Source organism: Acipenser ruthenus, chromosome 2 (genome assembly GCF_902713425.1).
Source record: "Acipenser ruthenus chromosome 2, fAciRut3.2 maternal haplotype, whole genome shotgun sequence".
NCBI classification, from domain to species: domain Eukaryota; kingdom Metazoa; phylum Chordata; class Actinopteri; order Acipenseriformes; family Acipenseridae; genus Acipenser; species Acipenser ruthenus.
Window position 1 is genome coordinate 23,020,333 of NC_081190.1, and position 127,456 is coordinate 23,147,788.

Consider the following 127,456-nt stretch of genomic DNA (forward strand, 5'->3'; position numbering starts at 1 on the left):
GAAAGTTTGGGACAGTAGTGAATCTTCCCAGGAGTAGCCGTCCTGCCAAAATCTCTCCAAGAGCAAGGCGTAAAATCGTCCAGGAAGTCACAAAGAACCCGAGAACAACATCCAGGGATCTGCAGGCCTCTCTCGCCTCACCTAAGGTCAGTGTTCATGACCATCAGAAAGACACTGGGCAAAAATGGGATTCATGGCAGAGTAGCAAGGCAGGAACCATTGCTCACTAAGAAGAACATGAATGCTGGTCTCAAGTTTTCCAAAAAACACCTGGATGATCCTCAAGAGTTCTGGAACAATGTTCTATGGACAGATGAGTCAAAAGTGGAACTTTTTATTATACTTTTTATTAACCCGTTATGTCTGGCGAAAACCAAACACTGCATTCCACAGTAAGAACCTCATACCAACGGTCAAGCATGGTGGTGGTAGTGTCATGGTTTGGGGATGCTTTGCTGTATCAGGACCTGGACGCCTTGCCATCAGAGAAATCTACAGGAGAATGTCGGGCCATCCGTCCATGAGCTGGAGCTGAAGCGCAGCTGGGTCATGCAGCAAGACAATGATCCGAAACACACAAGCAAGTCTACATCAGAATGTTTGAAGAACAAGAAATTTAAAGTTTTGGAATGGCCTAGTCAAAGTCCAGACCTAAACCCCATTGAGATGTTGTGAAGGGACCTGAAACAAGCAGTTCATGCTCGAAAACCCACAAATGTCACTGAGTTGAAGCAGTTCTGCATGGAGGAGTGGGCCAAAATTCCTCCACGGCGCTGTGAGAGACTAATCAATAACTACAGGAAGCGTTTGGTTGCAGTTATTGCTGCTAAAGGTGGTGTAACCAGTTATTGAGTCTAAGGGGGCGATTACTTTTTCACACGGGGGCATTGGGTATTGCATAACTTTCTTTAATAAATAAATTAAATATGTATCACATCTTTGTGTTATTTGTTCACTCAGGGTCCCTTTTATCTAATATTAGGTTTTGGTTGAAGATCTGATAACATTCAGTGTCAAAAATATGCAAAAATGCAGAAAATCAGACAGGGGGCAATACTTTTCCATGGCACCTATATATATATATATATATATATATATATATATATATATATATATATATAGGTACATATGCCAGGGATTTAAGGATGGGTTTCCCAACTAATCAGATTGTAGGAAACCTTTACAGTGTTGTTTAAAGCAATTAACATGTCATGTATGTTTATAATGTATGGCACTGCATGCCAGCGATTTGTTGTGCCTACTGAATCACTTGATTCAAAGGGTGATTGATGACCATGTTCCAATTATGCTTGTATCATTGAATTTGAATACCTGGATCTCCCAGATGGAATTGAGGATTTGGGCTGCACCTTTTTACTGCTAGCTAACTTGTTTAATTTATTCATTTCACTAGAGAGGGGGAGCATGGTAAAGATAATTAAATTAACAATGCTGGAACAAGCTTGGTATTAAAGTAATACATATTTTATGTATTAAATCAATAAAAAAAATGTTGGTGAGTTTTTTAAATGAGCTTGTGTTTCTGCTATTTCAAGAAAAATACAATAGATGCAGGTTACTAGCAACCCTGATAAAGACAACTTTCGGTTATTAACAACATTTTACCAGGAACCAATCCCGTCCCATAGACTTTAATGTTCATGGAATTGTGATATTAGCAACTGCACGCCGCTTATTGACAACTTTATTACTAGTTGTCAGTGCTACAGAGAGCGCACTTGTATGATTTATGCGCATACTTCGAGCAGCTTTTATAACACACTGACTTCGCACAAACTGCGTATTTCTGGCGGACTCAGTTATGGCTGAGTTATGACAGCAGGTGAGCTCACTGATGCACAACCTCTTGAGGTAGTCAGAGCTGCTAAGCACCCACAGGTTGAAGAGACACAGGATACTGCATCAGATGAGGAACCCAAAGAGCCTTCACTCCAAGAACTGTTACGTGCTGTGGACATTTTCCACACGATATGCCAGAATTGTGGCTTTGAAACTGCCTACAAAGCTGCACGCAAAATTGAGATGAGCGGGAGGTGGTACGTTGTAAAAAAAGGCAATGTTGGACAATTTCTTATTTTAAAATTGTGTTCTTTAGAATTGATTGTAAGTACAACACATATTTTTGTATGTTTGCTTTACTCGTTGTGAGGACACTTGTAGCACATCGTTGTGTAGTACTATTTGTATAGCCTACTCCCTTTTTTTGTTTTACACACACGTGAAGTAAACAGTTCTATGTTTGGGTATTTCGTTTTTCTCATGTTCATTTTTTAACACTAACATTTAAAATGCATGTATTCAGTGCCATTTGTACAACTACAGTATCTATCTATCTATCTATCTATCTATCTATCTATCTATCTATCTATCTATCTATATATATATATAGATATATAGACTTGAAAACGGGCTTTTCGCTTATTGGCAACTTAAATTACAACTTTTTGCTGGGAACCGAGAGATTGTTATTAAGCAGGATCTACTGTAATTTTTTTCTTTCCATTAATCTTTTCCTGTGTTCCTGTGCACACAAGATTTTCAATGAATGCATTTATTGTTCGTGAGCCAAATCCTTTTCGGAACATTTGTGTAAAAAAGTCAATCTTTTCAGGAACAAGGAACTTGGGTTAAAAAATCAATAACAATGCTCTAGTTGCCCATTAAAGGATCAGGCCTATATTTCCACATTATGATGTAATAATGTTTCTACAAAGTGACCAAGTTAAACTGAGGCTAGTTTTGCCCTTCTTAAGTACATATCATTTTCCAAAACAAGCACCAAAACAATCCGTCTTTTCCCAGGTTTGACTCATTAAACATTCTTGGTCAAATTCTACTTTTTGTAACCCTTTTTAATGATCTTGCCAGCTTTTGAATTCAGGGAACACTGCCCTAGCTTAAGTGAATCTTCTGTTGTCAGTGTCAGCCGGAGTGGTCTTTCTTTCATCAACAAATATCAATTTCAGACGGATAATTCAAGTAATTTAGGGTTAATGCTCAAGTCGTGCTGACCCCCCCCCAAAAAAAACCTGCATCAACATAACATAAGAAAGATTACAAATGAGAGGAGGCCATTTGGCCCACCTTGCTTGTTTTGTTGTTAGTAGCTTATTGATCCCAGAATCTCATCAAGCAGCTTCTTGAAGGATCAGTCAGCTTCAGCAACATTACTGGGGAGTTCCAGACTCCCACAATTCTTTGTGTAAAAAAAAAAAAAGTGTCTCCTATTTTCTGTTCTGAATGCCCCTTTATCTAATCTCCATTTGTGAATCAGACAGCTGTGTATTCATCTTTGTTCAAGACTGAATAGATTCAATTATTTTTGCCTGTTTGCATATGACATGCCTTTTAAACCAGGAATAATTCGGGTCGCTCTTCATAGAGCAGCAATATATTTTTTGTAGTGAAGTGACCAGAACGGAACACAATATTTTAGATGAGGTCTTACTAATGCACTGTAAAGTTTTAGCATTACTTCCCTTGATTTAAATTAAACACTTTTCACTGTAAATCCGAGCAATTTGTTGGCCTTTTTTATTGATTCACAAAGTACACATCACCGTACTGCTACCTCAAGGGTTCAATTTGTCTACCATTTATGGCAATGCATAGTTCAATGCATATAGAGATTTCATGGCAACCCCCACAATCTTGCAAGTATGATGATCACAAACATGTCACAACCACTTTTCTTCATACCTGTAAGTGGACAAATTTAATATTTATACATTCCTAGTTTTCAAGAAAAGCTTCCCATTACCCAGAACATGTGCACTTTCCACTTTACCTGGATAACCAGTGCTCTGCTTTTGCCTGGGTTATGTTTTCAATTTCCTGGATAACTTTTAGCATAGAAACAGTTTCAGTGCTGCCACCTTGTTTCCTTTGGATGCTAAAGTTATTTTAGGCTAAAGCAAAAGGACAAAACAATTACCGTCATCCTTTGACACACTTTTTAAACATTTTTTTCTTCTGAAAAATAGCCTGCGTCTTAAATTTGAGTACAGTATAGTGATGCATGTATTAAAATTGCCAACGTGTAAATGTGTGTATTAAAATTGTGACTATCCGAGTACACAAACAGCAACGTGACTGACTGCCGAGAAAAGACGAACAAAGACGTCACTGCCTGAATAACAAGCAGCAACTAGTCTTACTGCTGAGAAAAGACAAACCAAAACGTTACTGCCCGATCTCGAATCATCCATGACATACAGGCAGCCGTTTTCAAAGAAGCATCATTAGTTTCCTGACGAATTCGAAGCATTTCGTTATTAGGCTCAGTTCTAACAAACAGTACCAGCTTGGACAGATTGGAAATGCTGATCAGATCCCCATATTTATCGGCATGCCAAGCAATACCACAGTTCACAAACTGGAAGAAAAACAGGTGTGAGTAATCACAACGGTATTGAGAAGCAGCACATAACTGTAACACTCTGTGTAATAGCAGACAGCCGCAAACTGCCTCCATATGCGTAATTGAGGTTGTATCTTTGTAAATGCATATTTATTTGATGTTTTTTCCTCAAATTGAGGGTGGTAAATTTGGGCTGTGTGGGAAATTCGAGGGCGTCTTAAATTCGAAGGAATACAGTAGTTACTTGACAGTATGCATTTGAATATAATAAATGAAAGCCAAACAATTGAAGCACATGTGCTAGGAAGGCTTTGTAACAAACACAGCTTATTTTACTATTATTTATCCATTGTTGCTTCATTGTATAAGTAACTTGAACTCTGCAACTGTTTAAGAGCGGAAAACAATTAAAAAGGTCTAATTAAGCAAATGATCAGTTCAATTAAGGGTCTAGTTAAGTAATTGAGAGATCAGTTGGAATGAAAACCAGCAGACACAGTGGGTTCCCAGGACCAGGGTTGAGAACCACTGCTCTAATTGATTGAAAGCAAAAGGCAAGAGAATAATACCAGCCCTTTTAATCATTACCAGTCCCTTTTAATGTCTTTGATGCAGCATTGTAAAAGTCAAGGCTCAAAAATGATAAAATATTCATTCAACCTACATACAGTATATGGGCAAATTCATTATCAACTGTCAACCGTTATGCTTTTTTTTCTTTTTAATTTTATATGATATTCGATAGAGGGTCTTTTGGTTTAACCTCAGGAGGACTCATGAGTTTATTTTACAATTATTTTTTAAAAGGTATATAACGTTCATTGGATAAATAATTACAATTATGAAGTGCATTAAAATTGGTTTATAATAAGATGATTGTTTTCATGTATAATGAACATATTAATTAGCATTCAGTTAAGACTGGACTAAGAACGGTATGTGCATTTCCTCGGCAGAATCCAGCTTTCTAAGAATGTTAAGGCAGGAATGTGCTGAGAATGTAAATGTGTTTTTAGTTTTTTTTTTAAATTACAAATGAATTTGGAAAACACGAGTTGTACTGTATGCTAATAGTAGCTAATAGTAGTAGAAAAACACTGCAAACATGGGAGAGGAGGCAAATGGTAATTGTGTAAATTAAATAATGTACAGAGATTTTGAATATGGACAACAGAGAGAAAGAGACCGAGCACTCTCTCTTATCAAGAGATGCTAAAACAGAACCGGCCACTAAGTGCTATTAAGTGGAGCAATCTATATAAATTACATGTTTTCTATTCACAAGCTCAACATTGAGTTATGCACTTATATACCATATTTTCCAAAATGTAGTGCAATTGGAGCAGCTTAATGACAGCGCTGGAGAGTTCGGGGGCAGTTACAGGTAGGTGCAGTTTGAAACGATGCTAATAATAGCACTAGAATTTATTTATACATGCCCTATCCACAAAGCTTAAAGCATGACTTTCTAAAACAAAAAAACGTTTTCATGTTGTGGCTGAAATAAAGTGGTATTTATGACACACAGTTACATTTTTAAATATTACAAAAATAGTATTTAAGCGACTCAAAAGTGTCACTAAGTTTTTTTATTAAAAATATAGACATAATATATAATACATTCCAGTCAATAGGTGGCGCTCAGGTACTGCATTCTAAGAGAGACAGGCCGTATGATTTCTATGACAGATGTGTATGACTTGAAACACATGGAAGTTCAGTACAGCTTCAGTATTACTTGTAATTGTTGGTTTTCTTACACCCTATTTACATTTGAGGACCATCTGTAGCCATCATGGTAGTGACCTCTTGAACCTGGTTCCACCTGAAGGCATTGTATTATTATTATTATTTATTTCTTAGCAGACGCCCTTATCCAGGGCGACTTACAATCGCAAGCAAATACAAATACATTCAAGTGTTACAATATAAGTATTATGGTATCTCTCGGCTGCCATAGGTTTACAATGGCCTCTTATTTGTTTGTGATGGAGAAGTGGGTGTTTAACCTTCAAACAATGCTGTTCTTTCAACAGCCTACCATAGCAATGGATGTAACTTTTTTCATGAAATGCTCACAGCAGTGTTTCCTAGCTAACCTTTTCAAGTATATTAAATAATTACTTCCAGATATGTATTTCTTTCTTTCACTGAGCATTCAAATGTTATCCTTTCTTTTTATTCAGTAATTAAAAAAATATATATTAATTTGTTAAATTCACCAAATCAGAAACATACTGTATAGTATAATAATAATAATAATCCTTACACTTAAAGTAGTTCCTATTATTAATTGAGCTACAGTACCACTTTGACTATCACATTTATTAGTGACTTAAGAAATACACACCATGAATACTTAGTAGATTACTGTTACCCGTTTACACTAGTAGCCACTTTTAAGGTGACTCTAAGAAGTCTTAGGCTATTTTTTTTGTAGTGTAATAAATGCAATAAATGTTTAATTTTTAAATTATAATTGTGTTATACTGTTATTTTAACGGCGTTAGCATTCGCTTCAGTTCCAAAAGCACTTTACTTTTAAACACAGCACTGTATTCACTCCCATGAAGGAACTCTTTTGATTTATGAAAATTGAATCTTAATTAGCACAGAAGGACCATCTTGAAGTAGACACACACGTAACACAAATATAAACACATCATGTATGTGTTCCACCTTGATACTGCTAGCACAGAGGTTACAGTGAAGGAAACATGGTGTTTAGAGGTTACAGTGAAGGAAACATGGTGTTTTAAGATGACTTCTAGGCCATCTGGTATTTTTCAGAGTAAGTTATTATTATTATTATTATTATTATTATTTATTTCTTAGCAGACGCCCTTATCCAGGGCGACTTACAATTGTTATAAGATATCACATTATGCATTATATCACATTATACAGATATCACATTATTTTACATACAATTACCCATTTGTACAGTTGGGTTTTTACTGGAGCAATCTAGGTAAAGTACCTTGCTCAAGGGTACAACAGCAGTGTCCCCCACTGGGGATTGAACCCACAACCCTCCGGTCAAGAGTCCAGAGCCCTAACCACTACTCCACACTGCTGCCCTTCACTACTCCACACTGCTGCCCTTAAGTGCTACAATTCCCCTGTGCGCCAATTAACAGATATTTGACAAATAATCATATATTTAATCAGATAACGAGTGGGATTTTTTGTGTTAGGTATCAGTTAGTGAGGCCATTAACAGAGGCGTAGCGTACACTGAGGCAGCCGAGGCGGCCACCTCGTTAAAATCAGCTAGGTACATAATAAATAAATAAATAAATAAATAAATAAATAAATAAATAAATAAATAAATACAAAAATATATCTAAAGATTATTTTGTTAATGATGTACCCACTTACATTTTTAAGACTGGCATATAAATCAACATGTTTCCATATTATTATTATTTATTTGCCATTTCTTTGTAACATTGCGAGCATGTAGTTTGACAGCCGGGGTATTGAAACTTTGCGCCAAACAGACTCACTTCTCGTTCTCATTGGTCAGTTTCCCTAGTTACGCCGCATGTAGCTCCAGAATTGGATCCAACATCTGTTTGTTATCCGACTCCAGTGAATTCGGATCCGATCCCATTTTTTGTTCTCTTTTAGTGCAACCAGCCCCTGGAGCAGCGGGTAGTCCCGTATATTATTTAGTGGATGGTTCGGTACTGTACATACTCAAAGATGAAACGAAGAAACTAATCTGTGACGCATTTCTTTCAGAAGAAGCCAACAATGTGTGTGAATGTTTAGTGATTGTATTTCTTATATTAATATTGTTTTTCTGCTGACAGTCCTGTGCAATGTGATGTTTACCTGCGATACATTTTCATAAATCAGTGTTTTTCTTGTGCAATGGCAACGCCTTCCCCCTCCCCCGATATAACGATTCATAGCTGTAGTACTTTTCATGTATTGTATTTGATGCTATGGGCTAGAAGAATTGGAGGTAATTCTATTTATAAATTCACTGTTTGGCAACAGCAGTTTATATATATATATATATATATATATATATATATATATATTCCTATTGACCTCTGTACACCAGAAGCAGTTTAAAGTATATTTACGCAAATTTAAAGCAACATTGTCTGTGTTGATGATTATATGATAAGTGTATTGGTTTGGTTATCAAACAAACAAAAAAAAGCCTTGTATGTTTTTTGCCCAGCCCAAAGTGTAAAACTAAAAATTCTCCTAGAGACAATCCGTGTTTTCCGCAGCAAACTGATTCCTATGATCCTTGTTCATGACGTAGAAAGAGTTTAACTGAGTGCATCCTTTCTATATGTTTGATTGGTCTCGCAGCAGTATGGGTAAAAATAGCCTGAATGGCCTTGCCCTGCTATATGTCCACAGATACATGTCCCGGGAGGAAGTGTTACAGCATTTCGATAGATCAGGCCCTAGGAGGATTAGCAAACCATTAAAGCCTTCTAAATCAGTGTTTTGGCATCATACAGTCTCAGCAGTCCAATCAGTCTTAGCACTAGTATCAGCAATGTTACCAGACCCAGCAGTGTCAGCACCAGTCTTGCCAGTCCCAGCAGTGTCAGCATCAGTGTTATCAGTCCTGGCAATAGCAACACCAGTCCCAGCAGTGGCAGTAGCAGCACCAGTCCCAGCAGTGTCAGCACCAGTCTTGCCAGTCCCAGCAGTAGCAGCACTCATACCAGCAGTGTCAGCACCAGTCCCAGCAGTGTCAGCACCAGTCTTGCCAGTCCCAGCAGTGTCAGCACCAGTCTTGCCAGTCCCAGCAGTAGCAGCACCAGTCCCAGCAGTGTCAGCACCAGTCTTACCAATCCCTGCAGCGTCCGCACCAGTCCCAGCAGTGTCAGCACCAGTCTTCCCAGTTGCAGTTGTAGCATCAGTGTCACCAGTCTCAGCATTAACTTCAGTAGCAGTGAACCAAACGCATGTCTCAATGAAGGTATTCATATTTATAAGTTTGATTCTTCTTGAGATTTGTTTAAAAAAATGTGTCATGAAATTTCAAACATCATCCAAGATGGGTCACTGGGTAAAAAGAGTTAGAAACTTATATTGCTTTGCAGTTTGCATTAATAGTCTCCAGGCCTCATGAACAGGATATGCAGGGTTTATTTTCTTTCTAGACAAAAATGAGATTTTTGCCTCAATAAAAATCTATTCCTAGCTGCGCCCCTGATTAAATAAGGCAACCTTCTCTGTGTTTTGAAGGTTACAGGGATCATTAGTATTATAGCTTCAATGAATAGCTGCTATTAACTGAAGCAGATAATGCCATGAAAACAGAAAATTCCCAGTGATGGTAATGATGTTTAAAACTGGACTTGTTAGTATGGGGGATATCTTGATCTCCGCTTTTATGGAGATTCAAGTCACGAAGCACTGATTAAACTATGAAATCAGGATTGATTGCCCCATACCAGCACAAGTATGTTCTTTGACACTTGCAGTCACGTTTGATTCCTTCTGGATTGCCTTCAAGTACATGCTTCTGTCAGAAGGGGTAGATGAGAAAACATTTGTCAGTAATATCAGTGTGCTATTGGATAATGAAAGTAGTTTGACTGCTTTGATACAGATATAATATGATCTATTATTATGAACTGCCAAAAAAAATGTAAACCTATATCACAGCTACACCTTTTTCCACATACATATCTATATACAATGCAGTACTAGTCTAATTAAGAAATACACCTGAAATACTGCACCAGTAATTAACAAGGGTAATGGTTAAATCAGCAAGACTTAACGACAGGTTAAAGTTGAAGTTGTACTTGTTTTGTTTGTAAACAAACACAATTAATAAAATATGTATGTACTGTATGATATGCTAAAGATAATTAGAAAATTGAAAACAACAGTTGCACTGTATTTATAAACTGCATGAGTATTTCTTTCATAGTGTATTATATTTTACGTGACTGGTGCATTAATAAAAAAATGTTTGCAATGCAATTAATGTCTTGTTTTGTACACGGCGAACAAGACAGATTGCTTCCATTTTTGCAAATCTTTTATCAATGATTCCTTAATGTTTTACATGTGTACATGCAGATCAGGAAAGTATTTAATACATACAATACATTACTTCCACTTTCTTTTTGTTCTGTTGTCCTGAAGCTGTCAAATGGTTCAAGAATATTACACTGAACTGTACTGTTGTCTGACCTTGTAACGCTGTTTCACAGGGCAGAAAGAGGGGTTGCTGTTTTGTATTCTTTTTGTTCTTTCAGTTTAGTATTCCACTCTGCTACAGTGTCAATGTCTTTCAGTGTGAGAGGTAGACACATGACACAGGCTGCTCATTAAACTTGTATAGCATTTCTGCTGCTTTATAAGAATGTCCACCAAGCAGGAGCAACACAAGCAGTGCTTAAGAGGTCCATTAACTACTTTGATCTGTACTTTGGTTGAAAAACCCTCGGTTATACAGGTACTTTCTGCCTAAACGTTGGTGTTAATATATCCTCTGCGCTTCATATGTTAATATAGTGTTACACGTTTTTGGAAATAAACAAGAAAAAAAAACAGACATTGATTTATTTTAAAGAGTTTAGCATTGTATGTGATGCCCCTAACAACCTGATACTGTTTCTACTACTATTGAAACCCATTAAACAATACATTATATGTGTATATGCCTTTTGTGTGTAATGTCCTCTTGGCCTAGAGATATAGGTAAAGAGCCTGGCATCGCTGTCCCGCTTGCAAACACTGTGATCTAGGACAGGACTGCTGACCTTTGAGTTATATTATAGATCCTATACATTTATTATAAAGAAAAGGGCTTGTAACCAGGAGGTCCCCGGTTCAAATCCCACCTCAGCCACTGACTCATTGTGTGACCCAGAGCAAGTCACTTAACCTCCTTGTGCTTCGTTTATTTAGCAGACGCCTTTATCCAAGGCGTCTGCTAAATAAACAAATAATAATTATGATGATTATGATTATTATTATTATTTTTAAGGTACAACTCCTATGAATTCAACTCTACATATGTTTATTTTTATTTTGAGGACCAGGGTAAATTTACTCCAAGGCTTAACTTAAGGTAGGGCTTAGAATAATCTTACAGTACACTTTATTTATGGTAGTGTCAGCTGCACAGGCACACAAGCTGTCTCCCCATATTGAAGTGTGACATTCTATGAACTAACCAGAAGTGTTTCCGCAATTACCTGCAGCCTGCAGGCTATGCTTGTCACCTGCAAATTCAGCTGTAGCTCTGTGAAGCATTTAAAAAAAAAAAATTCTGATAACATGTTAACGGTAACACCAATAGCACAGGTATTTTCAACATCATATTATAGGGCATGTTGCTGTATAAGTATTATGTTTACTACACATTTGAATTACCACTGTCTCCAGACCTGTCATGAAAACATTTCTCGGTTTATGAAAACATTAACATTTGGTATAATTGTAAATGTGGGGAAAAATAATAAATAAAACAGATATAATGATTTTTTTAAGCGTATACTTTATTATAAATAACCCTTTTTTAATAGAATTTCATTGTTCTTGCCAGCAAACTGAACTGCATGAAAGTCACAAAGCTGAAATAATGCAAGTAAGTCTGTTTGCAGCGTGTTCACATGAAAAAAGAAAGTCAGTAATTTTGAAACCAAATGGTATTAGAAGCACGTGAACATGGGATATTGGTATCCAGTACCTTTTACATCACAGAAACATTTCTAAAAAATAAAGACACAATCATCAGAATTATTCACACATTTTAAAAATACTGCAGATGAAGAAGGGTCTGTGTACATTATTTTCATCTTGTATAAATTAAAAAACTCAAATCTATATTACAGAGCTCCTTCTCAAGTGGAAGCTTAAAGCACTTTTGTGGTACTTTCAACAGTACGTTATTATTATTATTATTATTATTATTATTATTATTATTATTATTATTATTATTATTATTATTATTATTATTTTATCACATTGGGTTCAGTGATGTCTGAAAGAAAGTTGATAAGCACTATAATTACTACAGCCTTTACAGAACAAAAGTAGCACAGCACACATACACTTGAAGTGGCTATTGTTTTGTGGAGGATGTGCTCCTGAGAATAGTTCAGATACTCTGGTTATTCTAATGATAGAAAGCAAAAAAAAAACAAACAAAAAAACTACAGAAAAAATAAAACACAGCTTCAATAATTTCAGCTTTACTTTGAAATCATCGACTACAGATGGACTGCCACTGCTATGTGCTGGTAAATGTCCTTTGGAAGACGCTGTAGAGGAACTAATGACACAAAGAATACATGTACACAGATACATCCACACATACATACATACAGACACCCACACACTCACAATTGAGGTAAACTCCCCTTAAAGGAAGAATGAACTGGAATGTCAGGATGACGTTCTGTTGTACCCCACACCTAAGTGCTTCTCCAACCAGAGTTCAGCTAGCTGCATCGTGGATGCATAAGTACTTGCTTTGGACCCCAAGCACATCTTATATTGCTTGGGATCTAAGTTTGGGTCACAGTGAACTGGATGGTAAATGTGGACAATTCCAACCTCTTGGCTTCGAAAGGCCTTCAACCCTGAATGTAATACTTTAGTAAAGAGATCTACATCTTCTAGTCCCCAACCTTGGATTGAGGTATCAAAGCCACCAGCTTTTATCAGATCAGTTTTGTATATGCAAGTGATCCCAAATCCATAGTCCCTCCAGAACCCACTTTTCTTGGTAAAAACAAAGGTGCTGTCTTCAGGAGGATTGCCTCCGTACACTATTTTTGGATCATACTGGCTGAAGATGACAGGATAATATACCTGCTCTCCCTGAATGGTATTGTCTCTGCACCTCTGCAAAAAATCTGCATTAAACATAAGGTCAACATCACAAAACAGCAGCAACGTGTTGTTCTCCAACTGCGATGAGCCCATTTCTAGAGCCAAGCCCCTGGAGAAATCTCCTGTCATGGGGATGATGGACAGATCTGCCTTGGGATACTTATTTCTGTATTCCTTTATTAGTTCAATGTGCTTATCTTTGTCTTGGTTGGAGTCGCTGTTGACTAGAATTATGGCTAGTTTTACATTCTGGTTTGTGATTAGACATGTCTTCTCAAAGTTCTCCATAAACCTCAAAAAAATGTCATATCTCCCTGTGAGAGGAACTAGAATGTGGATTTTCTTTTCACTCCTTTCCCTCATCTCTTTGGTTGATTCAGTAAACTGGAAGGGCGAGAATATCTTTAAAGAATTGGAAAGGAATGAGAAGGATTGAGAGTCTGTGTTGATGTTGTCAACAAGCTCTTTCACGTCAAGTTCCTCTGCTTCAATGAAGAAGGGCTTGCTGAATGACTGCTGAAGGTAGGCGTGTCGCCTCACTGGAACCGTAACCTTTCTCCCCTTGTGCTTTTTGTAAAGAAGCAGCAGATCTAAGATGTACTCTGCCCCATGCATGGGATCAACCCTGCGGTATCCATACTGAATCTCTTTGAACTCAATCACACGTCCTCTCGTCTTGGAGTTCTCATTGATCATCTCCATGACCTGAAGGACAGTGTCATCCAATGCTGTCCTCAGAAGGCTGTTGATACCTTGACGAGGCATCTGTTTCTCGGCCGTGGAATATAGATGTTTCCCGGTCAAGAAGTCCCACTCGATAACCTCGTTCCTTTCTGTTGGCTGGAAGCGTGTGTAGGAGGGCATCAGCCCCAGCTGTTGATCTGCCTTCTGCACCTCCATGTTGCTGAGCTTGCTCATGACGACGCTCTCCCTGTGGAGCTCAATGGTGTGGTAGCGTAGCTCCGAAATTTTGCGGCTCAGCATGTAGTTGTGCAACCTATACTGATAGGCAGGCCTCTTGTTGGGATGAAGAGTGATTGTGTTATGGATTTTGCTGCTGTGAAGTTCTTGGATGTATCCCTTCTTATTGTGTTCATAGTTTTCATAAAACAACTGCTGCATCTATGAAGTAAGAAGAAAACATAAATCAGAACAATATCCCTCAAAAAAGTTCTAAAAAGCAAACAAATTGAATTCAGCTATTGATTTCTGTGTGCAAATTAAGCTTGGGTTATCTTTTAAATCCTATAGTTTTCAGTCTAGTAGTTGGCTGGCTTCCAGAATGAAAGTGTTACACATAATCCATTTAATTCCTTTTGGCTTCAGTATATGTCTGCACTTTGTTTTCAATATACAGGATATCTACTAACTGCATATGAATGCCATTTACAAACATATTAGAAAAGTGTACTTTGGTTTGTATTCTTGGCTGTACACTGTAGTCCATCCCTAAGTATACATTATTATTATTATTTATTTCTTAGCAGACGCACTTATCCAGGGCGACTGACAATTCTTACAAGATATCACATTATTTTTACATACAATTACCCATTTATACGTTTGGGTTTTTACTGGAGCAATCTAGGTAAAGTACCTTGCTCAAGGGTACAGCAGCAGTGTCCCCCACCTGGGATTAAACAGAGCCCTAACCACTACTCCACACTGCTGCCCCTAAATAAGATCACATAGATTTATTTTCTATTAAACTTACACAGTTGTTGCTATAATACAGAATATATATGTTTTTTTTCTTCCTGCATTGCTATCGATTTGATACAGAATTATAAAAGTTACAAATATTTCTCTTCATTTTGTTGCCACATTATAATTTTGAACTCAGTACATTTATTGTGTTCAAGGACATGTAGAATAATGCAATCTCTCCTCTAAACAATGGTGTAATGTTCTATAGTAGTGGAAAATATGCCTAACCAAGTGGATTTGATTAATTCAAGAACCCTGTCCTCCCATTAAAAATCTCATGTAGAAAAGATCAGCATAAAAGGCAGACAGTTAATTACACAGAAGCTGTTGTGTGGGACTTGATTAACAAACCATGCTGTTAATCAAAAATGGGTATTACGAAAAAAAAGCTTAATGTCCCCTTTTGCTGAATTAGGAAACCAATAAACTTTACATTTTTTTTGATTAACTTTCCCATTAATTGCACAGTAGCACCCTTAGACCTTATACAGAACACTTTCCAAGAAGCATACAAAGTGTAGGGTCACCCAGGGTTATTTCAGTAGTGATGTCACACAAACTAATTAAACTATGATGACATGTAAGCTCTTTCACCACCCCTGAAGCATTAATTAAAATTACAATGCATCAGATATGCTACCACAATGTTTACTGTAACAATGAGAAAACAAAAGCAACTTAAAACATTTCTCCATTTAGAAATGTAAAATGGTTAAACACGATTTTGTGTTCTTGTAGCCTGACTATAGAAAATTATTAAAATTGATAACATTAACATTGGTTTTTTTCACACAGACTGGCAAACTGAACAACTAAAGACAATTGTGACACACTTGTAGTATACAGTATGAATTCATGCATTAATGTACATTTTTCAAGAAATGGTAAATCACTGCAACCACTGTGCAATTGAGTGCAAGGACGTTTTGAATTTTGGAACAGCTCTCGTGAGAAAAGAATTGACTAGTCTATGTGCTTTTTATACTGTCAGAGAAGAGAAGTCAGAGAAGCTTATATTAAGCATTCAGTAACCAGGATAAATACGCTAGAAGGATACATCTGAACTATGTACACATATAGTAAAGAATGCAAAAACTGTTTTTTGGAAGTTATTGGTTGTTAAATTAGTTTAAAAAAAAAAAATCAGGATACTGAATTATATATTGATATACATTATTTACATATACATGATCAACTGACTAATGACTGATCATATTAAGAAATGTCTCAAAGTATAGTACTAAATAGATCTTTTGGAGTTTTTCCATGACAAATCTAGTTTACATTGCCAGCAACGAACTTCATTTTCCTTCCGATGAGTTTCTAGACCTGAGCTACTGCCTGAGTAATTTACTGTCACAGTATGAAAACACTCCCATTGCACTTTTCTAAAATGATTAATGTTTGCTATTATTTCAAGTCTTGTTCATGCTTATTTAGTAAACATAGCACAAACCCAACTGTTTAAAGTTGATTGACTGGAAAGTAAGCCTATTCCTTCAGACCACCTCCCCATTAAGACCCTGCATATTTGGTGATTTTAATGGAGTGATTCCACTATAAAAGGTAACTGCTATAGTCAGCATTATCATTCCTCTTTTAGAATTCTACAGGTGTACTGGACCTCATCTCAACAATCAACTTTCTGGCCACTGTATATCCTTGTCTTGCTATGGTTAACTCAAGTCCACACAAAACACCTGCTTTACTGGATGATGTAATTTTAAGCACTTGCATTTCAGAATACACTTTCAATAAATGTTGGGCTCTGAAAGCATTCTCTGCAGGATAAAGTACGGTGACATTCCCAGAGTAACAAACTGGCCCATAACTAGGTGAGCCTAAGCACTGTTAGAGGTAAGTGAAATCGGAAATAATCTAAATAGTGCAACTGGTCCAGAATGTTGCTGCTGCAAGAATACTGAGAAGTACAAAATGAACTGAACATATTACATATGTATTGGAAACTTTGCATTGGATACCTTTCAAATAATCTGGTTATTTTTAAGATTCTTCTGTTGACCTTCAAGGCTGTCTGGGGAATTGGTCCTAAATATTCATTTGACTTGCTGCATCCCTACATCACTAGGCGTCAGCTGTGCTCTTCAAGCTCATAGCTGCTGGCTGTTCCCTCGACCAGGTGTGTCACTCTGGGAGGAGCTGGCTGTTCCCTTGACCAGGTGTGTCACTCTGGGAGGTCGGAGTTTCTCCACTAGTACTGCTAAACTTTGGAACTTGTTGCCACTATTTGTGAGAGTATCATTCTCTTGAGAAATGTAAAGCACTGCTAAAAACACATTTGTATTTCCTAGCTTTTGGTAATAGGGAGATACATTTTTTATGTAAATCGTTTTGTAATGTTTGTAATCATGTTTTAATTTTAGTTAATGACATTGTACTTTGTATTTATTTATTTAGTTTTTATTTTTCCTGTAAAGCATTTTGGGATGGCATTGCCATGAAAGGAGCTACTGTACTTGTTATTAAACGTGCGGATAGCAGCTTCTTGCTTCTGAGTCTCTCTTCCTGCCAGTAGCAGCTTGCCTGTGACGCTACCCTGTCACAACCCGTCTATATATATATATTGTAAAATAGCGGGTTATGAGAAACAGCAGGGAGGGGGTTAAAACCTCCCTGCGAGAGAATGTACCTTTGTTTGGTTGTTTGCTTTATTGTTTCATTTAATTTGTTTAATTGTTTTATTGTTAATTATCATCCGCACCTGGGCGCTATTGGAAATTAGGCCCAGGTGCGGAGTTTAAAAGGAGAGCACGCAGTCTGCTCAGGGCTGCTGAATGGAAGGAGGCAGAAAGGAGTGCTCTGCTTCCTGGCAGTCCCGAGAAAAAGGTACAGTGCAAACCTGTGTGGTTGAGTTTTGGTGGAACAGGGAAACGGCTTAGCCGTCCTGTGATAGTTAGGTTCCTGCGTGTGTAGTTAGTGCTCAGAAGAGCTAGGTGTTTATTTTGTGTATTTTATTTAATTTTGTGTTTATTAAAAATATAGCGCGTGAGCGCTGGAAAAAATCCATTTCTCGTGTCTGGGTCGCATTCTTAAAGGGGCAACGAACCCGAGTGGGTCTAGTCTTTTACAATATATATATATATATATATATATACACACACACAAAGTAAAATAAAAGCAATAGCTAAAAGAAACACCTCAACCATACTGTCATACATCAAAGTCAAAAGTAGAGAATTGAATTTTCATAGAATAAATGGACTTTTCTGTTGTACAGCTGGAGGGTCACAATTTGAAGTATGGTTTTCAAAGACACAAGGGACCATTTATATTCTCTTTTATTTCTCTGACATTAGGACTACCAGAGCTCATAACCAATCCCTGATTAAAATAGTTTCAAGGTACAACTGAGACATCATATAACACGCTGAATACATCTCAAAAGAAGAACTACACAAAAACCATCATCCCTGATTTTTTTTGTAAACCTGATTATTAACCTTTGATGTTTTCACTCTCCACTACAGTATTAGCCTTATCAGTAAAATAGATTTTGAAAATAAACCTTTTTTCTCTAACAGCATGTTTTCTCTAAAGTAAACAACACGTTATTAAAACTTCACTTGACCATTGGAAACAGTGAATCAGTGATCTTAAATTGTCTTTTTTGGATCAGACAATTCTACCTCTTCAAAAGGCTTCCAATTCCATTTAAAGCTACTTTGTAAAGTTCCATATCAGTTTACAATTGTAAGGGCCACGTTGTAATTTGTTTGCTACTGTTGTCCTTCAGCATGTAGCCTGATTGTAACCAGCCGATATTCATTTTGTTGATGTCTGCAGTATTACACACACTGATGTTTTAAGTTATAAACATATAAATGGACAGACTGGTGTTCAAATATTGTAGTAGAAAAATTGGCATATCTGTAAATGGCCAATAAGAAAAGCTGAAAATGGCCAAGCATGTTGAGCATGTTCAAGTATGAATATAATTCTTACAAATAATACTGAAGATTAAAGGCTAAATACTGAATGTTGGCAATTCACTGACATATAGGTAACAGATTACATTACATGACTCTGTTTTCATGTGGCAATAAAAAAAAATAAGATTGCAATTACTAATTTAATGAGCATAGAACTAAAGCTATGAAACCAGTATAGTTATTAGGCAGAGAGACAGAAGCCCTCATTGTTAATGTTTCACAAGTGAATCAGTCAGATGGTGGCTACCATCGGTAAACATCCATAAAACCAGTCGCTATTTTTTTTTTCTTACCAAAATTATAATTTAGAAATCATCTCTTGTTTGTGTAGTTTTAATACTTGCTGTCTGTCCCATCTCCGTTCCACTCTGAATGGCTAGGGGTCGCTGTCAGTCAAGTCAACTCAGTGGCTCCTGTAGTTTCACTGTCAGCCATTTCATCCTGTTCTGACAGATCTCGTTGACTGAAGCAGCACTAGAATGCTCTCATTTGTTTAAATGACTGTCAATCATCAAACCTGCACCGACTGTGCACTTTCATTTGCCAGCTACAACGCCTGTCATACAAAGCGCCTACTTTGAAATTAGCGGGTTAAGGTGTAGGTAGGCTTTTGCTATAGGTATATACGGTGACAGTTACTAGTTTGATTTGAAAATGGGGCGCAAGAGGAAAACACTTAATGAGTATTGCACACAATCCCCTGAACGACAGCTGAGGTTTCCGCAGCAGGGCGAAGCAGGACTGTCTGCCTTGCCTTCCATTTGAGACCATTTTTAAATTTGTGCAGGATCTTTATCTATACAAGGTAGCTCCGCTGTGACTAAACGTTATTTCAACTAGAATGTTGGTAACCATGGTTTTGTTGCATGTTGAATATGATCAAGGGGTTTCGCTAAATGAGGCGTTTCTCAATGGCATAAAAAGTCTGGGGCTTTTTTTTAAGCATAAAGGTCGATTTCACCCATTCTCTGCTTCAATTGAAAAATAAAGATCGAAAAAAAACCCGGTAAATTATTCTAAAAATAAACTTTGATATTAATCGTCGATTTGGCAAAAAAATTTAAATCGAATAGTAGCAAGCCTAATTAAAACATGAATAACTTGGCATATTTGTTTTATTTAAAAATGTTATTCACTGGAAAAGCCATATGAGCTAAAAACAAGTCGTTTACAAAGGTGTCCCAGGAAAGGCAAGAGCAATTACAATAACACACAAGCGTAGAACAAGCTTTCACAATCCATGTATTATTGCATTCACTTCACATCATATACAGACGTTCTCAAATTTGTTGGTATCCCTCCACAAAAAACGAAGAATGCACAATTTTCTCTGAAATAACTTGAAACTGACAAAAGTAATTGGCATCCACCATTGTTTATTCCATATTTAATAGAAATCAGCCTTTACTTTTGATTTTTTATTCAACATAATATTGTAAATAATAAAACAAATGAAAATGGCATGGACAAAAATGATGGGACCGCTAACCTAATATTTTGTTGCACAACCTTTAGAGGCAATCACTGCAATCAAACGTTTTCTGTAGCTCTCAATGAGACTTCTGCACTTGTTAACAGGTAGTTTAGCCCACTCTTCCTGAGCAAACTGCTCCACCTGTCTCAGGTTTGATGGGTGCCTTCTCCAGACTGCAAGTTTCAGCTCTTTCCATAGATGTTCGATAGGATTCAGATCAGGACTCATAGAAGGCCACTTCAGAATAGTCCAATGTTTTGTTCTTATCCATTCTTGGGTGCTTTTAGCTGTGTGTTTTGGGTCATTATCCTGTTGGAGGACCCATGACCTGCGACTGAGACAGAGCTTTCTGACACTGGGCAGTACGTTTCGCTCCAGAATGCCTTGATAGTCTTGAGATTTCATTGTGCCCTGCACAGATTCAAGGAACCCTGTGCCAGGCGCAGCAAAGCAGCCCCAAAACATAACCGAGCCTCCTCCATGTTTCACTGTAGGTATGGTGTTCTTTTCTTTGAAAGCTTCATTTTTTCGTCTGTGAACACAGAGCTGATGTGACTTGCCAAAAAGCTCCAGTTTTGACTCATCTGTCCAAATGACATTCTCCCAGAAGGATTGTGGCTTGTCAATATGCATTTTAGCAAATTCCAGTCTGGCTTTTTTATGTTTTTCTGTCAAAAGTGTCTTCTTCCATGGAGCCCACTTTCGCTCAAAAAGCGACGGATGGTGCGATCAGAAACTGACGTACCTTCACCTTGGAGTTCAGCTTGTTTCTCTTTGGCAGTTATCCTTGGTTCTTTTTCTACCATTCGCACTATCCTTCTGTTCAATCTTGGGTCGATTTTCCTCTTGCGGCCGTGCCCAGGGAGGCTGGCTACAGTTCCATGGACCATCAACTTCTTAATAATATTTGCAACTGTTGTCACAGGAACATCAAGCTGCTTGGAGATGGTCTTGTAGCCTTTACCTTTACCATGCTTGTCTATTATTTTCTTTCTGATCTCCTCAGACAACTCTCTCCTTTGCTTTCTCTGGTCCATGTTCAGTGTGGTGCACACAATGATACCAAACAGCACAGTGACTACTTTTCTCCATTTAAATAGGCTGAATGACTGATTACAAGATTGGAGACATGTGTGATACTAATTAAAGAAACTAATTAGTTTGAAATATCACTATAATCCAATTATTTATTATCTTTTCTAAGGGGTACCAACAAATGTGTCCAGGCCATTTTAGAATATCTTTGTAGAATAAGCAATAATTCATCTCTTTTCACAGCTTCTTTGCTTTATTCTATGACATACCAAAGGTATGCAAGTATACATGATAAAATAGCTTTTAATTTCATTACTTTTCAGGAGGAATGAAGCATTATTTCAATGAGCTGTAAGGGTACCAACAAATTTGAGCACGTCTGTACAATCACAAGGCTGGTTCAAGTGATCAAACAGCAATCTCTTAAAATGAGAACGTGACACTGTGGATCTCAGTTCTATGGGTAATTTATTCTAGTCTGAGGGGGCAGCGAAAGCAAAAGCTTTCTTTCCCATAGTATTTATCACTGTTGGTACTTTGAAATATTTGGTGTAACCGACATTTCTTCAAGAACAAACACATTTAAACTCCTGGAACAGACTATTTAAATAGACCGGCAGTAACAAGTCTTGCAGTGGAAAGACGTTTCTTATGTTACTAACAGTACTTGGTAGGCGTAAGCAGGGATACTGTGTGCTTCATTATCTTGTTTGCAAGCGCTACTCTGTAAGAGAAAGTTTGTTTACAGCCCAATTATTTTTTGTGAGTGAGTGTGTGTGCATCTGGGGAATAAACAACCTGAAAAATAATTCCTTATCAGTTATAAAGGATTGCAGTTATCTGCACTAGAATACAAATATTAATAGTAATATATTGGATTGTATCAGAAAAATCGTACCATTTAACAAACTTCTTGAAGCTGTAGCTGAACTGCAGACAGCATTCAAAGATTCAGTCAACTTAAGATATTCAAATAAGACGCTATTGTCAAAATGTTGGTCTAGACTAAAAAATTCCTATTTTAGGATTGTGTGTTTAAAGTCATGGATGATTTACCGAAAACATAAAGTAGAAAGATCCACTAAACAGGAGACATATACTGGTAACTAAATTCCTTGACATAGACTAACATCTTTCCAATAACAGTGTCATCTAAAACAGCTGTGAGTTTTACATTATTGAACAAAGAACACGGTCTAAAATTGACACTGACTGATGATTTAAAAGCTCAGCTAACATAATAAATGGAAGTTTACCAAGCCTGGACATATCCCAAGAAAGTTCATGCAGTTCTTGAACTTTATGAAAGGCTGGAGATACATTTCTGTGACTTTACCAAGTTATGAGGATGTAGCATACTTACGAAAATGCCACTATTAGAGTTAACCCTTCAATAACTGATCATTAAGACAACTTTTATAATTCTCCTTAAATTCACTTTCATTTTTGCTACCAGTTGAACTGAAAAGTTAGATTTTAAAGAGTTCAGCCCAGGCTACTGATATCCAGCAGCACTAAACTACAGTACCTAAAAAAGTAAGGCAAAGAGATCAGTGATTTAAACAACGAATACAAGCGACACTTTCGGTTCTTTTGATTCTTATTTGTTAGTACTATCAGTTATCTGTTATTAGCTGGTATGACTCTGCTACTTCTGATCTTTCACTGTATCTTCTTATGATTCTATATGACATACGCATCCACAATGTTTTAGAATTTTCACATCCTAGCTTTGTATTTAATGTATTATGCTTTGTTTTCCACTGTATTTAATGAATTATGCATTGTTTTTCACTGTATCTTGTAAAGCGCTTTGTGATGGTGGTCCACTATGAAAGGCGCAATATGAAATAGTGATTGATTGATTGTTTGATTGTTTGATTGATATGTGGGTCCTTTATTAATCCCCAGAAGGTGCTGTTTATTGTGAGTAGATTTTTGAAAGAAGTAAAAGACCAGATTTCATCCACAGCACCCTGATGACAGTATAATCTTTTATTTTTTATGATGCAGAAGGAAGGAGCGTCAAGGAACAGTGAATACATATTATTTAGATTTTAGTGAAGAACATTTAATTTCTGTGCATGCTGTGTTTCTGTGCAGGCCTTTTCTGAGAAATACGACATTCAACTTATCCGCCATAGAGTGGTATTGTCCATCATTTAATAACATAAATGAGACATTATTAAAAATAATGTAGACTGTGTAATAAGACATACAGACAGGGGGAAGGGGATTATGGAAATATTGCTGGGAAGAAAATTGTTTTATTTTTAAATACCATAATAATATAATGACTTTATGGTCAATTCTGTTTTTACTTGAAGGTTACTGCGAGCACAACAACATCAATTCATTCAGTATGTATATATTTTCATATTGTTACAAAACCAAAAGCAAAAGGTTAATAAAACAGGGGCCACAAAACTAGCAGCAAGCAGCTCAGAAATTTGATTATTCCCAGTTTAGGTAACATTAGGATGTATTTTCCCTTGGTACAAATTATTTGATATTAGAAAGATTTTAACAACCACAGCTGTTCTTACAAAACTAGAGCACACATGTAAAAATGTGAGTTTGACATTACCCCAGAGAAGGAATCAATGATCATCCCTGTTGCCAAACTGTTCAATTTACTGTTGTGTATATTAAACTAGGATGTCATTACACCATACTAAATAAGATCTAATAATGTTGCTGCAGACCAAGCCTCCTCATGCAGTAGTCAGCTATTTGAGCGAATTGGGATTTTGTTGACTGGTGTACCGCGGTTTAGGCAAAGCTATCGTTACACATCTACCCTGCTTTTCAAATACCTTTGCTGCCGCCGATTGCTATGGCACTTCTGTTACCATATGTGGGTCTGACACATGTTGTAACATGAAACGAGACTTGAAAGCAGAGTACATTTGTAAACATGCCGAAGTACCAAATAATAGCTTCATCTAAACCAGGGTACACTTTGATATCTGACACATAAATACAGTGTGTTATTTAATAGATTCAAGCTGTGGTCTCCACAAATTCTGCACACAAAAAGCACTGTTGTCTAGAATTGGCTTTTCTACAATACATGCATTGCTTTTTTAATCAGTCAGTTTGGTGTATTTGATCTCCAAACACTTTTAAACTTGATCAAAATGGGTTTGTTACAGTACTCTGGAAGATTAGCGTGTGCTTGATAGGAAACTAGGTTTGGTGAAGCATACCGTTTGCAGTTTATGCCTTTAACTGAAGATTTCAGACTGGAGGGTGGCCATTACTTCCAACTGAATTTATATTCCAAGTGACAACTGGTAATGGAAATATTGCAATAGTAGGTGCAAATCTAGGATTATTTCCATTAATTTAATCAGTTTCATAACAGGATCAAATCTGCTGGCATCTACAATGTACTGCCAGAAAAGAAAAACGAAATAGTCTGGTAATAAATGCTGTGACAGTAGTTATAAATCCACCAAACTGTGTTTCACAAGGCTCTGATGGCTGTTTTGCCCATATAATCTGAACTGTGCATACACCTTCTGTCACATAGCGCATTTTTGTTTGACATATGCTAGAGCAGTGCAAAATACCATGAACAGGGAATAAAACTGTTCAAGGAAAATCTGGGAGGCACTCTAATTAAATCCACTTACCTGTTGTCTTGTGAGAAATGTGTGACCCATTTTCAATCTAGAAAATGAATTAAATTAATTTGATTCCGGAAGCCTTTTATGGTTGTACCACTTTGTAAGTGCCCTGTGGTTTGGGTGATCGGTAGGGCATAACTGAATTCACAGGATCTCACTCCTCTTCTTCAAATAAGCTATATATCCAGATATTTGTGTGGGTGTATGAAGTGTTTGCAAAACCTGACAGCTACTGTACATGTTAAAGCAGTAGGCCAATGACTTGGTTAGGATTTAAAACTTTTTTTGTGTGCCTTTGTTTTTGCAATATTATTATTATTTATTTATTAGCTGATGCCCTTATCCAGGGCGACTTACAATTGTTACAAGATATCATATTTTTTTTACGTACAATTACCCATTTATACAGTTGTTTTGTTTTTTACTGGAGCAATCTAGGTAAAGTACCTTGCTCAAAGGTACAGCAGCAGTGTCCCCAACGGGGATTGAACCCACAACCCTCCAGTCAAGAGTCCAGAGCCCTAACCACTACTCCACATTGCTGCCCATATGAGCATGACAGTACTACATAACATTTTATTGGTAATTGTATGGCATTGTAGAGCACCTCACCAGATGTAATGTATAAGCATGCCTGTGTATCTATAATATTGTGGCGAACTTTGGTTCCCACAAGCTGGGTCTCCTCACAGGCTGAGGTCAGACGTGAACCCGCGACCTCCCGCTGTGAAGCACTGCGCCGATACTGCTGTACAAAAGAGCTGGGTTACCTTGCAGGAGCAGATATCAGACTTACATCTTCATGTTTAGATTGCATAACCTACCAGCCCTGACCACTACCCCCATGCACGCTACACTGTCCCCTGCCAGACTCAAGTCCACCCTCGAACTTGCTCACCAGTTCTACATTCTGTTAGAAAATTGACTTTCGTGCAAGACTGAACGTGAGAGTATGTCTGTACATTTGTTTTAAATAATCGCCCAGAAGACTACTGAGACACTGACATCAACTAGTCCTCCTCAGATTTAATTCACCTCGGGCAAGCAGGAGTTTCTAACCCTGCCCTTAATATCAGTGTGAATGTGAATTCCTTCTGCTGTGGGACTTGTAATAGTCTTGCTGAAAGCTACTATCTTTTTTTTTCTTAAAAGACTGCCATTTTATTTAGTTTTCAGATCAGATTCTGTATTTATTTATTTTTTGCTCCAAGTGTCCACATGAAGCTAAAAACAATGAAGCAGTAATTTAATGTGAGGTAAAATAAAGAAAACAGGTGTGATATAGGATTAAATGAAAGAGATCTGATTAATTAAAACAGAAAAGGGAAAATATGTCACCCCGCAAATCACTGCATTCTTAATGTGCCTTTTATAACCCGGACAGTACTGCAATTCTGGTAATTGTTATATAAAGTATTGGGTGCTATTCAATAATCCTTTCAGAACAAAAGACCTTCTACAGTGTATGACAGAAGTTGATATTGCTTATGTGAATAGCACACCATGGAGGTGCAAACAGATACCCAAGGGCATCTATATCTATATGTATATATACATATATATATATATATATATATATATATATATATATATGTGTGTGTGTGTGTGTGTGTGTGTGTGTGTGTGTGTTAACAATGTTGTGATAAAGCCTAAGTGCAAACAGCAATCCAATAAAGCGTATGCTTCAGTGTTTTTATACAAGTCAGCATTCATCAAGGTGATATTCCCCTCAGTTCTTAATGTCTGTACTTATGTTTTATCTAATAATTATACTAATGTAGGGTCATTTAAGGGCATATCTTTTATAAATGGTACCTGACCATGGTCAGACATTCAAAGCTTTGAAGCAGCAAATTAAAATTGATATACTGTAACATCACAAAACATAAAAAAGACCCATTCTGAGTGTTTCTCTGTTTTCCCAAAGCAAACTGCTTATCACGGCAAAGTGTAGTAAAGCATGGTGAAAACTTGTGAGAGGTCTAATTGTAGTCTTTTTTTTAAAATCAGATGTACATTTCACAGACCTAATATATGGCTTGTTTTACGGTAAATACAGGAATGTCTTTCCAGATTACATTGTGCAATCTCTTTAAATTCTACTGAATTCAGAGCAGGCTAAATAGTATTATACAACAACATGGTTACTTTTAAAATTTGTGGTGTTGTTTTTTCTCTTGTTGGAGTATATAGTTAGAAACTTTTTTCCATGTATGGGCTTAAATGTTCCCTACAGATGCTCAGTGTGCTGGCTAAAACACATTCCCCTTTTAAGCCTTTGAACACCTCAGAAGAAGCCTAAATGCCATTATATTAATGCAACAGTAAACAATTTCATAAGAAATTCACACAGTGCAGCTGTCTTCTTTGTGAAGCTAAAAAAAAAAAAAAAACTTTAAAATTAAAAAAAGATGCTCATAATGTAATTTTTAGTGTTCCTAACAATACTATAACTGACACCTGCTTTAAAAAAGGAAAAGTGTTTGAATTAACTTTCAGGGCAATATTCGCATTAATGGTCATAAATCTGTCCACAAGTTTATTATTTCTTTAAGCAATTTAACACTCAAACGGCGAAACAAACAGCCTATTCTCTGATCCCTGAATGGAAAATTGCCTGTGGAGTCCAGTTCACTCAACCAAGCAACAAAAAACAGGAAGTCTGTGTTTTTTAATAGCAGTGGCCTGAAAGAGAATAACTTGTACACTGGCTTTTATTTTTCATTTTTCAATTATGATTCCCTTTCAATTGGAAGATGACCTCCAACACCATACTTTTGGGATATGCCTGCTTGTCAGGTATTCACTGAGCATTTTATATCAAAGCTGCCGATAGGCCCCTCCGTGGAGTGACGTCCTCCAAAAAAAAAAAAAAAATTTCAAAAGCCTTTTCCTCTGCTTTTTGCAGCTGTTTGAAAGTAAATATTAAGGAACGTGATCCTCCAGCGAGACCCAGCTCTGCTGCATGCCGCTGTTGAATCGAGGACTCTGGGAGACCTCGGCACGCCCACTCGTTGTGCGCGGCCTAGTGCCCCTACAGGTTGTTAGTTACTATTGTTTTTCTATTACTGTAAAAAAAAAAAAAAAACTCTTGCACTCCAGCTTGCTTGAGTGTCTGTGTGTACTACTGAGCAGACCTGAACCAATGCAGGATCACGGAAGCTCACCTAAAAAAGGCTGCGAAAGCGCAAGTAACGCACCTGGCCAACACAGGAGGTCTCTTGACAGCCTACCTAGATGGCACGCTGCAATCTGTAACCCTTCTCGAACCACTTGCTTTACAGCTACGCTTGGTCTAGGGTACCTTACTACAGATCTCTGGCTTCCAAGGGCAAGCCCTGGGTAGAAGCCTGGCAAGCTTGGTGGTGGTGCACAGACAGCTGTGGCTGTCTCAGGCGAAGGTCCCAGATGCGGACAAGTCCGCCTTATTGAATGCACCTGTCTCCCCTGGCCATACTTTTGGACCAGTGGTAGAGGAGATACTGCAACGCTCCCATAGAAAGGAAGAGACATCTCAATAGGTGGTAACTCGGACCGTTCCAATCCCCACGGGGACATGGGGCAATCTGAGGCACCCGCATCCAGACCTCCGAGGCAGCTAATACATGGGGCCATCAGCGAGGATGGGGAAACGCCGGGCGTGAAGCCCCAGTGCACCAGCGATCAGGGAGACAGTTCCAACTGAACCGCCTCCCTTTCGAGGGATCACGGTCACATCCATGAATGACCCTCTCCAGGTCTTGACTCTCAGACAAGAAGTAGAAACACTGCTTGTCAAACAAGCCATCGGTCTCATAGAACACACCTCTCAAAGACGGGGGTTCTACTCGAGATACTTCTTGGTGCCACAAAAGGACCTCAATGGGTTCTTGAGGGAGAGGAGGTTCCAGATGTTCAACTGGTTTACAACAGTGGTCCCGAAGGACGCGTATTTTCATGTTTCTATCCGTCCAGCACACAGAAAATATCTTTGCTTTGCCTTTCAGGGCAGCGTCTTCGAGTTTTCCGTGCTGCCATTCGGCTTCTCCTCAGCCCCCCACACATTTTCAAAGTGCACAGATGCCATCCTAGCTCCCTTGCTGCTGCAAGGAATCAGGGTGATGAATTACCTAGATGACTGGTTGATTTGTTCCCAGTCCCAGGAAGGAGCAGTGGCCTACACAGTGATTGTGAGGCTGTCGAGGCTGGGTCTCACCCTCAGCGATGCAAAGAGCCAATTAATACTGGTGCAAAGTACGGTCTACTTGGGTCTCCGGCTGGATTCTCTTATGATGTGAGACTACTTGTCAGACGACAGAGTAGCTGCCATTCGCAACTGTCTGGCAAGGGTCCACAGTACAATTGGTGTTGTGCCAAAAATGACTGGGTCTGATGGTCGTGGCTTCAGCAGCCATCCAACTGGGATTACTCCACATGCGGCTGCTCCAAGTGTGGCTCAATGCCTTTTAGCTACACCCCAAGCACGACAGACACCATCGGCTGACCATGTTTCATCTATGTTGGGAAGCCCTACGCTGGTGGAAGAAACCACCTCACCTGAGCAAACGTGTAAGAATGGGAGTGATACACAATAGTCAAGTGGTGATGACGCGTCCAACTAAGGTTGGGGAGCGGTCTGGGCAGGCAGAGGAGTCTGTGGACCCTGGTCGGGCCACTGGGCATCCCTGCACATAAATGCACTAGAGCTGAGAGCAGTCCACCTCACGTTTCAACCGAAGCCCTCCCTGTGCTCCAGGACAGACATGTCCATGTCCGCGCAGACATGTCAGTAGTTGCGTACGTAAAACACCAGGGAGGGCTTCGGTCCCTGGGGTTTCACCGCAAAGCCTTTCGGCTGTTGATCTGGGCAGAGAGGCACGTCCTGTACCTATGGGCTATTCATCTCTCGAGAGTGGGGAACTGGGCAGCGGACCTCCTCTCGAGGGAGGGTCCTCACCCGTCAGAATGGCGACTGCACCCTCAGGTGGTGCAGCACATTTGGGAACGTTTTGGGGAAGCCCAAGTCGATCTCTTTGCCATGGCAGAGACGACCCATTGCCCCCTGTGGTTCTCCCTCTGCGGCTGCGGAGGTCCACTAGGCGCGACGCCCTAGCCGACGAGTGGCCCAAGGCGCTTTTGTGCACTTTCCCGCTGCTCCATGCCTTCCTTGAAAGGGTCAGGAGAGACAAGGCAACAGTTCTCCTGGTGGCCCCCAGATGGCCCAGGCGAATATGGTTTTCTAGCCTCTGCCAGCTGCTGCAGGGCCAGCCATGGGAGATCCCACTATGCAGGGATCTCCTCAGTCAGGCGAAAGGCACCCTCTGGCACCCAGAGCCAGGCAGACTCCAACTGTGGGTCTGCCCCCTGAACGGGACCATCTGTCCGACTTAGGACTCTCAGACACAGTCGTCAGTACACTGCAGAATGCTAGGGCTTCTTCCACAAGAACGTTGTACACCTGGGTGGACGTATTTCAAAATTGGTGCATTGCCCTATAGCAATTATTCTACAGTTTCTGCAAGATCTGTTAGAGGCAGGCAAATCCCCCTCTATGTTGAAAGTGTACCTAGCAGCCATATCTGCTTGCCACGTTCCCATTGACTCAGTATCCCCACTCATATACTAGTGACCCGTTTTCTAAAGGGTGCTCGGCAGTTACATCCTCCTAGAAAGGATGTCCTCCCCAAATGGAATCTAGATGTGGTATTGGAGGCTCTCACTAAGGCCCCATTTGAGCCTAAACATTCAATACAGTTGAAATATCTCTTTACGAAGACAGCCTTTCAGGTAGCTATCACCTCCACTAAGCGGGTCAGCTTTGATATAAAATGCTAAGTGAATGCCTGACAAGCAGGCATATCCCAAAAGTATCGGTGTTGCTGGTCATCTTCTCTTTCAGGGAACCTTCCGTAACCTATCGTTTTGTGTTGTGGTTGGATTAGAGTCCTTTCAGCCTTTAACTGTCACACATTGTTTTGTTTGAAGAGGTTTATTGACTAAACCTTTCTGGAAACTGATCTGAAATGAAGTCACCAAATCCCTTGACCTTTATTCCTCAGTAACTTTTTCATTCACAAGTGACTGCAAGCAGAACTCCTGCAGACTCTGTCTGACCTCAACGTCTGTAAACCAGGCACCATTTCCTCAATCTGTAGCACAACTCCAAGAAGATCAATCACTTGTCTGTCTGGACCAACTAACATGCTCATGCTGGGACTCCTGATTGAATCTCCTACTTTCTGTACAAGTATGAGCAAGCAGTGATCACAAGCATAGTAAATATTTCACTCTCATTCTGTACTGGTTAATAAACCATACCCAGAAAGAATACATGATAGTGGAGGAACGATTTGCTGTTGCGCCTACTAACTTGTTGCTTAAAAGAAAAAAAATCGATTGAGATATTTGCAATGGTTACTTTTAACCTTAGTTTGTAGCATGTGGTTTGCTCATTTTTTCAGTCTGATTTAAAGAGATGGTTAGATCAGAGATTGAGGTACAAAATACTTTATTAGATCAAATATATATATATTTTTTATTGTTTTATTCATGGTGTACTGTAGCTACAGTATGACTATATCTAAACCTGAATATTTGTTTTGAACACGGTTTGGCTGTAGTGAGCTGAAAATGGTAGAACTGTGATGCCATATACCAAGCATTGTCTGGAAATGGGGAGCTGTGATACAATATAGCCAAATCTTGAATAATCATATTAATAGTTTATAAATATAATTACATATATGGGATGGGCCCACAAGGTCTTGGTTGTAACAGGTTTTTAGTTAACAGAAATAGCAAATTTCTCACAAAATAACATAACTAGTTATTCCAATTATATTTGATACACATTTTGAAGAAATATACAATTTAAAAAAGCTTGAGAAACTATTTGAAAAACTGTCTGGGTGAAAAAGTAATTGAAAACACATCAGTAAAGGGGAACAGACATGAAAGCAATGCTCAATAGGACAGGCATTAAAGGGTTTATAAAAAGGATAAAGACAAAGCAGTAAATGGTCTAATAAACTACTGGTAGTCAACTTGGGAATGGTTTTATTCTACTTATTGTGAAAGTGGATACTTTACTGCATCTCTAGGCTTAACAGCAAAGGTCAACTCACAGTTGTATGATACAAGTAAGCGTTACAGTCTCCTGTGTGATTAAATGTCTATGAATGCCGGTAGAATTTTAAGCATTTCCTCTTGGAAAACAAAGATGAATGTACAGTAGCTGGGCAGGGCTTTCGGTGTAGACTTCAATTGCAAGGGCCATTAATGTTAAACATATAAAACACACTTTTGTAGGCCTTCAAGTCCACCAACCATCAGTAGTTCAGATGCTCAAATATTATAATATTCAATATTTAGTCATGGATTTTAAATGACCTTAAATCATTGTTCAAATGTGTATCTTTTTAAGCTTAACTCAGATGTCACATTAGAATATGTTTAATCCCGAATCTGATTGCAAAACGGCTGTATAAAATGACAAAAAAAACCAAATATGTCAGTATTTGAAAAGTGATCTCTTGAGTTCAGCTTTTAAACTGGTCTGTACTCATAAGAGATCTATTCAACATGGCAACAGAACAAGTAAGACCTTACAGTATGAGTCAAAAGTAGAAGTGCAACAAGTACAGTATTCTATCCTATTTTGCAACAAAAGCCTTAACTGATGCAGTGCTTTATCAAACATCAGAACAAATAGGATATTTTTAATGACATGTGGCTACTCTCAGCCCCGAAAGTCCAGAAGCACAAGTTTTCAGATACATTTGCAGACAATCTAATCTAAATGAATGGTGGTGTATTCTTCACAGCCTGTCATCTGTAAAGTTGGCACAGTTTAAAGACTCAGGTGGTTATTTTCAAAGGAGTTACACTGGAGGATCGCATTATTTCTACTGTTTTTTTTCTGCACCTCTGTTTTTTCCCACCGATTCAGTCAGTATTTTCTAAAGCTGCGGAAAACACAGTGGGACTCTATCCGCTAGTTTGGTTCATTTGTTATTCTGATGGTTTCTTTTGGTGGAATACATAATGATTCAAGAATTCATGTCAATTTGCTAAAGACGAAAGTAATGGATAATGTAAACTTCCACCAGTTAGTTTTCCGCCTGCTTCAGCACAGTCAATACGACAATCCGCCAGTGAATTTGGTATTTAACATGGACCCTATGTTAGAAGCAGAGAGATGTGTGAGCGTGTGTGTGTGTGTGTGTGTGTGTGTGTGTTTGTGTGTGTGTGTGTGTTATGATCCCAAGCTGAACTACAATCCCATTGCAATGCACACAATTCACTTTACCTCAAGCCGATCTGAAGAAGATCTGACCATCCCTTCGTGTCAAAGTGAGACTAATCTGAATTATTCTCAAGGGTAGCCCCAAATGTGTCAAACTATTGGCTACTTTAAAATTACAAAATTAAAAAAAACAAACTAAAAAAAACAAAACAAAAACCTTAATGCAACGATGCTGAAGCTGGCTTCTTATTCACCAATATGCACAAACAGGGGATAAATTGCCGCGGGCTGCTCATTTCAAAGTTATTACAAACACAGATGAACCCCTCTACATCATCCATATGTATTTATCCTGGCCCAAAATGGAATTTGATACAAAAACAGTGGAAAAACATGGCACACATAGCAATATTGACATCAGATGTAGTGCAGCAGTTCAGTGTAGGGATCCAGGAGTGGATCCATATGTATTCTTCCCTGTCTAACATGCAATCTGCTTTTTTTGTTATTTAGTCTAATAACCCATTAAAGTTTTGTGCTTTCCCCATTTAATATAGCATGCTCACACAGACCTGAACAACAAAAAATCTATTTAACAAACCATTCTGGAGGAAACTGTAAGGTCTATATTTCTATAAATATACTGCTGAACTAAAATGTTATATAGGGATCGAGATTGATGCTCAACAGTAATACAGGGTACACTTTGCTTTGCACTTCAGATATACTGTACGTTGGGCTTCAACAAAAACGTGAACAAGGAAAACATGCTTTCTGTAGAATAAAGTAGTAAACTGGTGACTTTACCACAGAATGGTTTGTAATAAATACGTTGCAGACATATTCTTTTGAATAAAATGACCAAACCATCCACCGAATATACATGGTATTTGAGTAGAATTTTTTTAGTGAATATTTATGATTTTGGAATGTTTTGATCCGAGCATTCAGGGTTACATAAACCATGTTTATTTGAAAAACAGCCAGGATTATTATTATTATTATTATTATTATTATTATTAATAATAATAATAATAATAATAATAATAATAATAATAATAATAATAATAATGTATTTTTTAAGTTTTATTTTCCAACTGAGCAGATATTAGTGTGACACTGGAACTATTTTTGTTAGCGAGGGAAGCAGATTGTCGTTTCACTTTGTTTTGACTATATTTATTTATTTTGGAACTGTATGCCAAATAATAATAATAATAATAATAATAAAAACGCTTTGAACTATGAATTGCTTCTGACGTGTACTTTATCGAAACTCTGCACGGAAAATACGTATTTAATGAAGAAGAGCAACTTGTTAAGGTAATGTGTAAAAAAATTAGTAAATAATAAATAATAAATAATAACAATAACTTGAAACAAACCATGCAGCTACATCATAATAACTTAAGACCCTGAATGCATCTCGGGCAGACAGCAAGTATAGCTACGAAGTTGTAGGCGGTGATGCGCTGTAACGGGGCTTGCGGTGGTGGTCTGTCGCTGTAAAGGTGTCCCACAGTGATGGAGTTGAGCTGCATTGGGTCACGTGGTGGTGGGGTTGCGCTGTACAGTACCATATTACATAATAAACATATTTTAGATTTATATTTTAATGATGGTGCCACAAGCCTTATAGCCCCTTTTAAAAAAGCACCAAAAAACAACAACTTTAACTGTGGATGATTATTCAATGCTAACACAGGGCAGCAGTGTGGAGTGGTTAGGGCTTTGGACTCTTGACCGGAGGGTTGTGGGTTCAATCCCCAGTGGGGGACACTGCTGTTGTACCCTTGAGCAAGGTACTTTACCTAGATTGCTCCAGTAAAAACCCAACTGTATAAATGGGTAATTGTATGTAAAATAATGTGATATCTGTATAATGTGAAATAATGTGATATCTTGTAACAATTGTAAGTCGCCCTGGATAAGGGCGTCTGCTAAGAAATAAATAATAATAATAATAATAATAATAATAATAATAATAACACTGTATAAAACTCCCCCCAAAAATCACATACATTGCTAAGTCTTTTTTTCTATTATAACAGCAATGTTACATTAATGCCAAAAAAGTACTGAAAGTTATTTGAACTGATCTGGGAAGATAGGAAACAGCACATCAAGGCCCAATACTTCTTACAGGCATTGTTATAACTTATATGGATGTCATACTGGGTCTTATTTGATCCATTTAATGCTCTATGTAATACATTTTCTATAACATGCTTAAACCCAATCACAAATCAGCCAAGCCAATTATATATTGATCAATTGCCATGATCTAAATCAATTCCCATGTATTGCATGTCCTCATCAATTCAACCAATATTTCAAGTACTGTGCACATTATAAGCCAATAACCAAGGGTATCCTGCATCTTATGTTATTGCATTTTCCTTTTCAGAGCACATATTTCCCATTTACTTATTGTAGCAATCATCTAATCCAATTGATTACATTTCAATGTGACCGTTTTTCAACTTCAGCGCTTTTTTGTACTTTGCATCCAGTCATTTCTTTTCTTTACGTCTCAAAATGAAGTTTTGTGGCAGCTTTCGTTCACATTGAGAGCAATTCTTTTTAATGTATTGTTATTGCTCATCCCACTTCCGCAACTCTGTTGGCTTTCCCTTTTTATAGTATTACTCCCAAACCCCCAGTTTACTTCGAATTTGAAAGTTACTTTTTTGTTACAATGCTTTCTGTTACATCAGCATTCATAAACATACATGACTATTAAATATACTGTTTCTTTGCCTATTTATACAGAATTACAAATATTGCAAAGGATTGTTGAAGTTGTATGATATTTCACTTTATAATAAGCCCTGTGGGAAACTTGGCTGTAGGAATGAGATACCAAGGCTGCCAAAATGAAAAAAAGACATTAAACAATAGAAGCTGTAATAGCATGTACCTCTTCTGAATCCAGATTGAGTGTTTATGGACACTGTTGGGTTCATTCTTAGAGATGAATCTTCTCTTTGCAGTTTCGGGTTGTCTGCTGATATAGCAAACACAGTTTGAAGCCCTACAAAATAGATAACTGCAACAACTCAGAGACGGTAATTTGCAAATTGCAACTGGAAATCCTTCTCTGCAGACGTTCATTACTTTAACATTCAGTATTGTTATCTTGTGAAACATGAATGACAAGAAACCTGACAGGGGTCAGTTGGGAATAAATAAATAAATAAATAAAATTGCTGCTTTAACCAACAATCCTAGAACCAGCGTGCATCTGTATACTGATGATGCTATCAGTGGAAAAGAAAGGCTTCCAGACATGATGAAACAACTGGATTGCTCACAAACAGACTTGATTTCGCATTTCTGAACCATGCATGGAAAGGCATCTTATGACGAAACCAGCCGTTTCCTTTTTACAGTTAAAATATTATTTTTGGAATAACAAACTCAGTCGCAGTAGAATAAGTCAGGGCTCTGTGTATTTGAAATACTTGCCATATAATTTCCACTCTTTATCAACACGCCTATTTTGTTGCAGAATTAAATAATAATAAATTAGAAATTTATTGGAATTTCCTTAATGTTTTTCAGGAATTTGGACACAAGCATAACATGTGTGTACTTTTATTTATATTTTAATATTTTTCAGCAGAGGGTTACTGTGACTGCACTTTGCTTAGAAGTAGACTAGTATGTAATGTTATCTTTCCCATTTTGTAAGCCAACATCTGGGTAGCATAGACGAGATTACTAAAAAGGGCTTGAGGAAGTAACACATTTGGCACTTCTTTCTGCAGATTTTATTTGTCTTTTTGCTGTATTTGAGACGCATTGGAATGCAAGGGAGCAACAAGAATATGCAATTGCTGAGTAATGTGTGGCTCATTTGGAGAATCAGCTAACATTATATTGGCTGCTCACTTTGTTTCAGAATGTCTCGGAACGTGCTTTTATTTCCAGCAATCAAGGAGCAAATTGAATTAAGGGCAGACAGAGACTTGAGTTTGGGGAGGTGAGTTAGAGGCTGGTGCCAATGCCAGCAAAATGGTTGCAATCAATCAGCCCAAAGCAAATGAAGGGTAAGTGCATTTCACCCAGACGCCCCTCAGTTTGACTGAAGATGCACTTCAAGATTGATTGCTGAGTGGAGTACAATTTTATGAAATTGCACTCTAGATTGGAACTTGGGCGATTCATACAAACCCATTTACCAAGCCTTTTTTTGTTTTGTTCTGTAGCATGCAATTTTATCCATTAACCTACCGTACAACATGAGGTTGGTATTGTTTTCATGATTTTAATGTATCAATTCAGAACTACTTTCCTTTGACAGAAACACATGCTCTGTCTATTCCCTATGGTGCACCTCAAAGAGAACGTATTTCTATTGTTAATGCTGGACACTGACAGGCTTTATTGGATTCAGAGAGCCAAAAAAATTGTTAGCTGTTTTTTTGGCCATTTATGTGGCTTTAGAGAAGTCGTTCTGGATTTTATACACTCCTGACAGCCATACTGCTCCCAGCACGCACCATAAACCGACTGCAGCTAGTTCAGAATGCCACTGCCAGAATCCTTATCAGATGTAAAAAATGTGAACACATCACCCCCCGTTGCCCAGCTGCACTGGCTACCTGTAAAGTTCAGGATTACTTTCAAAACTCTCCTGCTCACCTACAATGCCCTTCATCACACAGGTCCCGAGTACCTCCTCAACCTGCTGACCCGCTATCTCCCTGCCTGCAAGCTGAGGTCCTCCGACTCTGGCCTGCTTGTTATCCTCAAGCAAAAGTGCACCACACTTGGAGAACATTCGTTTAGCTTTATGGCTCAGACTCTCTGGAACTCTCTCCCAGCTTTGGTGTGTGATGCTGCCGTAGCTCGCTTTAAATCAACTTTCAAGGCCCACTTGTTCTCGCTTGATTTCATGTATTATACATTTCTCTGTATTTAAAGTATTATGGATTTTCTTGTTGTTACTGCATCTTATAAAGCCCCTTGTGATTGTGCGTCCTCTATGAAAGGCGCTATATAAAATAAAGATTGATTGATTGATTGATACAACTGTTAGAACTGTAGTAAAAAGAATGGAATTCTGTAAGAGATAAACAACGATAAGTGTTGAATCTGTAAAAATAATTCACTGTTTCGAGTGCCCTTAGGCATGATAATCTGTGGATTATTTTCTGACTGATTCAACACTGAGTTATTTATGCCATAAAGCATTTCTTCCTAAATGATACTTGTCCGATTATGAGATTCAATTGATTGTTAATTTGGTAATTTGATTTGGTTTTTGCTCTTTTGTGACGCTTAGTTCAAACAATTAAAATGTTTGTCTCTCATATTGTGGGTATGTTGTCATGAGTTCCTTGGAGTTGGGAGTTTGAAATCCCACTTACACAGACAAAAGTGTCTGTTGTAAGTGAGAATAATGTTTTAGATGTAGAACATAAAAGTGGCACTAAACATGGAAAATACTAATGAATGCAAACCTGGAAAGGAGAGTAAAGTTATAGATCATCTTGCCAAACCTAAAACAGATGAAGACCTAAATATCATTGCCAGCAACCTTTTTTTTCTCCAAGTACTCAGGTGTACTGTTGTAAGTGGGCTATAAGATTGTTTGAACAATGGTTAAAGCCAGGAAAAAAATGCAAAAGGAGTTTAAATTCAACGTCCATGTAAATCGATGGAGATTTACTGAGTGATGATGAAATTGCTGTTTTTCCTGAACCTGTCCAGAAGATATGTGAAATAAAAATTAGAAGGTGAGTGTTTATGTCGAAATTAACTTTGTGCTAGAATATGGGGTAAAATTGTAGAAGAGAGATACACAGGACCCCAAGTAGTATGCAGTCTTTATCCTGGAATGTAAGGTAGGCATTAAAAAATAAATGTAGCCCTTCTGTTGAAAAGCTACATCTCCCAGAATGCCATAGCTATCCAAGAACACAGACTGACTGGCAATCAGTTAAGCTTATACACCTGCTCGTAATGTAACAAGCCAGGCAGGTATAAAAGGACAGGTTTCAAATACAATAGCTTTCAATAGAAAGTAAAGACAAGTGCATAGACCTGAATATGTTGTACGTTAAAACAAAGCATATTCAGTCTGTGATGTGTGAACAATATGTTTAAAGTCAGTAAGCGGGATTAGCAGCAAGGCTTTATTTTTGTTTTGTATTGCTTGTTCCCACTGGAAAAGGGACACCGTGGCGAAACAAATAAACATACAGGTTCCGTCCTGTTTAAACCCATCCTTTGTTGTCGAGAGTGCTTTATCAACAATTAACTACTTGTTGAAATGATTGTTGTGTAAAAGAATGGTATTCGCTCTTCTGTTAATTTGTTCTGATTGTGGTTTCGTTGATCTACAGTTTTTTTTGTGGATTTGTAGCACAAACTGTGGATTCATACATCTGCCCCGCACTCGTCAAAAATGGCCAAACCCTGCAGGAAATCATTCTGGGGAAACTACACTTATTGTGGTCCTAAAAACATTTACTTCAAATGACATTATGTTTTCAATATACAGCAGACAATATTTTGTACTGAGCATTACAGTTTCCCCCTGTGTACACAGAATTATCCATGTATATTTTACCAAAAATGCACTATGCTTCAGGTGTATGGCGAGATAACGTACAGTATATTCAGCATACTCTACAAATATTGCTTTGTATTGGCAGTAAATAAATTGGTCAAGCACAAAAAAAATCGTGAATTTTGTTCTTGTTAACAATGTAGCCACCAGGAATAAAACAGAAGTGAAGGCCTGATTCCTAAACTTATTTCTGTTTGATGAAACACCATTTAAAAGTGGCCTGTTGCTTTGTTTAAATAATCATATAGTAATTATATCAAACGCGGTGCCCATAATTATTGACATACTTCATTTAAATCCAATATATCACCCAACATAATGTGGCTATTGTTTAAATGGTTTAGGGTATTTGGCCCATAACCTAGATTATCTCCAGTTTTGAATCCAATAGGGTATTGCTGGATAACAGGTTGGTTTAAAAGAAGACAGTCTTCCCTGGACACCACTGTATACAAGATTACTCTCATTGGGTTTTCTACAGGTTAAATACTTTAAACAAAAAATTAAACTTTGAGAACTATTTTTCTTTTACAGTAGACACATTGCAATATTCTTTAAATTTAGAAGAACCATTAGAAGTCACTATAAAATTGGAAGGGTGTGTACCTTCATTTCACTGATGTGCCATTCCCTTGAACGAAATTTAACAGTATTTGGCTTGGGAACATTGGTAGTTCTTTCTCAAGATGATTTAAAGCTAGAGCCTGAATTTAATAAGCACATTCTTACACCTGCACAAGTTGTGTATCAACCATACAATTATTCTCTCAGACTGCACAGTGATTTAATACTGCTCCTTGATCACTATTTTTCTAAGCAAGACAAAGATATTTCCCTTCATGTCGCTGTATAGAAACTGTGCCAACATTTATCAAGCTGCAATACCTGTCAACTGTAGCAAATTAAAGCCTAGGAAAATAATCTGCTCCCAGGCTGCAAAGTATTTTGATCTTTAAAAAATACCACATATGTTATGACCTGTCATGCCAATTATACCACTAAAGACTGACTCCATCCATGTATCTATTCCTATTTTAACTGTTGCATGGGCAGCAGACATATTTCACTTGCTAATCTCAGTGATACTAAAGCATGTTTACAGTGACCCAACCTTGCTTCTTCAAAGTACACTATGCTTCATATTATTAAACTTAGGAGAGAGAACAAACCCATAACAATATAGCGTTATATATTCTTCATGTTGCTACAACTGTTTAATGAACTTACCTGTCATTTTTCTTTTCATTGTTAACATCCTGACCACTTTTTTTACTAATAACTTTAAAGTCTGTTTCAAAGCTCTTATCAAAATGTCTGCTCTAGTGCACTGATTTCCATTACATGAAAGTAGGTGTTAAAGCTTCATGCTGATATTGGACTCAGCTCTCGCCAAGATAAGCACCAACTAAGACATAGCTTATTTTACTGTAAACTAATGTGATCCACCTGTGTTTCCTTCCATCTGCTGATGTAGATATCCTTCTGCCTGGTGTTGATGGCTGAAGTGTAATGCTGGCTCCAGGGATCAACCACTGTGTGGCCCCCCTAGCGCATCAACATGACAGCCGTCTGGACTGAGCTGAGTAGGGTATCAAAGTTTCTTCCTTTTGAGTGTATCAATCTTTCTTCCTTTCATACACCTCATCCACAGCATCCTACCATGGCACTGTTAACTCTACCAGGTGAACAAGGCGTGCTGATCCAGACCACAAAACAATATCAGGTTGAAGGTTAGTGGTGGAAATCTCAGGTGGGAAAATAAGTTCCAGTTGTCCTAGAGGAGTTTTGGTTTTAATACCTGTTCTTGGAGGATAATAATAATAATAATAATAATTTAATTCCCCCATGATGAATCTTCAGACCCCTAATCTTTACACTATCCAGCCATAGATAGTGTAAAGATTATTGCTCACATTGTCAAACAGGTAACACAGCAATGATCCGTGATGTGGTATGGAACAAAAAAGCCAGACGACTTGTTATGTATTACGCAGTGATTTAGAGGACTGATCTCAAACCTCAGTGCACTAGAGCGGATATTACACTATTTATTATCTGCTTATATGTAGCTACTATGATATCATATTTTTAAAAGTTATTTCTATAAGCACTGATTTATGTTGGTATATCTTCAATATAGCAGCATACAATTTATCACACAGAATGGGGCCTACAGTACTTAAATCACCTAATGAGAATAACTGTACTGTGTGCTGAGCAAATATTATTGTTTTCCTACATTTTATGACACCTGGGCATTTCTGTCTGTTAAAGAAAAAATAAATATTTGCATATATATATATGCAAATGTAAACGGCTGAATATGTAACCCTCTCAGCTGGCTTGGACAAGCAGTACTAGATATCTTTGTTAAAAGGGAAACTTCAATGGAATCGGCATAGCATGATCCAAAACTCTAACGGAGAGAACACCTTAAGCTATTTCCTATGCATTAGCTATTGTCTTCAGCAGAGACACCAGCCTGGCGATGGGAAAACAGCTGCTAATCAACTGTTTCATGTCAGAGCCAACCTTCTGCTGCCATAAAAACTACTGTAATGACAATACTGTCCTGCTTGCAAAGTGATGCTGATTTACTGTTGGGAATGGGATAACGTCAAAAATAGTAGCTCTGCTACACATGTAGCAGGGTATTATTTATATTAAAACCATACCATTTGTAGCATCACAACTATTCTTGGGATAAAATTTAAAAACATTTTAGCTCATACAGACGTGCTCAAATTTGTTGGTACCTCTCCACAAAAAACAAAGAATGCACAATTTTCTCTGAAATAACGTGAAACTGACAAAAGTAATTGGCATCCACCATTGTTTATTCCATATTTAATAGAAATCAGACTTTGCTTTTGATTTTTTATTCAACATAATATTGTAAATAATAAAACAAATGAAAATGGCATGGACAAAAATGATGGGACCGCTAACCTAATATTTTGTTGCACAACCTTTAGAGGCAATCACTGCAATCAAACGTTTTCTGTAGCTCTCAATGAGACTTCTGCACCTGTTAACAGGTAGTTTGGCCCACTCTTCCTGAGCAAACTGCTCCAGCTGTCTCAGGTTTGATGGGTGCCTTCTCCAGACTGCAAGTTTCAGCTCTTTCCATAGATGTTCGATAGGATTCAGATCAGGACTCATAGAAGGCCACTTCAGAATAGTCTAATGTTTTGTTCTTATCCATTCTTGGGTGCTTTTAGCTGTGTGTTTTGGGTCATTATCCTGTTGGAGGACCCATGACCTGCGACTGAGACAGAGCTTTCTGACACTGGGCAGTACGTTTCGCTCCAGAATGCCTTGATAGTCTTGAGATTTCATTGTGCCCTGCACAGATTCAAGGCACCCTGTGCCAGGCGCAGCAAAGCAGCCCCAAAACATAACCGAGCCTCCTCCATGTTTCACTGTAGGTATGGTGTTCTTTTCTTTGAAAGCTTCATTTTTTCGTCACTGAACATAGAGCTGATGTGACTTGCCAAAAAGCTCCAGTTTTGACTCATCTGTCCAAAGAACATTCTCCCAGAAGGATTGTGGCTTGTCAATATGCATTTTAGCAAATTCCAGTCTGGCTTTTTTATGTTTTTCTGTCAAAAGTGGAGTCCTCCTGGGTCTTCTTCCATGGAGCCCACTTTCGCTCAAAAAGCGACGGATGGTGCGATCAGAAACTGACGTACCTTCACCTTGGAGTTCAGCTTGTATCTCTTTGGCAGTTATCCTTGGTTCTTTTTCTACCATTCGCACTATCCTTCTACCAATGTTCCCGTTCAATCTGGGGTCGATTTTCCTCTTGCGGCCGCGCCCAGGGAGGTTGGCTACAGTTCCATGGACCTTAAACTTCTTAATAATATTTGCAACTGTTGTCACAGGAACATCAAGCTGCTTGGAGATGGTCTTGTAGCCTTTACCTTTACCATGCTTGTCTATTATTTTCTTTCTGATCTCCTCAGACAACTCTCTCCTTTGCTTTCTCTGGTCCATTTTCAGTGTGGTGCACGCAATGATACCAAACAGCACAGTGACTACTTTTCTCCATTTAAATAGGCTGAATGACTGATTACAAGATTGGAGACATGTGTGATACTAATTAAAGAAACTAATTAGTTTGAAATATCACTATAATCCAATTATTTATTATCTTTTCTAAGGGGTACCAACAAATGTGTCCAGGCCATTTTAGAATATCTTTGTAGAAAAAGCAATAATTCATCTCTTTTCACAGCTTCTTTGCTTTATTCTATGACATACCAAAGGCATGCAAGTATACATGATAAAATAGCTTTTAATTTCATCACTTTTCAGGAGGAATGAAGCATTATTTCAATGAGCTGTAAGGGTACCAACAAATTTGAGCACGTCTGTATTCACTTGTTTTTTACTTTCGGTTCAACGGCACAACAGTAGGGAGAGTGTGGCAGAATTTTTAAGTACTTCATCAATATAAATGATCTAACATAAATCTTCTGAACTTGACATTTTGTAGCTTAAGGTAGACAGAGTAGTCTGTACAAACCCACAATCAAAAATCTTTGTTTTTGTGTAAGTTATTTGTGAGAGTTTGTGGCGGAGTGTCCCGCCCCTATTTATTATTATTTGTATTTTTGTTTGCGGCGCGGGTAAAAGCGCCGCGTCTTTTATTATTATTTAAAAACCCCGTGAGGATGCATGGCTGATCAGCTACTGATTATTTAAATAGCTGACAGTCATGCATCCTTACCAAACGCGTGCAGACTCTGGCCGGGGGATAATAAGATAATTACCAACTAGTTAAATCCCTCGGCCAGAGTATATAAACCAGCAGCACTCTGCACTCGGGGTTGGGGTGTTGGAGTAGAGAGTACGGGGAGCGGAGAGAAGGAATAACATTTAAAAAAACAATTGCTAATACTAATCCAGCACGGCACTTACTTGTTTGTTTATTTATTCGTTTGGCCCTCGTGCCCTTTTGTTTGTATTTTGTTTAAATCTTCTGTTTGTTTATTATTAAATACGCTGAGTGCTTTTGCACTCGGTTTCACCCGCCCATCCACTGTTTTGGTTTGAGTTACTTCCTGGTCCGTGACGTCATCAACATCACCACTGCCAGCCAGACTGCCACATATGGTGTCCTGCGTGGGACAAACAACGCCTCCAACAGCCGGACCAGGAACAGCAAAGGAAGTTTTTTTTGTGTTCGTTTTTTTCAAATAGTGTTTTTTTGTGTTTGGGAAAAAAAAAAAAAAAATGGATAAAGTGGATGCCTACATGGAGAGGTGGCATGCGCATCAGAGGGAGTTAAAGGAAGGAGGGGCTACATGGTGCCTCGCCTGCCTGGAGTATGGGCACCTCCCTGAGGTGTGCCCATATGAAGACCCCCTCTTTGTGCAGGCCTTTGATCGAGGTGAGGTGGAGACTGCGGAGGAGTGGATCCACCTGAAGGCCATACCATCGCCACAGGTGGATCAGGAAACCTGCCTCACCTGCCTCAAAGAGGAGGAGGAACCAGCCCAAAGGAGGAAGGTGAGGAGAAGGAGGCAGAGAGGGGGAAAAGTGAGGAGGAAGCAGAGGGAGCCAAGGTGGTGCACCATGTGCATTGCCTATGGGCATGAGGACGAGGACTGCCCAGAGCAGGAGCCAGGGGATGAGGAGCCCGCACGTCCTGCGCCTGAGTGGGAGGAGCCCGAACGTCCTGCGCCTGAGTGGGAGGAGCCCGAACGTCCTGCGCCTGAGTGGGAGGAGCCCGAACGTCCTGCGCCTGAGTGGGAGGAGCCCGAACGTCCTGCGCCTGAGTGGGAGGAGCCCGAACGTCCTACGCCTGAGTGGGAGGAGCCCGAACGTCCTAAGCCCAAGAGGGGGGAGTCGGTGCGTCCACAGCCCAAAAGGGAGGAGTTGGTGTGTCCACAGCCCAAAAGGGAGGAGTCGGTGCGTCCACGGCCCGAAGAGAGGGAAGTCGGGGCTTCCACAGCCCTAGGACCCAAGCTGCAGTCCCAAGAGCCAGAAGGGGAGGAGTTACAGGCTCAACCCCCTGAATTTTTCTGGGGGGGAGAAGGGCAGGATGCTGGTGTTCCCCAGCAGCCTCTATTTATGCTGCTGAAGGGAGCACGGCACACACCAGCCCAGCCGCCACAGCCTCCCTCTGAGTGGCCAGCATCCGCCCCATCGCCTCTGCCTCCACCACCACCAGGAGCAGAGCAGCGGGAGCTGCCTCTGCCTCCGCCACCTCCACCGCCAGGAGCAGAGCAGCGGGAGCTGCCTCTGCCTCCGCCACCTCCACCAGCAGAGGGTGAATGCCTGCTGGTTATGCCTCCACCGCCGTGGGAGGACGACGTGTTGCTCCCGCCTTCGCCAGCAGAGGGTGAGTTCCTGCTGGTGCCACTTCCACCCCCGTGGGAGGACTATGTGTTGCTCCCGCCTCCGCCAGCAGAGGGAATATGCCTGCTGGTTCCGCCTCCCTCGCCACCACCAGCAGAGGGAGCATGCCTGCTGGTTTCCCCACTGCAGCCTGAAGGGGAGGAAGCCCTGCGGCCTTGGCAGCCTGAAGGGGAGGAAGCCCTGCCGCCTTGGCCGCCTGAAGGGGAGGAAGCCCTGCCGCCTTGGCAGCCTGAAGGGGAGGAAGCCCTGCCGCCTTGGCAGCCTGAAGGGGAGGAAGCCCTGCCGCCTTGGCAGCCTGAAGGGGAGGAAGCCCTGCCGCCTTGGCAGCCTGAAGGGGAGGAAGCCCTGCCGCCTTGGCCGCCTGAAGGGGAGGAAGCCCTGCCGCCTTGGCAGCCTGAAGGGGAGGAAGCCCTGCCGCCTTGGCCGCCAGAAGAGGAGAAGCCCCTGCCGCCTTGGCCGCCAGAAGAGGAGGAGCCCCTGCCGCCTTTACCGTCAGGAGGAGAGGAGCAGGAGCTACCTCTACCTCCACCACCACCACCATTGGGAGAAGTGGAGCTCCTGCTGCCGCCTTCATGGCCAGGGGCTCCCCTCCCGCCGTCGGCATCGCCTAGGGTCGCCTGTGTCTCCTTTGCATCTCCTAGGGTTGCTGCCGGTCCTGCGTCGCCTCCCGAGGGTCCGCTGCCGTCGCCTCCCGAGGGTCCGCTGCCGTCGCCTCCCGAGGGTCCGCTGCCGTCGCCTCCCGAGGGTCCGCTGCCGCTGCCGTCGCCTCCCGAGGGTCCGCTGCCGCTGCCGTCGCCTCCCGAGGGTCCGCTGCCGTCGCCTGGGGTCGCCAGGGATCCGGCTTCGCCTGGGGTCGCCACACTATGGCCGGAGCCCCACGGAGGGGAACTGCCGGCCATCAAGAAAGGGGGGGAGGTCAGGAGACCAGCTCCCCCAGCCGCACTTTCGCGGCAGGAGTTTGGGTGGTCAGAGCCCCACGGAGGGGAACTGCTGGCCACGAAGAGGAGGGGGAAGGTCAGGAGACCAGCTCCCCCAGCCGCACTTTCGCGGCAGGAGAGAGTGTGGAGGGAGCCCCGGAAGAGGGAGCTGCCGGCCACGAAAAATTGGGGGGTGCCGGAGATTCCACCATGGCCACCCCCCAGAAGCAACTCGCTTCCCCCTCGTCCGGGACTTTGAGACTGAGGGGGGAGGTGGCCGTTGGGGCCATGTGTGCTGCGCACAAGGGGGGGCATGTGTGGCGGAGTGTCCCGCCCCTATTTATTATTATTTGTATTTTTGTTTGCGGCGCGGGTAAAAGCGCCGCGTCTTTTATTATTATTTAAAAACCCCGTGAGGATGCATGGCTGATCAGCTACTGATTATTTAAATAGCTGACAGTCATGCATCCTTACCAAACGCGTGCAGACTCTGGCCGGGGGATAATAAGATAATTACCAACTAGTTAAATCCCTCGGCCAGAGTATATAAACCAGCAGCACTCTGCACTCGGGGTTGGGGTGTTGGAGTAGAGAGTACGGGGAGCGGAGAGAAGGAATAACATTTAAAAAAACAATTGCTAATACGTGCTGGATTATCCAGCACGGCACTTACTTGTTTGTTTATTTATTCGTTTGGCCCTCGTGCCCTTTTGTTTGTATTTTGTTTAAATCTTCTGTTTGTTTATTATTAAATACGCTGAGTGCTTTTGCACTCGGTTTCACCCGCCCATCCACTGTTTTGGAGTCAGTTACTTCCTGGTCCGTGACGTCATCACCTCACCACTGCGAGCCAGGCTGCCACAGAGTTCAACAGCTACAGTATAGTTTTGAAATATGCTTTTCCACATAGAGTACCTCCTCTAACTCCAAAGTCTGGCTGCGAGAAATACTTTTTTTTTTTTTTTTTAAACAATATCAACGCAGTGAAAACTTTTAAAAGAGAAAACTGCGCTGGTAAGAAATTAATTTACAATGAAGGATTGGGTAATTATAGAGTCAGGGGCAGACGAAACCTCACTATCTGTTTTTCTTGTGTGGTAGACGTTTGAATTTATTTTACAAAAATGGTTTGTTGAGGGCAAGCTACTTTAAAAAAAAAAAAAAAAAAAGCTAAAAGCTAATGGAAACTTTCCAAAACTCTACAATGCCTTTTTGTTGGATATGGGTGTAACCTATGTCACAATTTCTTAATACTTTACTGTGTCCAGTAAACACTTGACACAATGTGCCTTTCAGCATAGTTTAATGTATTAGATTACTTTGAAAACAAACCACCTTCATGCCTTCCAGAATAGCAGGCTGTATAGGTAAAGAAGTGCTGGGCTTATTCAGTTGAGCAGCATAGATAAACAAAGATCATTTCACATAAGATCATATATGTAAACCTGGGTAAATTAATAGCACAGTACATCACACACATGAAAACTGAAAAAAGCATCAATGTTCAATAAGATTCAGAAGCCTGTAAATTGAAGAATATATAAATGTATATGAAAGCAAGTGATTTCCAAATATATAGTATGCAGAATATGTGTACATACACAGTATTGGTTTTAAAATGTAATCTTCTGAGTTGTTGTCATTAATGTCAGGACTGTTGAGGGCTGTCATTACTGATGGCTGATTATACTGTGCTTTGTCATCCAGCAAAATGAATTCAGATTTTACCAACATAAACTAAATCGGTTAATGCAACTGATACTGAATTTCAGTGAAATCTTTCTTTTCATTTATGAACTCTTTCCCATAAAACCCAAAATAAATGCAGGCCACATTCAATCTGTTCCATGAAAACAGTCTACAAAACTCAATTCCATATCGATTCAATATCAAACTGTGGCTGCCGTCTGCAGTCTACAATCCACTGACAGCACATACACAGTTTTGGTGTAATTCCCATTTCTAAATACCGTATTTACTCGAATTGTGTGGCCAAAATAAAAGTTCAAATTTGAGGGGAGCGACTTGGATTCAGAGTTTTTAGTTAGGGTACCAATTTATATTTGCGCATGTCATGGTGTGCTTGAACAAGACCAACTGTACACAGTACTGCCCACTACAGATATTACTTTCGGTATAGTACCGGTATATTAAAATGACTGAACAGTGAACTTCATGAACATTTTTTAATGCAGCTTTTAAAAGAAAAGTTATTTTGTTTCCTGAAGAAAAGAGAAGTAATGACAAACTTAAAGCATACAGTAGATTAAATGGTGCTGTTTAATGGCTATCAGTCGCAGACTTTTATGCCAGGATTCCTTATCATTAATAACTACAGATCTTGAAAATGAAGTGGAACATGTTCGACCACAATTACATAGCGGCAGCAGATTTAATAAAATCACAGCTTCTTTAAGTGAAGTGTTAACCTTCTGGAAAACTGTTAAAACTCATTCCATGCAAGTCCCTTTTAAAGAAGTATCATTGTGTTGATGTTAGTCTCATTCTTGTCAATTTTCTTCTCGGTAGGACTTGATGAAATTTAAAATTACCAGTACTTTCAAAAAGTGATTTTTCTTCAGTTGTGCTTTCTGCCCTACAAAAGTAATACTATAAATGGTATCCAGCATACTCTAGGCGTGGTTAAAACTATCTTTAAATTCAAGACATTTACAAGCAGTAATCATCATGTGGTAAATATTTTACCTTGTAAATTGTCAGTGAAAATCATAGCTTTAAATGTACAGTACAAAAAGAGTGTATTCATGGTTGTATTTCACCTTCTAACTTCACAATACAGTACAATTAAAATTTCACACATTTTGAAGATTAAATTGGGTTTTGTTAGTAGTAGGCCTAATTCTTTTTGCAGTCCAGAACTCTATGGACTTGTTGAAATCCATTATTATTATTATTATTATTATTTATTTCTTAGCAGACGCCCTTATCCAGGGCGACTTACAATCGTAAGCAAAAACATTTCAAGCGTTACAATACAAGTAATACAATAAGAGCAAGAAATACAATAACTTTTGTTCATTAAGTCTGTCTCATTACATTTAATGCTGAATTAGTGTTACACTAACTGGCTTGTCTCTCCAGTAACTGCAATTGAAAAAAATCCTTAAACTGCAAAATCTTGGCACTGCAATGTTCTTCTCAGTCAAATGGCTCTGGTAAATTAAATCTATAAAATAAAAAAACCTTCCTATTTCGGTTTCTTTTCTTTTTGTTTTTATCTAAAATGGCTTTAATAAATTTGGCTTAACTTACCAGTTTATCAATACAATTGGGTAAGAGCAATGCATGGTCACCATCAAGAGCCTATGTTTATAGCAGTCAACAGGGACTTTTCTCATTAATTATCAAGGGAAAGAGTGTGGTCTGGTGGTTGAAGAAAAAGGCTTGCAAGAAGGAGGTCCCTGGTTCAAATCCTGGCTCACTCGCTATGTGACCTTGAGCAAGTCACTTAACCTCCTTGTGCTCTGTCTTTCGGGTTAGACGTTGTTGTAAGTGACTCTGCAGCTGATAAATAGTTCACACACCCTAGTTTCTGTAAGTCGCCTTGGATAAAGGCATCCTACAAATAAACAAATAATAAAGCCTGCACCCTACAGTATTGAGAGGGTGTACGCAGTATGGTGGTACTGTAAATTTGACTGGTCTTGGGTTGTATTTTCATTTCTAGATGGAATTGCCTGTAATAATATTCCATAGCTTGGGTCCCTTGGCTCTTGTTAGCATGGTATTGTAATATAGCAGTTATGTATTACAATGATAATATTGATAATTATTATTTTACTATTTATTGTTCATGTTTTACTGAAACTAAATGAAAACAGTTTTCATGCATTTTCACTTACTAAACTGATATTTAAAAAAGTAAATACAATACATACAAAAAAAATATAATAGAAAGACAAGGTCTACTTTGCTGTCTACAATTCTGGTCATTCACAGAATTTGGCAGGGAATATCTCAGCCACAAGCATGCCATCGCTTAACCATGCCAGGCATGCCAATTAGAGATAATGCATTATGTACTCAAGCTGCACAGCACATACTGAATGGCGACTTCACAGATTATTCAAGCAGGACTGTTTACTGTACAGACCTGTCTACGTTGCTGCATGATATTTTTTTAATGGCGTGCCAGTTAATGTCCTATGTGTCTGGTTCATGAGGACCATATTAAATAAAATAACTCAATGTCATCTTGTTAGGAATGCTGTTACTGTATGTTTTACTTACAATTGTGTTGTTGATACTGAAAAACTATACCATTTCATTGGGGGCTACATTGCTCTATATGAAAAAGTGAAATGTTTTAATTGTAATTAATCACATACACAAGCAAAATATAAACAATGAAACAAAAATAAGAGTATACAGTACAGGCCTGGATATAGCCTAATTATTATAAAAATGAAATTACAGAATTCCAGGAACTAGTATGGACTGAATCAAAACCAATCAAAATAATAATGATAAAAAAAAACTACAGGCCTAAGAAAAAACAAAAAACGAAAAGGGAACAGCAGGAGACAACCAGCTAATTTAATATGATCGACACTTCTACAGTGTAACAACGGATCTCAAGAGTATTTTAAATCCCTGCCATTCCTGTCAGTGGATTGCAAATATCAAATACTGTACCTTCTTCCTGTAGAAACTTAATTTATTTCATATTAAAGCAAACCATATGATTTAAAATTCTTTCGACTGAAGGGCAAAGCTGTAGGGGGGAAGCTGGCAGCTTCCAATCTCTTCCTCTGTTAGCAACTGACAAAATGACACATTCCTTTGATGTATTTCTTGTGCACTCAGTGAGCGGCATTACAGCAAGAAAGTGGGTCTTTATCAACAGTGGCACACAACTGGAGATGGCTGTGGTTTTTTATTAGCCAGCCATATTGTTTAATGTCATGTGACATATCCGGAGACTGGTTTGTGCTGCTGCTGCCACCAGCAGCTTGCATCTTAGTGGTTTCTGTTTGTGATAAAATTGATTTTCATGCCAATGTTGATCATAATTAGGGCTTCTGTTTTTCAGGTTTTATTAATTGTATTTTTCGGTGCTTAATTTTAGCTATTTTCGAGTTTTATGTAAATCGTTTTTTTCAGGGCTTTCATTTTTTATATACTTATGAAATTAGTGTTTTTGGTTACTTTTCAAAATGCGTGAGCGGTTTTTTTTTCTGTCAGAATATGTATAGTAACTCGACAGTACTTGCACACTTAAGTTGTACCTTCTTTCCATTGCTTACTTCCACAACTAAATCCCTATGGTCATGGGCACATTCTTCTGGGGTTTTTGTGTGTAAGCATTTTTGTACATTTCGCCACAATTCTGTTTTAAATCTTCTGTATCTTAACTGTAATACAGCTTGAAATCCCGCAATGTATTTATTATTATTTTTGTAGTAGGTTTTATTTTTTAATGGGAATAGGGTAAAGTCAACGTGAATTGATTAACCATTTCCACAGTTTTTCCGGTGTTTATTGGCTATCCATTGATTTAATTTTTTTGTATCGGGGGTGTTTTATCGGGTTTTATCGGTTAAAACCGAAAATCAGAAGCCCTAATCATAATATACATGCAGTGTGAGGCTGCTTCTCCGTCTTCTCAAATGTTTATTGCTTGTTATTTAAGATCTCATGGAGGCTGCTGTTTCCCCTGGTGCAGGCAGAAATCTGGAGATCAGCTTAGAATCATCCCCATTTAAAGATCTACATGGTTTTCTTGGCTGACCATAACTAAAAGTGATTCACATTGAGTCACTGTAAGCGATTTCGTTTTCACATGTGTTTAAACTTACATTCACAAAATGTAACTTATATTAATATTCTTATAAAATAATAATATTCTGATGTTTGTTTCTCTGAAAGTCCAACCAATCAGAGAAAGAACAGAACTCCTTGCAAGCAGGTCTTAAGCTACGCTGTAATTTAAAGTGTAAGTATGACATATAGTACATATGATATGCCACAGTTCGAGGCTACTGCTAGGCAATTGCTATACAGACGGGCGCTGAGTGAAAGCGTTCTTGTTTACATCAAGGAGGAGAGCGCCCACTCTGCAGGAACAACTACATGAAACCCTTCCACTCCAAGACGGTGCTCATGAAGGCATTGCCCAGCTGAGGCCATTGAAAAAGGCTGTGTGAAGAGGCAGGAGTCTTCGCGAGAATGCCGGGACTCCGGGATCCCAGAAGTAGGTCAGTTTAGGGGATGTTGATCCCAAACAGTATAGAGAGGGTTTGCATAGAGTAGTAGGTTCCTGGAGCGGGATGTTCCTTTTAGTGGGGGTAGTGCTCACCATTTTGTGTAACAAACTTTTATTTTTACCTTTGTTTTCTTTATTAAATGTGACACTAGGGCTAGCATTTCATTGTTATTAAATATGTGCGCCTGTGCAGCATGTCAACACCCAATGCTCTGTGTCTGCCTCATTATTATCCAGTGACGACCCACACACTTAACATGTCCCCTGTTACAGCTCCCAATGACCTAATTAGGGAATAGTCACATTCCACACGTGGTTGTTTGCAGGGATTGATATAATGCCATCCCTGCCAAACGTATATTAAAAAATAACACTATTTACTTCCAGGATGAAAGGCCTAGAAATGTTAGTTCAGAATAGGACATTGAAGTAGTGGAACAGTAAGAAGAAGAAAACAAACACAGACAACCACATGCTGACCAGCTTTATTAGTAAATGACCTACACATTAGTTTTTACTGCATAATTATTTTTATACAGACTTCATTTATGATAATCCCAGTCCCAATGGAGCTATAGAAACACAAGAAGTGTGAAAGTGTCTCATGATCTGAATTCATGGACCAAATAAGAATAAAATCTGCTTGTACTTGAACTAAAAATCATTTAAAATATGGAATTTCCCTCTCAAAGCGTTTGCCTCTAGACAGAAGACTCTTATACCTTCTGACAGGATGTGTATTTCTCTGAATAGGTGCTTTCAATCACTTTTTTTTATTTTGTCAAGGGTTTACAAAAAACGTCTAAGTGTCATTTTATGGTAATTAAGGAGGGGCTATGCTATTATTTCATATAGCACGTATCATAATATACAATACCAATAATTAAAAGTCCATCGCATTAAAAATGATGTTTACAATGACGTTGTAAGATTTTGAATGATATTACAGAAACGTTCCAGTTTTACTTACCAAATCGTGGCCCTCACGTTTACAACAGCTGTAACCGGAATGTTCTACTGGTCATCTCTGTTTATTTATTTCACCAAGGAAGGTTAATTGAAATTATTTGTTAAATATTTTTATTAAGATTCTCTCATAGCACAAAAATGTGAAGTTGTGCCAACATGCTACCATTACTACTAATTAAATAATGTTAATTTTTTAAAACTACATAAGTTAATATGTGCTTTGTTTTTTGGTAACTCAGCATTGCAATGATCAAAATCACTACAATGTAACACAAACTTCATAAACAATGTGTCCAGTAAGAGATGTACAATTTTTAACTTCAAATCAATATTTTTTTTCAAAGAATACAACTACACCTGCTATAATTATTATGAGAGAAGTATTTTGTATTAAATATTTTTCAACAGCAGGATTCAATTCTCTGATCTTAAGGACTGTAAACTAAGGGTTTATTGTATATCAACTTGTATATTGCATTTATAATGTCTATGTATAACACATGTACAGTAAACAGATTATCCATTTTTGACATTATTCAGAGACGTATGTTTTAAAATCCTGAGAATGTACTTTTGACAATCGTGGGGAAGTTTCATTGGCCCTTGCATTATTTGTTTTGATGTAGTGCGGTAAGCATTTCTCAACATGAAATTTGCAACAGGATTACAAGAGATAAGGAAGTGTGTTTCTGTCTCAGTAAGATGGCGATTCTGCAATGTGTCCCTTGACTTTGGCACATTTTAACGCATGGCACAATGTTTATCGTACCAAAGTGGCACTTTCCCACCCCCGTTCCACATTTAATGCCCATTTCCAAAATCTAGAAAAGAAGAGCACATTGACGGTATGATGACATTATTGAAAATTCTAGAAAAAGAATGTTACATTCTGGGTGTCAAATGTCATTGCAAATATATTAGGAATGCAACCCCAATCTCCACAGGCTATTCTCTGTGAAAGAAAACCATATGGCTTTATTACCTATGTTCTTTTGGGGTTTTAGAGCTAGAAAAGCCAAATAAGGTCTTCAACAGTTAAAGATTTGCGTTGTTACTGTATATTAATACTGTTTACTCATCTCAGCCCACCAGTAATCATACCACTATGAAAAACAGACCAATTGCCAATACCCATTCCTTACCCAAAAAAACCCCCAAAAAAACAGAAACTCTAGGTATGAAGCAAAGTAGTTAGTTAATTTTATAGAAAGGGCATTTATTTATTTATTTAAATACAATAAACAGAATAAATAAATGCAACAGTACATAAATGACCAAAAAAAAAAATAGACTCCCATTAGGCAAACTTAAGCCATTGCCCCGCTGGGTAAAAGAGACCCCATATAAACTAAGAGGCAATTAATTTAGAATTGTGTTGGTAATTTTTTTTCTTCTTTACCATTTCAAAATAAATATTGTGACACGTTCACATATTATAAAAAGTAAGATCCAACTCATCTGAAGTCAGCAATGACATGATCAGCATTTCTTGAAGAGTTAGCAAGTTTACACAGGCTTGTTAACTTCTATATGAGTCTGACAGGTAAGCTCTAAAGCATGACCACCCCATCTGGAAGGAGCATTGCCTCTTTTTGTTATAATGGAAACTTTTAAAAGGACAGCTTTTCCCAGAAGTCATGGGCATCTCTGTAAGAAAAAAATTGCAAAGGGAAGCAAAGTAAATTAATGTAAGCTTGTAATATTTCACTTCATTTCAGTTTTATGTTTGCATCAATCCACTGCCTTCCAACCAACTTTTTAGTTTCCAGTTTGGGAAGGAATTACTGGACTTGGTACAGAAATCTGCAAATGGCTTTTGAAATGTTGTACATCTGGTATTCCTTGTATAAATAACATACAGTAAAAGCAATAAAAAAGAAGAGAGAAAACAATTTACTTTTCAGTCAGAAAAATGATAAAATCTTATCCTGACTTCAAAACTTAGATCACTTAAAAATAGGATTAGCTTCAAGTTCCCTAGATGTTTCATTTTGATCTATCTTTTCCTAACTTACTATATTCTGAATACTAGTGACGCCTGAGTGTGCAACATACAACCAGTTCTCCCAGCACACCTTATTCTTGAATAACATTGTGCACCCGTACCTGCTTTCAGTTTGGATTTACTAACACATTCATGCTTTATTAATGCACCCTAGGATAACAAATCAAAGATCGAAATATTTCTACACATTTCAAAAATAATTACAATTGAAGCCAATCCTGAAAATAGAACTGATCTTTGTTTTATAAGTCACCTGCCTGCTGCTTTGAGTAATGTTTTTAATTTAGATCATTTGAACAGACCCCAGTGTGTCTGTCATTAAAAGCATACTCAGCAATAAAAATGTAACAAAAACAATGAAAGAATTAAAAGCATCATCACGGGAGATGTTGTATATATTAGGACACAGTGGAGGTCCTCCTTCTCAGAGGGTAAAGCATAATGAAGTCCAACTCATTTTAATTGCTACTGTATTTTTTGCTATTTTGTTCTCACATATCCAACCCCATAAAAAATTGACTTCCGTGACGGTTAAACGCATGTGACGCATATCTGATTATTTAATCTGATTTGACGTGTTTGTAGGTGAGCACGTAACCTGCCCCCTACCACCCAAACAACCCCCTGTCCTGCACACACACACACACACACACACACACACACACACACACACACATATCGTATGAAAAGAAAAAAAATATGACTTGGGTTTGAGGAAATTTGTTAGCGCACGAGCTGGGGGAATAACAGCAGTAAAAAACAAAAATGTCTCAGTTTTTTTCAGGGAACACAAAAAAGATACAATGTCAAAAATACACTTTGAAAGGGCTGTGTTTTAAAATAAGTAGGTTTCCATTTAGATGTACTGCAGTTGTTTTTTGGGGGGGGTACAGTACTATATTTTCAACAGAAGTAGTATTTTAATTCAGAACGATATGATTCTGAAAATATCACTTGCCAAGAGACAACTGGACACGAGCTGTAATACAGTACATACTTTTAAATCCAGTACGTATTGTAGCAGTATGTAAAATTCCCCATTAACGACACTGCAGCAAAATGAAATCAAAATGTTACCTGCTAAAAAACATAAAAGGCAATGCAATTTAGCAAAATATTACAAAAACAACACCAGTTTCCAGAATTAAAACAGAATCCAAAGTCAGTTTTCAAATTTGCAGAATATAGTGCTTGATAAGGCTCTAATGTCACAGTTCACTTGCAAATGAAAATGCACAAAAGCAACTAAAGACCACAGATTTAAAAAAAAAGGCATCACAGTATCTAAAACTGTTTAATGATTAACTTACATTACCGTGCCTAGTCTCGGTTGCTTTGTTTTTGGAGGAAGCGCTGTGTAACTGCAATGCACAATAAACAAGTCAATTGTAACACTGAAGAGATGGGCTTTGTATCAGAAAAATGGTGACGGAAATCACGTGTGACGGGTAAGTGCATTAATTTGTTACGTATATATAATGGGTATTGATTTTATTATTAATACAAGGACAGTAAAGCGTGACTGATGTGTAGCTGAGTGTCGTATATCCGAGTGCTGACTGTATGCTATTTAAGTATGCGCTCCTGGAGGAAAAGATTTTGATAATCTACAAACATGCTGATAAATAGATTACATAAATTCCTTTTTTTTCTTCCCAAGTAGTGAAGTAGCAATCAGGGCATGTGTTTTCCTCTTGCGCCCCATTTTCAAATCAAACTAGTAACTGTCACCAAAGTAGGCGCTTTGAATGACAGGCACTGTAGCTAGCAAATGAAAATGCACAGTTGGTGCAGCTCTTTTTGATTGACAGTCATTTAAACGAATAAGAGCATTCTAGAACTGCTTCAGTCAATGAGATCTGTCAGAACAGGGTGAAATGATTGACAGTGAAAGTAGTACGGACCATTGAGATGACTGACAGCGACCCCCAGCCATTCAGAGCGGAACGGGGAATTCGACTTAACAAGCTTTACCAATTAATATTGAAAAGTAGCAAGCCTAGTTATAGTACTTGGTGTGCTTATATTATATTATACCATGGTGTTTTTGAAGCGTAATATACAAGAGGTGTATGTGTAATATTCTGAAGATTATGGTGTATTCTTGATTCAGCAGAATAAAGAGTTTCAAAGTCCTGGGGTTTACAGGGGTTTGTGTCAGCCTAGCCTTATTACAAAACCTGTATCAAAAATTAAACAAAAAAACACACTTACACATAGCATTTGAAGTTGCAGTACTGTAGATCCAATCTTTCAACTGTACTCAAGGAAAAGCTAGTAGTACATAATTCTCCTGTAACTCCTATAGGTGTCAAAACAGTGGAAGAAAGCCAAGTGTGATCATATCGGTCTGGGGGCACAATCTGTCAACTAATATTTAACAACAAAGCATTCTATTCTTGCCTGAAAGGCACACTGCCTGTTTTTGTTTTCTTCTCCCTTGTGGAAAATCCTTTAAAATCACTAGAACCAGACAATTTACTTTAAGTGCCCTTGTGTTCGCCATCAGATACATTTTGGGGTCAATGAGTACTGCTGTGGGTACAGATCTGACAGTGTAACTCAGTGCAGACAGAAGATTGTTAACCATTAAGTGAGGGCTGTTTTTGTATCTGTGCCTTGATCAATTTTACAAGTAAAGTAACCACCCATCCTCCTTGAAATTGGACCTATGCTGTGTTCTAATATTAAGGCAAATTAGCTATCAAAGGGAAAATTTGTAACTGAAGCATACATTATTCTTTCTTTATTAGTTTAAATAATTAATGGTATATTTACAAAATGTCAATTTTGATTATAACTAATTTTAGCTAAACATTTACTTTTTCTACTGTAATATATAACCCCATGGCTAAAATGAGAGGTAGGTATTTCTTTAGTTCATCCTGTCCATCTATCTATTTGCTACTTTTTGACTTACAGTAATAATGTGCATTACAGAGGAAATTTCATTAATAACTTACAAAAACATACATTCGGTTGCTGCTACAGTGCTCAGCACAGCCTCGCCATACTATAGCCATGTCTTTTCTCATGTGAACAACACTATACAACAGTATTATTATTATTATTATTATTATTATTATTATTATTATTATTATTATTATTAAGAATAATAATAAACAGGTGTGATGGAGGCAGTTGAAAACAACATAGTCCAGTTATGCGCTGTAACGTGCAGAGAGCACTTGCAATTATGTTGTTATTGTTTGAATGAGAATTGAAAAACAGTAACTAAACATATACACTTGTGCAGTTACATTAACTAACATACCATATGCATTTTGTCTCTAAATAGTCTAGGTAAAAGCAACAGTTATAGAATTGAAAAGCCAGTCCAAAAATATTTTTTACACACCAAATCGTCCAGACATCTTGAAGACCAAAATGACAGGCTCCTACATTTTGGAATATGCTTTATAATTTATATTTGTTATAATTTAATGAGGATTTGATACCAAGTATTGCACATTAAAGCTTGAAAGACATCTCATGTTTAACAAGTAGACGGTGATCATTGCTGCAATACAACCTGTTTTAACTTTCCTCTGAAAGAGAAGCCCTGAACAGGAACAACATACATTTTGAATGAAGTAAGTCAGCAAGCAAATAATTAGAGTTAGAGGGCCTATACTTGCACATTGGAAAGCTCTGTGATGTGTTTTACAGCCAATTTAAGACTTTGCACAAGGCACAGCACATCATTAAAATCACGCAATTCACAAAGAGCAATCTTGCGTTAGCAAAACGTAGCTGCATTTTGTTACTGCAGCTCAAATGAAACCTGCTGAATAATGGTATGTTAATATTGAATTACATACCGCTTTGTAGTTTTCTATATACTTAATGAAAAACTGACAAAAAATGTGAAAGATTTGACATTTCGAAATCTAACACGAAATACTGTACTACTATTATGGCTTCCAGTAAACTTTTGCTATATCATTTTGTAGTTTATTTGATTGCATGATGTTAAATAAAATATCTAAATTATGTTCATATATTTTTTTCTGTTTTGTTTTGTTTTATTATGTATCAATCCTAAAATTTTAGGTGATGCAAAACTGTTGGCCATAGCTGTAGAAAGCATAATAAAGCATGTTTTTTCTTATCAACTTGATGTTTTGCACATGCTTAAATGAAGCGATACATACAGTAGATGCCGCTTATTAACAACCTCTCAATTCCCAGCAAAAAGTTGTGGTTAACCGAAAGTTGCCAATAAGCAAAAAGCCCCCGTTTTCAAGTGTATTTATATGGAACAACATACTGTAATTGTACAAATATGAAACTGAAATACATGTGTTACATGAAAAACATGAAATACACAAACAACGAACTGTTACTTCATGTGTGTGTAGAACGAAAAAGGGGGGTAGGCTTAAATAGTACTGCACAACGATGTACTACAATTGTCCTTACAATGAGTAAAGCAAACATAAAAAAATATGTGTTGTACTTACAATCAATTCTAAAGAACACACTTTTAAAATAAGAAATTGTCCAACGTTGTCTGCTTTTTACAATGTACCACCTCCTGCTATAAATCCATCTCAATTTTGCATGCAGCTTTGTAGCCAGTTTCAAAGCCATGATTCTGCCTCAGTTCGCCAGAAATACACAGTTGCGAAGTCAGTGTATTATAAAAGCTGCATGAAGTATGCGCATAAATAATGGAAGTGCGCTCTGTAGCACTGCCAACTAGTAATAAAGTTGTCAATAAGTGGCTTGCAGTTGCTAATATCAGAATTCCACTAACATTAAAATCTATGGGACGGGATTGGTTCCTGGGAAAATGTTGTTAATAACTGAAAGTTGTCTTTATCAGGGTTGCTAATATATATATATATATATATATATATATATATATATATATATATATATATATATATATATATATATATATATATACACACACACACACACACACACACACACACACACATTGTATATATTTTTTAACTGGGCAAAGAACAAGAATGAAATATGGGATTGGAAGACTGTTTAAATTCAGGAAGTTCAGGACAGTGCAGTGTGACACTACTAGATATGTGATCCCCTTGTTTATTAGCAAGGCCATGGAAACTATACGACTCACATCTTGCTTTTGCTGTAAACCTAGTTATTCTCAGGATTGGATTTTAGAACAATGCTTAAAATGTTTAATACATACTAGGCTCGCCAGTGAAACAGCATGGCTTTTGCTGCACTGGCTGTGTATGTTATTTTATTTGGTGATCAATGTTGTGATCTTTTGGCAGCAGTGGAAACCGATGCACTTGTTCAGAAAACACATACAGTATGGCACTGGCAGCTTCTTTGTGACCTTTCAGGTTTCAAGAGGTGGGAGACAGAGCTGTCCTGGCTCTCTGCCCATCTCATTTCTTGTCTCACTAAAAAGACTGCTTGGAATGGTGCCAGGGGAGCTACATTGTGTACACAGCACCTGCAGTTTCAGCAAGAAACTGGTCTCAGATAACCAGAATTAATTATCAAACTTATACTCTGATTTAAAAGATATCCAATTGAACCTGAGAGGCAAAATGTTTCAAAGCTGTGAAGTTATTCGAGTTATCTTTTTAATAATACGTAGAATAACTTTTGGTGGAATACATATGTTATCCATTTTAAAAACAGTGAAATTTTATATATATATATATATGTGTATGTATATATAAACATTTATCTGCATGCCTTCAAAAGCTTTACATTAAATGCAGTTTTCTTTGCTTGGTTGGGTTTTTGTTCCAGATAAATGATTTGCTGCTTTTAATATGGATTTTTTTTAAACTTAAACTAATGGGGGGATTTCATACCTGACAGTTAATAAAATACATCAGACTTATGTTTGTTTGTTTTTTAGCACACATTAAATTTACTGCAATATAAACAGTTCATAAATAGTATGAAACAACATACATTTTATAAATTGAGCACTCTCTGAGCTACAACATTCTAATAAAAGTGTTTTTCTAATTAAATGGCTTTTACAAAAACACAACAGTGTGTATGCTACAGTAACTGTATTAGACAGCACATTTCAAAGAATGAAAATTAAAGAGCAAGAGTGGTTCAGAATTGTAATTGTTACTTTTTTCATTCTGCCAACAGGAAAAATCTCTTTATTAATTTAAAAACTTTGTTTGTTTTTAAAATCATGTTTTAAAATTAATAAAGAGATTTTTTGAAGAAAATAAACGAGCAGGAGTTAAATAATGAATCCTTTTGAAGCAAAATGACAAGAGTGCGACCATGAATGTCTCTACAGAAACTCTTTTGGTAAGTCATCTAAACTGAAAGTTTGGCTGAAAGAATTTTGAACTTTTGCATTGCTGTAGAGACTGTACCTTCATTATATATATATATATATATATATATATATATATATATATATATATATATATATATATATCATTTTACAATAAATAATTTGTAAAAGACAGAGAGGAGTCTTGAGACTCCATGATGCAGCCCAGCACTAAATAGTGCATTTATCTGCATTAGATATATTCGGAAGGCTTCGTTTTCAAAGCCTTTTAGTTGGCAGCTGCAGTACGAATGTACTGACCTATGCTTTATAAAACCGTTTGCTCTTACTATTATCATTTAGCCCCACTGTGTAGACTAGTGAGTGCAAAGGCTGCTCTTCAACATTTCCTTGAGGGTGGATCTCTGATCGGCTGATCCCATAGATGTGAACTCACTGAAACAGAAACTAATTCACAGGGATTTCCTCTTTACCTTTATGCATACTGTGAGATTTAATTGTGTGTCCAGCTTGATCTGTCTTCAAAATATAAATAAAAGTTAAGTAGGTTAAATGAAAGACAGTACAGATATTGACTAGAGTTTAGGCTTTGTGTAGAAAACTGTTAACTTGACCATTTTTATTTCTTCTAATTAACCCTCAATTGTAATTCCTGTTAAATATTGCCTGATAAATATCGACCAATTTGGAGTACAACAACTCTCTTTTTTCACTCATCAGAGATACTCTTGATAAACTGTCTTGTGTTTGAGTTGTCATTTCTGAAGTGTACATTTTTCTACTTCAAAGGAGTCTTAAAATGCCAAGTAAATGGCAGATTACATTTCTGTGATGTGTTAGAAGGCAAAGCCCACAATACCCATTCTTCCAGACACGCAGTTCACTGGCTCAGAAGAAACAAGGTCATCAGACTTCTGAGGAATACAGCAGAACAAGGCCTGTGAAACAAAGCCCACAGTAGATGACAGCCGGCTCTAGTCATGGCATGGACCCAAATGGAATCAGATAATATGATCAAGCCACTGACTTCTCAAGCAAGATGAAAGCCTTAGGATTGCTATTCAAACGGACATTAAGCAAATGCAACTAATGGTTGGGGTCTTCTCCTAACTGCTAAATCATTTTAAATGCAAAAGACAGTTATTCATTTTACTACACGACACTTTAATTTTTTTTTTCAGACTTTTACACTACAATTCACTGTGGTGTCAATGGTAACCCATGTGACAGCCACTTAGTAGCATTATAACTGCAGTGAAAAACAAAAGCATAACAAGTGTCCACAGATCCACAAAGGAGTACTGGAAATGTCACATACATTTTAACAAAATATTTCTTGGTTTCTCAACGACATTCAATAAAACTATGGTTTTATTGAATGTGGAAACCCATTCAAGAAGATGCCGATTTTCTTCAATTAAACACTCTCCTCTGCAAGACATATTTAATTGCTTCAAAGTGTGAATAAATTCCTATTGTTAAGCCATGCAATGTGACAGCCATAAATCAGCTCATGTTTTGACAGTGTGTTAGAACATAAGAACATAAGAACGTTTACAAACGAGAGGTGGCCATTCGGCCCATCTTGCTCGTTTGTTGTTAGTAGCTTATTGATCCCAGAATCTCATCAAGCAGCTTCTTGAAGGATCCCAGGGTGTCAGCTTTCAACAAGTTTTTTCAAATTATTCACAAATGGTACATTAACCTTGCAGAGACAAGTTACCTACTTTAATTCACATACTGTAGGCAAAGAAAAAATCAAGCCCTATGATTTCCATTACACGAGAGTAGATGTTTCTCGTGTAATGGAAATCATAGGAAATCAAGCCCTATAGAAATCTTACAGCAGCTCTCATGAAGTTCTGTTATTTTATAAATGTTGAGATGATCAGCAGTGGGCGATTTTAAATACTGGATTGGATACCTCAGAACTACAATGGACAAATCTCTGCCAAACCTCATGACCTCTTCCCTTGCCATGCCTCCACACTACCCTCTTGCCTGCCTTGATTCTCTGTTTTATGAAGATGCTTACAAGGATGCATCTGGTTTTCTAATTGATGTAAACCATTCCACTGCTCATCAATGGGGAAACCGTCTTTGTAATTCAGCAATGCCTTATATGTGATTGAGTATAAACTATTTCAGCTCTAATGATCCTTTTACTAAAATCTTTACAGGACATTTCCAATACTATTTGTTTAATGTGAGACTAAACTGACAGTCTGATCAATTTCTGTTTCTCCTTCAAATTATGTTAAAGTTATTAAACATGAACAGTTAATTATCTTCCTAAAGTAAATACTTAACTGTTGAGAGGAATCACATTGTGACATATTGGGTGTAAAATCAAGTCTGATTTTTTTTTTTTAAATTAACTTTTCAAAATGATGGCTGTGCCAAAAATGGGAATATTTTATCTACAAAGAAAATCAACTAATTTTTTACAGGCATCACTATCTTAACATTAGAGTGTTCACCGATAAAAAAGAAAAGAGAAAAATAAATCATTTTCTTTCCCACCCTATGATTCACTGCTCTCATCCATTGTTGTAAGTGCTATCCATCTTCAGATTGACCCCTGTACAAAATATGTGTGTTTAAAGTGGCGATAACAAAAGTGCAGACATAATTAATTTTGTCAGATATGGACACAAGAAGGCTGTTACATACAGTCAGTGGACAAAAAAATGGAAACACCTGGGTAAATGAGGGACACCAACTATATTGAAAGCAAGGGCTTCCACACAGGTGTGGCTCATGCGTTAATTAAGCAAATAACATCCCAGCATGCTTAGGGTCATGTATAAAAATGCTGGACAGGCCTGGTTGCCTATAATTATGGCTAGCATGGCTGCAAGAGGAGACCTCAGTAACTTTGAAAGAGGGGTGATTGTTGGGGCGCGTTTGGCAGGAACTTCAGTGACCAAGACAGCTCAACTTGCTGATGTTTCAAGAGCAACAGTGTCTAAGGTGATGTCGGCATGGAACTCCAAGGGAAAGACATCATCAGCAAAGGGCAACAGTGGGCGTAAGCGCATACTCCAGGACCATGATATCTGTGCATTAATTCGAAGTGCAAGGCAAAACAGGCGAGCAACTGCAGATCAAGTGACTGCAAATTTCAACCTGGGGTGCAAGCAGCCAGTTTCATCAAAAACGGTCCACCGAGAACTCCACAGAGCGGGATACCATAGTGGCCCAACACCCTGTTAAGTGACTTTACATTGGTGTTTCCATCTTTTTGTCCACTACCTGTAGTTTTAGATGTTGTTGAAGTAGTTTTGCAACATTGGTAAAAAGTAATTGTAGCTTCAAATCACACTTTGTGCATATTCCTGAAAAATGATGAGGCTATGTTGGGCTGCTCAGAAGGCTTTCAAATCTTTTCAGCTTTCTTTGTGCCATTTTCGAAAGATTTTGTTCACAGTCTTGGAGGTACTTTCTATTTTTTTTTAAATCTATTCTTTCAATTCACTATTCACTGTGTTTTGTTAGTTTATATGGGCTTGAGATGAGTAAATACAATGCGGTTTTGCAACACCAGGTTTTTGAATAGTTTAAAAATAGATCTTATGGAAGGTCATGTGCTAAAGTACCAGGTTCTGTTATTCCACAACACCTCATGTTCTTGGGATTTTTGATTTTTTTTTTTTTCCTCAGGACGCAGATACAGATTAGTAATAAATGTCAGGGATCCCCAGATTCGAAATTGCATTTTTTCTGCGGCTTTTAACACTGACATCGAAATAACTGAGTCTACACATTTCATTTTTTAATGACCTGATCTGACTTGCTCAATATTAACATCTATTCTCCTTTGCTCTACATCAGAGGTGCCCAATCCAGGTCCTGAAGGGCTGGTGTCGCTCCTGGTTTTTGTTCCAACTGTGCCCTAAATTATTTAATTAGAACAATAATTGGTAATAATTGGTCCAATTAAGTAATTTAGGATAGAGTTGGAACAAAAACCAGGAGGGACACCGGCCCTCCAGGACCAGGATTGGACACCCCTGCTCTACATGTATGTATTCCAATTGTAAATACATACATCAATATTGTACTTGACTTCTTAGTTACGTTTGATTTGTACATGTGCAACTGCTGAACCTGCAAAGAAAGAGAGTATTGGGTTCTGTCATAAATGTTAATATTTATGTTACCGGTACATAGAATATATATTACATTAGAGACTGGAAAATAAATACCAATAAACAGCACAGTCCTATCAAAAAGGATCGCTGGCTTGATATGGTGCATCTACTATGACACTCAATATTGACACGCAACGTAATTATGCAGTACAGAAAGTGAAAAATGCACTTTTTTTTTTTAGCCCGGCTGAGTTGCTGCCGCTTGTAAACAACATACTGTGCATTATTCACCATGCTATGTAAGTAATCATTAACATCTTGCATTTCAGCTTTCATCTCTTAATACTTGGCATACTGTATGTTGGCATTTTTTTTTTTTGGTACATGTCTGGAAAAAATGTGGGTGCCAGCTGGGATCATGCTACTTGAGGTTATGTGATCCTGAATAAAAAAACAGGGAGCCTGTGGGAAGCCAGCCAAATGAAAACCCTGAGGGGTACATGTACTAAAGTGCTGCACCTGTTGCAATAGTCGCAAACCAGTTTTGGAAGTCTGAAGTCTAGGGTGAAATGTACTAAACATGCGCAATGCTGTTAGCGACTTTTTAGGAAATGCTTTGTGGAAGCAGTTTTTCTTTGTGGTTCAACCTTAGATGAATATGTGATTATGGCCGTTCCTGAATAAATTCGCAAAAAGGGGGTGGGGATAGTGCAAATGAGGGTTCTCAAATACTATAATGAGATATACTAAAGCTGCAGGCAATTGCAACACTTGTTAACAACTTTTAAAAGCATGTTTTAAACAGTCGCGATTGTTGATGGCATTTCCCAGTCCACTTTTTCTCGTGTGCTGCCAGTTGTGCTCAGTGCATTTTAATTTTCACTAAAGGCAGGGTGTTGAAAACAAGCCTTGAAAACAAATTTCTATGACATTTCTAGTTTCCCCAGCATGTTGGGATCAATAGACCGCACACATGTGCCACTAACCACTCCAGCTCATTCTAAGCATCTGTATAGGACCATTATCTATTTTGTGTTAACTGCCTAATAAAAAATAAAAAACACTAAAATCATTTAGTTTTTAATTTAAAATAACCTTTTATTCACATTGTACACCGATGTACAATGCAGCAGCATGATTTATTTTGTATTACCGGTATCCTATAGGCTAAAGTGAAAAGAAAGTGTGCTAGGTATTCATTTGACTTTACTACTGTACTGTATACTGTATAGGCCTACTGTACAGATGTATATTTTTACATAATTTAATGTGTAGCCTACCCAAAACACATTAGTGTTATTTCAGCGCAATGATTTACATTTAAAATGCACTGAGTAATATAAATGCATGTGTGTGCAATTTTATTGTATTGTTTTTAAACCCGACACCTCATGTCAGACAAACATGTCCTCACCAGCATTGAATCTGATGCTAATTGTAATATAAACGCAATTGCGAGGCTGAGATAAGCTAGTGTTTCTAGATCGCCTTGGCATGGGATTGTTTCTATGCAAAAACGCATATGGTGGTTCCTTCAAAGGAGCATGCAATGACAGCAATAATAGTGGTGGTTAAACAGGGACATTTTTTCAGATTCCAATCAGTTTGAACGCCAAGTGTCTATATGTGCCGCTGGGAACCTTTCAACTAGAAAACTGTGTTAGCTCTACTCAATTGTATATTTAATTAAAGTCAAATAATTACCTGAGTAAACAAACTAGCATGTTAGCAAAGCAGATAGGAATTTCTCTCCCTCATGAGACAGCCCAAATTGCGCTTGTGAGAAAATCCTAGCTCTATCCTAAAATACTACTTTCGTATTATTCTACATTCAAAGTTACTGCTTCAGCAGATAAATGCACTGTACAGGGAAGTGTGTAGTTTTCCATGGAAATAACTCCATTTGTATCAATCTGGTTTCCAATAAATGTACTGTAAATTACTTATTGTATTGAACAGTGTACGCTGTCAAATTCTGCAAAAGTAGGCAAAAAAAAAAGAAAACCACTGCCACGTTACACAAAGCTCCTTCTGTCCATTTTAATATAAGATTAAACTGCGATTTCTAGTCAACCACTGCAGCTCCCTTTTCTTTTCATTAGCATCTACTTTTGGCATCTACTGTTTCCTGGCAGGCTGCAGCACAGTAAGCACTCAATATTCTGCTGAACTGAACCCAAACACAGGGAAAATGAGAACTTCAGAAAATCCTTCTATGACTTTAGACATCATACACTGTCTGCTCTATTTAAAAACTATTTTAAAGAAGTCATTCATTTAGCAGTGGTCTAAGTCATAATCAAAAGGTCAAACGTATTACACCAATAGAAAGTATGACATTTGTTTTGTTTTATAGTGTCACTGGCAAAAGGGTCCTAAAATAGGGTATGTGAGGGTTAGGCAAAAAGGCAGGAAATCAGGCAGCCTTTGAAATAGTAATGCTACGAAGCACTTTTTCGCAACCAAATAAAACAACAAATATTTTTAAAACAAATAATACCAATATTCAGTCACACCTTTGGTTGCTTTTGACCCACTGGCACTCTTTCCTAAGCCCCAGCCTTTACAGGTCTGAACATACAGCCTAGTTGCAGCCTTTTATACACCTGCCATTTAAAACAAATTGACTAGTTAATTAACTGAACCACCAATCAAGATCCACCATTTCTTCAATTCCAGACACATTCTCACATGGAAATTAAGTATTTTAAACAAGGCTCAAACTTAACTCTTACCTGGGTCAACTTAATATACACATTTAACAACTAACAATTTTTAACATTTATAAAATAAGCCCATTTAAACAAGAAAATGAAGAGTACACTGTTATTGATGTTGTTGGTGGAATAATTATGCACATTTATAGAGTAGAATATGAGAATGAATGAAAAGAAGTACTGGTACAAAATAGGTTAATAGTTTATTTTTTTCACTTCACCACAAAGGCCCAATGTAACTAGCTTTGGGCAGCATGTTAATGTAAAGGAAGTGTGTGTCCGTGTGGCAGTCCTTGCTATTGACACTATGGTTGTTTCGGTTCCAGAAAAATAGTTTCTGGGGTTAAGGTCACAGTTAACATGAGGGTTAAGGATAAGATTAGGTACAATATAAATACAGTTGATATGCCTTTGGTCGTTTAACTTACAATAATACAAAAATCCAACTGTTACAAACTAAAATGTCTTGTTGAAAAAATAAACTATAGCCATATGTGTGTTTTATCATTCTCACATAAGGGCTACTTTAATGCAGGCCAAGTAGAGACACAAGTAGAGTTTGAGGACGACAGCACTATACATTTAATTGCTTCAGTAACATAGTTAATGTTATACTGGGCAGCTAATAGACTGTTCTATCCCTTAGGGTTTCCACATTTACACTGAAAATGTTTGCTGTTACCATTACTGTAAAAAATATACTTCCCCTGGAAAGATGCACACCTACCCCAGTGTCCTATAATCAATACTCTCACTCAGCCTGATTCCTCCTCAAGCACTGCCTGTGAAAAGGGAGAGTTGCTTTACTCCGACTCCCTAAACACCACTATTTATTAACTATTCCCCCTGAATCATACCTCAAGCTCCATAAAGTCTGGCCACAGAATCCCACAGGATTCAACTGCCGAGCACAGTGTGTTTAACTAACGACCTTAGCATGCAGCCACCAGCGGACAATATTTACCCGGCTGAACAATCCCTTGCCTGTTCAGACATTCTGCTGCCATGTGTTTGCCAGCTAACCGGGCAGCTCAGAATGCCTGAACCCACACTGTAGAGAGCAACAGGGTAATCAAGTGCAAGCTGGGCAGTAAATACTATAGGCTTGGCGGACTATCTTTTTAAATTTAAAGTTAAGTTAAAACCGGTAAACAGCAACTGTGTTTTGCTAGCATGGCCTTCGTATATTAAAATACTGTAAATCTCTCTGTAGCCCAACAGAAGCAGAAACGTTGTAAATAATGCTCGGCTCACTTGGCAGCTTGTTTCCTGCCGATATACTGACTGATTTTCAAAGGCTTGCTCTTTGTTTTCTTAGGTTGTTCACTCAATCAACACTCTTCCTAGATTTCTCAGAGTGGAGGATCAGAACAAGCAGTAAAGCTCCATTTCTATTGCTATGGAAGGACTAATGTCACAGAACTCAATGCAGTAGAATGCTCAGATTAGAGTTGTGGTGTTCAGCCTGTTCGTTAAGTCTGGGGATATTCACTTGCAAACTGAAACTGTTTGCAAACTCCCTTCAGCCATGAATAATTGGCTGCCTGATTTCTGAGGAACCACTATCGGGTCTGGGAACATTGCTGTGATATATGTTGTAGATGACATGTTCCAAAGCTTGCCAAGTGTTTTTAATATGGAAAGTCTTAACTGGTATCAGTGACAGGGAAATGCCATGTATTATAACTGAAAGCAGTTAAAATAATTTGTTTCTTCTTAAAACAGTTGTTGTGCCATTGGAATAAGAGATGGACAGGCAAAGAAAAAAGCATAAAGTGTTCTCTGTCACAAGAATGTCCCTGACAAAACAAAAGAATTACTATTCTATAGTATATTTCAGAATATAATCTTTTGTATATGGGTACACAAAACTGCTGCATTTAATTTAAAGACTACAATACATGCATTTTCATTTCTAGTTGCATGCTAAAGTCAAGATGAATTTTCACTGAATTAAATAGCATGCAAGCATATTTTATCAATATCATGAAGATAAAATCTCATTACATAATAATATTAGTTCCTGCAGTAGAGAACTCAATATGCAACGCTGCTGGTAATAAACATTCATTGTGTTCGTGAAGGAATATGTACAGTACAATGTAAAAATGCGCCAGCTTTCAATACACATTTGAATGATAAGCAGTAAATGGCCAAAATGAATAATGTACAGCAGAAACTCTCTGATGTATGTCCTTGATACATCAAAACACTGGGAAACATAAAGTAGGTTACAGTAGTTTAACATTTTGGCCAAATGGTGTCACTGGGCAAAAAAGAAAAATCAATTAGAGAAACAAACAACAAAAAAAAAAGATTGCATTGTTTAGTACAGTTAGCATTCCGCATTTTAGTTTTTTATCTTTAAAAAAAACTTCCCAGGAATTTTTCAGAGTTTATTCTAAAAATATTAAAATAGGGATAAAATCGGTAAAAATCATTTTTAATTGAAACATTGATAAAAATCAGGTGGAAACAATTCTCAGTACTTTACATGTGGAATATGATGCGTAGCAGTTCTGGTTTCTGATTAAGTTTAATGTCTCTGGCATGTATGATGAAACAGAATCTGTGCCAGTCAAGGCCACATTTTCCCAAGTTAGGTGGTACTTTGCGAACGTTTGGGAAATCGCTGTGCTGACAGAAATACTATCTGCAGAAGGTATGAACATGACAACAGCAGAAAACAAGCCAGGTTTATTCACCTTGAAAAGAAAAGAAAATTGACTGAACTGGTGTATTTCAATTTAGTTTTTGATGAAGCTAGTTACTATGCCAAGCAATTGCAACAATAATCAGACTTTGATTGGCCAACAGAATCAGGTGATAATGTGTTTGTGAACAGAGAACCAATGTGCGACGTTTGAATGTTATTTGATCCTCTGACATCTAAACGTACCTGCTGTATGCTAGGATGCAATGCAGGGCTGCTTATTACAATGTCCAAATAAAAAAGCATTTTAATCAGAATATTGTGTCTTTCCTATAAAATAGTACCAGGAAAATATTGAATAGTAGACAAAAAATCGGGTACAAATCAGTAAAAACCGACGTTCAATTCAGAATAAACCGGAAATGCAGAACACTAACTATATTACACTAATCATGTTAAAGTGGAATATGTATCAGCCAGTCTGAGCTTTCTATTTAGACAGTATACTGCAGTATGTTTTGCTCCCAACATAATGAAATACAAATATATAAAATACAAACAAATGTTGATATGGATAGTTCAAATTACAAAATCACTTTTTGCATTACATTACATACTGTTTTCCGTATAATAAAAGGTACAGGTATGTTCATAAAAGACTTTATACAAATCTTACCATACAACACCTATTTCTAGAGGTGAGAAAATTCTCACTTGAAGTGGACTAACAGAAATGTGGTTTGGATGTCTTTAAAAAGCATTCACGAGTCAGTCTGCAGCTGTATTAGCATTGGCGTCAGCAGTTACTGTAATCAATGCTGGCTCTCACTTACTTCCAGCTAAGCTACAGATTCTGAGAAATAGCATTTTTTTATGTTGCTGGGCACACACACTTCAGCATTTTGTGGTGTCCTTTGATGTAGTGAGGGTTTACACTGCAGTAACTGCAGAACTGCCTAGCAGTTTAAAACATACAGTATATTGTATATTATAAGTCATTAGATCATTTAGCATGGAAGGCCTTGGTTTCAAAGGCGTGTGGTTCTTTGATGGACCCAGATTCAGTTAAAATGTGTTTGCCCACTGACGATGGGAATGAGAATGTAGAGATGGGAGCCCAGCTAACAAGATTTAAGTTTTTGCAGGTATCAAGTAAAGACCCTGGTTGTCCACACCCGTGATGTAAACGCTGGCCTGTTGTGAGCTGAGCCAGGAGGAGAATTCGAATCTTGCTGGGAACAAGCTGACGTATTAGATATGGACTGGATACCGTAGAATGAAATATTTCTTAGTAGGATTCTCTGTTTTGTATCCTTTTGAATAAGTCTGAGTAAGATCTGAAAAAGAGCTCCTGGTATCAAAAGGTCAGGCCGACTTGCTGAAAGTTCCAAGCCTCACTTATCGGGCAAAAGCATATTTTTAATTAGACTCAGAGCCTCAAAACATTCTGATCCAGCGAGAGCAGAATGGCAAACTCTATGGAACAGTTAATATGCCAGAAGCAATCGAACTAGGTTTGATTATAGTAAGAAAAAATACAATTATTTTAAATAAATAAGAAACCTAATATAATAACATTAAGTAAAAGTCCTAAGTTGTAATATTCAAGGTTGCATTTGCTGCTAAGCAGGTGCCTAATTAAAAATTAACCTCTTGCCTTCTGTGTATATCAATGAAGTAAAATAAAATTACAATTTATAAGAGATTGCTATATTGAAGTATCTCAATTAGAAATACATGTTATAAAATCATTTAAAGTTAAACTGTTATACAAGTAAAATAATTATTGTTGAAAAAACATATAAAAAGTTTATTATAAGAGAAGAGTTGATCTGCTTGACATATGATGTTGATGATATATATATATATATATATATATATATATATATATATATATATATATATATATTATTTTGAAAGGTCCAGTAAAACAGTAAAAAATAAGTATTATAGAGTCTGTGTAATTCTGTGTCAAGAGAGTGCACTGGCTTGACGTCACGCTGACCAAAAACACCTGTGAAATGAGCTAAGCTTTCCCTTATTTAAGAGCTGCTGGTGCAGAAGCCTGTAAACATCTAATTTAATTAGCTTGAAAATGGAGCCATAATTTTTAAAGAACTAAACACAGAGGCTAGGTATTGCAAATTAGCAAAAAGAAAAAAGTGACCCTTTCTAGACAGGATAAATGGTTAAAACTGAAAATGCAATGTTATACCTATTTGATTTTATTGCAACTAAGCACAGAGGTTTTAAAAAGTATTTTGATCTAACAAGAAACATAATATTTAAACTAACAAGTGTTTTTGCTTGCTTGAAGCTCTACTGTAATACAAAGACTAGTATTTTAGACATTACAATATCAATTAAACTAAAGAATATAAATGTTTAGTTTATATAAAGGTTTTACTGCAATAAAAAAAATACAGAGGAACTGTTAAGTTTGAAGTAAGAGAATATAGTGCAGACTGTATTTAATAACTTCAGTATACAGTGAACAGATTGAAGGAAAATAACTAATATTCTGACCTCGTCCTAACCTGCCTGTAGTAAAAGCAGTGTTGGAGATGACTCATTGGTTTTGGCCAATGAAGCGGGATTTTAAAAACCAAGATCCTCTCTATAATGAGCGATCTTGTTAATATTAACAAATGAAATACCTTTCAGATAACAGAAGGTAGGAGTTTGTATTAAAATAAGCATTTATTTTCTATATTAGAACCTGGCAAGAAGAGATGGGGCATAGAGCGTAGGACGGTTTACTGAGTTAAGCTAAAGATTGGTTTAAAATAAGGAGTTAGAAAATGCTTACAGCAGTGTGGAGTAGTGGTTAGGGCTCTTGACTCTTGACCGGAGGGTTGTGGGTTCAATCCCCAGTGGGGGACACTGCTGTTGTACCCTTGAGCAAGGTACTTTACCTAGTTTACTCCAGTAAAAACCCAACTGTATAAATGGGTAATTGTATGTAAAAATGATGTGATATCTGTATAATGTGAAATAATGTATAATGTGATATCTTGTAACAATTGTAAGTCGCCCTGGATAAGGGCGTCTGCTAAGAAATAAATAATAATAGTGTCTCATATTAATCAACACTAAAAATTAGCAAGAGGAGAGGTTGTCTTAAAACCTGCTTCAATTGGATTTTGTATGAACAGAGAAAAAGGTCAGACTTAGTTCAGTCACTGTAAAACTATTACATTCTAATATGTTAACAGTGGCTTGAATTTAGATAACAAATAGCTGGACCTTCCATTGAAAGCTTAAATGACTTCATAACAGATCAATAGAGTAAAATAAAATTATTGAAGTATCTGAATTGGAAATATATGTTATAGAGTCATTTAAAGTTAAACTGTTGAAAGAACATATTAAAAGTTTATTATCTGACATTTACAATGTTGTAGACAAATTGTTAAGACACATTTGAGAAAAATGTTCATTTAATTGAATCAATTTAAGAATTAGTTCAGTTTCTGTCTCCAACTAAACAAAAAGTATTTTAGACATTACAACAATATCAATTCAACAAAAGAATGTTTAGTTTATATAAAGGTTTTACTGCAATAAAAAAACAGAGGAACTGTTAAGCTTGAATATAAGACAATAAAGTGTAAACTGTACTTAATAACTTTATTACAACAGTAGACTTACTAAAGAAAGATAATTCAATTGGTATCCTCACCTTTACCTGCTTGTAGCAGAGTGGTGCTGGGCATGACATGTTCTTTTTTGGCAGTCAAAGCGAGACTCACTGGTCATTAGCCGTTTGAATCCAAGGCCTTTAAAACTTGACAGCCGAAGCAAGCATTTTATTTAAAATAGAAAAGTTGTCTACAGTATTGGTTCTTATCTGAAAGGTAGCGACTTCAATTGAGATGATGTTTGTAAGCCAAAAATGACTTCATGCGGTGAATTTGAAAAAGCGCTTACAGTGGAGTTTCATATAAACAGGGTGTCTGAAACCTGCTTGTGCAGGCTTAGTCCAAGCGTGGTACAGTTAAAGATAAGGCTATTATATTTAACATGTTCATTATAGCCTACATTTAAATGAAAATAACAGAACTACCCACTGTATGCTTAGTGGTTTTATTCAAAGGCTTATGATAAACCTCTACAGTCTTTGTCTAATATTTTGTTAATATACATTTGTATATGAAAGTAAACTAATCTGAAAAGGTTATGTAGTATGCTGTTCAGAGGGAATATATTGCAGACCTAGGTTAATATAATCACACAAAAAGTTGATGTTATATATAAAACAGCATCTCTTTTAATAATACATATAAATTTGTATCTTATTGTATTGTAGCAAGGATGCTGTGAAATTTGGTTCACCTAACCTTGTAGAGAAAGGAGGGGTTGAAAATGTGAACCATGAGATCATGTTCCAATATTTTGGAAAGGAGTTATATCTAATTAATTTTGAATGTTTTTATAATATAACAATTAGTTAAAAAAAGAGTTGACCGGATCCTTCTATAATATATCATTCTATAACACATCAACTCAAAGATAAGAACTGTCAAGGCAGTTTGATGGTCAGATTTAATTGTGACTCCTGATGTATTCAATGGAGGGAAAATCCTACATAAGCCCAGAGCAATACCCCATTCGATACCATTGAACTTGATCTTGCAAGCTGACGTGGTCCATGCTCTCTCTCTGAAAAACAGATTGTTGTTTGGTTGTATTCAAAAGTCTCTGCTTTTTGAAAACAGTTCTTATTTTTGAATATATCCTACACTACACTTCCATATACTGGAAGGTAAGCATATATTTGAATTTATATCTCATTTATATGGGATACATTGCTATAAGATATAGAAATTATGTTTTAGTCTTAAGAGTGATATATTGGGGCTCCAGAGTGGCGCATCCAGTAAAGGCGCTCTGCGCGGAGTGCAGGATGTACCCTATAGCCTGGAGATCGCAGGTTCGAATCCAGGCTATGTCACAGCCGACCGTGACCGGGAGTTCCTAGGGGGCGGCGCACAATTGGCTGAGCGCTGCCCGGGTACGGAGGGCTTAGGTTGGCAGGGGAATCCACGGCTCACCGCGCATCAGCGACCCCTGTGGCCGATAGGGCGCCTGTGATTCTGCAGTGGAGTCGCCAGATCTGTGTGTTGCACTATAGGTCTGGTGGCATTGCTGTGGATCTGCAGTGCGAAAAATGACGGCTTGGCAGGAGCACGTTTCGGAGGACGCGTCTTTCAGCCGCCGTTTCCCGAGTTGGCGGGGGGGTTGCGAGCGGTGAGCCGAGGATACAGATAATAATTGGGCATGCTAAATTGGGGAGAAAACCGGGGTAAAAGAATTGGTGACAACTAAATAAAAAAAAATATATATATTTTAAAAATTAAAAAAAAGAGAGTGATATATTGTATGTTGTAGGATTTAGCAGTGGGCGCTTTAGCTTTTTGCATGTGAAATAACTTTTAGTGAAACTTGATGAAGTAACTAGAAGTAATCTACCTCATATTGTACAGTGGAGTGAGATTTTTATGCAAATGTATAAACTTTGCCATACAGTTCTAAGTTTCTTGTTTTAATGTATTTTAATAAGTATTTAATGTATTTTTTCCCCTGTATTTTAAGCTTCAGCAATAATCTGCTTCTGCTTCAGGTGAGTTGTTATGCTGTGGCTTTCATATTGGAATCTTTAACAAATAATGAAACCCTTTCCTCCTTGGAAACAAAAGCTGTTGGCAGCTAAACAGAGATATCAGAAGCTGCCTGCTGGAGCAGCATTGTGGAGTCAGCAGAATTAGAATTGGGGTTTGATTCTTAGGCGGACAACAGTCGTGATTATGGGTTGCCAGTGCTATATTATCAAAGATTGTGGATAAAACGCAAGGGGTTACATGTTATACTGTTACCACCCCTTTTGAATGCAATGTTTTGTTTCTTGAAGTGCCATGCTTCTAAGCTCACCAAGTGAGTTTAATGTGGAAAGGGTTAACTGGTATTGCTGTCAGGGACATGATTTGTATCTTATCTGAAAAGCAATTATTAGTATGCCATAGTATTCTAAAGATCTGTATATAGTACACTATATCACAGTATATATTTTTTTCTAAAGCTAAGTACTGTACAGACACACTTTTTTGTGGGTGCCCACATTACACCGGTTGTTGCTTCTTTATACTGGTTCCTGGTTGAGAGCAGGATTGATTTCAAAATACTGTTGTTAACCTATAAAGCTCCATGTTACATGCTCCATGAACTGCTTACACGTTACACACCCGTACGTAATCTACGTTCTTCATCCTCAGGTTTATTGGCAATACCCCAAACTAAGCTTCGCTCCATGGGCGATAGGGCTGTTTGCTGCTGTGCGCCCAAACTTTGGAACAACCTTCCTCAATCTATCGGGGATGCTAAGACCGTTGATGCTTTTAAAAAACAGTTAAAGACACACTTTTACGTTCAGGCATTTTTATCATGATTTGGTTTTTGATTTAAGAACATAAGAACATAAGAACATAAGAACATAAGAACGTTTATAAACAAGAAGAGGCCATTCAGCCCATCTTGCTGGTTTGGTTGTTAGTAGCTTACTGACCCCATAATCTCATCAAGCAGCTTCTTAAAGGATCCCAGGGTGTCAGCTTCAACAACATTACTGGGGAGTTGGTTCCAGACCCTCACAATTCTCTGTGTAAAAAAGTGCCTCCTATTTTCTGTTCTGAATGCCCCTTTATCTAATCTCCATTTGTGACCCCTGGTCCTTGTTTCTTTTTTCAGGTCAAAAAAGCCCCCTGGGTCGACATTGTCTATACCTTTTAGGATTTTGAATGTTTGAATCAGATCACCGCGTAGTCTTCTTTGTTCAAGACTGAATAGATTAAATTCTTTTAGCCTGTCTGCATACGACTTGCCTTTTAAACCCGGGATAATTCTGGTTGCTCTTCTTTGCACTCTTTCTAGAGCAGCAATATCCTTTTTGTAACAAGGTGACCAGAACTGAACACAATATTCTAGGTGAGGTCTTACTAATGCATTGTAAAGTTTTAACATTACTTCCCTTGATTTAATTCAACACTTCTCACAATATATCCAAGCATCTTGTTGGCCTTTTTTATAGCTTCCCCACATTGTCTAGATGAAGACATTTCTGAGTCAACATAAACTCCTAGGTCTTTTTCATAGATTCCTTCTTCAATTTCAGTATCTCCCATGTGATATTTATAATGCACATTTTATTGCCTGCGTGCAGTACCTTACACTTTTCTTTATTAAATGTAATTTGCCATGTGTCTGCCCAGTTCTGAATGCTGTCTAGATCATTTTGAATGACCTTTGCTGTTGCAACAGTGTTTGCCACTCCTCCTATTTTTGTGTTGTTTGCAAGTTTAACAAGTTTGCTTAATGCACCAGAATCTAAATCATTAATGTAGATTAAGAATAGCAGAGGACCTAATGCTGATCCCTGTGGTACACCACTGGTTACGTCGCTCCATTTTGAGGTTTCTCCTCTAATCAGTACTTTCTGTTTTCTACATGTTAACCACTCCCTAATCCATGTGCATGCATTTCCTTGAATCCCTACTGCGTTCAGTTTGAGAATTAATCTTTTATGTGGGACTTTGTCAAAAGCTTTCTGGAAATCTAAATAAACCATGTCGTATGCTTTGCAATTATCCATTGTCGATGTTGCATCCTCAAAAAAAATCAAGCAGGTTAGTTAGACACGATCTCTCTTTCCTAAAACCATGCTAACTGTCTCCCAGGATATTGTTACCATATAGGTAATTTTCCATTTTGGATCTTATTATAGTTTCCATAAGTTTACATATAATAGAAGTCAGGCTTATTGGTCTGTAGTTACCTGGTTCAGTTTTGTCTCCCTTTTTGTGGATCGGTATTACATTTGCTATTTTCCAGTCTGTCGGTACAACCCCTGTGTCAAGAGACTGTTGCATGATCTTGGTTAGCGGTTTGTAAATAACTTCTTTCATTTCTTTGAGTACTATTGGGAGGATCTCATCTGGCCCAGGGGATTTGTTTATTTTAACAGTTCCTAGTCCCTTTAACACTTCTGCCTCTGTTATGCTAAAGTTATTTAAAACTGGATAGGAACAGGTCGACATGTGGGGCATGTTGTCTGTGTCCTCCTTTGTAAAAACCTGTGAAAAGTAATCATTCTTTATATTTGCTTTTTTTTTTCTTCATCTATGATTTTGCCATGTGTGTCTCTTAGACATTTAACCTCCTCTTTGAATGTTCTCTTGCTGGTATAATGGGCAGCAGTGTGGAGTAGTGGTTAGGGCTCTGGACTCTTGATCGGAGAGTCGTGGGTTCAATCCCCAGTGGGGGACACTGCTGTTGTACCCTTGAGCAACGTACTTTACCTAGATTGCTCCAGTAAAAACCCAACTGTATAAATGGGTAATTATATGTAAAAATAATGTGACATCTGTATAATGTGATACCTTGTAACAATTGTAAGTTACCCTGGATAAGGGCGTCTGCTAAGAAATAAATAATAATAATAATATTGGAAAAACATTTTGAAATTGGTTTTAGCCCCCTTAGCAACATTGATTTCTATCTCTCTCTTGGCCTTTCTAACTTCCTTTCTGTGTACTTTGTTTTTGGTCCCTTTTAAACGCTCTGTAAAGTGCCTTTTTTCGCTGAATTTTTTTTTTTAATTGATCTATTAAACCATTTTCGCCATTTTGTTTTAGATTTAGATTTGTCTACTTTTGGGATGTAATTGTTTTGCGCCTCTAGTACTACATTTTTAAAAAACAGCCATCCTTTTTCTGTGGTGGTTCTCTTTTTTTTGTGTGTGTTTGTACAGCGCCTTGAGATGCGTGCATTTAGGCGCTTTATAAAATAAAGATTATTATTATTATTATATGTCTCTGTACATTATAACAAGTGTGAAGCAAGAATTCACAAGCATATGCGTCACATGGTCGACCTCTCCATGCATGGTATCTGAAACACCAGCCTGCTCCACAGCCGGTGAGTAGGAAGAGAAGCTTGTGAAGAGGTACTTTGTTTCAGCTGGCAAAGCATGAATATATCTGGACAATGCAAAATTGGAACTCATCTGCTGTCTCTTGGCAGGAGGCTTCAATTACAGTACAGATTATGACTACGACAGCAGACTGTGCAGAAGGCAGAGACTATTATCAAAGCCTTGATTTTATCATTATTTCGTGTTGTGTTTTCATTCTGGACACTCCAATTTCTTACTTACTTACAGAGATTATGTAAAGCCTTTTATTTTAGTGGACCAAAAATTTCACATGTTTATATATTTTTTTAAATGTTGTGACTTTTATTCTAGCGTTTTCCACCTAAATGTGGCTTTTCGTGATCTGGTTTTGCACTGCACATTGTAGCTTTAAAGTTGAATGTTTGTTTTGTGAAAATGTTTGAAATGACAAAATATTGGACATACTATAACAACTTTTAATTGTATTTCCCCAGTCAATAAATACATTAACTGCACTTCTTGATTCTTTAGCGTGACTGTGAGCTGTGCTCTACCTTTGAATTTTAAGCTTGCCTAGTTATAAACATAATCTATCTACCTAATGTTAATAATGTCTGTAATTTCGCCCCCGCCTGTCAACACCCCACCTCCCTCCACTTTTAACCTCTCGGTTCCCAGCAAAAAGTTGTCATTAACTGAAAGTTGCCAATCAGAGAAAAGTCCCCGTTTTCAAGTGTATTTATATGGAACGATATATACTGTAGTGGTACAAATATGGCACTGAAATACATGTGTTTTAAATGTTAGTGTTAAAAAATGTACATGAGAAACACAAAATAACATAAAAATATGTGTTGTACTTACAATCAATTTTAAAGAACACACACTTTTAAAATAAGAAATTGTCCAACGTTGTCTGCCTTTTACAATGTACCATCTCCCGCTCTAAATCCATCTCAATTTTGCGTGCAGCTTCATAGCCAGTTTCAAAGCCACGATTCTGCCTCAGTCCGCCAGAAATACATAGTTGTGAAGTCAGTGTGTTATAAAAGCTGCATGTATGTGCATAAATCATGCAAGTGTGCTCTGTAGCACTGGCAACTAGTAATAAAGTTGTCAATAAGCAGCGTGCAGTTGTTAATATCAGAATCCCATTAACATAGTTTATGGGACGGGATTGGTTCTTGGGAAAATGTTGTTAATAACAATAAGTTGTCTTTATCAAGGTTGCTAATAACCAGCATCTACTGTATGTATGTGTATAATATATATATATATATATATATATATATATATATATATATATATATTTATTTACATTCACATTAAATTAGATTTTTACAAACACACATTGTACCTGCACTTACAGGTTGACAAGGGTACGAAATCCTATTTGGTGTAATAAGATATAAATTATGATTATTGTTATTTTTTTATTTTTTTTTTACCAGCCTATTGCAGGATTTTAATATGTTTAAGCAGGTAACTAAATTGGTAATGCTTATCCCAGGATGCTCTGGAAAGGTATTTCAGAAATGGTGGTGCGAACGTCCTGAAATCATCCTGCCAAGCTAATCGTCTCGTTGCATGCAGGAGCTAGACAGTGGATGTTGGCAAACTACTGAAGGACAAAGGCCAACCCTACAAGTGCTCGCTTGATGATTTTGCCTCACTAACCTGCCAGAGCGCCAAAGGGCTTGAGACTAAAAAATACACACATAGAGGCTTTTTAATCCAATCACCCCCTAGAGCTAATAAGCAGACTGCAGCCTTTAGATGCTGTGGGGATACAATGAGCAATACTACAAGGTGCCTCAATGGCTAGGTCACTCAATCAATTCAACAGTGGTGCATGTTGTACCTGCAATGTTTAAAATGAGTAATTTAGCAATAAATTGTACAGCTTTTGGAAGATTACCATGTCATGGTTGGCTCTGCTGAATTTCTGGCACCATTTGCAAACCTTTTAATTTAGAATGACATTGTCCCTCCCATGATTGAAAGATGAACACACATAAATAAGCATACATCAAGTGAATGCTAATTATGATTTGCTTACGCATTTAAATGGCCAGATTCCTGCAATGCAGGCGATTTCTGTGACATTCTGTTTGTGAACAGTGAGCACATTCACGTAAAGACACATACTGAAGGTAGGGGATTTATCAGTGTGCTCAGCAGCACTAACACATTGAACATATGTGATAAATTAAATTAAACATTTATTTAAATACCAATTGTGGACAAATATTTAAAATCTAACAGAAGCACTATAAAGGCACTGTTATAAAGGCATTGGTACTGTTTTTCCCTTCAAATTGGTCTGATTTTGGCGTTCACAGTGGCAATAACTGATCAGTTCCACTCTGCTGAGCCTCCCTGTACTAAGCATTGAAATTGCAGTTGGAATCTGAATAAAGTGGGAGCAGGAGGACTCAATGGATATTTTCAGATAGTTTGAGAAATAAAATCTGCACAGTTACAGTATGTCATTATATTGAACCCTCTGTCGTGGACTAACAGAAAAAAAAAACAGTTTGAAAGAGGATATTGCTGCCTATGTGGAAAACATGATGAAAGCCATATTGCATGGGTTAACACATGTCATGTCATTAGCCCCAGGTCTTGGTGTAATAAAGATACGGTACTTCAGCTTTGCAGCAGATGTGGCCTCACCAACTGAAATTTACTGTGGTTTACCGTCTGAGAAATAAATTGCTCCCAATGCCTTGGCTGGCAGCAGGAGAAAAACATAGATAACAGTTGTTGGGACTGAAGCAATGAACGCTGATCAAAATTGAATAACTCGTAGCTAACAGTGTTGTTTGATAATGCTACTTCTGTATTCAGTTTTTGCTCCAGAGTTGGGCCAATAGTACAACTGTCTTTGATTACTAATTACCGAATTAAATAATCAGTTAATCAATATGTTTCTGTGAATGGATATGTATTTATTTATAGCAGTATTATTAGTGTGGTTTCACATTCTATAGTTAATGGTAAAAGGTAAAATATGTAATAATGGTTAGCATTTCAAATGTAATTATGCCTGGATTTCCAAATTAATTATTAGTGATCGTTCAGAATTGGAAATAGTCTGGGTGAGTACAGTGTAGCTGCATAATAAAAAAAAAATGACCTGAATGAAGATCAATCTAAACTTTACTGAGTAGTATAAAGTACAAGCTTACAAGACAAAAACAATTGATTGATGGTGATCTGCTCAATCAATTATTTTAATATTGTAATTAAAACAAGTGATGCACTCCAACAGTATAGTTTAATATGATTTAAAGATCACATGCATCATATTACTGCAGAAATAATATTTAAACTCCAAAACCACAAACTGACTAGACAGGTATGGCAACGATATGTATATGTATACTGTACCACCATTTAAATGACAAAGTATGATACGGTATGACTACCAATTTCAGTACTGTATAGAATTAACAGGATTTCAACCTACTGCAGCATTGTTTTCTGAAGTACCGTATTTAATTGCCATTGTGTTTTTTTTACTTAGTTTTTTTTTTTTTTAGATTACATTCATTACAAGCGTCATGCCCTATGCATTAGCCAATATATATATATATATTTCTGATCTGTTTATATTCCAATGCTCTTAATCATGAAGTAATACAGTTTCACACTCACGGATATTTTGTGTGTTTAATGAAGCATTTGAGCAAGCCTGGGTAAAGTTGAATTTCTATATTTAGAAATAACTCCTAGGGTGATGATCTCTCACCCCCCTACAACAGTGAGTTTGTCTGAGATTTACCATTGCAAATCTTTAACAAACTCCCTGTTTTAGGGGGAGGGAATTACTGCTGCACATCATTAGTGGTAATTTCTCTATTGGCCTCATTAAAGAATTTCCGTCTTGCTCAGGCTTACTCAGACACAAAAATGTCAAATTTGTTGGTGGTTTAATTAAACAGCTATCCATTAGCACATAAACAGTAAGCAATAATAGCTAGGAACACATATCACAGGGAAAAGAAACATATAATAAACATACATATATAATGCAAAAGAAGAGGATAGAATGTATTATAAGTGTGCACTTCTGACGCTTCCTCAACGTAGGACCATTAGTATTCAGTGTATCCTACTTTCTGTAATGGATGTGAATTTAGACAATCATCTGATAACAGATAAAAGATATCAAATTCCTCCACTGCGACGCATGTAGCCCATTAGATTAACCTTTAGAACGTCTTATCCAATTAAGATTGTGTGAGCCTTGTTGTGTCTGCTGCAATTCACTCAAATTACTTTTTTCAACACAGGGCCTCAGTCTGCACTGGGTAAAGACCAGCCTTCTAGAAGTATAGCGGTAGCAAACATTTGCAAATAAAATGTCAAATGCGAGCAGCACAACAGAACAAACACATACAGACATCCATATAGGAACAGCCAACAAAAACAAGGCAAGAAAGCAGTACAGATGAGGTTACACCCAGCTGAATACTAAAACATCAGCATCTGAAATTTAATGAAATACTTCATTGTGAGATATTATTTAAAGTAAATACCCAGCCAGTTGCATATTCGAGGGCACCTTAAAAGGGGTTTTCATATTGTGGGGACGCAAATCTGTTATGTATACAGCATGTACACAATACACAAGCATAATCCGTTAGTTTGTCAAGAGAATTCAAATTTAAACACAAAACGATATATATATATATATATATATATATATATATATATATATATATATATATATATATATATATATATATATATATATATATTGTAACGTAGAGGGTTGTGAGAGACAGCAGGGAGGGGGTTAAAACCTCCCTGCGAGAGAATGTACCTGTGTTTTGGTTGTTTGCTTTATTGTTTTGTTTAATGGTTTAATTGTTTTATTATTAATCATCATCCGCACCTGGGCGTTATTGGAAATTAGGCCCAGGTGCGGGGTTTAAAAGGAGAACAGGCAGTCTGCTCGAGGCTGCTAAAGGGAAGGGGGCAGAAAGGAGTGCTCTGCTTCCTAGCAGTCCCGAGGAGAAAGGTACAGTGCAAACCTGTGTGCTTAAGTTTTGTGGAACAGGGAAACGGCTTAGCCGTCCTGTGATAGTTAGGTTCCTGCGTGTGTAGTTAATGCTCAGAAGAGCTAGGTGTTTATTTTGTGTACTTTGTTTTACGTTTGTGTTTATTAAAAAAAATAGCGCAACCGCGCTGAAAAAAATCCATTTGAGTGTCCTGGGTCGTGTTTTTAAAGGGGCAACGAACCCAAGTGGGTGAGTCGTTTTACAATATATATATATATATTCTGTTTTGGGGAAAATGCTCCACGAACACAGCACTGGGTCAGACCTGCTTTCCACTAGACACTAAAGGAACAGTCTGTTGATGCAGAACAATGATTTTGTTCTTTAACTGAAAACTAAAGTTATGAATCACATCCCTCAATCTCTCCCATGACTAACCATTAAGCAAAGCAATTCTTACTGTTCATCTGGGAATGTAGGCTAAAATGCTTTTCTGGTCAGACCTGCTCCATTCAGACACGAATTTGTAATAACCAGACTAGAACGGACATCAGTAAATTGATTTTTTTTTTTCTTTTTAAAAGACCATATAATTAGCCTTTGCACTTTTGAGGATGTGTTAAAAACATCCCTCACTCATCTCTTACTTTTTTTTTTTTTTTAAACGAGGGGCAAAAAAACAAAAACAAAAAAAAGTTAATTAGTGACATGTGAGCCAACATAAATCTGAGCTGTGATTGGATGGTCTGCTCTGCTTTATTATCCATACATTCTGGCATCATGAGTTAATCAGAACTGATTTAATTGGGGTCGAAACCCCTCGTCAATTAATCTTTTATATAGCACCTCCACAGAATGAGAAGATAGGCAATTACCACCCTGAGGGACTGATTTTTCCAAAATACTAGTATTCCTAAATATGGGTAGACAAATCACCCAGATGTTTGCTACAGACTTGTGGTAGGTGTCATTTTAGTGGAAATTTGCCGTCTTTTGGAAACTGAGAAACTGTAGAGACAGAGAAAGGGTCTTTGACAGGTGTGACCTTTGTTGCAAAAAACATTTTTCACCTGGAATAAAATGTGCTGACTTTTTTCGCCACTGACGATGTGTTATTCCTCTAGTTGTGTCATCTGATTCAAATTAAATGTTTGTTGCAGAAATTTCACAGGAATTGGTACCTGAATATTATTAAGATTACTTTGAAATGGGGGGTGTTAGATTGTTTCACAGCAAACCAAACTTTCCAGAAATGTTGCACATAAGAAGCAGAGACCTTGACCTTTCCAAGGTATTTTTTTTTTAGATTTTCATTTTTGGGGTTTCACCCCAAGGTCAAAGGTCAAAAATGTTAAGTTGTAACTTCCCTTGATTACACAAACCATTTTTGAGTAAACGGTTGACTACCTGATCAGTCTAAAAATGTAATTTTTTTTTTTTTTTTGCTTCAAACAACCCCTGTACTGGAACTTCAACAGGGAGGAACCTGTACTGGAACTTCAACAGGGAAGAACCTGTACTGGAACCTATTTCTACAGAACAAAGGTTTTTTCTTTTTTTTTTTTTTTTAACTGTGTTTCAAACATTAAACAGAGAACACAAGGTAATCCACCACTTGAAGAGGGTTTAATGTCATTCTCAATGTCCGCATACTATAATAAACTTAATAATTAGGCCCTACTGAAAAAGAGGTTTTCTCTAATGCTACAATTATTTATAGATCACTAAAAGCCAGAGCATTACTGATGGAAACAAAGACCAAAATTGCTGTAACAGAGATCAGTCATGTATCTGAATCTGTACCAGATGTAAATGAGCTATCCATCCCCTGCTGGGGCTCTCAGACTCACACTTCTACAGTGCCCAGGGTCAGTGTACTGATGCTGAGTAGCTCATTCGGCTGAATTGCCAGGCTAGCTTTCATAAGTACTTTTAAATTACATTCTAGAAATGTACAGTACTGTCAGGAATGTAATCACAGGTATAGTAATGTTGACTTGGTAAGCACTGAAGCGCTTTAAATAAATAAATAAACAAGTAAATAGATACATACATAAATTCATTACATACACAACTACCAAGCTGTGTTTTACCATGTACAAAGCGCACATGTGAATATAGTGGAACAAATGTGTTACTGTGTGGACAGTACAAACATGTTACTTCAGTTAGATAGAAGAATGTAATGTTCTGATGCAGACAATTGGCGATTTATCCAGGAAAATACACTACATTGGAATCTCAGTGAATACTTGTATTCAAAGTCTCAATAACGGGCAAACAAATCAGTAGGGAAGCAATTTAGCCTACATGCTGGTCCTTACATGTGAAACATCCCAGCAGTATTTAGAGAAAGATATATGAGTTTGTCAGTGTCTGACTCACACATCTAGCAATGGGAACAAACTGAACAGCCAAACAAATTGCACAAACTATGCAAGTGGTACAAAAAAATACATACATATAAACATATCAACATGAAATAAATCAGAAAGAAGAAAATAAGTGTAGCTCAGAAGACCACAAAATAGCAGCAAACAGACAGGTAACCTGCTCTTTCCCTATGCCAGAGAAAAGCTTCTCATTGTACGTGGATAACATGCACGTACAAAATGTCTCTACCTGGTAAACTTTTCCTATGCTCAAAATACATTCCCTATTAGACGGGTAAACTCTAACCAAAGTAATGTTTTCTATTACCTGGATACCAAAGGTCTTTTGCGAGATTCTTGGCAATTGGAAAAGCGGATATATGCAAAACTGTAAAGTGTGACATATGTACGTATGTACACCTGCCTCCACTATATTCATCTCCAGTGTGGGACAGTAAATACCGTGGATATTATAAATAGTAGTCAATATAAAGTGTCCCTCCAGGCTGGGTCTGACAGAGATTGGCAAGATACTTTTGCACAAGCACAAACTGTAGTAACAGACATTGTATTTGTTCAAATGTTTAAATAGGGTTTTAAGTCAAAAGCGCTATTAATCCGCTACATTTATGAGCACAAGGCACAAGACAAATGTGCTTAAAGGGTAAAGATGGCTTCCCATGTACTCACATGGACCTTTCAGAACTACATTTCCCACCACCCTCCTGCTCACTGGTAAATCCATCTCAGTTACATATGTGAGCAGGAGAATGATGGGAAATGTAGTTCTGAGAGGTCATTTTGAGGCAGGGAATGTAATTTAGAAGTTTAAAAAAGTGGTCAAAATGTAAAAAAAATAAATAAAATAAAACAATACACACACCTTACGTAAACAGTTGTAGCAACACATGGGGACATGTAACACAATAAAATAAAAAGGTCCTTATGTACCCTTTAAAACAAACACAATGCAGATGAGACAAGCTTCTGCATGCTATATCTGTTTGTTCATTGAGCCATACTTCAGCTGCTGCTACAGCAGCAGGACTGGATAACAGGCATACCAGATTTAAAAGACTACTGTTTAAATATGCATTCTATCCTGCATGGTAATGAGATATTAGGGAAACAGAAAATCGAATCAAAACAATACAGACCAAATAAGGTGTCCAAAAAATAAATATCACTAAAACCTCTTTATGTTCAATCCAAGCCATTCTGATGAACTGTTAAATATACAATTAAAGTATTGGGGAAAATGATCATATAAAAGTCAATTCAGTCACTTAGATTTTTATGATGTATTGTCTTTCCCTTTTTCATTTCACAGATTATGTATAATCATTGAAGTGCATTACCCTGTCTAGTTTTCTCCATATAAAATTGACTATTAGTCCTATACTGCACACAATAAAACACATATGGACTCAGGCAAAGGAAGCTGCAGGGCCTGTGTCACAAAGACGGCCAGAGTGGGTTGCGTCAGACCAGAAAGGAATCCAAACAAAGACAGTGGTTGTGATGAGCTGAGTGCAATGGCTGCACTCAGCGTTTATTTAACAAATAAAACGGTTGTAAACAGCACAAAACACAAAACAGGACACGGCACTTGCGCCAAAATAAAAGGACAAACAAAACGGACTAACACTAAACAAACGGTGCACGGAGACAAACAAACACGGTGAGAACAAACACTTATATTTACGATCTTTCTTCACTTTACTTTACTTTTACTCCTCTCTCTCTCACCCGTTCTCCTCTTCCGAACACCCAACCCCCAGTGAGTGAAAACATGCAGCTTTTATGCAGTTGTACCGAGATTCGATTGCTAGTCAATCATTCAATTGGAATCTCGGTACAACTGCACGTGAATTAATTAAAGTGCAATTCCCCGTGCTCACATATTACTTTTTACTTGCACGTGATGTGATGTGCCATCCCCGTGCCTAAATACAAATACACAATTTAAATACACGTGAAACACAGACCCGTTTATATCCCGTGTACCAATGACTATACACCAACATTTACATACAACACGTAACATATAACACACACAGGGGGGGCACTTTGCCACATATACCCCCCCTTGTGCAACGCACACATGGCCTCAACGGCCACCTCCCCCCTTAAATACCCAGCAGTCCAGGCAAAAGTCTCGGGCTGGGAAGGGAGGCTTCAGTGGGCCCTTGGCTGGCAATGCTGTCAGCACCCCTGCCGGTAGTGGCACGGCTGACAGCCTGTTGGTCCCGTCCTGCAGCGAAAAAGCTGCGGGGGCAGGTGGTCCCCCGACCTCCCCCTTCTTCATAGCCGGCAGCTCCCTCCTGTGGGGCTCCGGCCACAAGAACTCCTGCAGCGAAACTGCTGCTGGGGAAAGTGGTCTCCAGACCTCCTCCCCCTTCTTCGTGGCCGGCAGCTCCCCTTTCTGGGGCTCCGGCCACCGTACTCCCTGCGGAGGTACGGGCAGCAGAGGCAGCTCCAGCTCCTCTGCTCCTGGCGGTGGTGGAGGCAGAGGCAGCTCCAGCTCCTCTGCTCCTGGCGGTGGTGGAGGCAGAGGCAGCTCCAGCTCCTCTGCTCCTGGCGGTGGTGGAGGCAGAGGCAGCTCCAGCTCCTCTGCTCCTGGCGGTGGTGGAGGCAGAGGCAGCTCCAGCTCCTCCGCTCCTTGCGGTGGTGGTGGAGGCAGAGGCAGCTCCTGCTCCTCTCCCTCAGGTGGTGGTGGAGGCAGAGGCAGCTCCTGCTCCTCTGCTCCTGGAGATGGTGGAGGCAGAGGCAGCTCCTGCTCCTCTGCTCCTGGAGGTGGTGGAGGCAGAGGCAGCTCCTGCTCCTCTGCTCCTGGAGGTGGTGGTGGTGGAGGCAGAGGCAGCTCCTGCTCCTCTGCTCCTGGAGGTGGTGGAGGCAGAGGCAGCTCCAGCTCCTCTGCTCCTGGCGGTGGTGGCTCCCTCTGCTGTGGCGGCTGGGCATGTGCGCACCGTGCTGCCTTCAGCAGCATAGCGAGAGGCTGCTGGGGGACACCAGCATCCTGCCCTTCTCCCCCCCAAAAATTTTCAGGGGGTTGAGCCTGTAACCCCTCCCCTTCCGGCTCTTGGGGCTGAACCAGCAGGCATTTTCCCTCTGCTGGTGGCTTGGGTCCCAGGGCTGTGGAAGCCCCGACTTGCCTCCCTTTGGGCTGTGGACGCACCGACTCCTCCCTTTTGGGCTGTGGACGCACCGACTCCTCCCTTTTGGGCTGTGGACGCACCGACTCCTCCCTTTTGGGCTGTGGACGCACCGACTCCTCCCTTTTGGGCTGTGGACGCACCGACTCCTCCCTTTTGGGCTGTGGACGCACCGACTCCCCCCTCTTGGGCTGTGGACGTTTGGGCTCCTCCCACTCAGGCGTAGGACGTTCGGGCTCCTCCCACTCAGGCGTAGGACGTTCGGGCTCCTCCCACTCAGGCGTAGGACGTTCGGGCTCCTCCCACTCAGGCGTAGGACGTTCGGGCTCCTCCCACTCAGGCGTAGGACGTTCGGGCTCCTCCCACTCAGGCGTAGGACGTTCGGGCTCCTCCCACTCAGGAGTAGGACGTTCGGGCTCCTCCCATTTGGGCTGTGAAGGCAAAACCAGCAGGCATTCACCCTCTGCTGGTGGAGATGGGGACAGCAGGTACTCACCCTCTGCTGGTGGAGATGGGGACAGCAGGTACTCACCCTCTGCTGGTGGAGATGGGGACAGCAGGTACTCCTCTGCTGGTGGTCCTGCTACCTGGGCTGCTGTTCCATTTATGGTTGCCTCCAGGTAGCTGAGGACAAACTCCACACCTTCCTCCAAGGTGTTTGGGGTGTGTTCCTCCTGATAGGCCTCCCATCTCTCACTGTCCATCATCCACAGGGCCTGGACGACTATGGGCAGAGACTGGGCCTCCAGCCCAGCATTCTCCAGCATCCAGTCCCGCACTTTGATGGCGTCTTCTGCCATTTTTTTTTTTTTTTTTTTTTTCTTTTTTTTAAATCCAAACTGCGGTTCCTGCTCTGGCCTGAGTCCTGGAGGCGTGGGTTGCGTCAGACCAGAAAGGAATCCAAACAAAGACAGTGGTTGTGATGAGCTGAGTGCAATGGCTGCACTCAGCGTTTATTTAACAAATAAAACGGTTGTAAACAGCACAAAACACAAAACAGGACACGGCACTTGCGCCAAAATAAAAGGACAAACAAAACGGACTAACACTAAACAAACGGTGCACGGAGACAAACAAACACGGTGAGAACAAACACTTATATTTACGATCTTTCTTCACTTTACTTTACTTTTACTCCTCTCTCTCTCACCCGTTCTCCTCTTCCGAACACCCAACCCCCAGTGAGTGAAAACATGCAGCTTTTATGCAGTTGTACCGAGATTCGATTGCTAGTCAATCATTCAATTGGAATCTTGGTACAACTGCACGTGAATTAATTAAAGTGCAATTCCCCGTGCTCACATATTACTTTTTACTTGCACGTGATGTGATGTGCCATCCCCGTGCCTAAATACAAATACACAATTTAAATACACGTGAAACACAGACCCGTTTATATCCCGTGTACCAATGACTATACACCAACATTTACATACAACACGTAACATATAACACACACAGGGGGGGCACTTTGCCACAGCCTGACACAGTAGAATTAACACATCAAATATAATATTTTGGCAAGGAGAAGGATCACAGTTAATGTTTACAGTTCCCGGTGTCCATGTTATTAGGATAATAAGCATGAAGACAAAGCTAGACTTGAATCACAGACGCTCACATTAATATCAGACATTTATTTACAACAATGTTTCCTGTTAATGGCTGAAAAATGCAATAATTGTTTAAATTTTGCTTTAAAATGGCACATTTCTGGCACAGAACCTCAAAATGTTTTCCATAAATTATCTTGTCCTTCTCTAACAATCTAAGAGACTAACAAGCTGTTCTCAGCTGAAATATCTTGCAATTACAAGACGTCAAATTCTGATGAGATTGTGCTGTTGAAACATCTGTGAGAATAAAGCACCCGTGACGTCTGAATATGCATGACTTTCTGCAGCAGTGACGCCCCTGTCTGCGCAATGCTGAAAATAGAGGGCCTTCAGTATTTCAAAAACTCACAAAGAAATGTCAGAAAGCCCAAACTGCGAGACATAAAGGTTTAGTCGACACATGTACAAGACACAGGCAGAGCCTATAAGACAGCTACTGTCAAAACCATTATCGAAGTAAAAGTATTGCCTGCCTAACATGTTGTTTTGGGTTATCTCACAAAAATGTATTTCCTTCTGTTGGATCCTTATCAGCATTCTCTGACATAATTAAAAAACACGGCGACGTATCACATCTGTCAAGCATAGTGCTGAGTTAATTGGATGCAGGCACTGTCCTGCCTTTGGGGTGTGCACTAACATAAGAATGTGTGCCATGCCCATACAACAGAAATACACTGGTAATAGATAATACCAAAATAAAAGATAGGTGTGCAATATACTTTCTCCCTTAAAATTGTATTGCTGTTTAATTAATACATTTCAGATCCTTTCCACTGGCCATATCTTATTGTTAATATTATTAAGCAACCGGGCAATGTAGATAAATTGGCTGAGAAAAGATGCCACACACTTTGAACTGGAAATAACGGTACTCTTATTAAAATATTCTCAGTTAAATAAATTTATATTTTAGGGTTATAAATTATTTCTGAAAATGGCAATCACACACAATAAAGCAGTAGGCAAGATTATTTCACAATCAAAACCAAAATGCTTTGGCTGCAGCTGACTGAGAATCAAAGTTCCAACGAGCCAGCTTATTACATGATTTTATCTTTTTACATAACCTGAATTGTGACATCCAGCTCTTTACCTTGGCCTTACACAATTACCACTTAGCATGAATGTCCACTTATAACTCCATCTTTGGAAGCATGTATAACATATGTGGGTGAAATCATAGCTCATAGGTTTTGGCTTATTAACTCAAGAAAAAAAAAAAACACAGACAATACAGGTTCACTCAGGACCAGCTTTGTTTTCTCTTACACTCATGGTTTAAAGATCGTTGTTATTAGCTGGATATGACTCAGAAAACAGCAGAAGAACAAAAGTTGTCATAAAAGACATCACTAAAAATATTTTGTGGTAGCATTTGTATGATACTTTTGTCACTGATTTTAGCTGTCTTTTTTATCTTCAACTGTATCACAAACCCACTAAAAATGCTTTCCTTTGGTGTGACTTAATCCTTCTTGCGCTGAATTCATGTAGAATATCCTCAGAAAACTGATTCCCTAAATCCCAGTACAGCCCTACCTCAAACACCATGCTTATGTATAGACATGAGGCCTGAAACGGTGTGACCTTCTAGCTATGAAACAAGCAGCACCCTATTGAGAGAATATGAACTTCAGTGCACAGGGGAAGTGACTGTGTGTGAGGAGGTTTTAGTTGGGAAACTTGTAGTAGCAGAAATACATACAATATATCTTTGTGATATACTGCCAGGTGTTCTTGGAATTGTTGTGACTTGACCTTATACAATAAAGTCAAGCATAACAAGCTAATAATGAAATACCCTCCATGATCTTTTACCATAAAAATATACATTGTTAGTAAAGTAAAGTGACCGATTGAGTTTACCTGCATGTTAAAAATACCTGCTCACTGACTGGAAACAACTTTAGGAGCCTGTAACCCTCTTAGCTGAATCAATGCTGCCTACTTCACAGCTGTTAAAAATAAACCTTGAACCGAGGCTGAAACAGTGATCTGCAATCACGGCAGTGTCAGACTAGCTCAGCTTCAGAACCATTACTCAATAAACTCAGACATGCACAGACATTGTGGCTCCTCATTGTCATGAATTCATTTTATCTTTAAGCAATGAGCATATTCTTAGCATCAGCCCACATTTACAATTCATATCACACCATAACAACCCTGCGTAAATGTATCAAAATTCTGCATCAAACTAAAGTGCAGCTTGTGGCAGCATTAAACACAGAGATAATATAGGTTCATAATATAGGCTTGTAGGATTTGTTACAAAATCAGGATCTCATCCGAAATGCATACTGTACATCAAAGTAGACCCTTGCTGAAGCCGTTTTAGCGAAATTATGGAAACAAGATTCAGTATACACAAACCACATGCAATTCAAAACAAATAGATGTTTGCCAGCAAGCATTTTCTTCTCATCAAAACACATTTATGATGACTCCCTAAAATAAACGATGTCAGTAACATCCTCGTCATCCTTGTCATGTAAATTCAAAATTAGAGCTATCAGAACAATGAAACAGTTGATGAACTTGATATATATGAGCAGTATTTATTGAACAATATAGAATAAGAATGAGCGATAACATGCTTAATCACATTTTTATAAGTGATTCTGGAGATATAGCGCTCCCTCGCTATAACGCGGGTCTCGGGGGACACAGAATATGAGCATTATAACCGAAGAGCATTATAAATGGGGGAGGGGGTGGGGCGTGCCGCGGGACACATAACAACACACATATCTGACTAAAATACAAAATAAAATAACTCCCTCTCTATAATGCACATATAGTGAAGCTCAAATTTAACTTTCTGTGAATTAACCTTGCATAAAGCACCATGTAATCAATACTGTATTTTTTACCAAAAAAAAAAAAAAAAAGGTAACATTCCCACTTGAGGATCATTTTAATTACCAATTTTTAAAATATAACTAGCCTGGCTAAATGACGGTCGGGAGTACAGTTCGAAGCGACAGCCAAGCAAACCAAGTGCGAGAAGGAGAGCGGGTCAGACAAGGGGAAAAGGGAATGTGCTCGCCCCAGATTCGGCTGCCGGAGTGGGGCTGACATGAAGCTGAAGTGTCTCGTCTCCAGGAGAAAGCTGTAGCTCCTCTCGCAGCAAAAAAAGTAAATACATTAGGAAAAATAACCATGTAATAAGCCTAATATTTATTTAGTTATATAATGAATGCTGAGTAAGATGTCTGTGTTATAAAGTGCCAGCGCAACTTTTCATCAGTTCAGATACAGTATCAAAAGGAGACAGAAACTTTGTTAGACTGAGAAGTTGTTTACAGTTTGAACAACACTGGTACTGTATTTACTGTAGAAATACTGCACAAATCACTAGTATAGGGAACTGGGGCACATGCTGTAGGAGCGCTATATCCGAGGCGCGTTATAATTGAGAGCCTTATAGCGAGGGAGCACTATATAAGCAAAAATGTAATGTGATATACAGATGGCTTGATGAATGGACAGATAGACACCTCCATGATAAGTAAAATCTGAAAGTTTGTTTACCATGGTTAGCTACAATTTTTATTAAGGTTTACCATACGTTTGTGTGATTTACAATGTGTTCCTGTGATTACGTGCCGTAGTAAACTTCTATAAAGGTAGTTAATATGACTGGCTCTTCTGAGCCATCACAGTAAAGAGAGGTCATGGTCAAGGCCATTTCCACTAGGGTAGACACAGAAACACAAGCAATCCAAACAAGCACATCTGATAAGGAATGCTTAATAACTATGTCACACAATTCAAATAAAAATACAGGTTACATTTGGCGTGCTCAAATGTAACACCAGAGTAGGTATATTCTAAATGATTATAAACCTCTTGGGATGTTTTTTGTACTTTGTTGTTCTATTTTATAAAAGTGTTCCTGGAATATAGCAAAAAGCTAGCTTATGCTCCATCATTAATATACAATTCCATTTCCTCTCTATTTTACAAAATAAGGCATAGGTGCTGCTGCAGCAAAGAGACCTAAAATTGTTTTTATTTTTAATCTCAGATTGTACCAATCTGTGAAATAAAGCAATTTTATAGACTTCTTGCTCTTGTGTGAACGATTTAAAATACCACTGAGAAGGATCACTGTGAAGAATTAGCCAAATTGAAAGGAATAATGGTGCAGACTTTGTATGGAAAACTAGTTTGCAATTGAAATGCCAGATATCAGACTTGGAAACGCTTGCAGACATTGGAATTTTGGGAAACCCCGTGTAGATTATCCAGAAATTTTGCTGCCAATGAACTTTGAGAGACTGAACATATCCAACATCATTAATCTACCCATGAACTTTAAAAATAAGAATACAAAAGAAACAGTGCAAGCAAATGAAAAAGCTTGAAGGAGGCATCAAAGAAACCTACAAGCAAATAAAGTCTAAAATATTCAGCAACAGGGGTAGGTTTGAGTACTCAAATACTTCAGTACTTGAAATAAAGTCAGTATTATAGTACTTTGGTATATATTCAACCAACTATACTGTCTGTTACGAATTCTCCTATAGTATGTGTTTGTTTAGCTTGTGTTCTATCAACAAGCTTCAAGGTCGGTCACAAAACAAGTAGGCTGTGTGGTCTTTTGGATCGATCTTCAAAACAAGAAGCCAGAGGACCCTCATTCTGAATCACAGTTCAACTACTGCACTGGCACTGTGAGAATTTAGGAACCTTAAATCATTTTCCAGAACTATCCCCCCTACTGACAAAAAGTTACTTCTATTCCACCTGGAAACCAGATATGCAGTACAGTAGTGCTGTATCTCAATTCAAGCCATCTGTGACATGGTAGTGTCACAGCCCAAGATATTACCGGCAGGTAAGAGACCCGGAGACAGAAAGCTGCAGTTTCACACGCAAAGTGCACTTTAAAATAAACACAGCACGAGGGCCAAAATAAAAGGTTCACACAAAACAAAACAGGCTGGGCATTCACCTTCACCTTCACCTTCACCTTCACCTTCACCATAAGGTTTACAATCAAAACGCAGTTTCACGCAGGTGTACTTACCTAATTTTGCTCTTCTTTTATACAGATGGCCACTCCCAAATTAGCACTCAGTTACCTAATTGGGGAATGGAAACACATGTGATTGTTGGCAGGGACAGAATTAACCCCATCCCTGCCAACCTTACATTTGCCCTTCCACGCCATCTCAGAAAACTTGTTTCTGCTTTCAGCTCAGTTGGTTGCAAAAACTCTTTTGATACTAAACAGATTACATTTTGAAAAAGTGCATCCTTTCCTTGGTTTGGAAACAAGATGTTTTCCAGTCTGGCCCAGTAATGGGTTGAACCTCTGCCTACCAGACAGGAACAGTCTTCAAAGTTTGAAAGCAGAATGAATTTACTGGGAGTAGTATAATTCTGATGACTAAAGCTGAGGTCATAATGCTTATACATAATTTCTGATTTCTGGCCATCTGTAGCTGTGTGGACCATTAGGGAGAATATAAATCTTGCATTTCAGCTTTGTCTAAAAGTTTCCATTTCTTTCTGGCACAGAATTCAACCACCTTCACTACTGGCAAATACTTTCGCTTTAAGCTTCCAGATTGTTCTTATGCTTGTTCCATGGTTCCTACCAACTAAAGATGCTGAAGATGATTTTGCAGTCTTACCAGAGCTAACTTAAGCACAGAATCAAGACTTTAACATAAAATATTTCTGGCGATGAACATGCATTGGCATGCATTCAAGGTCATTGCAAAGTCTTCATAAGCCCCATCATAAAAATGATTCTAAATATGAAATAAAGGAGCAAACCATTAGTACTGCTTCATAAAGTCTATATAACTTGACTACACATTTATGGTAAGTAACAGACTTCAAATCTAATTTATTATAGCAATGTCCTTATTTTTGACAGCTTTGTTCATCATCAATTTAAAATGAACATCAATATTTTGCTGGTATAAATGTTTCCAGCAAACCCAACAAGGGCAGAGGTGTGGCTTGACCACATGGATTGATTTGACCCACAGTCCTTATTTTATATAGGTGACACTCCCATTTCATTCTAGTGATGTGTCCAAGAAGCTCACCTCCCTACCATACAACAATAATCTATAAATGGGTAACAAATCTATTTAGTGTGCAGTCTCCAGGATATGTTGAAGGATTAAGTCTTTGTACACATACAGTAAAAGCTGATGCAAGCAAAAAATAAATACAAAAATGTGGGTTAGTGGTAAATAGTTATTTTTTTCATTACTGTGTTTAAAGATAATCAATTAGTTCTGTACTTATACAACAAACGTCACGTACTTCTTAATGTATTATGCTTCCATTTGTTATGTTTACAAATGTCTTACATGGATGTCATTTTACTTTAACTGATCCACAATCTGAGCCTAACATGTGTTTACTTTTTCTGTATAATTATTACATTTAATCTATTTTAAATGGTTTTGGTTTAATAAGTAATCCTTTAGAGATTGAGGTGTAACATCTGTTTAACACAGCTGCAATATTGTGGTACAACGATAATGACAGCACCAATGCATCAAAAGTTGTTATAAATAATGGATGGTGTAGAGTAATTGTACTATTCAAAATAGTCTACATTTATTGTGTTGTTTTATGTATTTGATGTAACCTGGGTGCATCATGTAAAGAATGGACATACAGTATCTTACACCCTTTCTCCTAGAATGTTATTTCACTGCACACCACTCAGATTATATACCATATTATTTCTGTAGTATAAGGTATGACAGTTTGACAGCTGAAAATAGGTATCATGTCTCTGAAGCCAACAAGTTACAGGACTATTATTAGGTGCTGTGTAGAATGGTTACTTATCAATCTTTTCCTATACCCCTGGAGCTCAATAAATAAAAAATCGTCTTACACAACGGGTTCTGCTCTTGGAGGATTCCAAGTCCCTGTGACAATTTTTTTTTTATTATTTATCTTGTAGGATTTACAGTACCTTCCCCATAATATAGACAGAACGACATCTAGCTTGAGTCCAGCATGGAAAAGAACATAGAGTACAATAATATAGGATTCTGTTTTCAGATATTCCAGGGGTCATAGACATTAAAACCTCATATTTGATGGTTTGGTGACATTTGGTCATATTCAAGCAGGGCAACTGCCAAATCCATAACTGACATACTGACATTTTATCTTAAGCCAGTACCCAACCTATGTATTTCTTAATAGAAATACATACTGCAGCTAAGCAAATTGTAACAAACATTATGAAAATTGCAGTGACCAGCTCCTGGTATGTTTAACTACCACAATGTCTAAATTTAAAGGCATTTTCTCAGTGTTAGTGTGGTCTCACTGCTGCCAAACTTCTGCTCTTCTGAGAAAAATGAAAACCTTGCAATTATAATAACAAGGCTAAATGTATGCAAACCTTCTGTGCACCAGATTGGCTGTCATTAAGAAGGATGCATCAGGGATCGCATAAGCCAGCAACTTATTTTGTAGAGAGGCTATTAATTATAACATGTTGACATTAAAGTAATAGCGAGGATAGTTCAAAAATGGCCTGTTGTTTTTTGAACGTAAATTTTCTTCTGACAGGTTTTAATTAATTTATCAAGAGCTAAAAAAAATGTGGTTAGCTGTTCAAAGTGGTGAATACAAATGTACCTTGAGGGGTTCTCTATTTAAATTCATCCAATTAAAAATGAGATACTATTATTGTTTTAAAAAAATGTCTAAATTAAACAGAATAACCCACTATTGACTTTAACACATTTTTAAAAATTAAATTTAGTTAGACAAAGGAGGAAATGCCATTATAATAATGGACTTTAAATTTGGGAAATCAGGCAAGCTGATCAAGATAAATAACTCTACATTTAACGTTCTATCTTGTGGGTATTTGTGCTTTTAGTCTAACTGTTTAGAAAAGTCTATTCCATTCAACCAGCCCCATGCCTATCGAAACATACTGTATATGGGAAAATGCAGAACATACAAGCACCTCCAAAGCTTTATAATTCTGCTTTGAAGTTAACTTCATATATGGTATTCATGTACTTTGTATATTTATATATACTCAAACAATATGTAACATGTAATATGTACTGTTCTATCCAGCAAAAGTATATACCAGTGCCCATACCAGTACTATTCCTTCAATTCGCTTTTCCTACTCAGAACTACAGCGTTCATGTAAGGTAGTTTACTGAGAAAGACCAGAACAGATCCTGCTAAACAAACAAACCAAAAAAAAAATCACAGCTTCAGTTTAGGCATGAAGTTTATTTAATATACAAATATATCTTAAAAACCTACTACAGTAGGTCTACAGACTGTAGATCACTCCTGAATACCAAACTGAATAACACAGTAATCTGCAAATTGATGGCAAGTCTCAGTGACCTTGGTGCCATGTCTACTTTAGCTGAATGCTACTTTGAGACTAAGGCCCTGTCCACACAACATAACCGATCTCAAGAACCATATTTGAAACCGTTCTAATTAATCCAGCTCAAAGCATCCACACTGAAGTACCGTTTCATGTTTAGTCTGGCTTAATGTGTCCACACACTATTAGAATAGTTTGGTTACAGTTCCTAGCAGTGCAATGAACAGTGGAAATGAATGCGATAGTATCCCACCATGCACTGTATTATATTTTAAAATAATGTGATATTCTTCATATTAATAGAGATGCATATTGCTAAAATAAAACAAGTATTTTTGGAAAAAGTTAATCCGAACACACACACACACACACACACACACACACACACACACACACACACACACACAAGTAGGGCTTGAAGTTTTCAGGTTTTATTTTTAATTAGGTGAAGTCCCTTTAAACAAACTGAGCTGATTCTGTTTTATAATTAAACTCAGAAAAAGCTGTTAATTTCAAAACAATCTTTGTTTTTACTTTCATATCTTGCCTGAGCCTAATTCTGGTCCTCTTAATTTTATTTCAAACAGAGCTGACAAATTACATACTTTGTTCATCCCCGATCCTACTTTTAACTCGCATTTCATTTTTGCAGTCGCCTAATTTAACGTTGCGTTTTTGTTATTTTCCCCACTAGTTTAACAGAGATGTCCTCACAGTTTTTTTAAACATAAAAATGAATACCCATTGTGGAGTGTACAGTGATAGCAAGTCCTTCAGGCGCCAGTATCTCGCCAAGCATACCACAAAGCATTTGGAGATATTGGAGGATACACAAAAAATGTAGATCGGTATTACAGCGTCCACACTTCTGATAAACAGCACTACCTGATGCGATCTAATTAGAACCGGACTCGAGACTACCTCCTGAGGTGGTCTCGAGTCCGGTTCTCGAGTACGGTATTAAACGCTTCGTAGTGTGGACGCAAACCATACTTAGCACTTTTAAGCCGGTTTAAAGGTAACTAATACGTTTTAAAGGTATAGTGTGGACAGGGCCTCAGATTCTTCTGCTGTAGATTTGAAGTTATTAAAATATGAGGGAATAAAACAACAACTGGACAGTCATAAACGAACAGCATGTATAGATGCATCACATTCCAGCTCAATCAGATGCTGAGGTAGACAGTACAGATAGGATATAGTACCACACTACATTACTGACCTACACATAACCACTATGGATAAGTAGCTTGTGTTAACATCAATCAGGACCAGTTATTCACAGGTCCAGACCTTCACCGCTGATTTTAAACTATGGTGTGTTATATTCACAGGTCTAGCCTTCATTTTTTTTTTTTTTTGGTCTGATACAATGAAGCACTGATTTGAGCTCAATGCAAAAAATAAACCAGTGAAATCCAATGGCACTACAAAAGCATAATGAGATAGCTTAATGGAGTCCAAAAGCAATGAGAGGAAAAAAATAAAAAATCAACCTACTTTATTTGGAATTTGCTTGTGTTTGGTCAGGAAGTTTTTTTTTTATGTTTTCCCTTGACATTTAAAGTGATCCTCAGGCAGTTCAGTAATGGAAATTCTACAAAAATGAGAAAGTGCTTTATTCTACTTTTCCAGAAACTCTAACCGTATTATGTATTCCACAGCTAGTTTCTTCCAGAATCAATACCAAAGCCAATAAACCAAACATACTTGCAATGTTTTATGATCATAGATCAACTTTGCTTTATGAATTTCACAGGTGCTTTGCAACAAAGATGCTTGGTTTTCAGTCTGCTGTGCGGTGGTGAAGCTGTACAGTAACAGTGGGAGTCAGTCGTGTTTAGGGTTGTGTGTAGGTATTAAGAGATGTTGTTCCAATAAAGGGGCTAATGACAGCAGTGTTGGACTTCATAAGGTTAAAGTCACAAATGTGATAAGAGTTAAGCAAAAGAGTGTATCCTCTTGAGAGAGTGCATACAATTCCCAATAAGTCCCTATTGAAGATGATTTCCACTTTCTATTCAATGTCTATTTATCCATTACTCTCAATGCAACATATCTGTACAGGAGGAACTGCTAAACATGTCAGTTACCAGGATCCTCTTGTTTCATACAACTGTTTTAAAATAAATGCAAAGAATAATACAACCTGAGACTGGCATAACCAGTAGGAATATAAAAACTGTAAAAACTGGAATTTCCTGCAAAGCCTCTGTATTCTCGATTTTGTTTGTAATAAAGCTTGGGGAAGCAGCTAAAGTGCCTTTGTGCATCAGGGAGTAGGTTAGGAGAAAGTTGAAAGACTGTTACGACAATATCCACACAAACATTAATCATAAAAGAAGTCAAAAACATTTAGAATTCACATTTTATTTTGTCAGATTATGAATGGCAACTTGAATTGTGTAGGAAATATAAGTGATATCTTAAATAGTGTATGTTTTTGTATGGTTTTCTGTTTCAGTCATCACATTCTTTAAAGCATCCTTGTGACCTCACTAGAGTACTCAGAATCACCAGGCACATCAGTGTATAGCCATTAACCCATCTCCCTGCAACACCCTAGTGGAGGTAGTAATACATACTGCATTTGCCCTATTTGTGAAAAAACAGAACCTCAGCTTTATTTATTCAACCATTTGATGTTATCAAAGTAAAGGATGGAAATGTGATCACATCAGAAGGTTTGAAATGAAATTGCTATTTGGTACATATGCCTTCTGGTGTACATCTTATTGGTGACATTTGTTAAATGTGTTGTTCACATTGAATTCCTTCATTTAACAATCAGATTAGCGTATTTGAATATTTTCCCCTTCGATGCAAGTTATAGATTGGTATCATCTAGTGAAGCTGAATTACCTTTTGGTATGTTACATTCATCCATCTGTTTTACATTCTGCTTGTTAAGCACAACTGCATTTGTATTGCTGGTCGTAAAACATCATAAAAAACAGCGGGTGGATTTAAAAGTACTACAGATAACATTTGTGTTGCACACAAAATTAATTACTTATCTCTCGTGAGCAATCCAGATTTCCTGTTAAATTGAATCATTTTTATATATCCAGTTTCCCTGTTAAATACAATCTATTAACACTCTACTACTGTATAAAATATAATGTGGATACATGCAGTAGAAATCCGAATCCCCTGAACTGTTTCTCCATTGTAGGGATGAGCCTGTTATATAGTTACCTTTCCAAAAAACAAAGCAATCCCTTCCAATAAACAAACCAATCAACCACATCCCAGTAACAAGCCAACAGATAAAGAAATCATTTCATTCCTGTGATTCTGTGTCTTAGTCAATCATACTGTGGGGCTCAACCGTGGTGTCGCTGACTCATCTCACATGGCTTTATCACATTGCTGAAGAGATCAGTACTCAACAAAATCACTGATCTAAAGACCTGTTATATATGCTGGATTCTGCAGAGTCAACGTCCCAGTTTGAACCATTGCCCCACCCCAACTTTTAGCTCAAAGTAAAATTTTCACCATTAATTTACGGTTTTTAATAACCATGCACAAATAATGCATAAGGAAATATCGGCAGAATCTGGTAAATTGATTGTTTAACAATACACAGGTGTAAATAGCTTTTGGGATTCACAATCATGGATTGTTTTCCAAAGGTCTCGAATTGATCAGAGTATCTTAATAGTGAAATTAACTGCAGCCAAGCTTTGCAATGAATACAAGGTTATATGCTACAATATCCAGCCCAAAGAACTTCAAATCCCCTCTGGTAAATCACTTGCTGTATTGACATGCATTGCTGCAGAAACACAGTAAATCACTTGTTTATAAAACATTTATAGCATCATTTCACATTATTAATATTCCCTTCTCACACAGTGTGCGTGTCACTACATTTTCAAAACACTCTAGGTCACCCTGGCTGTGTTAATCACCTACAGTATAGAGATATTTCATCCTCTGTCTTGAGGGGGAAGGCTGTCCAGATGTCTATAACTGTATTCTAAACCAGATGCTACGTATACCAATAATTTAATTGAAATGAATGGGCCCTGTTCACAACACTCTTACTCAGGAGTTATTTAAAGAATGTGTTTTTCAAGTCTGTTTTGATGGATTGACTACTTTTTCATATTCTTGGAACTGTTCTTGGCTGTCAGTTTCATAAATATCAAACTTTATTTAATCCTTCAAAACTTATGACTCTGAAAATTATTACTATATTTCAAAAGCTCTTGCGTGTAAATATTTTCAGAACTAGCTCAATAAACATGTTGTGAACTAGTGGGTTTTAATTACCCTAATAAGACTATGCAAACGAGTCATTAAAAAGATGCTTCACTGGGTAGGTAATCTGGTCATATTTATTGTATGCATCAGCTCCTAAATGTTTTATCTTTCTGCACTATATAGTGTAAAAATTATTAAGGAATGAGTATGCCTAACAGACAGCTTGTTGTGAGGTTACCACCAATTCCATGGAGCCATCAAGTGAAAAGCTTGAATGAATATTCAATTGCTTTTCAATAATTACATGTCAGGCCTGCCAAAAATCATTGGTGAAATAAAATAGGTTTCTGTGTTTCAACAGTAATTATTTTAGCAGGTTAACAGTAATTTGGACAGTGGTGCAGACATCTATGGCATGTCATTAGTTATCCTGTACAATTGGTAAGTGAAGTTATATCAAATTGGTAAGTGAAGGTATATCAAGAGAACAATAATACCTCTCATCTAGTGTTGTTATAGTATAAGACTTTACTTTCCAAGTGTATTCTCAGCTTGGTGTTGCTTTAAGTGGAAGTCTGTATTGCCAGGATTCTGACCTTATTAAAATTGGTCCTAATGTGAATGAGGAGAGTAAAAAAAGTTGCATTCCTCCACCGAATTACAATAATGAAAATGAATGCACAAGGGACATCTATGCTACGGCAAGCACAAAAAAGCAGCCCAGTGTTGCAATTCTGTAATTTAATCAGCTTTAAAATAAGACGAAAGGGAAAAACATACATTAGTTTAGAGATTGCAGGGGTCGTGTTTAAATCTAAAGACATAGACAGTAATGATTTCTTGCTGAACCCCCCAGGGAATTTAGTGTGCCAGTGAGAAGCCCAAGGGCATGTAACAGATTCAATTGTGTAATTGCCTCAGGCCTAGATGAAGATGTTGCTTGAACAATACTTCCTGAAAAATAAAAGTTGGTTATCATCGTTGTTTTGTTTTTGTAACAACCCAGATTCAACGTTATTTTTAAGTTACCTTTGACATATACACTCTTGCTGTATTTTTTATCTTTTTCTTTTAGACATGGCATTTGGCTGAAGGAAACGCAAACGGGAAGCACAGTTCAAAATAAGTGATTACTTGTGATGGTCTTTCAACACAATTTCATATCACTAGCAAAAAGGTGTGATTAATCGATTTAATCGATCATCTAGATTGGATGATTAATCAATCAATAGAAAATGTCAAGATTAAAACGTCTAGTATTTACCTGTCCTGATCCATAAAAACTCAGAAACTGCTCTAGTGTTGTATTGTTTCTTCTGTATTTTTAATTGATATTTAGCCACTGTTAAAGTCATTGAGAAAATACTTTAGCACTCGCACCCACCATTCATTCACAGAAAAAATAATTAAAAGAATAAACAAGAATGGTTTTCAAAACATTAAACAATTACATGTTGTAATGCAAAATTAATAGAAGACCAAGGGCTGTATTCTGATCACAGCGCAAATGCAAACTCTGAAATGGTATTCTGAAGACATGTCCTGCGCTGATATATAGCACCTGCCCCATCACCACATGTTGCAAACCCAAATGCCTGGGGGGACTTACTTTCAGTTCGGATTTGTGGGCATTCGGAGTTGTGATTTTTAGTTCTTGTCCTGCATCTATTTTTTTTTCTTTTGATTAAGCACTGTATATTGGTATTTTCTATACAACACATTTAAACACTATTATATACGTTTAAAACAAAAATAAGGGGCTCCCGAGTGGCGCAATCAGTAACGGCACTCCACGAGGAGTGCCGGATGCGCCCTATAGCCTGGAGATCGCAGGTTCGAATCCAGGCTATGTCATTGCCGACCATGTCCGAGAAAAAGAGTACATTTACTGAGAAGCACATAACCACAGGGGGTTGGGCTTAAGGAATGTAATATGGCAAAATGCTGTTGATATTCTTCTTATTGTGATCATTATCATTGTTATTGTTAATGTTATTGTAGCAAATAAACACTATTTTAACATGCTTTTATTAAATAGAGCTCAGTCGTTAGATAAAGCATCACTATTCGTTTTGTTACAATCAAGTAAACTGAGAAACAAGCCTGGGGACTTTCCTCACGCTGTTTTTTTTAAAAGAATAATTTTCAATAATTTTCAAAAAAACATCTCTCAATAAAAAGAAGTATCAGGTCTTTTTTTCTTTACAACCTGCTCTGACTTCCATACCCTATCATTGCCTTAATTGGTTTGGCCAGAACACACACTGAAACACTGTTCCCTCCTCCGCTACTAGAAATAAATAGTCTCTGGGGTGCCCCCTGGTTTGATGAAGAATATCCTGATCTGAAAGGGTTTATACAGTTACAACAAACAAAAGGTAACCCTGAAATGGTTCAGAATTGTAAATTGAAATGGAAAAAGGAAACTGTAGCAACTGTACAGAAAAAAAAACTGTACCACGTTCTGTAACAATGTCTACAGGGATGCCGAGAGCCGTCATGGGCCCCTGGGAAGGATTGGTATGTTTCTCAAAGGAGTTATGTTTAAGTTATTTACAGTATTCAAACTTTTTTAGGAATTGAATAAATCATTTTTTTGTACAAACTCCACATGTGTAATAGTCATTAATTTGAAGCTTACTTAACATCAAATCACATATGTTTTTTTACATTAAAATACATTTTAATGGTTGGTATACACTATTTAATTTATTCTGTGCCAAAAATAAACCCCTCATCTCTGCTCTTAACTAATAACCTGTATTAGTAACTATATTTGTATTTTAAGCAATATAACCAATCATTCTCTAATTGTGTTTACCACCAGCTGAAGAAAGTACTTTATTTACTTTACACAATTCAATTTTTCTAACAAACTGCTGCACCATGTTGTTTTGAGCAAATTATAGATCTTAATAATAGAATAAATCATACTGTGGTATATATTGTACAACTTTAGGGTTCTTTTAAATTATTTAAATTCTGACTGTCTTTAAAAAAAAAATACATAAAATTGCTATGCCCTTTTTTCAGCTTTTTGGTGTGTAAAATATGAAATGTGAACGTTCAAATCACTGTGTGAAAGGAAGTGTTTTGACAGCGCTTGCACTGCCACCGCGTACACAATCTTTACACAACAACATCGGGTCATGTGCAGTACTGGAGTTTTAAAACATTTTATATATTTAAAAAAAAAAATGTTCCCCCTTTGGGGTGGGCCCCGGGGAAATATCCTCCTCCTCCCCATCCTCTCGGTGGGCCTGGATGTCTATGAAGACTTCTCATTGTCTAAAAAGTTAACGAGGCAACACTTCTTTTTTTGACACCCTGTGGTTTTGGATACTCAATCAATTATCAAGATGTCAGAATGTACTATTACGTGTGCTCACTTTTCTTCCTTTATTGAAGCATTTTGGTAATGTGCAGAACTGATATCATCGCATGCCGTTTGTAGTCAAGGTGCTCACAATTGTATCGAACCGGTGCAAATTCAGTGGCCAATACTTATGAGCAATGTTAAACAACCATGATTGCACAGCTTCTTCGGTTGTATTTGTCTCTGAGTGTGTTCAATTCAAGAGGATCCCGACTGAACAGATGTCATTGATACCATATGGTAAAATTATTCAAAACGGAAGCCTTAAAAAAAGTCAGTAAGCACTGAGCTCCTGCAGTGAGTCATGCACTGACTTCCCTGGTAGTGCTTTTCCAGCATGCATTACACACAGGAGATGAGTGTTAAACACAAGGTATGTGGAAATGCTATCAACATGTACAGTGCTTTTTCTGGCATAAAGAAAACACAGGCGTTTTTATTCGAAAGCTAGCCCCCAATGTTTACTGGATCTCCAAATGAAACATCAAGCTCAGCTTTTTCCTTTTTTTAAAGCCTGCAGCTTCCAGCCACCTTTGACAAAGCTGAGGGGTGCCCAAGAAAATGTCATTTTGAAATATTGGGGGCACAGATTTTTACGGGACAGTTGCCAATAAATTGTTATCAATCCTCAATGGCACCTGCTGCTATGCATCAATTTTTGTTCTGGTTAATGACTTACTTCTTATTAAAAATAAAATATTCATAAAAACTTACCAACACCCGTTTCAAAAACACACACAGTATGCAGTACCATTTGAATACTCAAATGATTTGTTTTAATTCAGCATTATCCGTAATTTCTAGATAAAGCACATATTCATTTCCTGTTAAAATAATTAATACATTTACAAATGGAACTTCAGCAACCGAATAAAACCTTATCAGAAAAGGCCACCTGTGGAGCAGAAAATATGTAGCATTTGCATACAAATGACTTTCATTAGGTAAGGTTTCCATTACAACATAATTGCAGACAACTGTGGGAAAAGAGCTTTTCAGTCTTAAAAATCCAAAAATGTCACAGTGCGTGTGGTAGTGTATTTAACCCTTTAAGGTACCAGGGACATATGTGTACCACAAACTTGTTTTTTGTTTTTTTTTGCAATTGGGTGCACGAAACAGGGTTTAAAATTTACTGAAAGGTTGGATCTGGTCATCCAAACTGTCAGTTTCCTCGTGATACCTGAGTCACTCTCAGATGTATCTTAAGAAGAAAGCGTTTGCACAGCCGCTCAAATCCTTGTGTATCTTAAGGGGTTAAGAAGAAATGCAGTATAATTGCAATGATTTGCATAAACTGTACTACATGCCACGTAGCAAGCATGCTATCTTGTGATCACTTTTCTGGCAAAACTATACATCAGCACTTAACTACAAAGATGGATTGATTAAACATATTTTACATACAGGACTTTGTTTCTGCACATTGCCATTTAGTTGGTTCCAGAAGGTTAATAAAGACCGAGATACTTATTTGTCTTGATTTCACGAAAAGGGATACAGGCCTGCTTGGCAGCACATATGAAAAGGTTAAGCCTTACTCAACTCTTTGCAGTGACTAAATTGTTAAATCCATACAGCAATACAGCATGCTTATTTATTCAGTACTGGCTACACAATTACACACTGATACAACCTTTCATCTATATAATATTCTAAGAGATGCCAGATTTTAGTTAGTTTGATCCCTTAAATAAATAATCCGCCTTCAATAATTTAGACACTTGGGTATCAGTGTTGACAATGCAGACCCTTTCTGGTTTGGAGCAATAATGGAAAGCGCCATTCATTTAATTGGTCTTGCTGGAGAACTGGATCTTTCGTTTTCTCTACACTGAAGCTGCTGTATCAATGCACCCAGATTTCATGTGCCAGTGGAAGTGGAAACATTTCAGTTTCAGTCAGTTGTAAAGTATTATCCGTTAGTTTAACCTTTTTATCTAGGAAACTTTATAGCCACAATGGATTCAATTAGTATCCCAAGGCTTACAGTTTCTGAGCCCATTACTTTTAACCCTGGAGGCAGCCTTTCCTTTGATCTACCTACAGGTACAGTACATTTGTTGGAGTCTGCTACAAAATAATGGTTCAAGAAAAGGATGTATAATTCTGTATATACAGTGTAAAGCATTGTTGTTACATGTCAGTGTTACGTTTTTAAAGATCCAAACATTTATTTTATTTGCCAAATGTAAACACCACAAACACAGATCATGTTAAAAAGTAAACCTAACTGACCCATAGAGAATCCTGCAAACGTTTCAAGAAACACATTAGGTTACCGTTGCTGTGTCCCGAGTGGTCTGTAAACATATTGCCGACTTAAAAATAAATAATAATAATCACACATGATGATGGGTCATAAATCAACTGGGCAATACATTTCTCAAAATGTACTCAGGAGCGTTCAGCAGTAGAAAACAAAAAAATAAGTCTTCTAAGGACCGCAGTGTATCCAGATCACACTCCCTCCCGTAACAATGCTGGTTTTCTGTTCCCACAATATGCCACTCATCTCAATCACAGCAGCAGCACTGTTGCAGGAGGAAGCATGAACTGGATAAACTGCAATCTATAGAAGAAAAAAAAATTGTCTTTCCCCTGAAGAACGTTCTTGAGTAGCAGATGAAAACAAAGTGATGGGCGAATAGTAAAAATATTTAAACTATTGGAAATATATTGAAAAGAAACATGGTGTAATATGGACAACACAGGATACAGAAAATGTAAAGTAATGGGTTTCTTCTAAACACTGCAGGGGTTCTGTAACACTTTAAGGAGGCTGACAGTGGTATTTGTTATCATTATGCAGATAAAGTGCTCTGGTGCATGTAAGCAATTTGCTGTATTTTTAAGGTTTATCAAATCATTAGAACATAAACATAAGACAATAGAAATATAAAAAAGCATTTTTTCAGAGTTGGTATAAAAAAAACCCCCAAAAAACACAGCTTTGTATATTTACAATATTCTTTAAAAGAAAAAGCACAAAACAATTTACTTTTTAAAGAACAAGCTACATACAGGCCTATACAAGCTTTTTCCTTGATATGGTTCCTCTGTTTCTCATTGTTTTTTCCCAGGATTTTTTTAAGACTTCCTTTTTGTAGTTTTATATTTGTATGGGATTTCATAAAGACATTACATACACTGAAAGGAGATGCTTCCATAACAAAGCAATTAACGACACAGCAACCTTACGGTGTAGTAATAAGAGTTCAATTTAGCCTCTGAAGTAAATCAGAAAAGGCTGACCTGGTGACAGTTCCTAGCAGCGCAATGGACTGTGGGACTTAATATGAGATTATCCCACCATGCACTGTATTTTATGTTTACAGCCCAGCAAATATGGAGCCCGTGCTGACGAAAGACATAGCGCTTCTTAGCATGAACGTTATGGCTTTGTGTCTTAAAAACACAAGGCACATTTTATCATAATGCGCGCGTTTTGTTTTGAACTCTGAAGTTCTCCTTGACCGATTTAATCACTCCAGATATCAATGTGCTTTGATTTCGGCATATGATCACGTTGCGCCATGATCCACCATTTTACAACAAGCCTCAGAAATTGTCGGTGCAGCAGTATTGATAGCCATTCTCAACTCCTTCAGGCACCTATTCTGAGTACTGTATTTGTAATGTCCACGTGCCAAAACATATCAGAAAGCATTTTGGGATATTGGAGGATACACAAAAAATGTAGTTCGGTATTACAGCAGCCACACTTCTGACAAACCGCACTACCTGATGCAATCTAATTTATCGGACTCGAGACTGCGTAGTGTAGACGTTAACCGTATTTAGCACTTTTAAGCCGGCAACTAATAAGGTTTAAAGGCATAGTGTAGACAGTACTAAATTGGCAACCACTGATATCACAAGCTACTTGTCAAACTAAATCTTATGCTTATTGTTGCAGAATAGGGGGAAACATGTAGTCCAACTAGGATAGAGGACTACATCCTCCAGAATACCTTGGGGCTTTGAAGTAGAGTCAGGATGAAAATCACCTGGTACTAGTTTAATTATGGACACCGGCCTGTAATTAAGCAGGCAGGTATTTAAACAGGTCTGAAATGTTTACCTAGGGTCTGTGGGAAGGCTGTCTGTGGGAAGGCTATCTGTGGGAAGGCCAAGGCCTGTGTGAAGCCTGGGTGTAACCTGTGTGAAACCTGTGTAAGCAGACCTGAAAATGGTAAAAACAGGGAATGCAATATTTGCATTGCCTACAAGTGTTTTGGTTACTTTTATACAGCTTATAGTTTAGGAATTTGTAAAGGTTTAGTTAGCGCTCCTTGGTGGAGTTAGGCTTGTGTTTTGTTTGGTTTATTTGTTTGTGATCTTTGTGAATAAAGGTGCAAGAAAGCACTAAACTACAGTTTCTGTGTCTGGGTCCACGGTTTAAAGGACACAGACCAGCCTTGGCCAAGACGCTACACCACATTGTTTACAAACCCTTTCATCGATATAACATTCTAAGACATGCCAGATTTTAGTTACTGTATTTTGATCCCTTAAATAAATAATCCATCTTCAATCATCTAGAAACTTGGAAAACAGGATCTTTGTTTTCTTAAACTGCAGATAAGTCTTATTATCAGTTTTTGGCTAACGTGTAGTCTAGTGTAAATTCTGAAATAAGGAAAAGAAACAATAAAAACATTCATTAAAACAGCTTGATGCCAGAAGAAACTGTCTGAAGAAGATGATATTGCAACCATGAAATAAGACAGGGTTGAAGTGCCTTTTTGAAACCAGATACATTAAGCAATTTCTTTTTTTTCCCTCAAGACCAAATACTGCTTTGCTTTAGGTTGCATCTTGTGTGTTTGAAAAAGGTTCTAGTGAATTATGCTTTTTGAGTAATAATGTGCCACGTTTTGACTTTCACTTCCTGCTACTGCTCTCTCCATACTGTTAATAATTTAGGATTTGCCCACACTTTACAAATTACATATTAAATTCTGACATGCAGGTTTTGTACATGGAAGCTTTTAATTAGAATGGGTGGAAGTACTCAAGCTCTAAAATGTATGTTTCATATTAAAAAAAATATCTGCTTCCTCAAAATGTCACAATATGGTCCATGTATTCTGATGATAGAAATTCACATGGGAAAATCATGTGACTAGTTTTGATTGGAATTACTGCTGTGTTCCTATGAGGATTATGATTATGTAATTTCCCTATGAATCTAGCAACCATAAAACCATACAGAAAATCTGAATTCTTTGTAACTTTATTAACTGTATTTAAGTGTGCTTTTTTCATAATCAGTAGGCAATGCTGGTTTCAAATTATGAAACAAGCATTGGGATGTGGGATGTATGATTTATGACTATGAAAAGTGTCCACAATATATGTGAGGCACTATATATCTTAAACAGCACAGTCGCCAACTTAGCTGTACCACAGTGGAAAATACAAAACATGTTAAGTATATCCAAAATGTATGTCTTCCACTTATTCCACTTGTATCAATGCAGTGCAACAAAGAGGCCTCATAATAGACCAAAATGCATTAAAAATACACTGTAGCATGTGCTGTTTGTTTGTGCTCGTTACCTCATATGACCAGACACACTGGGTGCCCCCGAATCTCCGGACGCATCGGCCCACTTCTACGTCCTCGTGTGTGGTGTACATCCCCCGGAGACACTCTCCTATGTGAGGCACCATCCTCTTCAGCACCTCCCGGCTAAAGATCATGCCGGGTCCTCCCATGCAGAAATTCTCCCCTGGCTCCAGCGCCAGTTTTCCAAGTTCTTCAGTAGTGCCCAATCCGGTCTGTCCCAAGTACATTGGCTTACTACTATTCAGGGATCTGAGAAACTCCTCCAACTTGTCGCCTTTTGAATAAGCAGGTATACAGAAAAAAAAACAAGACAGACAAACAATAAGTATTTCATAATTACATTTAGCAGAGAACAGAAAAAATGGCAATGATTCTAAAGTACGGGGACAGGTATTGAAAGCAGTTGACTTTTTCCTTTAGTAGAAAAAATAAGCTGTTTTATACACTCCACTTAAAGGTAACAACAATGTGCAATAATTTGATGAAAAGGGCCTACAAATCCATTATATTTACAATACCTACAATTCCATAAAGTATTTGATGTAGTCTTAGACTTTTAGATCAGATTCTTACTTCAAAGCTGAAACCATGCTGGTCTGCTAGTATAACTGGCTTTTTTGTAAAGGGCCATAAAACAGAAAACCCATTATACAGCAACATCAAGTGGAAATTGTAGTAATATACACTGTCTTGTATTCATTAAAAAGGCAATCAGTAATCTGTTGCAGTCCACAGAGAACAAATGTTTTTCATTAGTACTGTACAACAGTTACATTTCTTACGCTGACCACCAGTCTCACAGCATTTGCTTTAAAACTAATTATTGTGCCTTTTCAAAAGTATAAAATAATAAACATCAATTGCAATAACAATAACTGTAGGGTTTCGGTATTCCATTATTCTATATAGAATAAAATAATTGCACAAAGTTCAAAGCATCATAATTGAAATCCAAGGTATGTTTATATCATACTCTAATATCACCACACCCGGGTGCATTGCAAGACATGAGGTGAAGCCGAGTGCCTTCAAACACCCAGGGCGTGTTGATATTAGAGTACACCCTGAAGTGCCTTATTGCACTTAGAAAATGGGTTAACTAACTAAATTGGGAAAAAAGTCATTTTTAAAAAATATCCTTCCACCTAAAACTAAGCTAAGAAAAAATAGTTCCTTAGAACTTTTTTTAAAAATCAAACCAAAAATGTATTCATTAAAAAAGTGCTTTATAGATTTGTATACGTTGCTTGAGCTGTTTGCTCAGAAGTAAAACCCTGCTCTACTCCAAACAGCCAGTTTCACTCCAGAACTGCAGCTGCAACTGAAAGAGCTTGTAATGCAACACAATACATACAAGTAAAGGATATTAATTACCAGGGAAGACTGCATTGGAGGGGTGCTCAAACTACAATAGAGAGGACAAGTAAGCTTTCACTTCCTGAATCTTGATCATATTTACAATGCATTAAGCATCACATTATAACTGCATATGGTATATTGTGTGTCATTCACAATTACATCTTTGAATCACAGACTTTTTTTTTAATGGTAAGTATTCATTCAAGGCCACAGACAATTTCTTTATGAGTGGCTGACTAAATACTGCCATGAATTTATAGATTTTTAATTCAAAGATCCGGCTAAATTGTTAACATTTAATAATTACTTTTAAAGTTGATATTTTCTAAAAAGGATATAACCTGAACAAAAAAAAAGAACTATAAATAACAGTTTGAAAAATCGTGTACTCGCTTCAAGTCAAAAATCCTGTAAATAATAGATTTAAACCAAATAGGATCAGTGAAAAAAAGTGGCTGCAGGTAAGGTCACCAAATACTTAGAATCCTGACAGGTAGACAGCACTGTGCTTTACATTGATTACAAAAGACAAGACATTGCATTGGGTTCTAAATTACCACACTGGTAAAACTGTTATTCCTGTTGCACTAAACTGATTCACTCCCTACTGCAGCGGCCCAGGTTTATAGGTTGTTAACTAATAATTGCACATTAAATATAAAATAACGCTATTTGGGAAATTCTCTTTTGCCTTCTGTTCATAGAACTTGCAGGGAATAAATACCACCTTCTGCTGCCCTGGAGGTGCCTATGTAGTTGTATACTTGTATACCTACAGCTACAAGGAACATAAACAAACTGTACAGTGCACAAAAGGGTAAACTAGGAATGACTTCCACCCACCTGGCAGTCGTATTATTTTAGTATAAAATGTAATATGATTATCGGACACCTCAGGTCACTGTAAACTTACCAGCCCCTTGGGTTTTCATGAGCATCCTCGCTAGAAGAACACCCCTAAGGCTTCAAATAGTTGAACTCAGTGCACTCAAGAGAATCTGATTTTCCAAAATGTTCCTTAGACCCCTTACACAACACCTTGTAATACCTCTCCTTGCTTACTGTGTGTTTAGGTTACTTGCCCTCAGTGCCAAAACCTAAAATCCTTTGCAGCTACATTTAGACTGCCCCTGTTCAAATTGAGTCTAGTCTTTCTGAAATGATTTTTGAAAAACTTGTAAAGGCATTCACCATGTAAATCTACATGCAGCAAAGCAATGTTGATTATAGCCATTCACAAAAATGTTATGATACAGTCTCCTGTCTCACAGCATGGTACAAGATATCATCTTCAAACTGGGATATGTGGTAGGCAATACCGGCGTATACAAATGTTTCACACATATAATGTAATGAAGCCTGTGAATGGAACAGAATGCGTAGTTACATTTTAAATTGCAATGCTGCCAGCTATTTGACTGCCTCTGTTTGAAAGCTGTAACAACAATAGTATGCACTTTCATATTGCAATGTGTGTCCTTTCACGTCAGAAAAGTCGTGAGGTGTAAAAAAAAAACGCTTTAAATTCTTAGCATATGGGTAATATGTAGCCTCTAAATTAACTATAAGATTATATTAGACCAGTTAAATGCAGTGGTAAGGGAAATGTAAAGGTAAAGAAAAAAGGAAACCGAAACTGCATGCACTAAGCACACCAAGGCAGTTTTTTTTTTTTTTGTAGTGATGTGTCTTATTATTCTGTTCCTCCTCAAAAATGTCCATCAACACGGCAAAAGTCCGCCTTAAATCAAAAAATAATACAGAGGACCGACATACGTGTTTTTTTTGTTTTGTTTTGTTATTTTGTTTTTTTTTAAATCAGTGTTTCTGCCCCTGGCAAGAAGTTTTAATGCCGGTCATTGAATTGCAGGTAATGTAAGTATAACTTGGTCAAAATAGTAGCCTTATGGGCTGCATAAAAGTTTGAATACTTTTCCATTCCCTATAAAATACTGTGGTCAAAGTTCAATTGAACCGTTACATTCTATTTTAGATTGTTACAATGCGTCTCTTGTTTGTGTGAGATGAAATGCTATTGGCCATAATAAACAATTTAATTTTCGTTTGATGTAAGATAGCAATACTGCATTAATAAACACAAACAAAGAAACAAACAAAAACATTAAGTGTTTAGTATAAACTGCAATCAAACTGTATTTATATGTAGTTTAAAACCTCATTGATGAATCACCTCGTATGTAGACATCATCGTCTGCCCTCATAAACCATTCATACTTGTCCAAGTAATGGTCGTGCATGTACTTCAGCATCATGAAGGACTTTTTCTGAGGAGGGTAGGAGTCATCCACTCCTGCCAACGAGATCACTGGGATGGGAATGGGCACGGGGACGCTCTCAGACCCCTCGCTCGAGAAGAACTCTACTTTCCCGGGGATGGAATGTGTCCAAGTCCTGTGAGCTGCCACGGCTCTCGATTCCAGGTATTTCTTTGCTGTCATGACACCCACGTAGAGGAAATTTCTGGGTTTGGATATCGGTCTATCTCCATCCCCACTGCCGTTGCTTGTCCTGTGTCTGCTGTCATTCTCTTCCTCGCTTTCCTCCCGTCTGAAAAGCTGACTGTCCTTGTCTATGTGCCAAGCATTGCTGCTGACGCTGCTCCCGGTGCTGTCTGCAGCTTTGCCGATACCTGCTACGTTGCTATAGTAAGAGCAGACAGTGGATTTTCTCTTCTTGCCACTGATTTCCACCACCCTAGGAACGATAAGCCAAGAAGCCGCGGTAAATCCAAGAATCAGTCCCAGCACAACACTCATCCAGGGTCTCCTGGACCTCACAGCCATGGTCTTATGACTTTAATAAATAGAGTAAATTTTAAATAAAATACAGTATATTTTGGAAGCGCGTCTAGGATACCCTTTATCTTTCTGTAAGATGATCACTCATGACATGAAACATCAAGAGTAACTTACATTTATTTGGAAGTCATGCTACCTTGGTACCAGATCATTCACCCCTTCTTCATCACTAAATACCATATTGTGACAAAAAAAAAGAAAGAACATGTAAACAAAAATATGCTACAATCTCACAAAGATTTCCTGCAGCGAGCGGTTCCTGGAAATTGTATTTGAATGCCCTTATTTTTATTTGTAATGTCCTACGCGTGTCAGAAGTTAAATTGCTGAGCAAATTTGTTGCAGTGCTGAGAACGGGATTGCTTTTTCATTCTCATTGGGGGGAAAAAAAATGTTCATTTTTTTTTTTAGTTTAAAAAAAAGAAAAGAAAAAGTTGACTCCACTTTAGGTCCTCCGGAGAATGATCCCTCTAACTCCTAGTTGCAGCTCGCTTCGGTAGCCAGTTTTCTTGCAATCCTAAAAAAGTTCGAGGGGAACAACGCCTTGAAAGACTTCATGTTGCCCGCTGTCACTGGATACAAATGAAGACAGCACAGTTGGTATTTGCTACTTCTTTCTTTTTTGTCTCAAACCGTGCTCCTCCTCCCAGCCCGGCTCGCCATTTTGTTTACAAATTGACGTCAGGGTAAATAACTTTTCCTTTCCTCCGTCCCCCCCTTCTCTAATTTCTTGCCGTTTCGGAACAGTATAAATATGCATTACCGATTGAGTAACGGAGAGAGTGCACAGGGGCCAGCAAGGCAGAAACGGGGAAGGAGGGGCGAAGTGACTGTGTTTCGGGAACCTCCTTCCAAAGCTGACATGCTCAGGGAGTTTCAAGGAAAGACGCCGCATCATCATCATCATTAACTGCCCTTGGTGGAATCATTTTGTTGAATTGCTACCATTAGAAGGATACATTCCTATCCTATCCTATTCCTATCCCAGGAGGCTGCTACAACACATCTCAAAATACGCTGCAAACATAGCTCTGACCACATTAGCCCGCTGCTTTTTTATGCTGAAGAAAAGAAGCAATGCTTCTGTATTCTGACAGAAAAATGTGCATCAATGTTAAACTCTGGTTAAACTATATATATATATATATATATATATATATATATATATATATATATATATATATATATATATATATATATAGTTTAAAACACATAGGCCTACACGCTTATTTTTGGACAATCTAGGAATGCTGATAAAATAGTATATAAGCTACAATATAAATATACTTAAAATAATAATACCTCAACTCAACTAAAATACATCTAAAAGTAAAAGGACAGAATTTATACTTTTACTAGTAGAATGCTAAACAAAACAAAAAATGTCAGGCATATTCCTTTTCTCTGTGTTAAATGCAATTCTAGCTCATGATGGGCAGTTGGGTCATCTGGAATGTAAACATTGCACCTTGTTTTAAAATCCCCACCATGAATTCTGAGATAAACCATAGGAACCCTAGATAAAGGCATTTTACTAAATGTTTGTCTACCTGGCAATATGTGGGCAGTATTATACTGTTGTTATGTGGGTATATCCACTGGGACAAGCCACAGTTGTATTTGTAGAGCATTTTACAGCACCAGGGAATCACCCTGATTGCATCTACCACCTATCCCTGGTTATCCTGTGATTACTCCTCCTGAATCCTGGGGTGTTACCTTAAACTGTAAAATGCTCTAAAAAAAATCCAGCTGTGGATTACCTGGCAGGATATAGGTTGACAAAATCAACCCATAGATTGTATTTTTAAAATTAGCTTTTAAATGAGTTTTACCTTTCAATTGTGTTTTTAAAAAATGAGTTTGATTTTGTTTAAAAGCTGTCATTTAAATGAAATAAACATTATTATTATTATTATTATTATTATTATTATTATTATTATTATTATTATTATTATTATTTAAAGCTTGTGTGAGTAGAAACCCTTGGTTTCAGGACACATCTTAATTCTGCAATGTCCCATATTAATGTGAGCAAAGAAATGAAAAGCATCACAGGCATGCTCTTCCCACAGCTTTCAGCAAAGCAAGATAGAATTTTTCCCCCCCCAAATTGTGAAATGTTAATAATAAAAAAAAAGAAATCATGGAACGATACCTACGTCATTATTCAGTTCTTTCAAAATAAAAAGTAAGCACATGAACACAAAGAAAAGAAGATTATTCTCAAACACTGTCTAAAATAAGAAAGACAACGATAAGACCACATAGACAAGTGAGCAAACCATAAGCTCTATTTCTTAGGTAGACTAAAACATCTTGTTATCAGTTCTGTGAGAATGTTAGCCTGTTGATCCATAAGCTTGACTACATGGGTGGTATGGTTATACATGGAGAGGTGGGGGTTCTGTTAGAGTTTGATGTTGTTTTTTAACCAGTAAAAAAGGAACAGTGAACATACAAACTCATACAAAGTGGAAGCCATCTAGATGGTCCAGGATTTCACATCCAGCATTTCATACAGGAAACATATAGTATTTCTCAGGTAAACAAGGAAAACCAAGCTGTGGACCTTCCTATGTCAGAAATGGTCTTAAATCTCTCCAGATATCCTGGCTCAGCTATTTAGAATTTAGATCATCTGAATTCATTATCATATTTAAACATAGTTCAGTTTGTCATATCATTAATTTTATTCAAATGTGTTCTGGACATGGAAAGATCCATCATAAATGGCTATGACACTGGGCATTTCCATTTGATGAGTGCACATTTTACTGTGGTAGAAGTGCACCCTCTGGTGTTATTATTTATATTTTATTTTATTAGTTTTTTATTTTTATTTTTGGCCTGCTGCTATTTAATACCCTTGTAGTCCAAACAACCAGGGTTGCACCAAGTGCAGTTTGTTTGAGTCCTTACCAAAACGAATGGATGGCATTTGGATAGGCCATTCCCTTTTTAAGTGTAATTTAATGTGAATCAATTGTTTTGGTTTTCACAAAAAGAAGATGAAACAAAAACAACACACCACTCATACTACAACAGCAATGGTGCAAACAAAAAAAAACAAGGAAAGGAAGACTCCAGCAGAAATAAATACAATAATAATAATAATAATAATAATAATAATAATAATAATAATAATAATAATAATAAAAAAACACTCATATCAAAATTATAGGCTATATCTGAGCTTCTCACTTATATCTAGGGCATAATTATAATCATCAACAATACTACTATATTTTGGAATCAAATATACCGTGCAGCAATACAGAGTTTTGTTATTGAATCATTTGGGATCGCTTTGTAGTTGGCAGAAATACAAATATTAAAGACCAAGTAGCTTCAAATGTCTATCCTTTAGCTGTCTATGATGTTGAGTGGCTCTTATTAAAATTACTCACACACTGTGTCCTAGATAGATATAAGTTGCCATAGGTTCATGCCATGATTCATAACGCTGTGACTTCATAGATGTAAGAACCAGCCCCCTGATCTAGAGATCTGCCACTTCAAGTTTCCTTTGGTTTTGCTCACAGTACAAAGCCCCTAGATGGTGCTGGTTCTCAATAATATTAAGGCACTTTGGCTGCTCTAGCCTACATTACATACGTCTGTCAAGCAACTAGAACAGATTAACTCATGATCAAAGCATTTTAACACTTATCAACAAATAAAATAAAACAAAAAAACACCATATTTCAGTCATTGCAATAAAACCACATCCTACTGGAAGACTTAAATATATATATATATATATATATATATATATATATATATATATATATATATATATATATATATACACCCTCCGGTCAAGTCCAGAGCCCAAACCACTACTCCACACTGCTGCCCCAGTACAGTGGTAAATGTTTTTAAGTGGTTTTTAATGATTTGGGGCAGCAGTGTGGAGTAGTGGTTAGGGCTCTGGACTCTTGACCGGAGGGTTGTGGGTTCAATCCCTGGTAGGGGACACTGCTGCTGTACCCTTGAGCAAGGTACTTTACCTAGATTGCTCCAGTAAAAACCCAACTGTATAAATGGGTAATTGTATGTAAACAATAATGTGATATCTTGTAACAATTGTAAGTCGCCCTGGATAAGGGCGTCTGCTAAGAAATAAATAATAATAATAATAATAATAATAATAGGATAATAATAATAACAATGCAGTATACTGTTCAGACCATTGTTGATAAGTGTGTGTTTGCCCTGGGGTTGTGTGGATGAAACAACATGTTCTGTTAAATAGCTTCAGTACAACTTCAGGTACAGTAATATTTGTTAAAACACAGTTATTCCAGTTACTGTTGGTATGATTAATGGTCTGCAGTCAGAGATGAGCTAGAGAGTAAGGGGGAGAGATTAGAAAGGAGGTGAAAGGCAAACCTGGGTAAATATTGTAACAGCTATGCTAACAGAATACTAGAATCTGAAACTGATTAAGTGATGTACTTATATAGTAGTAATTTGCAATAAAAATATAGGAGATTAAACATTTGGACATCAAAGGATTAGTCATTTTAGCTTGTTTTCATGTTCTACTCTTGTCATAGGAAAGTAGCATATGATGAATCAGGAAATGAAGAAAAAGAAACACATTCAATAATCTTCATTTGCACAATAGTGAGGCCAAGTCTGAGAAATGTATAGTCACTAATTACCAAGAAAGGAACGCAAAGGTATAATTAGAAAGAAGGTGCAATTACTTCTGCCCTGAGAGGCAGAGAATGATGCTTGATTGTCTGAACAGAAGGGCACAAAGCAAAAAGGGTCCCGGACCTAATTTCTTCAAGGCAGGAATTAAATGAAGAAAACATCTTCACTTTAGAACAGTGAGGTCAGAAGATCATCCCAACTGAATCACTCTGATAGCTGCCAAAGCAATTCAGTGAGATGTGCCCACAAATAGAAGAACATAATGATTCAACAGTTGCATATATTTATTATTATTTATTAGTCGTTGTAGTCCTACCATCTTGGGTTCTGATACCACCAGATCATTAAAGCTTTGCAGGGTCATGTCTGGTCAATTTCTTTAAACAGAAGAGCTGTATGTACTGCAGCACCAGGAGCTGCAGGAAGTATTGAGCACACCCTGTTTTTGGCAGAAATCCTCCTGTACATGTTTTTCCATGAAACATTAAACACAGGTCCTCCTGTCTGACTTGTAGACACAGAATATATCCCATGGCAGCACAAGTTAAAACACGAACAGGATGCTTTAATTAACACTAATATGGTTAATGAAAATAACAATTTCTTGCCTGATAAAATGTCCCCTGCTCTGACTAATTTAAGTAATATTCTTGCTTTCTTCAAAGAAGAAAACCGAACATCCATAATTGAATCCTAGTGGATGTAGCTCTTCAAATAAACACTGTAACTGTAGAAATCATGCAACAATGTATTCCCAGTATATCCTTGATTAAAACATCTGTAACAGGTTTCATAAAGAATCAGAATTAGCCGAGTTTGTGATTGTTTGTTTTGTGAGTTTTTATCCTGATATACAGGATCTTCAATGTTGAGTTGGAATGCATGGAACAGAATATTCTATCAAGAATAGAGATTATGTCTTTTCTTGTCATGGACCCAAAGCAAAGTTCTGCAACATTATCTGACAGATCCTGAAGCAAGAAGAGAATTGTCCAAGCAATTCTGATCCTTAGTCTAATGAGACTCCTGGTTGTGATGGGCATTGCTGCAGACTGTGTGTCTTTGATGGTCAAATGAAACTATATTTCCCTTGTACCTTGCAGTTTAGAAACATTTCATGATGACAACTAAAAGTGTTATGTGTGTAATAACATACGGTGGTGCCCAGAAGTGTGGGCAACCTCAATTCTTTTCAAATGTATTCCATTGAGAAGCAACACTAAGATTTTGATTAAATACTTGATTAAATCTCCACCAGAGTGGACATATTTATGGATGTTGAATAGGTACCTGTGGGTAGTACTGCTCATATCACTTTACCAGGAATCTTGTTGTGGTTCACCTTTACCAAGGAGTGATTTGGGATATTCCTATGTCTTTCCAACAAGCATCATTAAGAACTTCCCAGATTTATCATCAAAATTCAGTCAGGAAAAGTCATGTGATAGAGAACCATATTTATTAAAGCTTAGACAACAAATACTACGTTATACATATTTCCATTAAATCTTTGGCCTCCCTCTTCCAGGTACTCCTGCCCATAATTTAGTTTGCTGATAGTGGAGAGGCTGACTGCAGGGAAGCCATGGGCAGGGGGGCAAGATAGCTGCCCTCTCTCTTAGACAAAGTTGAAAAACAGGTGGAGGAGGAGGAGTAGGAGGAGGAGGTGAAATCTGACATACAGCAGGGATGAATGGATTGAGGTAATATATAAAGCCATTTATAGCTAATCATTGGATGTGTTGTTAATTGAATGACAAATGGGATACAAGCCATTTGACTGACGAATGTTCCGTTAATGAGGGTGCCTAATGTGCCTGATGTTTATGATTTTAATCTACTTTAAAAGTGAGTTCCCTGCCTGAACCACCACTTAGTTAAATGAACCACATTTGAATATACCTGTCAGCTTTTTTTATGGGCTCTTCTTTATATAAGACAGAGATAATTGGCTCTTTAGAATACATGATACTTTTCTTGTTAAAATTGTGCCCCTTAATAAAATATTCTGCTGTCATGAATGCTTTCACAATCCACTGTTATAACTAATAACTTTCCTTCTCTATATCATTTGATCTTCAGTTTATTTTTATAAGGTAAAGTACAACACATAGCAATCCCAGGTATCTGTATAATTCATCTACATTACAAAACAATTGCACGGCTGCTTTGCTTGACATGGAGGCAATGCCACAGCTCTATGGCCAGAGCTTCAATTAACAAAGGTTTTTTTTAGGAACATGTTGCTGCTGTTCTGGCTACATTCATGTCACCATAGATATGGCAATTTCAGGACAAAGTTTATTACATAAATTATATTACTGGTTCTGTTATCGGTATGTGTTATCAAACTATTTTGAGATTGATATTAGCAATTTAACCCTTTACTGTACATTTTAAAGACACAATTACTTTTTCTTTTTTTTTGTAGATTACACAACAAAATACATCTGAACATCCAGTTTATTGGAAGAAAGTCTAGTCAACTGTCATCTTAATCTCTGAAATTGTAATTTCTTTTTCCAAGAGAAAAAAACAACTTTGCAATTCAGAGGTTACAAGAGATTACCTGAAATTTTATTAGTTGATACTGGGTGGTCCAGTGTTTAAAGAAAAGGGCTTGTAACCACAAGGTCCCTGGTTCAAATCCCACCTCAGACACTGACTCATTCCTTGAGCTTGAGCAAGTCACTTAACCTCCTTGTGCTCCGTCTTTCAGGTGAGAGGTAATTGGAAGTGACTCTGCAGCTGATGCATAGTTCACACACCCGAGTCTCTGTAAGTCGCCTTGGATAAAGGCGTCTGCTAAATAAACAAATAATAATAATACCAAGACAGTATCAAGTGCAAGAAAGACAGTGTATTTTTTTATGTCAAGCATGGCGGTGATTGTGTATATGTTACCCAGTATCAGGCTCATTCATATATATATATATTTATTTTATAGTAGTTGTGGCAGAGAGAAAACTGATAATAAGCTTGTGAAGAGTGGACAACTAGGTGTGGATTTGAGCCACATATGCCACACAAAAAAGCGATTTACTCCAAGCGAGAGTAGAAATGTTATTGGGAGTCCATTTATCAGCTGACATGCATGTTTTAAAGGATATCAAGGGACAAAAATGACAACTGTTGTCTGTTGTGCAAAGTATTGTAAATAATAATATGTATTAGTTGTAAAGGACAGATGTGCGGCATGAGGTTATTCAACTGGTGCTGGTACACTGTTAATGTCAAGATATATAGCCAGATCTGTCACACTTTTTAAAGGTGTATCCAACATTGTCAAAAAAAAGGTGAAACTTGCCAATGTATAGTATTTTTGTATAGGTATAATCGTCATTTTAAACCCTGATGTTTAGGCTTCTCAACACAACTAACTGGAAGCACCTCTGATTGCAGTAATCATACTTACTGTATATAGCTAACTTAGACCCCATTCACACTACTGGGCTGGCCCAGGGCTGCCGCATATTTAGGTCTGTAACCCCGTTCAGGCGCCTTTTCACATTCACATATGTGACTGAAAAGCAGGCCTAAGATGTAGTGAATTGCTTGTTGGGAAGGATATATATATATATAATGAATACTCCAAACATAAAAGCCAAAGGTGGTTGGATGCTTGTTACTACTCTGATTTGGCTTGTTAAATGACAAATTATTAGTATGATTGTTATTTATTACTATTTGTCAAATAAAAGGCATATACGGAAATAACGTAACACTATAAATATATATTTATACGTTTATGGAACGATAGCTTTCACCCATGAATGGAAGAGCTACAGGGATATACAGTAGCACCGTAGCAATTTTATGGCATATATTTAAAAAAAATAAATAAAAAATGTGTGTGTGTAAAAGCAAGCAGCTAAAAGAAATGATCTGAATTTTAATGTAAAGACGCACACTTCTGTGGCTATGTATATCGTTGCGTGCTAAATAAACAATGG

General features: G+C 37.7%; 1 protein-coding gene across 1 annotated transcript; it reads right to left on the reverse strand.

Annotated features, from left to right (window-relative positions):
- Positions 1 to 11,859: 11,859 nt before the first annotated feature.
- Positions 11,860 to 119,816, reverse strand: LOC117963497 (chondroitin sulfate synthase 3-like). The gene is made up of 3 exons (XM_034903758.2): positions 118,211 to 119,816; positions 114,651 to 114,934; positions 11,860 to 14,341 (listed from the first exon to the last, which is right to left on the reverse strand). Exons 1-3 carry the CDS (start codon positions 118,821 to 118,823, stop codon positions 12,770 to 12,772), a joined length of 2,469 nt encoding a protein of 822 aa, XP_034759649.2. The 5' UTR covers positions 118,824 to 119,816; the 3' UTR covers positions 11,860 to 12,769.
- Between the last annotated feature and the right edge of the window lie 7,640 nt (positions 119,817 to 127,456).

Excerpts from the sequence above, each read along its gene's own strand:
- LOC117963497 (XM_034903758.2), bottom strand. The coding sequence starts at position 118,823 with ATGGCTGTGAGGTCCAGGAGACCCTGGATGAGTGTTGTGCTGGGACTG. Across the intron at positions 114,935-118,210 it reads CGATGATGTCTACATACGAG|GCGACAAGTTGGAGGAGTTT; the intron begins GTGATTCATCAA and ends CTTATTCAAAAG. Across the intron at positions 14,342-114,650 it reads AGTGTGTCTGGTCATATGAG|ATGCAGCAGTTGTTTTATGA; the intron begins GTAACGAGCACA and ends CTTACTTCATAG.